Source organism: Corvus moneduloides, chromosome 2, assembly GCF_009650955.1.
Source record: "Corvus moneduloides isolate bCorMon1 chromosome 2, bCorMon1.pri, whole genome shotgun sequence".
NCBI classification, from domain to species: Eukaryota; Metazoa; Chordata; class Aves; order Passeriformes; family Corvidae; genus Corvus; species Corvus moneduloides.
The window spans coordinates 17040500-17184678 of NC_045477.1; the positions used below are offsets into that span (position 1 = coordinate 17040500).

General features: G+C 41.9%; 2 protein-coding genes and 1 long non-coding RNA gene across 3 annotated transcripts; 2 read left to right on the top strand and 1 right to left on the bottom strand.

The window, feature by feature from the left end:
- Positions 1-33661: 33661 nt before the first annotated feature.
- THAP12 (THAP domain containing 12) lies at positions 33662-54834 on the bottom strand. The gene is given in 6 exon segments (XM_032097817.1): positions 33662-36528; positions 36787-36823; positions 37763-37870; positions 39369-39489; positions 54414-54469; positions 54472-54834. Coding segments are annotated over 6 exon segments (2571 nt in total). The 5' UTR covers positions 54775-54834; the 3' UTR covers positions 33662-34582.
- On the top strand, positions 54142-62394 carry LOC116438827. The gene is made up of 4 exons (XR_004237936.1): positions 54142-54247; positions 55557-58685; positions 59397-59534; positions 61688-62394. It is a non-coding gene; the product is annotated as an uncharacterized LOC116438827 (long non-coding RNA).
- Positions 62395-64927: 2533 nt separating this feature from the next.
- Positions 64928-110555, top strand: EMSY (EMSY transcriptional repressor, BRCA2 interacting). Its single transcript, XM_032097830.1, is given in 21 exon segments — positions 64928-65056; positions 66087-66195; positions 69624-69723; positions 70366-70440; positions 72668-72843; positions 74079-74231; positions 80237-80496; positions 84947-85214; positions 87224-87496; positions 89608-89757; positions 91506-91679; positions 93914-94050; positions 95533-95706; positions 96602-96800; positions 98086-98250; positions 98511-98666; positions 101471-101622; positions 103047-103395; positions 103398-103641; positions 104447-104930; positions 106523-110555. Coding segments are annotated over 20 exon segments (3954 nt in total). The 5' UTR covers positions 64928-65056; positions 66087-66125; the 3' UTR covers positions 106718-110555.
- Positions 110556-144179: the final 33624 nt, after the last annotated feature.

Consider the following 144179-nt stretch of genomic DNA (forward strand, 5'->3'; position numbering starts at 1 on the left):
AAAATTATTAAGGCAGTGATAGGCGGAAAAGATTCTACTACTGGAATAAGTAGTAAAGTAGGTATGTTTATTCCAGCGCTGGGACACATGGGGGATAGTTCCTCCAAAGTCATGCATGCGGATGGCTGCATTCAGCGTGGTATTTATCGGGTTACAAGTTCCATATTCATTGAGTTTCCCAATACGCCTATACATATTCATTGCCTAGCCCCGCCTCACCTCGTATTACAATGAGCCCAAAAGTCATTTACATCCGCGTTGCGCTTGTGCAGTGTTGTCTGGTGGTCGTGGGCAGGGGTCTCCGAGATGAAGTAAGAGTCCTCCTCACATGAAGTAAAGAGTCTTCCTGATTATGAGCTTTTCACCTTGCTTCCCTGCGCATGCTCTTTATGTCCCTGGCCCAAGTCCAAACTTCAAGGCTGGTTTAAGTTAGTTTTAGGTTCGAGAACAGGATCTTTGGTCGAGATTCCTTCTCTTTATCAATAGTCTTATATCTTCTCATCCTGCTTTGGTAGGCACAATAAGTGTTGAGCAAGCTGTATGCATTGCTTTTAACAAACAGCTTCTTAGCAAATCATTTAACCTCTGCTCCCTCTCCTCCCCCTGATTCAGCAGAAACTAGTTTTCTGAGGGAGACAGAAGAAGGAGCTCATTTAGGGCTCACAAGAGGTTTCCAATAAGGATGGAGAAGGGTTGAGGGCACAGATATGGTAATGTGATATCCTCATGGCTTGCTGAGCATGTCCCAGCAAATGGTGGCTCATACAGTTTCACTTCTGGAATTCTTCTGGCACAGCCTGGCTAGATCTCATCTCCTACTCTAAAGGATGTCCAAATTCAACTGCAGTAGATAAGAGTGCACAGAGGCTGTGCACAATCAATCCGATGTAGTTCATGGACGGTGAAAAGCAGAACTCAAGTATTTGTGCAGACTAAGTTCAGCTCTTCAGGCCCTCACTTCCTGGCCCAGTGGTAACACAGCCTGTAAATTGCTCCTTGCATAGTTTTCATTTTTAAGTTCTGCTTTAAAACAGAAAACCTACATCTGGTGGAAGAATAAGCCAAGTATAACAATGGTTCATGGGGTGTGGTGGTAAAGCATCAAAATGTCTCACTGTGGATGAGGAACCTAATGTAGGAGTCTTCCTCTAGATTCAGGACACTGACCACCTGCAACAGCTTCCTCTATCACAGGTCACCGACAGATGGGTCATGGGATGCCCAGATCAGTATTAGTGCCTTTTGCTCAGGGCCCAGCTCTGGCTTCCAGCATCTGACCCCATCTACAGCCCAGCCCTGTGGGAATATAGCAGCTAATGCCAAAGAGACTGTTCCCAGGAGCTTCTGCATCACAGTCACCAGCAGAAAGCGAGCTGACACCTCAAACAGAAAACAATTAGTCAGAAAGAGAAATCAGTTCAAATAGGCCTGGGGAAGTAGACTGCGAAAATAAAGCATGTCCTTCACTTAATGCAGTGGTGTTATTTCCTTGGTTTGGGAGGGTTTTTGCAGCACTGGAGGGGAGCAAAAAAGGTTGCCAACCTGACAAATGCATGTGTTGTGATTCTTGGGGTGTCCTCTGCAGGGCCAGGAGGTGGATTCAATGATCCTCGTGGGCTCCTTCCAACTGAGGATAGTCTATGATATGATCTCTATCTTCCCAAGTATTCTGTAGAGTGAGCAACATACCTTTGCATGGGCAAAGAAAACAAGGATCTATCCAGCATTTTTTGACAGCCTAATGTTACTGTCTCACTGGATACACCAGAGACGTGTCATTGTGCTGTCCTGCAGATCCTTTTTTTTCATCCTTTTCCACTTTCTGTTTGTGGGTCTGCTAAGAAGAGATTGCCACACATCTCTCTGACTTCAAGCATGGGAGATCCAAAATGAAGAGAAAATTGGATTTTATGGGACTTTGGCGAAAAAACTCTTCCAAGTGCTATGGCACTGATCTGTGTGAAGTGTGTAAAACAGCGCTAACAAGGAGAGGAAGAGGGTTTAACCTTTATTACAGAATCCATAAATCACCATCCAGAGGGTCAAAACTGAGTAGCAATTCTATGACTATAAAAGCCACACACTATGCTAGACTGAGAAAACAGCAACATTGGAAATAGTAGATTTTCAGTGGCTTTGTAAAGGCATTAAAGTGTCCACAAAGCGTCTTTGGCAACTTTAGTGAGCTTTCTTTCACCCCTCAGGAAATGAAAGGGGCAGATTTTTCCCATTGTGTCCCCCCATTCCTGCCAGCTCAGAGGAAGGCAGAGGCTTCTGCCTAGCTCCTCCTCATGAAGTAAAACTGAGAGTCCATGAGGACAGCATTTGGTCCCATCTTGCACGTGTCCAGGCCACCATTATCAGTGCAAATCAATTTCTCTCCTGATCTCTTAGTCACAGAGCCACACTATCATCTTGGGCATCCCTAGCTCTGCTACATTTAACGTTCATAATTTGATGCCGTCAGTTGAAGTCCCCATAAAGAGTCTGACAACTTCAATGGAGGCTTTTAGCAAGGGATGACATGGTTCATACTGCAATTCTAGTTTGTTGCTTGGAACTTGTTAGAAAACACCAGATCAGCCTGTCCTGCAGCAGCAGTAGAGGGATCTGGCAGTTGCCCAGGTTTGGTTTTCCAAGTATGGTTTTGCTAGTGATAGATGAGAGGGGAGGCAAGACGAGGTGAGGCAAGGAACATTTCAGGAACAGTTTGACTGGATGACAAGAAGGACTTCGTGAACCCTCCGAGGCTTGTGAGGACAGTGCTGGAGGGGAAAAGGAAAGGAAGGAAGGACTGCCAGTGAGACAGGGAAGGCTAACAGGTATAAAAACCTACAGCATCCCACACTGGGGCACAGGTCTGCTTTCATGGTTTTCTCTGTCTATGGCAGGCCACTCCCCTCCTCTCCTTTAGTTGATTGGTGCTATACTTTATTAGGGCTGTTCCCTGAGATGTGGATTAGGTAATACAATGGTTTATAAACCTTTCACTTCTGAGTCACTGCATGGAGATCACAAAAGACACAATGGCCTTCAGCTATTTTTAGATGTATGTGCTGTAGAAACAGTCAAACTGGGTAAAAAAGAAGCAGACAGTGCTACTGGAACACAAAAGTATTTAACCATTTATGATTTATGCCAAAATATAATGGCGTAAACTGGGACCATCCCATTTTAAGCCGCTGCATTTAGCAAGCCAGTTCCTTGACAGCAGATGACATCAAACCATGGCTCTCTCCCATGCAAGCTGTTTCGTCAGCCTGCCCACTGCAACACCAAAGGTTATCTCTGTTTCAAGCTCTGGCATGAACATTGTGTCAACCACCAGCTCCAACCCAGCTCATGCTCATGTACTTCCAGCAAGACATGCTGGCACTTTACCACATATTTCATAGTATGTTTTTATTAGTCCAGGATGTGCATACATTCTGGTTTGGTTTTTTTAAACTGCATGTTGTGCATGGTTTTGGACCTGAAAGGGAAGGATTTCTTAGCTTTACAGGTTTGGATTTCATCCTCTCGTTTTAGGGTTGTATCTCTTAATAAAAACAAAATCCCGGAGTCCAATCTGTCAAATTAAAGCAAAGATTTACCAAAGGAAAATATGCTTACAAAGTAAATATAAATTAATTTAATTGGCTCCTATTATCACTTCTATTGGAGCCTGCAAGTATAATCTGGTGGTGAAGTAATTAATTGGGTGTGAAGTAGCTACTGTGCCAAAACTTACTTGCAGGGAGCGAAACTCCCAGACTTTTTGGCCTGTTACCTGCAGCATCTTGGCTTTGTTATTTTGTAGAGGGGAATTAATCTTGTGCCAAGCTCTGCAATCAAATGCTCAGATATATACCTCCTTTTGCGTTTTCATGATGGGGTGATTACAACTACATGCATTTTCCCACCTGGGTCAGGTCAAGATTGCTTTTGGAAGGGAAGTCAGCAGATAGGTTTAGCACTGCTGGGATTGCAGGCACTTATTTTTGTGGTTTTCTCTGCCTTAATATTGTCTTGGCTTTATTTGCTCTGGTTTTTTCCCCCTCCGTGCTCTGGCTATGTAATAAAGGAACTTTGTCTGGTTGTTTGTGGAGGGGATGGGGAGCAGTGGTGGGTGGAGGATGCAGTGTTGGTACAGCTCTCAGCAGCAGCAGCATTGAGAGAGCCACCACTCATGCTCTTTCATTTCATTTTGCCAGAACAGTCACTTACGCAAGCTGGGAAATAGCTCAGGCAGCCCATCTGGATTGAAATAACCCAGGCTCAACTACTGCAGAGATTTTGAAATCCTGACGTCCTGAGAGGATGCTCAGCTGCTGCAACTGAAGCAAACAGATGATGTTTCTTCCCACCTCTTCACTTTTGGCTTACTGGGTGTTTCTTCCCAAGCATCTCTCCAGCCTCCCATGGCACTTTCCAGCTACTGTCATCTGCCACCTAGGGCAAGTTGCTCCTTCCTTGATGGCAGCGTCCATAAGTGCAACTGGGCACCACTCTCCCATTTGTCACTTCATCTTGCAGCATCTCTAAACAAGAGGAGTCCCATTATATTCACAAGCCGAATTCTTCCCTGGACTGGATAAAGATGGAGCTGAGCTTGGGAATTCACCCCACACTTAAATATTTGCTTTTTCTCCACTGTGTCTATCTCAAGAAAGCAGGTGTGAGGCTGGAATGGTTCTTGGCAAGAAGTGCTACATGGCCATCATAGGGGTCAGGCTGTACTTAAGGTGATTTTAGCTTGGAGCTAAAATCAGCTCCAAGCGCATCTTCTGCCCTCTCCCCTGCATCTTGTGCTTACAGAGTGTCATGAGCAGCTTGTGGCCCTGTGGCTTTTGGGGACTGCTTCAAGACACACAAGAAAAATTTAGAGCAACAATACAACAACAAAAATACAAGGACTTTGGGGTGATCGCTGCCCACCCAAATTCCTGATCAAGATTAGAAAGAGACTTTGACAGGGACAAGCCTTTACATGCCAGGACACCAGCTCTGTTTCCTGGAGTCTGCAGTAAAATCAGCCAAGACAAAAGAAGTGCTGCTATTACTAGAGCTAACAAAAATGCAAATTTAAAAAAAAGGGGCTTTCTGAGCAAGAGCCCAACCTTAGCAGGAACAGCCTGATCACTGTTTTCCAATCTTTTTCCTCAAGGGAAAGCAGAGACTGACCTTTATCTTGTATAAAGTACCATCAGTGTTCTGGTTCTCATTAAAGATTTAATTTGTTTAAAATTGTTAAGGTTTTGGGTTGTGAAACTTATTTCTTTCCACCTCTTCTTTTCTCTCTCTATAAATATTTATGTGCATATTTAACCAAAAACTTATTCTTAAATCGGTATTTCAGCAAGAGCCAGCATCTTCTGTATGAGTCTGCAGGTTTTTTTCTCAATTCCCAGCCCTGCCAAGGCCTCTTCTGTGCATCCTTGAGACCCTCCACAATTTTCTTGTACCTACAGATTTGGGTGATGCAATCTCACATCACTGGTGGGACAGAGAATTAAAGTAATTATTGTTCACAAGCCACAATAATTCTCCTGAATGCTCAGAACCAAGGCAGGCCCGTGGGATCACAGAATCACGGATCATAGAATAAGCTGAGTTGGAAGGGAGCAAACAAGGACCATCAAGTCCAACTCCCAGCCCTGTATAGCACCATCCCAAAGAGTCACACCATGTACCCGAGAGCATTGTCCAAATGCAAATCCATGATCACAGGGCCCTGTCATATTTTACAGAAAAAGTCCCAAGTCACACAGGAGTCAGCAGGAACCAAGCTTACTCAGGATGATGTAGATGCACCCCAGTGCAAAGGCACCCCAGATACATGGGTCTGGTCCCCATCCAAACAGCCCAGACTTTACAGACTGATGGTGGGTATTTTCCAAGGGCAGAACCTCCCTCCAAACCTCTGATGGACAACAAAGGAGAAAACCACACAGACAGTTCCAGGTAGCCTCACCATGAACTGCTGAGGCTAGGAATGATTGCAACTCATGGGCCAGCCCAAGCTGGAGAACCTCATAAATCATGTGGAAGTACAGAGTTATGATTTTCCTCAGACAAACACCACTAATTGCAGTCTGCTCTGATTGCTGGTGGGAGGCCATGCAACTTGCTGGCAAGCCTGGGAGGGGAGGTCCTGGATGGGGTGATGCAGTTTTTGGGGAGGGCAGATGGACTAACATGCCCTGAGGTGCAGGGCTGGAGCACAGCTCAGATGAACATCATTCCCTGCCAGTGCTGTCCCAGAGTAAGCAACCTCAGCATGCAAAGCTTTAGCCCTGAAAATTGTCTGAATGTGCCCAGTTTTACTCCTGTGGAGGCCAGCACTTCTGAGCAAACCAAAAAGCAGCTTAAACTGGAAGGAAAGGCAGGGTGTGAGACCAGCATCAATGGGAGCTCTGTCTGCAAAGAATGATTACTTGGTGGTGCAAATGCTCCAGGGCTGGGTCTGTGCAGTAAAGCAATCCTTGTGATCACTCCATGCCTGAGCTTAGTGACTCAGAGTAAAAATAATTAAATATGTTAATAATTATCAGGTCCCCCTTTGATTAAAACAAATAAAGCTTGTGATGTGTAAGCAAGGAGGAATGTGTAGGTTTGCAGGGCTCATCTCACAACCAGGAGCTGATAGCAAAAGCAGACATGGTGCCTGGGTCAGGCATCAGGGATGCTGGGGGCAGGTTGAGTGCACCCCAGACAGAGGTGTCAAGGGTGGTCAGGTCCCTGCTGTAGCAGTTGCCCCCATCCTTGATCCCAACGCACTTTCCCAAGGCCAGAGATGAAATGGGGGACTGGAGGCATCATATCTCCATATCTCAGCCTCCCCAAGTGGGAGACCTGCTAGGGTTTGGGTAACTGGTCCTGGAACCAGCATCACATGAATTGCTGAGGAAGGTGGGAAGTAATTTTGGAAGGTGAAGAAAATGTTAAATACAATTAACTGCACCTTGAAGCATGTTCTTTCAGGAGCTCTGGGCACCTGGTGAGTGGACGAAGGCACCTCTGAAGGGAGATTCAGATCTCACACAGATTTAGTTGGACTTCTGCGGTGCCCAGAGGAATGCTAGATTCATGGCTTAGGTGGTGGCTTCAGTGCAATACTTGTCAAGTGAAGCATTGTCATGAAAGGACTTTTGTGGTCTAACCCTTGCCAAAAAGCTGGTGCTGCTTGAGATGAGATATGGTGACCACTGTACTGAGCTTGGAAGGCCACTGCAAAGCACTTCAGCAGAGATGGACATTCCCAGAAAAGTGGCCCCTCTGGGCCTTGCTCTACATGGGGCATGTGGAGCCAAAGGCAGCATCTGCACCCACTGGCTGTTACGGACAGCAGTGGTCTGTGTCATATTCTGGAGATCTGCACTTTTGGCCAAGAGAGGAGCTCCTCTCCTGTGCTGGAATGTGACCAGAACAGGCAGGCCATACAGCAGAGTCTAGAGGTGCCTTTTAGTGGCTGTTTTGATCGCTCAAGTGTACAGGCGATAAGAATCAGTGCCCAACAGTGCTGGAAGGGCATTTATAGACAAAGCAAAACATGCCTGTGAAGCAGGAGGGTGAGTTAAAATCATATCACGCCTGAGATCTGTGATGCTCTAGGGAAGGAATACCATAACTTCCTGGCAGAGCATGTTTCCGTCATGGTGCTTGCGTGGCACCACACAGCACCTGTGCATGTAAAACTGCACAGTGGCCATGCTGACTGCCAGGAGCAGGAGAGGATCCATCTGCCTCAGCTTCACCACAGCAAGGCAAACTCTAGGCTGAGTGAAGTTGCAGCCATTGCATGAGCAAATATGGCTTCCTAGGGTGGAAATGCTCTTGTATCCCAAATGCTTGTATCCCAAATCATTTTTAATCACAGGATGGAGCTCATGTGGAACACAGGATTCAAGTTGTCCTCTCCGCATGTGCAGTGTCCCAGTTCATGAGCAGATGCAGATTTTTCACTGGAATGCACCCCCTCTGGGGCAATCTGTGAGAACACAGCAAAGCATTCCAATCACTGGGAAGAGGAAGCAAGAAAAAAAACAGCTCCATTTCAAACCAAGGGGGAACCTGAGGGTATTCAATGCATTCCCCTTCCCTGGAAATCAGCTAGGGCCCTGGACCTACCACACCTTCGCAAGCCCAGAAGGAACCCAAAGACAGAGAGCAAAGAACACTACTCACAAACAGGAGACAGCTCTCCAACCTTTTCTTCCCACTAGTGGAGATGAGGCATGCAGAGGGAGGGTAGCCACCACCACCATCTGCCACGTGGTCTGTGTCTGTTAGTTTGCATCCTGCTGCCTCACTAATAAAACAAGTGATGTAGTGCTTTCCAGGGGAGAAACATAAAACACATTTGAAGGTAGTTTATTTTATTTTAGGTTCTATTTAAGAAAAAGAGAGGAAAGAGATCTCTGCAAGTGGTGCAGTTGCTGACATGAGCACAACATGCTTGATTGTGCTTTCTTCGTCCACAGTACCTCACTGACCCCCTTGAAGGCAAAACATAAGAGGGGTTAGGTGATGCAGCTAAACCATGTATAAAGCAGCAGCTCCTTAACATGTGGTTGTAGTTACACAGCTGGGGAGTGGGCACATATTTTGGGAAGATACCTAGCCAGTGTGTAGCCAGCTGTGATCTGACATCCAGGGTAACTGCGCCACCTCATGGTTCCCAAAGTCGGAGTCCAGAGGTGAGAGTTCATAGTGTGACTCATGTATTTACTGTAGTGAAATCACCTCCTTTAGTAAGGCCAGGTGAGGATTTGCTCCATGGCTTACTGCATTACTTTGACAACACTCCAAATAATCTCCAAAGGAACTATTACTCTTCTAAAACAAACTAAGAGCTGGAGATGACCTTGGGCACCGTTCTCTCCTGCCTGTTTTGGGACTGTTCCTTAGAGCACACACATCCAGTTCCTGTGGCTCCTGCTGCCTCCCAGCAGTTGTGAGCTCGCAGCCCAGCAGATCCCATCCTGGAGAAGGGCTGTCCCAAATTATCAGGTTCTGTTTCCTGTTGGGGAAGATGAAACAGGAAAGCCTCATAAATATGATTGCCTCACAAAAGATTTTGGGAATATGAAAACTATAAGCGACATCGAAATGAAAGCCACCTTTGAATTACCAAATCTTAGTTACTGAACAACTGGAAAACAATGGTATGGCCGACTGAAGGTAATCCCCTCTTGATTGAACAATACCCTCTGCTTGCAGGCAGGTCCAAGGGTCAGAGCAGACCCTACTAGCTCAGCAGAAGGGGTCCAAAGAGTAGTTTTTAGAAGTTAAGATGTAACACTCTATGGTAATATAAGAACTCTTATAGGCTGTATGTAAATGCTATAGGATTTGTATCTTGTATTAGATTGGTTAGTGACAATTAGAATATTCAGTACAGAAGATGATTTATTGTATTGTAACCAAGACTTCACCATTCCACTCTTACACACTCTTACTACTTCTTTTTCACTCTCATTCCTCTCGCTCTCTCTCTCTCGTTACTTACCCGCTTACTCTCTTGCTCTCTTGGGCCTGCTCAGAGCTGCCAGCTGCAGCTCTGAGCAGTGCCCCTATACCTACGCCCTTTGCAATAAACCGCATGTTCCAAGATCTGACTTCAGAGATCTCCCAACCGTCCGTCACCGTCTCCGACCGTCTACGCCCAGTCCAGACTGAACCCCAAAGCACCTACAGTTTCCTTTTCCTTTTATCCACTTGAAATAATCTCTCTGGTTTGGTACCCCAGGCAGCCCTTCTTTTAGCCTTCTATTCTCACCCTTCACACTTGAAGCTGATTGTTAGCTGTGTATCTTACAAGCTGTCAGTTGGACATTCATGCCTGGAATTTCCCAGTTTTTCCTCTGTAAGTGATGTGGTGGGAGTAGTTTTCACCTACTTAAGTCCAGCACAAGGTAGTCACCTAGTGGTCTCCCACAGTAAAAGGGAGAGAAGGGTATCACCAGGGTTAAGCAAATCCACCCCAAGCCAGCTACCCAACAAAGTCCTGTGACCCTCTTCTGGGAATGCCTCACTTGTTCCTCCTGCTGTCTCCTCCTTAACCATGTTCAGCCATGCAGATTGCATTTCCATGGATGACTTCCCTTTGCCTCAGTTATCCAGCACCAGCCCTTGTCTGCAGTGAGATAACAATAATGATCACTGTTAATTTATGACAATGTCATGCACACTGTGTGTCTGCATATCACTGACCCTTGGCATGGGTAGTTCTTAGCATCATAAAACACATCTATAATGCAAGCAGATGGAAATCTGATGTATCCTAAATCTAAATGCAGCAACTCTTTTTCAAATTTCCCCTCCCTGTCCTCAACTCCAGTATTTGTTTATAAAGAAGGCTTTGGGAGAAGATGCAATTTGCAGCAATGGGCTCAGAGCCATTTTGATTATTGTTCTGCCTCATCTTCCTTATTCCCTTTGCCTGTTATAGAATCACAGAATCCCAGAATTGTTTGGTTTGGAAGGAACCTTAAAAGCTCATCCAGTTCCACCCCCTGCTATGGGCAGGGACACCTTCCACTAGACCAGGTTGTTACAAGCCACATCCAGCCTGGCCTTGAACACTTCCAGGGAAATGGCAGCCACAGCCTCTCTAGGAAACCTGTGCCTCACCACCCTCGCAGCAAGGAATTTCTTCCCAATATCCCACCTAACCCTGCCTCTGGCAGTGGGAAGCCATTCCCCCTTGCCCTGTCCCTCCAGGCCCTTGTCCAAAGTCCCTCTCCAGCTCTCCTGGAGCCCCTTTAGGCACTGACAGGGGCTCTAAGGTCTGCCTGGAGCTTTCCCTTCTCCAGGCTGAACACCCCCAGCTCTCCCAGCCTGCCTCCAGAGCAGAGGGGCTCCAGTTCTCAGAGCATCTTCATGGTCTCCTCTGGATTTGCTCTTGCAGCTCCCCATCTGTCTGATGTCGGGGTCCTTTCTTTTTTCTCCTGGTACGTACCTGGCTTCAACAAGCACTGCTGTTCAGGGGGAGCTGAATGCTGGACTCTGATGCCATGTTAGAGCTAGCTGGGGGTCACAGCTGCTCTTAGAGAAACAAAATTCAGCTTTGGGAAAGACATTTTACCCACTTCATTTGGAAATGCTGTCCCAGGAATCACCAGGTAAGTTCTTTATATCACGTCAATTTATCAAAAGATTGGGTTACTTGCAGTTTGGAAATCTCATCTCTGCTTTGACCCAAATACAATACAGAAAATGTGAACGGAACACTTACAAAGCATAAATGTAGCTGTCTGTCTGTACAAACTCTTCACAAGGCAAAGGAGGAACTGGTTGGCAAAACAACAGAAATACCACCAAAGGAACCTATTTCAGGATATTTGAGAAGCCATTTGTAAACTTTACTCAAAATCTTTTCTGCATCTTTGCCTTCACCATCCACCATGGATACAATCTCCCACTTTGAATTCAGTGGTTCCTACTGGAATGAAGAACTAGGGACAGTTGTAAAGCAGAGAGAAGTGACTGATTGGTCACCTGCTGCCAAACTCCTTGACTTCATGCTTTGAGCAAAGTCATGAGATGCAAGGTGTCCTTGGAAATCTGGGAGCATCAGCCCCAAGTAAAAGTGATCCAATAAATACTGTTCTGCTTTTTCTTCACTCTTCCCCTGCCAGTTTTAGGATTAAGTTCCTAAATACACTTAATATGCACAAAGTGAGAGAACTGAAAAAAACGCATAAAAACTGTGACCTCTGCAGCTCATCTTATCAGAACATCTTCTAAGGCAGGCATTTAAGCATCACAGTTGTCCAGCAAAAATGGGCATTGCCAAGGTCTGTCCCCTCACCTGATGGCCAGATGAGATGCAAGGTTCTATACCTTTATCATTAGTCTCTTTTTCTTCACAGAACAGGTTGGTCACATCCATTCTCATCACCAGGAAGGCTGTTTGGCCTGTGCAACTACAGGACTGTTTGGGACTGTCCAAAACTGTTCCAGGGGCCTTGCATAAAGTTTAACTGTACAGCCAGCTGCAACCTGCACTGGTTATTAGTATGGATGTAGTCAGGGAGTTTTATTTACTTGAAAGAGCAATGGTGCCACAGCCTCATCAGTGAACGCTAGTCCAATCTTACCACAGGAGTGAGGGTCAAGGGGTCAGACTGAGCTCAAGATGTTGCCTAGAAGCAAAGAGAGGCAAAGAGTGAAATGAAAACCTAATTGGTTATATTATTTATGAGGAGGAGAAGGAAGATATTAAAAAAGAAAAAACACCTCAGTCCCATATCTTCTTCCCTTTACATTGTGCTTATGGCCTTCTCTGTCAGTAAACCAAGCATTCAAACATCCTGCACAATGCCTATCAGCATCTGTCTGGAATAAGAATGAGCTGACAGGGACTAGAAAAAGTGTGTCACATCCCCATTTGAGTTCCAGCTCTTTGCTCTAATTTAATGAAGCAATGAGCCAATTTGGTGTCTTCATGCCTGTGGCTGTAACATCCTGTCTCAATCTATGATCAAAGGAGTCCAGGCACCACAGGTTTTGGAGCATGTTGTAAGAACCACTAAATGAAAGTCAATGAGCTAGATGACGAATTAGATCAAACTAGGTAATTAAGCTAGACTCAACCAGACTTCAAATAAAGGAAAAATCCCCATGTAACTCCTCTTAAGTGCTAAGGGCATTATCAGTTCTCTGGGAAAAAGCTCAGATAAAGCCATTTAATTCTGTGGATAAAATCAGAGGTTTAAGGGCAGGGTTTTTTTATGGTGTTTGACTGTTTGATGCCTGGAAATGTCTCAATGCTGGAGCACGACTTGCACATAAAACCTTACTAGTTTTCTTCCTTGGTGTGCCATAGGAGCTCCTGCAGTGCAGTGTCATCTCTGTCCCCCAGGACTTGTCAAGCATTTAAATGTCACAAGCTCTTTGGGTCACTATTGCTATTCTCTACTTTAAGATGGTGAAACTGAGGAGTGGAGATGTTCAGTGCATTACCTTACCCACAGAGTGGGAAAGTATTCCTTTGCAATTCAGAACAGTACTCAGTCCTATGCCAAGTTTTGCTTCTGACCTGAATCACAATAAAGAAAGTGAAGAGAATAAATGTGGAAAGCAGAAAAGGGATTTGCACTCAAATACACATCAGTTTTAGGCACAGGTTTTCCCTTAGTGGGAGCAGGTAAAGAGAGGAGACACCCACACATCCTCCCATTCTCAGGTCTGTTATTTGAGATGCCATATCAGCCTTGGGGATCAGCCCAAGCTCTTGATCCCACCTTCTTGTCTGGCAGCTACTGGTATTACCCTCAGCTGAGTGTGCTGTCATGTTTGTTCAGAAAATATGTTGATCATTTTTGTCAGTCCTAGAATTTATATCATATAGTTGTTTGTCAAAGCCCCACCTATCCTGTACAGCGCTTCCTTTCTGATAATTGCTACTGAGATATGGAGCTAAATAATGGAAAGGGGAGAAAACTCTAATTCTTACCATTATCTTGAGAGAAGCCTGTTAAAACATGAACTCTTGATATTTTCTTCCAAGCTCCTCCCCTGCAGTAGGTTTCTGAGCATCCCTGGAATTTCCTTGCATTTGGACAGTGTCCTGAACTGTTGTGGGAAACAGTGAGATTGGGATGGTGCCATTTGGTGTTGAAAGATTCTCAGTTTTGTCAAGAATTAATGGAAACACAGAGTGGTGAGCTGCTCTTAGTCTACAGCACTTGTGCATATGAAATACAAGGAGAACAAACCCCCTGGAAAGGAGCAAAGAGACCACCAGGGAGATGGGATGTGGAAGAGAATCAAAATGTCAAAGTAGAAAACAACTGCTCTGAAATAGGACCAGTGACGGATGACAGCAAGACTCTTATTCCCAATGTGACACTTGAAAAAAGGATGCAAATGAGAAAGTTCTCAATGACTCCTTGTGTTAAGAAGTATCATTAATCAAAAACAATCCCCTAGGAATTAAAGTTACAAGCAGGTTTTGTCACAGCTTGATTTCCACCTTGGTCTCTGCTGTTCACCAGGGAAAGCAGCTCATCCTGTACTCTGTGAGGTCAGCAGGACATCTAGTGGCAGAATAGCATTGAAATACACAGGGGAATATACTGGACTGAAGCTTTGCTTCATTCTTTGGACAGCTCGATTATCACCTTCTTTCTACCACACATAAAAAGGACTGGTTGGGAGCTCAACGTTATATTTTTAACTGACCTGTTGAAAAATATATATTGAAATTATGCTATCCTGTATCTTCCAAACTCCAGCTTTATGGAGGTAAAACACCACTATAACTACTGTGCTTCCTGCCTGTCCTCAGCCTCCCAAGACGCTGTTCACCCTGTCTCCTTCTTTTTGAGGAGTTGGACATATCACGATTGTGTCTGGTTCTGCTTATGTTTTTTGCCCATGTGCAAAGGGTTCTATATGTGATTGCTGCTGGGCTGATTGATGTGATCCTGTTATACAGCTCATAAGAATTTTTTTCCCATCTGTTCTTTCCAAATATATTTAAGAGATTTTTGTATTTTGGCTTTGATGGCAATGGATTTTTTTTAAAGACTCACATTACCTATTATGTTGAACATCTTTGTGCAGCTGTTCCATTTAGTCCAAGTTTGTTCTTCACTGGACACAAACCCATCACTATTCAGCTTTGGCAGCTGCTTAAAAAACAAAACAAAACAAAACAAAACAAAACAAAACAAAACCCCAACCTTCGCAATGGCAAAATTAAATTTCTTAGTGGAGCAAGAAATACTGCTATTTTACCTGAGGTGAATCATAGAATCATAGAAAGGTTTGGAAGGGACCTTAAAGATCATCTGTTCTACCCTCCAACCTTTCACTAGACCAGGTTGCTCCAAGCCCTGTCCATCCTGGCCAGGCACACTTCCAGGGATGAGGCAGCCACAGCTTCTCTGGGCAGCCTGTGCCAGGGCCTTAACACCCTCACAGCCAAGAATTTCTTCCTAATCTCAATCTACTCTCCTTCAGTTTAAAGTTATTCCCTCTTGTCCTATCCAGTTTGTAATCTGGTTTACTTTAGTTAAAATCTGTAGTCCTTACTCTACAGTCACAGACAATGGTAAATCCATAATGGTTGATCCATTGAATACTGCACATTAAAGATGAAAGATGTGAACACTGTCTAGGACTAGGTAGTCTAAGTCTAGGTAGGAATTCTCACTTTTATAATGACTTTGCAGGGTTCATGTACATCTCACAAAAGACCTTTGGCCAATAATGGGTGATTGTTGCTGCAATAGCAGGACAGTTGCTCAAGCAAGAGAGGGCTGTGGCCCAAATTTTAATGGGTATTTAGCAGTGTTCAGTACTGCAATGCCTAAAGTAAGCAATCAAGAGCTAAAGTAAGTGGCATAGCACCCACTTAGCAAATCTCTACTCATCACCTGATCTGTGATGTCCATGGTTCTACCCCGACTCATTTGCAACATTAACTATTTTAGCTTACTGAAAGCCCATAAACTGCAGGCTCAGTTTGGAAAATTAAGCTTTGAAGTCAATTAGGCATTGAAAAGTGAAACACTGAAACATGTAGTCACCTGCTGGTTGGGCTAAAGAGACAGCTAGGGATCTTTAAAACATTTGGAGCCAGATATTTGATGTGATTCCATGTCAGCTATGAAACATTAAAAAGGTTAGAGGAATCAATAGAAAAAAATGGAAATATGAGGGGGTTTTTTAAATTACCCTTTCAACTTTGGTAGTGACTTTTTGGTAGTGATTTTTTTTTTGGTCATGTTTTTTGGGGGAGTAATTTTAAGTTGCAAAGAGAAACACCACTTTTACCAGTAGTGTCCACATCAAATTCGTTAAGCAAACCAATGAAGACTGCTTGTAAATTGTCTGCAACCTTTCAGCTGTGCACATAGATGTTCTGCTGAATACCTTAGTCCTCTCACTATCATTCCTCCTCCTCTCCTTTTGACTTGTCACATCCAGTAGAGAAAGTCTCCTCCACCTCCAACCACAACTGCAGACAAGGAGACACAGAAAGTCTGACAAACACTGGCTGCGCTAGCAAAAGAGAACTACCTCTCACAGGGAAAAGGGGGTATCACCCAGAAGAATCTGGGGAGGATATTCACCTTGGAAGAGGCTGCTGTTGTCCCCTGTCCTGATCTCCTGTGCAACACAGACTACAAGATCCCTGCAGAGAGCAGCAAACAACACCCACTCTCCCTGGGCTTGCACCTAGAGGCAGGACACTGCTGAAAAGAGCTATGGCCACCCTCCCTCCACTAATGCCTCTGCACCCAGCTTGAGCACCATGCTACAGAAAAATATCTAATTTAACTCTGAAGCCTTCAGGTGATAAAGAATCCATCCTACTTTCTAATGACCTGCTCTAGTGCTAATTACTCACCCTGTTGACAACAACCTTCTTCCATCCTGAACATTCCTGCCTTTCCTGTTAAATCCTTGTCTCCAAGATTGTTAACTCCTACAGACTGAAATGTTATCATTTATGGCTTAAACATTTTTATGAAGGACTTTTGCCTATTATAGAAAAACTGTATAACAAAAGCTGCATGGAGGACTACCACATCCTGAGTGGGCCTCCTGACTGAGGCCCTGGACTGCAAGTTGACGGTGATAAAATAAAATTACTCAGGTCTGGGCTGGGGGAGAAGAATACATTCACAGGAGGATCAAGCCTAGCACTTTGGGGTGGAGAGCACAGCCCCAGGCTTATCTGCTGCCAGGCTCACACAGATCCCTACACCAAAGCAGGGAGGAGGAGAGGTTTTGGGGGCATGGTGAAAAAAGCCGCTGGTCCGAGGCAGTGAACACCCATCCTCTGCTGAGGCAGTGAATACCCATCCTCTGCTGCACAGACCAGCTCAGCTGTGGGGGTCCCCACTCTGGGAAGGCTGCATCTACAGGGCAGCAGATGGGGTGTCATGGCCCACTGAAGCCCCATCCCCTCCAAAGGGGTCACCAAACCCTGCACCAGAGCACTGTGCATAATGCAAAATAGAGCAACAGATCCAGACTCTTGCAAGGGACAATGTCAAACCTAGCCCCCTCAGGAGAGGCACCTGGGCGTTCTCACCTGCCCAAACATATATTAATCCTTTGGATTCTATACTCTTCAGCGCGAGGGACCCTCACCACCAAGAAGACCAGATGGAGGGCAGCGACAATGCTGGCAATTATACAAAGTTTAAAATTTTTTACGTAACTTTAGTCAGTTTTATTCCCCTTTGCCCTGGGGGAAGGGAATTGAAGTTTCTTTTCAGGGCATTGTTCCACCAGGTGAAGTCTGATGAACTTAACATCTCAACAGACTGGGAGTAGCACAGAAGATACACAAAAGATAACGACCATCAATGACCATTAACGACCATCAACTCCAAACATCACCCCTGGCATGGTTGGAGACACCTGGTCTGAGAAAAGAGAGAGCACCAAGAATGAGAACCTAATTAGCATCGGAGGTGAAGAAATCCGTATCCAACAGGAAACCAAATACTAAGAACTGTGCAACTTGGGACAAATGAACATTGAACCAATGAATTTCTATGGATTTTGACTGTGTAAAATACGTGAGAAATCTAGTAAAATCCATATGTGATGGAACAATTTTCTCTGCACACCCAGGCTATGTGTGGATGAAATGGTTTCTGTTGCACATCCTGGCCAGAACAAGATCCTGGCCAGAATAAAGTAAGGCTTTTATTCTCTAACACTAAAAATGTTGTTGGAGAGTTTTTTGGTTTTCCTGTGGTTTCGGTGACAACGAGACATCATTGGGACCTTCGGAAGGGTGATTTGTTTCTACCTAATCCCTGTCACTCTCCCTGTCCCTCACCCACCCACCTTTCTTTCTTTCTTTCTTTCTCTTTCTCTTTCTTTCTTTCTCTTTGCCTCTTTTACTATTAAATAAAATACATCAAATTTTTTTGCATCAACATTTAACCTCATTTGGTTTTAATCAAGTTTTGGAGTATATTTTGAACCTTTCTGGGTTTGATCTGTTTTATTTGCAGGCTTAGTTTTTTTGCTCTTCTGTGTTTAGACCAGTTCGTAACACCTTCTCTGTCAGCAGGCAGTAACATGAGGGCAACCAGCGTCTGCAGCTCAGAAGCATGTTCATATTAGTGGCTACATCTCTTGTAGTAAATATTTTGGGTCCTGCTTTGTTTCAACACCCTTCAAGCAAAAGATCGGCTGTATAAGGATAAAAACATTATCCAAAGCTGTAATCAGTAATAATAGTCTTAAGGGACACTATAAATCCCTATGGCTTAATGTGTGGCTGAACTTCAAACTACTATGGAGAAGGAAGAGGCCAGGACAAAGCTTGTGCTTCAGGCATCTCACCTTGTAATACATCCTAAAGACATGTTTGTGGTTTTCTCTGTGGTGTTGAGTCTGATCAGTGTCTGTAGAAAGATACTGAGCTGCAGTTCTAGTGAGAAGGACAATTTTAGTGATACTGCAAACCAAAGAGACCCATCATTTCCCAGAGGAAAAAAAAAACAATGGAGGAATTGTCCAGCATGTCTTCTGTTTCGGGAATGGGGATGACTCAAAATAAGTAACTATTTAGCTCACAAAACTGGAAGGATTTCTTTCTCTATACTATTTTTCCAATGTAGGAACCAGTGAATGTGGATTGTCACTTGATACTTCATTTCAGTGCAAACCTGAAGAGTTCAAATCCTCAACAAATTGAGCTCTAAGTACTTCCTCTGGACACACTTGGCTGCTGTTCCCAGAAACCTCTTCCTTCTCTTCTCTCATTGTTATTGAACTTGATTTCACAGTGTCAGCCCATGAGATGAAGTAAAACGTGTGGCCAGAGACCAGAAGACTCTTAGGTTTTACAAGGCTCCTTGGCATCAATTCCAGCTCCCAAGTTATTGCTTTTCACTCTTTCAGTAATACGAAAAGTCAGTCCAAAAAGGCCAAGGGAGAGTCAAGACAACCTCTGAACTTTCAAAAACAGGCCATTTGTCTAAGTATTTAGAAATGAGCACTGAAGCAGACAGTCACTTACTGAGAACAGGTAACCAAGAATTTTATTTCATGGAATCATGGCACCATAGAAGAGTTTTGGTTGGAAGGGATCTTAAAGTTCATCTTGTTCTACCCCCTGCCATGGGCAGGGACACCTTCCACTAGACCAGCTTGCTCCAAACTCCATCCAACCTAACCTTGAACACTTCCAGGGATGGGGCAGCCGCAGCTTCTCGGGGAAACCTGTGCCAGGGCCTCAGCACCCTCCCAGCCAAGAATTTCTTCCCAATCTCTAATTTAAATCTACCCTCCTTCAATTTAAAGCCATTCCCTCTCATCCTATCACTGCACACCCTTCTCACAAGTCCCTCTCTAGGCTTCTTGTATTCCAGTAAAACCAATTATTACAATCTTTGAATCCCTTTGATAGTCTTTCAGTGCCACCATTTCCCAGAATAGCTGAAGTACTCAGAAATCGGAAATTATATGAAAGAAGACATTTTAATGGCACCTGATTTTAAAGGCACTGTCCATAAACACACAGGTAGGGGCAGGAGGCTGCAAATTAACCAGCTGAAACCTGAGACATCCATCACCAGCCTCATTATAAAATCTGGATACATTTGCCAGTTACAGATGCTCTCCCTTCTGGTTTTCCTTGCACATCCCTACTTGTTCTGAATATGTTCAGATTAACACAAAGAAGGTGGCTGTTACTTAAATGCAGGTGGCTCTCTGCAGACAACTCCATAGGGCCAGCTGAAGGCTGCCAAGCAGCAATTTAGCATTGTCTCTGTTTTCACAGAAGGACCTAAGTGGCTTGGAAAGCATAGAAGAAGGAAATGTTTTCTCCATGACATACTATGGGCTGCGTACCATCAGCATCCTTCCTCAGCAGCTGCACTTGATAAATGTCATCAGCAGCCTGGGAGTCCTTTTGGGCTTCCACTGTCAAGAATGACTCTAAAGCAATCATGCAGGGACAAAACCCGTGCTCCAGAATTGCACTGGTCACACTACAATGAGTCCTTACGCGACTGGGCTGCAAGACTGAATTCTTCAGAATAAATTCAATTTCAGCTGCTTATTGGGCGTCTTGGTTTGAAAGACAGGTGTCTGCCAAGGAAGGCAGAAGCCTCTCTTGGAATGGCAGATGCAACCCCCCTTCCCTCCGAGTTATTATAATTCTGAAATCAAGGGGGCTTTTAGGCATAGATGTGGGAAATAGGAATAACAGTTCTTTACTATTATAGATATAACCAGTCAAACAAACAACAATAACTATGGCAGTAACAGCAAACAATCACAAACCCAGTCCCAGCCTTCTCGGCTGTCAGGCCCTTTCCCCTCGGGTGCAGTTCCGCTCGCAGCCGGCAGGGGCGCTGGCGGCTCCCGGTGAGCAGGGCAGGTGCGATGGTTCCCCCGCGGCTGCAGGGGGCGCTCCGGAGCGAGCTCGGGGAGCACGCGGCACCGGTGGCCTGGGGTCCCGGGAGGGATGGGACAAAGGCTTCACAAACCCCTGGGCAGCCGATCCCGGTGTCCGGCTGGACCCTCGGGAACAGCAGGCTGGAAACGGCAGGCTGGCAGACGCAATGTATCCAAAGGGGGTACCCCCCGGAGGTCTGGGCAGGCAGGGCGAGCACGGCTACGACGTAGCGAAGGCTCAAAGCAGCGGCGGGGCAGGGCGGCCACGGCCCAGCTCCCAGCGGGGCAGGGAAGGCGGGCTTGGGATCCCGGTGTTTTCTCCAGCAGAAAGAAAAGCAGCCGTAGGAAAAACAGCTTTCTCTCTGGACGCAGAGACCAAACTGTCCCACACCCAGGTGAAACAAAAGAGTAGCCAGGCGTACCCCACCCCCAGTGGGTAGCTCTTTGTTTTCTTAAGTACCCAGCGATCTGTCGTCTTAGTAACAGTATGGGGAAAATTCCTTTAACAGAAAAAAACCCTAGAACTCCAAAAAAACCCCTAACATTGGGAATCAGCAAATTTAGTGATCTAGTCTTTAGTAAACTATCCAGTCCTAGCATATGTACTTGTGTTGGTTTTTCACGGCCTGGTTTTTGGTTGTGGGGGGCCACAGAGGTGGCCTCTGTGAGAAGCTGCTGGAAGCTTCCACCATGTCCAGCAGAGCTAATCCCTGATGGCTCTGAAGATGGACATGCCACTGGCCAAGGCTGGGCCAATTAGAGATGGTGGTAACCCCTCTGTGATAACACACTTAAGAAGAAAATCAAAACAAAGTTCACACAGTTTTTTCTAGCCAGAGAAGAGGAGGAGGTGAGGACATGTGGGGGAAACAACATGGCAGACACCAAGGTCAGTGGAGAAGGAGGGGCAGGAGGTGCTCCAGGCGCCAGAGCCGAGATTCCTCTGCAGGCCGTGGTAATGACCATGGTGAAGCAGCTGTGCCCCTGCAGCCCATGGGGATCCACGGGGGATGCAGAGATCTACCCACAGCCCGTGGGGGAGGTGCCCGTGCCGGAGCGGGTGGATGCCTGGAGGAGGCTGTGATCCAGTGGAACACCCCCTGGAGAGAGGGGGCCCCTGCTTCCAGGCTGGAGCAGCCTGTCCGTGGAGGACTGCACCCCGTGGAAAGAGAGCCACAGCGCAGCAGTTTTGGGAGGGCTGTGTGCCCGTGGGAGGGACTCACGCTGCAGCAGGTGCGGTGTGGCTGCTGCTCATGAGAGTGGCCCACGCCGGGGAAGTTCATGGAGAACAGTCTCCTCTGGGAGGGACCCCACGGCCTCACACGGGAAGACTCCTCTCCCGGAGCAGCGGAAGGAAATCTCGGTGATGAACTGACCAAGCCCCCATGTCCTGTCTCCCTGTGCTGTCGCTGGGAAGGAGGGAAGGGCTGGGGGAAAAAGGTGTTTTAAGGGCTTATTTTACTTCTCATTATCCTCCTCTGAGTCTGTTAGTAATAAATTCACTTTGCAACTTCAAGTGGAGCCCATTTTGCCCAGTCCTTATCTCAACTCATTAGCCCTTTGTTAATTTTTTTTCTCTCCTCAGCCCAGCTGTGGCAGGGGAGGGTGAGCAAGCAACTCTCGTGGGTGCCTGGTGTTGGGCAAGTGTCAAATTTAAAACCTAAAATAATCCTCATTTACCTGACTTTTCAGTAGGAAAAAAAAGTAAATTAATTACACTGCTTGTCTGCTAGAATATACTAAATTTCCAGACAGAAATGGTGCATGCTCTTACATATACTGTTCTTCAACTTGATATTTTTAGCCCAGTTTCTAAAAGGAAAACAATTTTTTAAACCTTGTAAACGTCTTGGGCTATTTGCGTGATCTTACCAAGCTTCCACTAGAATCTTTGAACCAACTGGCCAATTTCATACAAATATGGGGAAGGAAGATGGGTCCTGCAGAGCCACAAGAGACAAACTCTTGAAGTTCACCTTGCTAGAGCACACAGCTGGATGTGAGCTTACCCTTTATCAGACAGAGAAACAACACGGGTGAGGTCCCCTTGGAAACACAAGTGAAGATGAAATGAAGCTTCTTTGGCTCTGCTAATCCCAAACCAATTTAATTCTTCTGTCACACCAGCAGTCCCCACCTCCATTCCCATTTCCTACCCCAATCCTGTGTGATCACAAAGACAGATTGGCACTTTGCAAAAAAACTAAGAGAATCACTAGTAATTTTTCATCCATAATGGGATATGGGCGCAGTTTATTCCTAAAAGTAAGAGTAAATAAACTCAGGAAAGAGCTAGAGATGTCAAACACAGATCTGGTTGCTCCAAGCCCTGTCCAACCTGCGCTTGAACACATCCAGGGATGGCACAGCCACAGCTTCTCTGGGAAACCTTTGCCAGGGCCTCAGCACCCTCACAGCAAGGAATTTCTTCCCAATATCCCACCTAACCCTGCCCTCTGTCAATGGGAAGCCATTCCCTCTTGTCCTGTCCCTCCAGACCCTTGTCCAAAGTCCCTCTCCAGCTCTCTTGGAGCTCCTTTAGGCACTGACAGGGGGTCTAAGGTCTCCCTGGAGCCTTCTCTTCTCCAGGCTGAGCATCCTCAGCTCTCCCAGCCTCTCTCCAGAGCAGAGGGGTTCCAGCCCTCAGAGCATCTCTGTGGCCTCTTCTGGATTTGCTCCAGCAGTTCCATGTCCTTCTGATGTTGGGCCCCAGAGTTGGAGGCAGCACTGCAGGTGGGGTGTCACCAGAACAGAACAGAGGGGCAGAACCCCTTCCCTGACCTTCCTGCCCACGCTGTGGGATCAGCCCAGGACACAGCTGGCTTTCTGGGCTGCCAGCACACATGGCCAGGTCAGGTCAAGCTTGGAAGCGGGATCAATACACACTCCTGCAGATGAGGAGAGGGCTCCAGGATTCTTGGTTGGCTAGGGACACTGTTGGACTCACTTTGTTCTTTATGCAAAACACCATGAAGCTATTAATCATAGATATTTATATGATCCCCATTTCTGGAATATTTTCTACTCAGTTGATTTATTTGTTTTCATAAAATCTCTGTGATATAAGGCCCAGTTATCAAATATCTGAAGGAATTACGACCTCCATGTGACCTGGTCACATGAAAAATTTGCAGTGAAACAGGACACTCTGTCAAGGTCTCCCAAACCCCTGCCTAGTGCAGTAAAACAATGTCTCTAGTCCAGTATACTTACAGATCTGACATGATGAGAGACAGCAGAAACAAGACAAATAATACTTAAAGAGAAGGGTAACGGGTGAGTTAGTTTGGGGTAAATGAATGTTCAGTTCATAAAAACTAAGAAGACAGCCCCTCCTAACATGAATATCAATTTGGATTCATGCTTTGTCAGCAGTGGACAAGGAAGGATCACTGGCAGAGGAAGAATCTGAGAAATTCATTCCATGTGGCTTTGGTTATTTAAGCAACTTCTTCTCCCTGACAGCACTGTCTCCTCTCGCAGTGACAGCAGTGTTTGAATGGTTCCACTTCACATCTTCCTCTTCACACCAATACACCTAAGATGATTCCTCTGCAGAAAAGAAGGTGGGAACAGGTTGGTGACAGGAGTGTGAGTGTAAGGAAGGTGCATAGGTGAGTAACATCCATTCAAATTATTAAATATCCAAAGCTGACTCAGAAACCTAACTTCCATGTTAATCTAATTACAAAAAAAAAAAAAAAAATTAATCTCTTTAGCTTCAGCAAATCAGTATTTCCTGAAGTATTGTGATACCTCAGCTGGGCTAACCAGAGCTCCACTAGGATTTTCATTTACAGACAATTTAGTAATATCATATTACATGTAAGAGTTGTGCTAGATCAGATAAAAATGTGTCTTGCATTCCTTGCTTGTCACAGAGCTGCTGCACAGTAGATGTTTGAATGTGCTAAAGACAAAGAGCTATGAGTATGCAGCTTTGGAATTTTTTTAGGGGTATTTGGATATATCATTGACTTCACTACTTCTCCTGGGCTGAGAAAAAATTTGGAAAGAGAACTATAAAATAGTTGGTATTTTTTATTCAACAATAATCCTGAATAATAAAAAAATATAAATTTTTAGAACAGAAAGCCACAGTCTGTTGTGGGAAAAAATATACATTTTTAACCCTCTCAGCATTAAATTGAAGACAGATTAAGACAAAGTTTTGTGGTTACATATCATCAAACTAAAATATTTCATCTTAAAAACAGAGTTCCATTCTACCTGAATGAACCATTCAGGAAAACAATGCAATTCACACATAATTTTCCCAATTTAGAGAAAATTTCAGCTGAGAAACTTGGATTAATGCTGTCTATATGTCTGTACCACTACCACCCTGATTCAACTCACTTTCACAATAAAGACAAATTAGATCTTTCTTTTGTTTTGTTTGGCTTTTTGAACTTACTACATTGCTCATCTGATTTAGAGTGAAGGCAGAGTGGAGCAGTGAGTAAATCTTTTGTTTAGGGCTGGGGTTCTTTGCTTACTTTTAGATAAGTAACAAGTGTTACAGCAGCAGGGTGAGGGGGAAAACATTTTTGGTATGTGAACAACTTGCGATTACTTTCCCATGGCAAATTAAAATGTGTGTTTCATTACAGAGCAGTCACCTTAGACCTGACATTCCTACATTTCCTTCCTGTATTAAAAAAATTGCTAAGAACAAAAACCCCTATCTAGGAAAAATATGGCAGTGACAATTTCTCACTCAGTATGCAAAGTGGGCAAATAAACTTTGGTTTCCACACAGGTGATATTTGAGGTAAATGCAAAATGATTTTGTATGTGCAAAATTCCTGGAGTTATTGAGATAGGTGTGTGTGCTTCAGAACAGACTTCCCATATGCTGCAATTAAATCTTCAAAAGTTGTTCTGGAAAGTTATACCGCACTTGGAGCAGGTTTGCTCTGGAGAGAGGCTGGGAGAGCTGGGGCTGCTCAGCCTGGAGAAGAGAAGGCTCCAGGCAGACCTTAGAGCCCCTGCTAGGGCCTAAAGGGGCTCCAAGAGACCTAGAGAGGGACCTTGGACAAGGGCCTGGAGGGACAGGACAAGAGGGAATGGCTTCCCACTGACAGAGGGCAGGGTTAGATGGAATACTGGGAAGAAATTCCTTGCTGCAAGGGTGGAGAGGCCCTGGCACAGGTTTCCCAGAGAAGCTGTGGCTGTCCCATCCTTGGAAATGTTTAAGACCAGGTTGGAGGTGGCTTGGAGCAACCTGGTCTAGTGGAAGGTGTCCCTCCATGGCAGGGGGTGGAAGAGGATTATCTTTACGGTCCCTTCCAAGCCAAACCAGTCCGGGATTCAATGACTCAACTGCAGGTTCCTGTTTTCCAGTCTCCTTGCACCATGGGCAGAGCACAGGGTGAAGTGCCTACAAAGACCAGAGACCTGTATGACACCAAAGCAGGCTATACTCAGCAAGGCCATTCATGCAGATTAGGGAGTGGCACATAATGATACAAATCAACATTTTAAAAGCTGAGAACCAGAGCAGAGAGGATAAGGAGACACACCAGTGTAAAGCCTAGAACATTTTTTCATCAGTTTGAGATGTATAAGGTCACCTTTTCCCCAAAGCATAGTTCCCTGCACAGGCAAGGTTGCAGGAGGAAAGCACAAATCTTTCCTTAATATTTGAAGAACATTGGTATTTTAAGAAAAGTGAAGAGGAACTTTCCGCTTATCTACATTTGAGTTCCATAAAAGCATCATTTTAGGATGAGAGGGAAAACAGAATGCTAGGTGAGAAAACTTATGGGTTTGTTTATTTAAACAGTAAACCTAACCCAACACATTTTGCAAATATATCCTGGTCACAATAGAAAAAAGTCTTGTAAAGATTAGAAGCAATGACTGATCAATACATGCCCTGGGGTGACTGTATGATACTGTATTCCCCATCGTTTGCCCTATGCCAGACATGAATCCTGTGCCTTCCTGTGTCTTTAAGCTGTTTCTCACGAGAGGACAGAGAGAAGCCAGGCAAATTCTTCAGAGCGTTTTTGTGTTGAAGGACACATACACTCCCCTGCGTTCCGGTTGCTATGGAGCCAAGGAAAGCACCTTTCTGCTTTTTCCCAGCTCTCCGCTCTCTGCAGCAGGGAAGAGAGTGGCATTCTCTTGCTTTTTTGCTAGCTTCTTGTTCGTTAGCTAAAGCACAGAGTTTCCTGGGACTTTGGCTTCTTCTCTTCTGGACTGTTCAGCAACACCAGAACATCAATGGGAGGCCTTACACCCCGGCCACGCTGAACCCCAGCTCCAGAGAGAGAGAGAGACAGACCTATAGAACTTTGAAAATCTTCCCAGGTCTTCTCCCCAGTGAGAGGTTTTAACATTATTCTTTTTTCGTGCCTGCATGCACTTTGCTTGTTAAATAAATAGGTTTTTTTCACTTTCCTCCAAGGAATTTCTTTCTGAACCTGGTGAGGGAGGGGTAGCTGAAACCTGCCTTTTATCAGAGGATGTATCTTCCAATTTGTTTCAAACCAAGACAACACGAAAACTGAAATTGAGAAGAGAAGGTTACTTTGTAGACAAACGAAATGGAGGACTGTTGGCCTGAATTTGGGAAAGGGAAATGAAAAGGCGTAAAATAGGAAAAAATAACAGCACATGTACTATTTAATAGCAGAAACATGGTATAGTCTAATTTTTCTAATCTCCAATGCACCGTTAAAATGAGTGGATATATCAAAAAGGCAAATTTTGAAATTGTTTAGAAAAATTTAAAATTCAAAGTATTTACAGAAAGCCACCTGGGGAATGAAATGAGATACCAAGGTAGCTAAACAAGGACAGCCCCAGTGCTCTATTCAGAGAAAATGGAGATTTTCAAAATGTGTGCTTTTTCCTGCCTTTGACTATGCATGCCCAGATTGACATCACTTTCAAGTTCCTTTCCACAGAGATGGGTAGTGCTAAACAATTTCTAAAACTCACAGCCTTTTAATACACCTCCAGACAGAAAATGTAAAACACAGGCAGCTAAGAACACTGACCTTCAAAACACATGATCTTAGAAGGCAGAAAGTTGGGCACAAAACTATGGGCCAGGCAGGCACAGAAAAATAGCACCTAGACCTGGAAAAAGACCTGTCCTCCTTGTAGCTCTTTGCGTATCAGTCAGTTCTGGAAGAAAAGAAGATGGGTGAGACTTGAAGGACCACACCAGAAAGGTGTTCAGGAGCTTATGCTTATGCATAACTTGGAGAAGCAAATAGGAGAGAAAATGGCTCTGTCTGCATTTTCAGCACTTTTTTTCCTTCAAGTTTCCCAGGAGGAATGTTGCACTCTCAGAGGGGAAGCTGCATCCAGGTTCTAGCTGTATTGTCCTGCCTGAAGGGTGCAAAGAATCAGGATTAGACTTGTGAATCTGCTCCATTATCCCTGTTGCTAGAGTAAGAATGTGAAACAGTCTGGAAAATACAGGAACACCTGATGTTAAATTATATGTATCACAAGTACTTTCAAACCCAGCTTTTACAATCACACAGAAGGGTGCCTTTATCTATGCCAAAACCCACACCAAAGCCACAGGTTTCTCAATAAACACATCTTTTGCAACAATGAAATACTTGTGGGATTAAGGTTTGTAAGAGCAGCTAAAGGAAGACAACTCTTCTCACCTGGCAAGCTTTCTGCCATCTCTGCAGCTCCTGCCTTATGCATGACACTGGTTTGGACACTGTAGTTTTGTACTATGAACTTGCAATGTCTCAAAGGTAATGCTCAATTGCACACTTCCACCTAATCTTTCCAGAGTGAAGTAGAAACTATCTAATACTTAGCACGTGTTTAGGCTCAGGTCTTTTGCTAATTAAACGGTTGTGTGCTTGGACATTAGGGTACAGGGTTTCAGGAGGAGCTGTGGGGACAAAGTCTTCCAGGAATAAGCTGTGTGCCCTTCACTCTGGGCATGTTTCTTCTTAAAGCATTGCTCAGCAATGTTGACATCCACAAGACAAAGAAGTGACTTCATTTGGCTTTGTATATTTTATATATATACATACACACAAAAAAAAAATTAACCAAAAGATGACTTACAAGTGCTTATTCACTGGGCAGAGTGAGTTCTCCAGGGTATAAAGACTTCTATCAGTGTGGTTCCTGGCATACATAGCTTTCCATTACTTTTTTTATTAAAAAGGGAATTAAACCCATATTTTTCTCATTTGACTTCGTACATTCATGATGTCCAAACAACGCCAACAATGATATCATCTGTCTCTTTCCTCCAGGGAGGAATTCAGGCCAAACCGTGATACTCCTGCTTATTCCTAGAGTAGACTCACACCAAAGCAAAGCCAGCAAGCCTCACTCCCTGGTGGGGAAATGCATGTCATAGCATAGTCCGCTTCCTACTGTACCTCCTACAAATCCCGCCCTCTTCTTAAGAGCTGTTCAACACTATAAATTAAGAGTTAAGGCTTGAATCCTGTTAAGCTTGATCTCTGCAGGCAGATACCCAAGGCTGTTCTTTGGCAGGATTGTGCTCACCAGTAAGGATGTGCCCATATAGATCCTACTTCTCCCTGAATACTCTTTCCAGGATATGTACAACATGTAGCATAACTGTGCTGCTGTCTTTGAAATGGCCTCTGACCTAATAAACCAGATGATTTGCCTTTAACTTTTTAAGTACCCCAGCTCAGGAAGGAGGTCAAGTGTGCCTTTAACTAGCTGCCTGTGTGATGGTGGATCTGCTGGGATGGGCACAGGTCCAAACTCTCCAGCACCATCAGCCTCCTTGCAGCCCCCTCTCCTCCATGCTTTGTGTGAGATTTCCCTTCAGTCAGCAGCACAAAGCCCTCTGGCCCAAGCCTGCTCAGCCTGACACCACTGCAGGTGGAGATGGAGAAGACCAGGACTCCATTTGGGCTTAGTTCTGATGTAGAATTCACAACAGCTTCCAGCATCACACTACCAATGAAATGGTGCCCTTGACCTCTCTCACATATCTCCCCATCTCTCTCCCACTTCCCTAATGACTCAAACCCATTTCAGTAGTTCCCAAGTATCTTTCCTTCACCAAGACAGCAAGCGCTTACTGTACAGAAATGTCTGTGTACACCAGGAGCTTCCAGGAAATGCTTCACTAGGAAACAGCTATGAAGACTGAAGCACTGCTCTGGGGGGTAAGACAGAACAAAAAAACCCAAGGTCCTGATAAGTTCTGCCCCTCAATCTCTGCGTCGTGGTGACAATAGATGCTGAAGACTCTTGGCTGCCAGAATCTACTTGCTAAGAAATCACCCTGAGGTTCAGGGGCTGTGCAAACAGTATTCTCTTGGTGATCTCCTAGAGGTTCTTCCAGGAGCAAGGAAAGACACTCCTTTGCCCAGATCCTCAGACATTTACTAGCTGAAGAGGTGACAGAAGCTGAATTTTCACTTTAACAGTGGCGTGTGTGGTCCCAGCTCCAACTGTAGACTGCCACAGATGATGAGAGACTCAGCAGTACCCTCAGTGCAAGATGCCATGAGACACCTGAAACTATTGGCAAGTGTGCTGAGCTGCCTCCAGCATTGGCTTTCACAGGGATCTCAATTTTTAAATTTAAATCAGTGTTTTGCAGTACCTTTCAATAAAGGTGAAGCTGCCACAGGCCCCTCTCTTGGGTGCTGCAAGGGAAGCCTGGGCCCCAGCTGGGACTCCATGTGCCAGTAGCAAGAAGGCACCCGTGTAGGCGCCTGTATAAAATAACTATTTTTGAAAAACATCTCTTTATTATAGTGTTGCTCTTTGGAGCCTGTGGCCATGAGGAAGGTCTGTAGATTGCTTGGGTGGCCTTGGGGGACGGTAGCAGCCATCATCTATTCTGCACCCCAAGTTCTACAACTAGAAAACAAATTTATCCCTAGAGTATTTATGCCAGCTAACATGCATGGGGGGCATTGGAAACCTTATGCAACACAAGAGTATCCTTTACTCTAAGATCACATGAGCAGTCACATGGCCAGTTTACTCACTGATATATTTAACTTTGGGACACTACAAAACAGAGGAACAGGGGATTGCAGGGACATCTGCTCTGTCACTGCTGCTTCTCAATCTCCCTGAACAAACTGCACTAGTACCCTCATTGCCTGCAAGGACACTTCCAGGGGTAACTCTTGCCAGCTAAAACAGAAGACCCACAGGCACAGTTTTAAGAAAAAAGCAAGCTTGCTGCAGGAAAATAAATTATTAGAAACAGTGCACAATATGGCAATAACAAAACGAACAGTTACTGTGTTATAGAACATGCACATTAAATTCTGTTTGATTAACAGAGTTATTTTTCAAAGTAAAGAAAACTTACAAAGAACATGAACATCTTTTGAAACTGCTGTAGATATGTTTAAAACTTCCAACTTAATTTTTTTTGCTGATGTCTCACTAATTACATTTAGGCAAAATGCTGGGGAGATTCCTATTCCTTGTTGGAACTGTTTTCCTTAAGGAAACTAGGGATCATTACAGGTCTGGAAATGACTGAATGTTACGCTTCTTTGGGATAACACCTATTTTTATTCTAGGTTATTGGCTGTTTCTTGAAACAGATAAATAAAGAGATTTATTTTCCTCTGGTTAAGAGTAACTGGGATGTTTCTGGCCACTCTGAGATTTGCACTGTTGCACAAAAAGCGAGTGTGGAAGACAGAATAGCTGCACCTAGAATCCTTAAGTGGTTCTGCTCCTCCACTTCTTTACAGCACAACCTTGGCACCCAAGCAAGTGGATACAGGATTTCTGAAGACAGTGACAGAAATAACACTACAGGAGACAAAATGATACATGCTTGACAGAGGCCAGTATCAATAGTGGTTTCTAGTAGGAATTCTGTGCATGGGAAAAGGAATTAGATTTTGTGTATTAAAACAAGCATTGCTTTCGCAGAGCATGATAGCCTGAGCAGTTATGGAAATGCACTTTTACTAAAATTATATCTGAGCAGCAACACTTACATTAATTTTACCAGACCAATTCCTTCATTACATAGAATGTGCCAAAATGCCAGATCAAACCAAGGTAAATACCTCACATACACCTTGGAAATACACACTGCCCTGAAATTGACAGAATATTTTAAAACTGTAATTCCCTGTCTCCAGAATCTGTTCAACAACACAGAATCAAAGTTTATCTTCAGTGATTGTTTCATTTGCAGACACATTTGTATCAGTCTCAGACCTGCTCTAGCAAAATTGTATGACTGCATTACACTTCAGTTGCATTCTTTCTGTGCACCCCTAGAAATCAGATGGGAAACACTATAGTTTCAGTAAATGGTTTTCTTCCACAGAAATCTCTCCTGTTAAAGGGGCACCTATCATTGCAGCCTGCTATGCCTTTGCTCCTCCACATCAGAAACCAGTCAGAATCCCGGAATGATTTGTGTTGGAAGGGACCTTACAGACCATCTCATTCCACCCCCTGCCATGGGCAGGGACACCTTCCACTAGATCAGCTTGCTCCAAGCCATGTCCAACCTGGCCTTGAACACTTCCAGGGATGGGGCAGCCACAGCTTCTCTGGGCAGACTGTGTCAGCGTTTTACCACACACAGAGACAAGAATTTTCCCCAACATCTAATCTTAACCTCCCTTCTTTTAGTTTTCAGCATTCTACCAAATCATCAATATTCAGACTAATTCTTACAGGTGACACACTGATGTGTCAAAAAATCAAGGGATTCCTTACCAGAAGGACAAATCAAATTGTAATAAATCAGGAGGTCCTGATTTATCACAGACAAGCTAAATATCTCTATGAAAGGCAGTGCAATACCAAAAGATTGAGCCAGCTTATTAGCAACACTTATCACAAGCATGTGTCTCAGCTGAGCTCCAGTAGACACTTAGTAACTTAAGGACAGTTTTACTGCACTTCCCTCCTTCAATTTGTCTCAGCACATTGGTTGGAAAGGCCTCATTTACAGAGTCAGAAAGCAGTCTTCGGCTCTTTTGGCCAATTCTATGGCACCGGATATCAATTTTCCTTCTCTGATTGCACTTGTAAGCCTGGGTCATCCAACCTGACTTTAGTGACACAGGGCTCATAATCTCTGAGGTCGTGACCACCACGTTGCTGTGTTTAACAGGGGAACTCACAGAACTCCAAGATGGGAAAGATTTTTAAATTTATTTTATTAAAATTGTAATTGAGATCATCTTTTAAAAGAGCCAATTTTCCATATGACTTCTAATTTTAAAATGTCTTTTTTTTATAGCATTAACCAAGATTTGGGAGCTATTTTCATATATTCAGAGGAACAGAGAAAGCTATTAGCTAAAACACTTTTTACTATTGAGACAACTGCAATAACATGAAAGCATGTCAGAAAGCATATACAAATCCTAGTGGAAAGAAAAGATAATACTTAGAAAAGGTGGAGTTTTTTCCAAATTTGACCTTATTGTTTTGACTATGTTAGAGCACTAAGAACTCATAGTCTTTAGAATCATTCAATTTGCTGTTGCTGGGGGCCTTTCTCACTGCAACTGCAAAGTACATAAAAGTACTGTAATTTCCCACCCACCCCCAACATAAGAAGGACATGAAGTTATTAATGGGACTGAAGCACTTCCCCTATGGAGACAGGATGAGAAAGTTGTGGCCTGGAGAAGATTGTGTGGAGATGTTGCAGGGCCTTCCAGCATCTGAAGGCGCTATAGGAAAGCTGGAGAGGGGCTCTGCATCTGGAACTGTAGTAACAGGACAAGGGAGAATGGCTTTTAGCTAAAAGAGGAGAAATTTACATTAGATACACAGAGGAAAACCTTGGCTGTGAGGGTGGTGAGGCCCTGGCACAGGATGCCCAGAGCTGTGGCTGCCCCACCCCTGGAAGTGATCGACGTCAGGTTGGACGGGGCTTGGAGCAAGCTGGTCTAGTGGAAGGTGTCCCTGCCCATGGCAGGGGGTGGAACCGGATGAGCTTTAAGGTCCCTTCCAAAACAAACCATTCGATTTTTGATGTTTGATTCGATAAATAAGTCATAAAACTGTCATGCATCAGGATAGCTGCAAAACTTTACTTTTGAACCATTTCAAATTTGATCTCTTTCTCCCTGATTGACAGAATTTCCATCAGTAAAAGCACTATAGTTAGTGCTATCTCAAAATACTTTAAAAAACCTTGTAGAACATGCAGATCAGCAGTACTATCACACAGCTTCCTCTGTCTTCAGACAATGCTGCTCAATAGAATTGCAAAACAATGGAGAAAAAATTGCTAAAATAAAAGGCACCTTTACAGAACACGTTCCCAGAGGCACAGGTTTACTAAGAAATCCAATACTACGTAAAAAGCAATTCACATTTTATTTTAAATTTCAATAAACTGTACAAAAATGTTTCATTCTCACCAAAAATAACAGCAATATTTTCAATCTTACTCCTAGACAAACAACACACTCTTATTTTAATCTTTCCAGAGTGAGTTTACAAATAAACATACTATAAGATGCATGGGTTTGCGTCAGAGTCGGGGCAAACAGATTTAAATGTTTGTGAAATAAATTTTAAGTTTTTTGTGTCTTTTAGGAATTTAAATACTCCTGCCATGCCTGTTAAGCCTAAAGAAAAAAAGTTTTGTGTCTGACACAAAGGAATGTAAACAGTCATCAAGAGATTAAAGAGGTTGAGGTTGACTCTTCCAACAAAACCATAAACGTACCCCTATATCACTGACATTCACTTTACACCGAGACCTGTCCACAGCATGGGGATCATGCAATAGCTGAATCCACTCTCCAAAATGCCACTTAAATATACATCAAGGACTTTCTTAAACGTTTGGGGTTTTTTTAAAAATCCTAAGTAACAGAACTGAAATAGATTATACTCTTTTTAATATTTTGAGTTTCTTTCTTATCCTAATTCATCAGTGAATATGTAACAGCCCCATCAGATCTACAATCATAATGTACTTTTTCCACAATGCAATAGAGTAAACGAGCACCTAGTTAAGCCAATCAGATGTAGAAAGCACCTCTGCCAAGAGCACGGGCTTGTGTCAGCCTTGATTTTGTTTGCCAAACACATTTAGTATGGACTTACAACACATAATTTAGGTCATTGACCACAGCTTGTTCAGTCCAAGGCCTAAAATGGAAACACAATTGCAGTGATTTTTTAAGATTTCAACATTTTTTTTTCCCCAGCTTTGAAACTTAATTAAGAACAAGCTGTTTCAATAGATCAATTAGAGCTTAAAAATTTAGGCATCATCTGTTACTTCAGAATTGTTTGAAGGAATACAGTCTTGAAATTCCACTTTATCCGGGTAGAGTTTAATGTAAGTGTCCACCATCAAATCTAAGTCATGTTTTATGTCAAAGTTTATGTTCAGCAAAGCAAGGTTGCTTGACCTTTGCTCTGTCAAGGTGTTTTTCAGGTATGCCTTTAAGCGCTTTCGCCCTATTCCGTATTTTTCATTCTCCACCTTCATCACTGGAAGTAAGCACAAGACTTTAAGCAATGCATAAACATTAGGGAAAAACTTTATGTCGGGCAAGTGAAGTGCTTCATAAATAGTAGCTGGAAGTTCAATATCTTTTCCTCTGTGCTTCCACTTGATTCTCCAACAGTGAAGCTCAGCAGAAAGTGTGTCTGGATTGGGCAAGTCATTTTTGAACATGTCAGCATGATGCTCCTCAGACGTATTGAATTTGAGCTGTCCCATGACTGAGGGCACTAACGACAAACATTTAAGAGCTTTTAAATGTTGTTCTGAGAAAATATCTTTTAATTCTTGAATAATATGCTCTACTGTCGGGACACTTAGGATTTCTTTGTAATAATTTTCTGATGTCGTATCAGGGTCGAAGTTCCCCTGTTGTGCCCTGCGAAATTTTCCTGGGAGTTTAATTTGTACATCCAGTTTTGTAGCCAAATTTGTTGCTTCCTCAAACCAAAATTCATGGTAAACTTCAATATTCTCCATCACTTCATTCAGAGAGTGCAATACTGCTGTTAAACTGCCAGCTGCAAAGAACACATCTGATGTTTGTCCCTGGAGATTTTTTCCAAATGCTCTTGTAAAAGACAGAACATTTTTCATAATTACAATAGTGACAATGAAATCAAAATCTGTTAATGCACTTGAAAGTACAAATGCTCGACCGACAATGAAGTTGTTCCACCTGACAGACAAGTCACTGCTCACAGTATCCAAGCACAGTACCAATGCTTGCAGGAGGTCCACTAAAACCTCAAAAGTATCATGCCTGCCTGTCCACTGAGAACGGCAGATCTTCTTCAACTCATTACCCTTCTCCTCATTGTCCTGAAAAAGAACAGAAATTGTGTTGTCCAGTTCTACTAGTAATTGTGGAGACTGACTAAAAAGACAGCAAACTTCTTCAATTGTTCCTAATGCAATGGAAACACCAACAACAGGAACAGATTTTGCCAGCCAAACATTTAAGGCACATGAGGAACACAGTGTATACACAGCTTGTGGATACTTTTCCAAGAGTCTTGTAGCCACAACTTTCATTTTAGAAGCAAACCCACTGGAGACGATGTAGGCTTGACCCCGACAGTACTCCATGTTTAGACCCCACTTTTCAGTAATAGTCGCATGGAACTTAACAGCTAAAATTTCAGGATCAGCCTCATATGGTAAAAACCCAATGAATTCTTCTCTTAGATTGTGAGAATCATCAACGAACCTGACCAACACTGGCAAATGTTCCTCTCCTGCTATGTCTACTACTTCATCGGTAACAATAGAAAAGAAGTGTGAGTCTCTTACTTCCCTCAGTGTCTCCTCTCTAACACAGTTTTCACAGATCTCAAGCATTTGTTTCTGCTGACTTTTTGAACAGTACTCAAGGTTGACTGCAGTCATCTCAAATCGTTTCCTCAGAACTTCATCACCACTGTTTATTCTATATTCCAGTAGAGCCTGAAAGTTATCGGAAGTAAAAATACCTTCTGGAAGTTCATCAACATTATGGCCATCCAATGGAATATTTTGTTTACCCATTAGGATCAAAATTTCAAATAATGATTTAAGGTAATCTTTGTTTTCTCTTTCTTCCAGTGTTAAGGGGACAGCTTTTTCCTCTTGTTCTTCCCCTCCTTCCTCCGAGACAGTACTTTGCTCATTGTTTTCATTTGATTCTTGAGTTGCCTGTTTTCCTTCAAAAGCTTCATCAACTACAAAATGAGAAATACTGTGTCAAAAATAAAACATAACATTTACTTACTCATTATCTTTAAGTTACCAGAGTCCAGAGGATAATGTTTCCAGTTTAAAAGTGAATGAGTATTTTGGAAAAAATTTAGACTGGCTGGCTGAATCAAGAAGGAACTCAGTTATCCTCCTGATATATATAAACTAATAGTTATAAGTCCTTCATTACTTTGTCAGCCTTAGCAAATAAAGTTATTATCTCAATTATTTTGACCACTTACTCTTTTGCTGCTTCAATGTTCTTATTTCATCTTCACTCTTAAAAAAACAAACAAAAATAACTTATATTGATGACAATGTCTAACACGTGACCTTAAAATATTAACACATCAAGATCAGATACGAATACTGTAGATAAGACCAGTTAACATTTGCCAAAAAGTGCTAGAAACTCCAAGACCAGGAAGTTTCTTGAGGTAGTTTATTGCTGCCATGACATGTATCTACTAACTACATGAGAACAGTTGTATTAGGAGGTTCTTCAATATGTATAATTATTAGTAAATAGACTCTACTGCAATTTGATAATGTCCTGTCAGTAGATAGAACTATCTTTAACTCCATTTTCAGTCAACAGATGCAACCAAACTCACAAAGTAGTACTTAGAAATTGTCTGCAATTTTTCAAGCATAAACAGAGATTATGAGTGGAATTCCTCCTAGTTGTCGGTATACTTATAACCACAGGGACACTTTCTCCCTAAATGACACACAAGACACAATCCCACAAAAAAATTTCTCAATCTTGGTTTTATCCATGGATCATCTTTTCAGAACAATAAGCTAAAACAAGCATGTCTGAATTGATTCAGATTTCAGAAGTTAAATGTGTGAACCAAAGATCACAATCAATATGCAGCAAGAATTTTGGAGTATCATGCATCAGTTGTGTTCAGTTGGCACTGAAGTAACAAGAAAAAGAAAACTATACATTTGATTTGGATGAAAGAATCAGCTCTAGATCAACATATTTAATTTTCCAGATTATTTCTTAACAACTTCCTTAGTAGATAAAATTTTTGTCATGCATTTAACTTATAATCAACAAAAAGAGATACATGAATAGGCAGCCTAGAAAATACAAACACTCAAGCGCTAAATATTATTATTTGATATTTTTGTGTAAAAGTTTCACATTAACTTACTTGCCTTTTTTTCTTTTAATAATAAACCAATAATTTTACATTAAAAATTTACCAGCTCTTTTATCCTTTTCCTATGTCTGCTGTGGGGATTGTTCAGGTGACTTGTAAGATCAAATATAGTTGGCACAGCATTATCCCGTAACACAGTTCTGTATGGGCTCTGTAAGAAGACAGACATCTAGATTAGGGAATTCTTTGAGAAATTTCAGACACTGTGCCTTTTTTTTTCTCTCCTTCTTTTCTCCTTTATTTTATTATTCTAAAGTACTTTGACTTTCTGATGTTACCAAAGAGCAAGCTAAGCAACTCACATTTCAGGGATATCAAGAGAACACTGAAAGTGAGAAGTAGACAGATACTACAGAAAACTCCAACCCGAACTGCAAATGCTTTTTTTCCTCCCCATTATCTTCATATCAAAGACCCTGGATGCAATAATTTTAATTTACTGCAATATTATGGTTTTTTAAAAATAAACATTCTGGATAAAAAGACATTTATGCATCAGGAAGGAAACATTTTGTTACTATTGTGTTTTGGGTTTTATCACTTATTTCACAATTCCAGAAACATTTAATTGTGAAAACGTTCAATTGCTTCTTTTTGTAGAACTACGAAGTCCACAAAACACACTGTGAAAGATCATATGGAAGGAAAATTTATCTATGAATAAACAAAAAGAAGAAAAGACTTCTAGATGATCATACAAATGCTTCCAGTTAAAAAAAATACTTCAAGTAGAATTTTGTAATTTGGATATACTGTAAACCTTTGTTATAAATACTGGCTAATTTCCATTAAGCACAAAATTGTAACTGACGTCATCTGTCATTAGACTGAACAACATTTCAAACAAACCAAGTTTCATAGAGCTTCTTTCAGAGTCATAATTACTTCAAATTTTCATTTGTTTCTGGGATGCTGGCTAATTAGAGACCCCATCACATGTAATACCACCAGGACTCCAGAGTTTGACCTGCATATTTTAATTATCCTTCAAAACTAAAAGACTGGTTTTGCCTATGTACCAGAGTGAAATTCAGCCTAGAAATTAAAATTTGATACAAAGTCCCAAGTCTACCCTTTCCTACTGTTATGCAAGCTGTTAAAATCATACTATCTTGTTGACAAAGAGAATTGAAAGCTATTATTTCATTAACAAAAACAGTGCTTTGATTTTAGCCAGAAAAAACGTAACAGGAAATTAAAGCTTGACAGATGTAAAGAGTATTTAAATCTTGTGGCCAGAGCAGAGTGTAATTTAACCAAATCACACCATGTACACACTTCAGTAACAGGACATTAATAAGTTTAAATAATTAGAGATATGCAAACTTACATCAAATAAACTTACATAATATTGTAACCTCTAGTGAAACAAAACAAGCATGAGGAAAGCACTGCAGTGAGGGCCAGTGTTCAACAAACACCTTAAACCAGCAGGGGCACTGCTTTTTCTCTCGCCTCCAACTGTTCATTTTCATTTTCAATGTCTGTGAGCCTGTGTGGAGCCCCAGACAATGACAGTGACCCCAATTAAGACTAAGAGATTAATTTTCCAGTTACCCAGGAGCTCAAAGATTAAAAGGCAGCATTCTGGTGAAAAATGTCAGTCCCATTTTGCAAGATGCAGCAAACAAATGCTTGTTTTTACTTACACTTCTGCATATCATAGAAGTCTCAAAATGTTTAGCACACAATCTGTAATGCTTGTTGAGTTGATCTGGAGTTTTATCTTCTAAATCTGCCCTTCGACAGTTCTCTACCCATCTTTGACATCTGCATGTAAGGAGAAGAATTAGATAATCTTAGGATAAAACAAACTCCCTTAAAATTTCAAACCATACTCAAAATTGGAGCAGAAGTGAGCCCAGACCTTGATGCAAGGCTTAGGAAAGTTCTTTACAACTTCCTTTTGAACACCCCATCGAATCTTTGTAAAAACTACTTTTTCTGCTTTTGCTCACCACTCAACATCACCCCAGCAAATTCAGGAATCCTTTCCCTTACTTTATGTATTCTTGCCTTTGTCACAGACACACACAGAGCAGACTGTAGCACAGTTGCTTGTGGTGATGCGATACCTTTATTGTATTTTTATATAAGTTTTCTGTACCCCAATGGTTCATCCCTACCTTCCCCACTCCTACTCCCAGCTGGTTTGCCCCAGACCCAAGCCGCTCCCCCGGTGCTCCCTACATGGTTGTTCTCCTCCCCTTGTTCTAGCTCTTTCCCTATCAATCACCCAAACCCCTCCTGTTGTTCCCGAAGGTCCAGTGTCCATCATCTGAAACCTCCCAGTTTACCCTTATATGGTCCTTGTCAATCCCCCGAGACCCTACCCCTCTAGATACCTCCCCCTTTGGAAATCCCCTAAACCTCGATGTCCCATTGGGGCATGTGATCCCTTTCCCTCCTCCCCTTGAGGCTATTGGCCCAAGGAAATGTCTATCCTCGTCCATAGCCCTCCCTTAGAGATTTCTATTGGTCCCCTGTTAAGCCATCCCCATTGTAACACCTCCCTTTATAAGAGGTTCCCTGGAGCTGTTTGAGGCTTGTCCCCTGTGAGTTTCATCCAATAAACTTGGATTATCCCGTGTGGCAAGCCTCCTTGCTACTTTTTATCCTCTCCCTCATCCGGACTGCTGACTGTTACTGTGCCTGGAGCTTCAGCTCCCCTGGGCAGAGCTGAGCCCCTGAGGAGCAGTTTTAAAGCCAAGAGCCTCCAGCTGCTCCCCACTCCTGTCGCATACTGCAGGAGCTAGCCTGCGCAGTGGTCGGTGGCGGTCATTGCGACAGTTGCTCATGAAACCTACTTAATTCTAAAGAATTTGCTCTTAAAAAGAAAAAAAAAACAAAGAGATGTCCTTGTAGTCTAAAGTCATAAAGTTTTCAAAGCAGTTTTCAAGATAGTTGTCTTCTCCACCTCCTTTGAAAATACAGTATTCTTCTTATTTATTGTGGTCACTGGGGAGTTGAGAGTAGATTTATGAAAGTGAAATAACAACAATAGAAAAACAACCATTCTACAGACAGTGCTTCCATGCCTGAAGAAAGTTCTCCTTAGATACATATTTTTACAACGTATTTACTTCTGCTTTGGATTAGTTCTCCAAGGTATAACACAAAGATAAAGAAATATTTCCCTTACTAATAGGACTCCATTTAGGTATGCAAGAGACTCTTTCCTCTGGTGAGTAAACCACTTGCAGTAATTGATGTAAATGCAGAAGTCAGCTTAGACTTCTGCTAATGGGGTATATGCCATCCCTCTCTGAGCAATAAGGTTACTTGTTCTGTTGCTAGAAGTTAGGAGAAAGCAATTTTACTATTATTTTTGACTGCAAACATGAAATTATTGTTTATAGCAGTAAGGAGGGAGAAAAACAACTAGAGGTTACTCAACAATAAAGGAACAAAGGCTGTCTTGTCAGATGTTTTGGTGGGCAGCCCAAATGAGTAAATCACAGGTCCGAGTGGATTCACTTCTACTTCAGCTCAGTAAAGGGCAACTGTCCAGATGAAAGAGTAGAATCTTAGATTCTGATCTCTGCTGGCTGAACCATTTGTTAATCTCAATTTTTTGCTCATGCAAAATATCAAAATAACAGTGGCGGCAAATGCCGTAAGTCAGGAATCATTTCTAATATTGCTCTTGGAGATCCATACAGAGTATCCTTAGTAACAACTTAAAATAAGGAAAGAAAAAAAATGTTTTAAAAAATCAGGGGTTTTGGCACAACAGATCTTGCATGCTTGTCTGAGCAGTGCAATCACCCCAAAAAGAGAGCAGGGGAGCTTTTTTCACTTAAACAAATTATATAAACACTCTTTTTAAGTGGGAGACTGGCATGTAAATTGTATTGACCCTGGCTCTCAGACTTTCTCAGTGGCTGTCGACTACTGAACAACTCATTAAATGTGATCACAAAGGCTGATCAGCCTCCTCAATAGTTAGTGGGGAGGGTTTCAGTCCAAAGAAAGAGCCTAACCCCTGGTGTTACCTGCTTCTCTCAGTGATTCAGAGAAGCTGACAAACACTGACAAAGAGCAAAGCCAGAGCTCCTTACATTACATTAACTCCTCTGAATCATCTCCTGGCAACCATAGGGGGACAAATTGGTGGCAGCAATGGTGCATTTAGAACTGGCACACAGCTGTCAAGGACAGACAAATATCAGCCTGAATTCCTTGTCCTCCAATGTTGATGCCAACCAGAGAAGCTAAGTAGGTACCAGTAATAGTCAAGGATCAGATCAGTGAGTGACAGCAAAAGATACCACCAGCTCTTCAGAGGGGGCTTACTCAAAAATGAGTCTCACACTGATTTCCTTAACCACCCAATATTCCTTTCCCTTATCAAGTTCTTTGACAGTTGCACAAAAACTGGCTGTGGCTGCTTGCTGCCTTTTGTGCTGAAGTAAACATCGCTGACTGTGATGCCGAATTATTTTTGCCATTTTTATCTATTCTCTGCATTCTTTACATATATATTTGTAGCTTTGTAGCCTATTGTTATATCTGTGGCTAGTTTTCCCAGTATTTTCCCTACCTTTTCCCTAGGCAGAAAACCAAAACACATTCCAAGGCCCCCTATCCTATCTTGCTTCTTTCTGGGAACCAAGGCTGAAAAACAGCTCTTCGAGACACATTTTCATAAACAATGTTTAGTTCCCATCTAAGGGGGAGGGCAGGATTCAGAGAGGGTTGAACCAGGGGAAATAGCATCACCTCTTATGTATCTTGATGCCCGAAAGATAGGCTGGAAATAAATCCCCATAGACTGATGTCTATAGAGCAGGTATTTGTTTATTGCAGCGCAGGTGGTGAGGGGGGATTTTTCCTCCTAACTCACCTGCCTTCATCAAGTGCTGTGGTATATTTATACAGTAAATTTTATTTAGTGTTGCTATGTCATTACAGCATCATCACATACATGCCGGAACTAATTTACATAGCATGATCTCATGGTTATTAGCTAATTCTTTGCACTGTGCATACACTTCCCCAGTTCGGGGGTCTGCGGGGGTCTTTGATGAAGGCTTCTAGAGTCTTCTTCACACTTGAACTTTTCAACTTTGTCTTTGGGGCATGCGCAGTTGCGATGCTCTTCAGTCCATCTGGGCTTAACCGGCCTAAATTCTTTGTTTTGTGGCTAATTGGCTTTGGCTTGCCAATTTCTCATTAGTACTACACTTATCTATCTCTAAAACTATACACCTGGTAAGTTTTTGTTTGTTTGTTTCTTTCTTTCTTTCTCTTTTTCTCTTTTTCTCTTTTTCTCTATTCTGCACATAAGCAACTAGTTAACTATATACTAGCCATTACATTGTATAAAAAGTTATTCATATTAGATTATATGGGTATCAAAAGTTATGATTCAGGTTATATAAGCATCAGGTTATAGGTATAGAAGCTATGATTCAGGCTACATAAGTAAAAGCTGTGATTCAGGCTATATAACTACAGAAGGCTATACTTCAGCTTATATTCTTATATTGATATTCTTCAGGTTATATTGATAAAAAGTCATGATTCGGGTTATATTGATATTAAGGTTACATAGATATCTTATAACCCAAGCTTTATAAGCACTTTGTTACTTTGACCTAAGTTCTATAGACTTCAATCTAATTGGTGATTTTTGTCAATTATGCTAATTTGCCAAACTTTTAAAACTGTATTCACCCAATGGGAAGTGGGCATTTTGTGGACATTTTTCCCTATCTGCCCCTAGAGACCTCCAATGCAGACCAGCCATTGTGTTACCTCCTATACTAATATTATCTCAGGGGTGTGTTGTTTTATTTCTAGGTTCATTAAGGCATCACCTGAGCACATGATCCAAAAGCCCTTGGTGTACTGAGCCCCAGTTTGAGGATCTTAACCACACAATCCTAGTGTGGTTTGGGTTGGAAAGGACCTTACAGCCCATCCAGCCCCTGCCATGGGCAGGGACACCTTCCACTAGACCCGGTTGCTCCAAGCCCCGTCCAGCCTGGCCTTGGACACTTCCAGGGATGGGGCAGCCACAACTTTCCTGGGCAACCTGTGCCAGGGCCTCTCCACCCTCACAGCCCTCACTTCCCAATACCTAATCTAAATTTCTCCTCTTTCATATCATGGATCAGACATGGGCACCAAACTTCTCAACCCACTGGAGCAGCAGATCAGCAACCAGAGTTCTCAAAATTTAGGAAGCTCTACTGGCAAAGGCTGAAATGTTGACATTCTCTCAAGTAGCTACAGGACTAAAAGGAAGTGGCAGGTTATATGACTGAACTCAAACCTGCAAACTCCACTGGAGTCTGAATTCAGCCCTTCAGTCTCACTGTGAGTTTGGTTCCAAATAGAACACTCTCTGAGGAATGGAATAACAAAGCAAAAGGAAGTCAGACCCCTGAGATCACCTGCTATAGCTCTGCATGGTATTATCCAAGCAGCAACTAGAAAGATCTTAGAATAAAATTATGTATTAACTTTTCTCAAATCTTTCAGTATTCAACTAATGCATATATGTATTGTTACACAAGTTCTTCAGCTGCAATACATTTGGCACAAATAAAAAGCCATCTCAATGCAATATATTACACCACTGCTGTTGAGGAATACACCTAATGCAAGTAGCTTCAGTGTTTTCAGGCTGTGAATTGGCACTGACCTTGTGCCTAACAAAGTCCAAGAAGTCCTGTGGCACTGGCTGGCTGGGGGTGGCTGGTCCTGCCTTGGGTCACCACAACCTCACACAGAGGTACAGGCTTAGGGCAGAGTGGCTGGAAAGCTACCTGGTAGAAAGGCCCTGGGGGTGCTAGTCAACAGTGGTTGAACACTGGCGTGCCCAGGTGGTCAAAAAGGCCGAGGACACCTGGCCTGTACACGCAGTGGTGTTGCCACGGGCCCAGGGCAGTGAATGTCCCTCTGTGCTGGGCACTGGTGAGGCACCTTGTTGGGGTTTTAGGAGCTCTCCTGGTTTTTTTGGTTGGTTTTTTTTTTCTGTTAAAGGAATCCCCCCCCCCCCCCCCACATGTTGCTAGGGGAACAAATGGCTGGGTGCTTAAGAAAAACAAAAGACGTGGCTGCTTTTTTTGTTTCAGCTGGGTGTGTGGGCAGTTAGGTCTCCGGCTTTCGGACAGAGAGGAGTCTGCTTTCTTCGGCTGCTTTTCCTTGTGCTGGAAAGCACCGGGATCCCAAAGCCGCCCTCCCTGCCCCGCTCGGAGCGGGGCCATGGCCGCCCTGCCCCGCCGTGGCTTCGAGCCTTCGCTACGTTGTAGCCGTGCTCAACCTGCCTGCCCAGACTTCCGGGGGGTTCCCCATTTGGATACATCGCGTCTGCCACCCGGGATTTGTGCTCGGCCCTGCCATTCGAGCCTGCCGTTTCCAGCCTGCTGTTCCCGAGGGTCCAGCCGGACACCGGGATCAGCTGCCCAGGGCTTTGTGAAGCTTCTTTGTCCCATCCCTCCCGGGACCCCAGGCCACCGGTGCCGCGTGCTCCTCGAGCTCGCTCCGGAGCGCCCCCTGCAGCCGCGGGGGAACCATCGCACCTGCCCTGCTCACCGGGAGCCGCCAGCGCCCCTGCCGGCTGCGAGCGGAACTGCACCCGAGGGGAAAGGGCCTGACAGCCGAGAAGGCTGGGACTGGGTTTGTGATTGCTGTTACTGCCATAGTTATTGTTGTTTGTTTGACTGGTTATACACATATAGATATATAATAGTAAAGAACTGTTATTCCTATTTCCCACATCTTTGCCTAAAAGCCCCCTTGATTTCAAAATTATAGTAACTCGGAGGGAAGGGAGGTTGCATCTGCCATTCCAAGAGAGGCTTCTGCCTTCCTTAGCAGACACCTGTCTTTCAAACCAAGACACACCTCCAGTCCTGGGGTCAGTTTTGGGCTCCTTGCAACCTCAGTGTAGATGCTGGAGTGTGTATAGAGAAGGGAAAGGAGTTGGGGAAGGGTCTGGAGCACCAGAAGCAGCTGAGGGACCTGCAGGGGCTCAGCCTGGCGAAAAGCAGGCTCAGGGGGAACCTTTTTGTTCTCCACAACTCCCTGACAGGAGGGTGCAGCCAGGTGAGGGTCAGGCTTTGCTCCCAGAGAACAAGGAAGGGACAGGGCAAGAGGAAACAGCCTCAAGTTGTACCAGAGGAGGTTTAGGTCGGCTAAATTTCCTCACTGAAAGGTAGTTAGGTACTGGAACAGGCTTCCCAAAGAAGTAGTGGAATCACCATACCTGGTAGTCCTCAAAAGGACTACCACTACTACCACTACTGTGGCACTTGAGGACAGCGTTGAGTGGTGAACATGGTGGTGCTGGCTTAATAGTAGGACTTGATGATCTTGGAGGGCTTTTCTAACCTTAAGTCTCTGTGACTTTATTTTGTGAATACTGGGGTAACTTAAAGGCTTAGCTAAACCTGGTTCAGAGAGCAAGACTGATAGCAAGGTTGTTCATATTTAAAAAATCCCCAAAACCCGAAGTGCAGCAACCCAAACTCTTACAGTAATGATTCATGCCACTACATGCACATCATAGACAGCATTTTAACATATGGTGATTCTTTCAAGATATTTTAACCTAAGAGTTCATTTACTATCTTTTTTGTGGGGTTGTAAAAGTATTTTCTTCGTTTGAAAGTAAATAGGCAATTGGTTCACAGACAAAACATTTCTGGAGAGCACAGAAAACACCAGCTGAAGTAATTGTTCACTCTGGTGTGCTGCTATTAGGTGCACATGGATTCCCTTCAAAAAACTTGCTTGTGAGAAATGCTCGTCTTCAAAATGTGTGCTATTTGTGTCCTTTTTTACGGAAAAGTTATCCTTTTTGTGAATTCAGATTTGGTTGTAGCTATTTGGATGGATTGTCAGGGTGTCAGTTTGAAGTACCATGCCAAGAACCGGTTCTCCAGCAGCAGTTCTCCAGCACGTTTTGTACAAATGTGAGATTTTCTGTAGACTAGTACTTGCTTATAATGGTGGTAATTTTGTGTATGGTTTTAAAGCATATTTATTAATGCATATTTTAGACATATACATTTATATAGGTAAGAGGATTTTTACATAGGTAAGAGGTAAATTACTTTCTCTAGAATAAAGAGAACAGTTGTTGTCTCAAGAATATTTGGTGTTATCCATAAATGGCAAGCATCGCCTGTGTGACCCAGGTTAGCAGCACAGTCACAGCAGCAGGAAATCTTTTTACTTTTCAAAACAATGTTATTTATATTAACTTGGAGGACACAGTTTCATTTTCATCCAGGACAAAGATATGCAAAGGGTCCTGTCTGAGCAGGGAACTGGTGTTTTGTTGCCTAAGACTTTATATTGCCTCTTCAGCAAAAAGAAAAGGAAAAAACTTCCGTTAATTAAAAAAAAAAAAAAAAAGTAGATATAAGAAAATGCTTTAAAGTTCTGTTGCGGTCTTCAGGAGGTAGACAGTTAGGTCTATTAAACATGCAGAGAATTTTGACACCTACTACAATGCAATAAGGTATAAAACTACCATGTGAATTTATACTTGTACAATATGTAGATGATTTGTTACTTGCCAGCAAGGCATATGAAGATCGAAAGATACTATTTGTCTATGCACTGCTTTAGCAGGAAAAGGCCACTATGCATCTCTGTAAGCTTCAGCCGTGTTGTCAGGAAGTAAAACATTTAGGATTTATATTAACAAAAGGACAAAGATTAGGAGACCCAGAAAAAGTCCAGGATATGGTAACCAGGCTGTGGTTACTCAACCAGTAACAAAAAAAGAACAGTTGTGAGGATTTCTTAGAGGTAGAAAGATATGGCAGACTCTGGATATACCGGGGTAAAGCAGCTCAGTAAATCATTGGCAGAGAGTACTGCTAAGGAAACTTCCCTGTCAGACCACCCAGGAGCCACTCCGGCTATCACTCGCACCACCTGAGCTGGGACCAAGGCCCCTTGGCAGCTCCATGCTCCACACTCCCATAGTCAGACTGAGTTTCCTCAGCAGCTTGACCCTAGGTTTCCCATAGCACAGTTTCAGTTATATCAATCCTTAAAATAATTTCATCACAGTGCAGTAAAATGGCAGCTCAAGATGGTGCCTCCGAGAAGGGACCCCAAACAAGTCTAAGTCCTCTTGCCAGTCTAAGTGTGGGAAAGTTTGGGTCTCGTCAACTCCTGCAGTGTCTCAGAGCATCCATTTGCTTGGCTGTGCCACAGGTCCCTGTGCCGTTTTGTTGGGCAAAGGGTCGGCAGTTGCCTCATGCCTCCAGAGCTCCATCTGCAGCTGGCACTGCAGCTGCCTCTGAGCTGCCAGCAGTGAATGGATTCCTTAACACTACCAAGACAGAGGATGTGGAGCCTGTGCAGTGGGGTCCAGAAACAGAAAAAGCTTTCCAAGCTATTAAAAGGAGTTTTAGCTTTGCTCTGGCATTGGGATTGCCAGATTACTCCAAGGCCTTTTGAACTATTTTTGCATGAGAAGACAGGCTTATGGAGCTTGTGAAGTCCTTACTCAAAACCTATATCCACATCGCTGCCCTGAGTCATTACTCAACTCAACTGGATGCTGTAGCAGCAGGGAATAATTCCTATGTCAAAAGCAATAGCAGCAACAGCAATTACCATGAAAAGGAGCAGACTTAGGTCTGAGTCACCCAACAACTATGTGTACATTAAGTGGACATGATTCTTAAACATGCTTCACAAGCATCATCCCCACAGAGAGCATATAGTTGTGAATAAATTATTTTAAATATACATATTATTTTGAGATTTTTTTTTTAATCCAGCAACTTTATTTCCTGTTCCCTTCAATAGTGAGCTGCATCATGATGTGCTCAGGTAGTGTTTCACTCCAGCCACCTACAGGGAGATACGCATGATCAATCTCTAGAGAACTTGGATCTAATCCCATTCTCCAATGGATCTTCATACATGAACGGAAAATGACACACAGCCTACATAGGGATGAAAAACTTTGAGGCACCTGAAGCAGAACCTTTACAACCCTTCGTGAATGCCCAAGGAGCTGAATTGACCTGCGTTAGGAAGAGCAGCCTGGTGGGGATGTAATTAATGAGTGACTATACTAATTCTAAATATGCTTTTGAAGAGTGTCATACAATCTCTGTGCTATGGAAAGAACCAGAGTTCTTTACCTTGGCAGAAAAGAATGTATCTAATGGAACTGAAATACAAGTGGTGCTGGAAGCTAGCAAGCTTACAAGAGAAATTGCTCTAGTACACTGTCCAGCTCATACCAAAGGCTCCTGTGAAACAAAGAAATAATAAAACTGCTCAAACTTGTAGTCAGGTAGATTTAAAATGGCCTGGAGTTTAGGAGTAGTACTATGGGATAGCAAGATATTGGACATAACTCTCACCAACCTCTAGAGTGGTCATCAACAGGAATAGTATTTGGGCAGAAAATTATACCTCAGACCAGCCTCTTAGAAAATAAATGGTTGGAGACCACTTCACACAAAGTAATAAATGATAAATAAAATAAAATACAGCTACATGACATACAACCTAGAGAGGAAGGATTAATTAAGGTATTTTCAGGAAAATCCAAATTGGAACTTAAATAGGAGGGACCATACACTGTCATATACTCTTTGCTGTTAAGTTTTAGGTAAGGAAACTGGATACACCATTCTCACATCAAACAAGTAGTGGATGGTCAACCAGTTGATTGTGATTTTATATTGGTAATCATTTAAGTATTTGTTCACAGGAATCTATAATGTTGTACTCTACCCTGGTAATCCTGTTAGCTTTGTTATACTTGTTACTTTGAATAATGCTGTACATAAAGGCAGCAGTTACAGAATGGGTGCACAGACATATATGCCCAGGGATTATATAAAAGCCCAGGGATTTCTTGGTTCAGGGTCAATCCCCAGAAGCATCAGTTCAAGCTGTTATTATGTTATGATTAAAGTGCTGAAAGGAATCAGACATCTGACACTCTGCTACAAAAAACCCAAGCTTGAGGCTGAAAGGAAAACTTGTCTGCCACCATGACTGTAGGCATGTCCAAGGAGTCAAACAGCACTCTTTGCTTCACTGGAGCCACCTGCCCTGGAGAGGCTTCGTTCACAAAAATTTGACTCCCACAGTGGCTCCTGAATGATCAGGCAGGAAAGTTTCCTTAATACCACTTAGGCATTGCTCATTAGCTTTTTAAGAAGGTTTCTTCAGTCACAAACTTTACATTTTCAGAGATCAGCTGGCATCTCATGGAAGTTGAAATGGCATTTTACGGAGGTGCAGCCATTGCCTCAGTACTGGTCAACTGCAATAGAACATGCTCTTTGCTTAAGAAGTATTTTGTTCTAAACTCTCATATCTCAACTGTAACTCAAGCCACCATGATGAACAGAGCCACAATCACAGATGAAAGTTAAGCAAACATCTTACTGTGGGGATCACTGCCTAGACTGCATAACACTATAAAATACACAACCTTATGGAGGTAACAGAGGCTACTTATACTAGTTTGATTTGAAAAGACAACATCCCACCCATTAAATGCTGGTGGTTCCTTTCCAAAGGCTGATCTCTGAACCCTTTATCGTCTCAAGCAGCCACAATGAAAGAAGGTAGTCTTAACAGGTTAGCTCTCACTAACTTCCTAATACCTGAAAGATCAGACTTGGAGTGTCTAACTGGAACTGCTTAGCACTGAACTGGGAAAACACTAAAGGCAATTACCCAGCTATTATGGAAACATTGAAAACAGTAAGGTAATAGAAACAATTTACCTGGGACTATCCATTTGCCATCAAAGATTTTTTAAAATTAAAATTTATTTTAAGATGTATTCTAACAACTTTACTTTCAACTTTCCCACCATAAGCTGCCAAGTGCAAATAACATTTTGGCACAAAGTACTTTGCTCACCATCCCAGTCTGACCTATAAAAGTGAGAGCAAGCAGTACAAGGAACACATTGTCATTTCCATCTGCAGAGTGCTGTACATCAACCCACAGAATAAACCAACACCTTCAAGTCTGTAAAACCAAAAGGATGCATGGATTTATCAGTTTCTAAATGCTGTGGGTAAAATAGAATATATTATCAACTTTGGAGAGAAAGTCGTAAGATATTAAGGGGGGGAACCTCTAGAGAACTTAGAACATTATCTTTGTCACTGACTGTTTTTAAGAGCACAAAGATGCTCACAGTTTCTCCTTCCTTTGGACAGAGGATTCTGCTGCTCTACTACGCTCTTTTGAGACCCCATCTGAAATACTGTGTACAGTATGCCCCAATATAAAGAAAGACATGGAAATGTTGGACCAAGTTCAGAGGAGACCACAAAGTTGGTAAGATGTAGGAACCCAGAGTGCCGAGAATATTTCTCTGCCAGTTTTTAAGGGTTCTTACCCCCCTGAACAACACTGTTTTAACCTCCAACCTTGGGAAAAATTACCAACAATCAGACAAGAACTAGAAAATACGGTGGTGTGACTTAGGTGATAGACTACTTGTTGGGGAAGATGAAACAGGAAAGCCTTATAAATATGATTGCCTGACAAAAGATTTTGGGAATATGAAAACTACAGGCGACATCGAAATGAAAGCCACTTTTGAATTACCAAATCTTAGTTACTGAACAACTGGAAAACAATGGTATGGCCGACTGAAGGTAATCCCCTCTTGATTGAACAATACCCTCTGCTTGCAGGCAGGTCCAAGGGTCAGAGCAGACCCTACTAGCTCAGCAGAAGGGGTCCAAAGAGTAGTTTTTAGAAGTTAAGATGTAACACTCTATGGTAATATAAGAACTCTTATAGGCTGTATGTAAATGCTATAGGATTTGTATCTTGTATTAGATTGGTTAGTGACAATTAGAATATTCAGTACAGAAGATGATTTATTGTATTGTAACCAGGACTTCATCACTTCTTTTTCACTCTCATTCCTCTCGCTCTCTCTCTCTCTTTACTTACCCGCTTACTCTCTTGCTCTCCTGGGCCTGCTCCGAGCTGAGTCTGGCAGCTCTAAGCAGTGCCCCTGTACCCACGCCCTTTGCAATAAACCGCATGTTCCAAGATCTGACTTCAGAGATCTCCATCCGTCCCGACCGTCCGACCCACCCCAAGCTCCCGCAACTACTGTGTAAGACTGTCACAGGGTGAAAAATTTAGAGGTTTTGGGCTTCTCTTTGTAGTAAATAGGTAAGAGTAAAAAATATCAAAATGGAGAATTGTTGTTGTTCTCTAAACCTTCTTTTTCTTCTTCTACTACTCCATGTTTTGCAGTAAAAGTAGTTTGGAGTGATTGGATAGAGAACTCCGCAGTTCCTGCCCGTGTTACTGAATAATTGGTAGGAAAGTGAAATAATATACGTTTTTAGTAACTATTGGTTAAATTATCTTTAAAAGGCCATGTAAATCTTCATAATTAGACTTCTCTCCTGCTTTCTGTGCTCTATGCTGTACCTGGGTCACGCTAGTGGCTCTGTTCCTCTGATAAGACTTAATAAACAACTATGCGGCAACACTGAAACTCCAGGAAAAGTCTTGGTTTATCTTTGAAACGCCTTGCAAGGACTTTTAGAAAATTCTCTCCCATCAGGAGGGATTTGATTTATGGCACGGTTCAGTGTCAGTAAGAGGACTGGAGCACCTCCCTATGGAGACAGGACAAGAAAGTTGTGGCTGTTCAGCCTGGAGAAGAGAAGGTTGTGTAGAGACCTCACAGCAACTTCAAGTGTCTGAAGGAGCCTTACAGGGAAGTCAGAGAGAGACTCTGCATCAGGAACTGTAGTGACAGGACAAGGGGGAATGGCTTCAGACTGTAAGAGAGGAAATTTAGGTTAGATATATGGAGGAAATATTTTACAATGAGGGTTTGGAGGCCCTGGCACAGGTTGCCCAGAGAAGATGAAGCTGCCCCATTCGTGGACATGTTCCAAGGCCAGGCTGGATGGGGCTGGGAGCAAGGCGGTCTAATGGAAGGTGTACCTGCCTGTGGCTTGGAACGAGATGAGCTTTAAGGTTCCTTCCAACCTAAACCATCCTAGAGTTTATAAAATACGGTTTCAAAAAAGTAAATCTTTAATATGTAATCATTTAATTGCACACATTTAACTATATCTCCGCACTGCTACCATGGAAAACACTCATTCAAAATGTCTTTCCATAGAAAAATTATAAACTCTAGAGGCTATTTTCTTCATACAATAAACTGTCACCTATTAACCAATTCTGCACAGCTTGATGTGACTCACATTTTACAGCATGGACCTCTTTACAAATTGAGACTGAAGCTGAGACAGCACCGAATTTCTTCAATTCCACACAAACAGCAGACATTCCTTTGTGTGAGTTCCTGAGGGTCTCACAGGACAGAAGGTAGAAAGAGACAACAGCAGGAGCAAATCATACAAATGAAAGAATAGGTACCCAACCACTTTGATTTCAGTTCTTATTAAAAGAAAAAGCATATGGAATATGGATTGTACTACAATACCTTGCATGTACTAGGCATCACGAAGAGGTCTGGATAGCCAAGTTTTATGGCAAAGCATTGCATTCATCCAAGAGAACTTCGTAACATATCTGAAATCACAGCTTTAGAGAGCAGCTACTACCTATAGAAGTTTTTCGTATCTTCACTTGAAATCGCTTGGAGGGTCTATTTCCTTAGAAAATACTGCATATGCATAATTCCCATGGGGTTTTGATTTTTCCAAAGATCAGGCCAAGCAGCTTCAAGGAAGGAAGCAAACAAATATCATGTATAAATCATAAAAAAATTCAGCCTTAACTACCTACTCTTAGAAGAGAGATAACTGATATTGCTCTATGCCTATGCACCTTTCAAAATTGTGGGCATCATGTTAAATCAAGTGATTTTAAGAGTGTTATCTCGATTTAAGGGTGACCTTTTACATGGGAGTTTCTGTGTCTAAGTACATGATTTATTTTTCACTGTCTCTCACTCACATACTTTTTGCTCTACCAGTACACCAGCCCCACTTTCCACCCATTTCACCCCTTTCTCCCATCACTTCTGCTATTGCTCATGATGCTTTGCCACCATCCCAGCAATCCTCTGACAGCTCCTGTGTCGCATTTGCCACGCACACACCTCATCGTCCAGCACCACATCGCCTAATACAGAGCAGGACTGATAGACCTTCACTGCTTGAGCCAGTGCAGAACCTGCGCGGGCTCCCCACAGTGTAGAGCTCCCCCACCTCAGCCCATGGCTCCGGCACCCTCCAGCTGCCCCACAACCTCTCACAGACATACATCCCATCTGCACCGCCTCACACACAACTACCACCCCACCCTGCCCACAGCCAGGCAGCCCCTAGTCCCCTCTCGGCCAGGCACCCCCTCCCCGCCACGTCCCGAAGCGACACCGCTCCCATCCCACCACTCCCCCGAGGGGCGGCAAGCCGCAGCCGCGGCCGTCCCGGCGCAGGCGCAGCCGCCCGCCCGCCACAGCCCGGAGGGTCCCGCGGCCCCGCCCCGCCGGCGCCACAGCGAGCGCGGCCTCCGCAGGCACCACCGGAGCTCCGAGCGCCCGCCGGCCCTGCGGGTAAGAAGGCGCGGAGAGAGAGGTGCGGGGGAAGTAGAGCGAGTAGGAGGGAGGGAGCCGCCTCCCCGGCGTGGTGTCTCAGGCAGGCAGCGCTGTGGGCCAGCGGGGCCTGAGGGGGAGAGCCGGGCGCTCCTCCCCCAGCCTGTGCCTCCCGAGGTGGTCTCACCTGGCCGGGTCCCGGGGAAAGCGGAAGAAGGCCAGGTCGGACTGGGTTGCTCTTGCGGGTTGCAGTTGGGCGCCGCGCAGAAGTTCGGCATGGTTCCCCCGGCCGGCCCTTTAAATCCGCGGGCCGGCGGGAGGGAGGGGGAGGGGGAGGGGGGGGAGGAGGGTGCGTTGTGTGGGGTGGAGGAGAAGGAGGAGGAGGCGGCGGCGGCGGCGGTGGTGGTGGCGGCGGCCGGAGGGGAGGGAGGGCGAGAAGCGGCTCCACAGTGCTGTGAGCGGCCGGGAGGATTCAGCGCCGCGCTCCGCCGGGCCGGGGCCGCCTCCTTCCCACACTGCACCGCGCGCGCCCGCCGCGGGCACGGCATGTCCCTGCGCGTGCGCGCGGGGAGCGGACAAGACGGGGGAGCGCATGCGCGGGGGAGCGGGATGTGTTTGTGTGCTGCTGTGTGTGTTACACGGCGTGTGGTCATTACACCGTGCCTGTGTTACCCCGGGTGTGTCTCTGTGTTACGCCGTGTGTTTGTTACGGCATGTGCATTTGCGCGCGTTGCGCCGTACATGTGATGCCGTGTGCTCGTGTGTGACGCCATACGTGTGTTACACCGTGGCCACTCCAAAACACAGTGTAGGAGGGAGATCATAACATTTTTTTGACGTCATAACAGACAAGCACTTTTTTAACCTCCGCAGCTCTTTCTTCTCCGCTCCAACTTATTCATGTCAGTCCGGTCTTCCTGCTCTCTCCTGCCACATTATCCCTTTTTTTTCATTCATGTATTTGGAGCCCTACGTAATTTTCTCATCTAACCTCCAGTTTCCAACCACAGTACCTCCAGTTCCCCCATAAACTCCACGACTGGTTTCCCTCTCTTTGCTTACAGCTTCTAGTCACCACCCACAGGTCTCCAGCCGGCCAGCCTCATTGTTACAGTTCTGATCATTTGTGGCTAAGTTTCCCTTAGTTTCCTCCGTGAGGAGACTCTCAGAGGGGTGGGTGAGTGGAGCAGGGCGGGGCTGGCATCCTTCTGCTGGGGCTGCTCCCCATCTGTACATGTGCTACGCTGTGTCTGCTTTAAAACCAGGCGTAGGGTGGACATCAAGGCCATAACATTGTTCTCTTGTCTTATTTTCTTTTGTTTGGCTCTAGGAGGATGTCATTACTCTGCAGCCTGATGGATAATCACACACAGAATCACGAATCAGTTAGGTTGGAAAAGACCTCTGCGATCATCGAGTCCAGCCTATCACCGTTCATAACCTTGTCAAGTAGACCAGAGCACATCCAGGCTTTCCTTAAACATCCCCAGGAACAGTGACTCTACCACCTGCCTGGGCAAGCCTTTCCAATATCTAATCACCCTTTCTGTGAAAAAAATTCCTCCTGATGTCTAACCTCAACCTTCCCTGGCACAGCTTAAGACCATGTCTTCTCATCCTGTCGCTGGTTTTCCTGGCAGAAGAGGCCAATCCCCACCTGGCTAAAACCTCCTTTCAGGTAGTTGAAGAGATAATGGTAAAAGCCACAAGCTTTTAAGTAATGGAATAATTAGATAGAGGTTGTACCTGGTCTGAAGTCATTATTAGGTAAAAATAAAAAAAAGCTTAGAAAAAAACCAGTATACAGAAAACTGGATGGTAGGAAGTAGGTAAGGGCTCCCTCACCAAATATTTCCTGTTTAAAAGTAGGCAGAGCTGCTGTGAAATTATAAATGCTGGTGGCAAGTGATGATTATTTTAGGCGTAATACTGCTGTAGTTTTAAGAATTCAGCTGTGATACATCCTTTACATATCTTCACATAAACGTCCTCCTGTCCTGGAGATGTGTTGGGCTTTAGGAAGGATAATCCGAAGACACAAAACAGTCAAAAGTGTGTTTTCAAAAGAGTGCATAAAGGAAAAATAACAAAAAAACCCCTACTCATTTGATTCCTTCTGAGCTTCAAATATTTTAAGCTTTCTTTGTTTAATATGAGCAGGATTAAAGCTGTCTTTTACATGAGGAAGTCTTGTCATCAAGTGCTCTTGACCAATTATAATAACATCAGTTTATTTGGTGTTAATCGTTTTCCTGAATTCTAACTTAGATATGCAGCTGAAGTAGTTTTGAGTAATCATTTAAGCTAATGCTCAAGATCACTGTGGCTGCACCCACTGGTTTGACTTTACTGGGCAGTCACAAGCATTCATGGACAGTGAACTGTTTAAATTAGTTGATCAGATAAGTAATCTTTTTAAAAATAAGCTAATTTAGGTTAGATTTAGTCCAGGTAGCTGCCGTCTGATCTGCGGTGCAGGTTGCATAAATGTTCATGCTGATACAAGGGAACACAAAAAAGAGAGCAGGATCATTTTCAATTGTAGTAATAGTATAGGAGCACGGTTGCATAATGTTAGAGTGAATTCTAAAACATTTAAAATCTATTTCAGTAGGAAAAAATTACTTCTCACATAACTAATAAGAAAATGGTATCTTCTGCCCAATATTGAAAGACCTTTTCTCCTCCCAATTGCTTCACCAAACAAAAGTACTTGCATTCTAAACTCCTTTTTGGGGCTCTGAGCAAGCCAGACCAGAATGTTATCATGGCAGTATTAAAATGAAATTAGCCATTGCACATATTTCTGAGCTGCCACTTCTGACCAAAGTCTCAGTTGATATTGATTGTGTCATTTGAAGCACTATACAAGTATGTTATGGCTGTTACCTTCCAGATGTGTGTATATTTGCATAGGAGCCTTTCCTAATGAAATGAAGGCAAGGCTTTGTTTATAAAGTGGTCTTACTGAGGTCTGCTGGCTGGTGATTTTTTATATGAAGACTAATTCTTAAGTGCTTTCTATGTAATGGGAAGAAAATGGACTCAATAGTTTCTCAAAACCCAGTAGTAATACTAGAAGCACTTTTTTAAAAATTAGTTTACATTACTACTTAGTTGGAAATTTCAAAAATTATTTTCTCTGTAGAGTGCAGAAATCCCTGAAACCATTTTTCCTGCACAGTAGCCTCTGAAGTGTACATATATAATTTGTATGCTGGTGATTTTGTGTTTTAAACAATCTCTTGATTATTTAAGTCCTATTCACAGTATGTTTCCAAGTATGTCTATTGAACATTGAACAGGGATTATATACTGTATTAGTGTTGAACATATAATCTGTATTCTGATAAATTATTCTTAAAGGAATTTGTGTGTTTCACGTGTATTTTTTTTTTTAGTCGCTTTTTTTCTTTGTTGTGTCTTCAGAGGTTAGCTGTGTCTTAAATACAGGATTTTCTTTCACATAATAGTGGGTATAAAATAACCTTTTCTGTGTGCTTCTGGAAATGGACTGTATGTCTCTTTCCCAAAGGTGAAAGTTGGTATGCCTTAATTTTCTGAGAGTACTGTTGAAGTGTGATGGTCTACTCCTGCAGGTTTCCTGCCTATTGAAAAATTTATTTGCAAGAGAATATTTTAAAGTCTGAAATGCTTCCATGATTCTTTTTACTACTACATTTCTCTTGCAAGCCTTACAGCCCTGTTGTTGGAATAACCTGAGTGTAAGACCTAAGTGGGCATCAGGCTAATCCCACAGAGCTAGTTTTGTAGATTTGTATCCAGAAGTATCTATTCACAGGTAACTGTAATAAATACTGTCCAGCATTTACCTGCTGTTCTGGAGAACTGGGAGCAAAAGTGGAGAGCTAACCAAGTCTTGCATACAGTGTGTGTCAGACCTCTGGGGACAGGTGAATGCAGGCTGAGTAAGCAATACTAGTGGCCAAAACACAACCCCCACCTAAGTTACAGTAATGCAGCATCCCAGCTCCTCCCTTGAGGTTAGCTTTTTGCAAATAAAAATTAACAATGTCTGTGATGATATTAAAAGGTTATCAGACCCAATTCCCATTGCATTTTCCCTGTTTCACTGGGATCTTTTTTCTTTTCATGGTTCTGATTCAAAGAATGTTGATTTTCATAGGTGTTCTATCAGATATTCTTTATGAGGAAACCCAGAGGGCCATTGTCTTTGCAGCACTGGACTTTGATGTGAGGATCTGCCCAAAAACCATGGTTTTGTGCACAGGTTGTCTGTATTCTTATCTGCTCTACTTCTTACTCTTTTTACTCAGCTGTGTATTCTGGGCTACAGCTACTTCCCTGCTGCAGAGGGAAGCAGCCATCTGAATTCCAAGCAGCTGCACTTAGTTCAGGCTTCCAGCTGAGCTGCTGCAGTTTCTGAAGCTCCAGCCAGCCCAAGATCACAGCCTCCCCACTCCGTGCTGTGCTGCAGGTACGAAATTACGCCACCATGAAGGAGTCAGGAGTGAGTGTCTGAGTCATCTCTTTTCCCTATTTGCTTGCCCCAGCTCAGAGTTGTCTTTATTTGTCTGCACAAGCCTTGCTAATCCCCAGTGTTAACATCAACCTCTTAAAACACGTGAACTTTCGCCCAAAGTTTTAACTGAAAATTGCAGTGACACTAATGCTAGTTTCTGGTTTGCAAATGCAGCACCAGCTTGCATTTCTTTTCCATTGCTGTTGTCACCCTACAACAATACTGTAAGTTTAAACTTCCATTTGCAAGGTGTTCCAGGATTGATATAATTTCTAATTCTTACATTAGGATTATACTAATCTTTAATATTTCACTTCCTTCCTCAGGCATCTTATAGCATACCCAGCCTTGTAAAAATAGTAAGTCAAAATCAGGAGCAATTAATTTGTTGGTGAGTTGATTTGAACTTTTAAAGCAAGAGAGACAGTCTGTTGATTGGTTAAAGTGCAACTTGAAAGAGAAATGCAAGCTTCCCTAAAGTACAATGCACAATTGGGTCCCAGTGTGACTTAATTCTGCTAATTGGCGACCTGGGATTATGTTCTATTGAATGGCAGAAACTTGTTAGAGATTACCCAGCATTTGTATAACACATTATATGGCCATAGATAAGGACTCAAGTGGCTCAGTGGAGCAATAACTTCAATACTTCGCCTTATTCCTTAGCTTCCATAATCTGAGAAGTGGCTTCCCTATTCTGAGAAGTGGCTTTGCTTTCTTCCCAGCACGTTTATATGTTCTTTGCCAATACAGCAAGCCACAAAGAGGATGGAGATTTGCATCCTACCTCCAAGATTGCAGAAAGTACCAGCTTTTAATTCCTTCTTTGCTATGCCACAGAATGACACAAGTGATTTTTTTTCATTATCTGAGGTTAATAGTCAGGGTTTTGCCTCAAGTGTAGCAAAGTGTTTAAATAGATGCTCATCTCGATACACAGTGGCATTCTGATGAATTTTTAATGCTTGCTGAATTTAGATACTTTCAGCTCAGAAGCTGTTAGGATTTGTAAAACAAAAGCATTTGTTGAATAGAATATGTATACTTACAATGGGGGAGGGGGGAAATAGCTATTGACTGGCAACACAAGCTATCTTTAGCTGAAAGTAATTGAAATATCCTTTGTGAATTTAAACTACAAATAGTCCTAGGTGACAATCTGTCTGACAAGGCTGTGTATAAAAGCTTCTCTGCAAGCTGCAGCACCTAGGACGTTTGTTGAGGCTCTGCTTTTCTCTTAGCCAGGAGGAAAAATGTGATGGGAAAGTGCTTGAGGAGGAAGAGAGTTTTAGTAGTGGTCTGAGGGCAGAAGAATGACATTAAAATAGAGATGCTTATGTCAGGAAAATGTATTGAGTCACTGAATAACCTATTAGGAGAAGGGGAAACTCCATTGGAAACAAAAAAAAGGCCAAGAAATAATTAACTTCTGTTAAAATCTAAGATATTTCTCTCTTAGGCAGACATGGAAGATACTTTAAACTATCCTTAAATTCCCTAAAATTTGAAATTATCTACCGTGTTGCATTCCTCTTAGTATCAAAGCACAGTGGATTCTTACTTCTTCTCCATTTCTGGCCAGACTGAAACAAATACATTTTTTTTCCCTGATTTCCAATTATACTTTTAAAATTACCAGCATAGTCTCTTGGAAGCTGGAAATTCACCATTTACCTCATAGAAGCAGCAGCTGCAGTAGCTGTGCCTGGTTCCCATATAGTACCAAGCTGAAGCACCTCTCTTTTACTCATGAAAGGCTGTTCTGAAGAAAAAGGATCATTGCAGAACCTGTATCAATCAGGGTCTAGCGATGTGAGGGGAGATGCAGTTAATAACCCATCAAGAACTACAGCGAGGCTGCTCCATTCATTTCCTATGAGCTCCCAAAGAGCTGAGAAGCACAGCTTTGTCCTGGTTACTCAGGCTGCATACAAATCACTGCCCTGGGAAAATCACAGCTCTTCCTCGGGCCATCAGAAAATGTGGTTAATTAGACCACTGTGTGTTATTGATGAGATTCATATTACTTAAGCCAATAGGGTATATGAAGTTGTTGGGTTGTAGAGAACATAACAGAAAGTAGTAGCGATTGATGGTCATTTATTTCCCTTTCTGGAAGGAGAAACAGATTTTGTTTAAATGCATATAATTGAGCAAATTCTGAAAAAGACTACTCAGCAGTATGCTTTTAGAAAATTAATCATGGAATCCCAGGGTGGTTTTGGTTGGAAGGGGCCTAAAAGATCGTCTGGTTCCAGGCCCCTGCCATAGGCAGGGACACCTTCCACTAGACCAGCTTGCTCCAAGCCCCATCCAACCTGGCCTTGAACACTTCCAGCCATGGGGCAGCCACAGCTTCTCTGGGCAGCCTCTGCCAGGGCCTCACCACCCTACAAATAATGCCTAGCTTTTATGTATCATTGTCTGTTGTTAGTTTGTAAAATGTATTATAAAAGTGGGAAATGAAGGCACAAGAGAGGTCCCAACAACTTGCACAGTGTTGCTCATCAGGTCACCACCAGATTTGATCATTTGAGTTCTTAGCTCCCCTTGACCGACAAAACAAATTAATTTCACTTGTGGGTTTTTTACACTGTTGAGCTTTGCTTCCTTAGGAAAGATGATGAAATGCTGCTGTCAATGAGTTTGCCTTTTGTTTTACTTTATGGACACTCAGAAAGTGCTCTAATTTTGGGCCTCCTTAAATGATGACTCAGAGAGAGAGGATGTAGGTAATGAGAACTGAGAAAATTATTAGTATCTCTGAGGCACCTAAGGCTACAAAAAATGCTGGCATTTTCACACTGCATTTTCTTACTTTACCTACAGTGACTTCATTCATTTTATATGAGTTTAGTGAGAGAATGTGAGACATTTAGCTATGTTTCTGTATTAATGAAGTATGTATTGAGTAAGCCTAATTGTCTTTTTTTTCTTCTGATTTTTTTCGTCTATAGCTGGAACACTTGATATTTTGGTCTTCAGGCAGAAAAAAATGCTGTCAAGTCTCAGTCTCCTGGATTAGGCTAGGAGATCTGAGCCAGCTGTGTGTAGTCATTCTGAATCCAGATAACCCTTCGTCAGGTTTACAGAAAGACCTGTGCTGTTCTTGGACTGGTTAAGAGAGCAGTGTAGTGATTTTTATTTGATGTGGGATTTGACTCAAGAAGACCCTCCTGACCAGACCCTGCTGGGCTTGGGGGTAATTCTCGTGCATCTGCTAGGACAACCTTGGTTATTGATCGAAGCTGATCAACTGCTGCAAGGCTCTGGCCTTTTTATGCTTTTCAGGACTCATTATTTATGTGCTTTGAGCATTTTTTTACTTTGTCCATACTATCCCAGCCCTCCTGTTTTTCTGGGTAATGGAGAATTGATTGTAGGCTAGTCTGAAGTAAATGGTAACATCATGGCTTTGACTACAAGGAAAATTTGGCTTTTGGACTTTCTGAACCGCTCATACATCTCCAAGTCTGGGTCTTCATCCTTAATAAAAATAAATATTCTTGGAAATCATCTTAGGACATCTGAAGAAATGCAGCAATCACAGCTTCAGACACTTCATACATACATAACTGACTCATTTTTTACATCACTTTTCTGTTCTGTGTGCCAAAGGAAATGAAGCAAATACGATTTTCTTGAATACATGCATATGAACATATGAGTGTCAGTGTATGTCTGTCCACCTTACCCACAGTAACTTTTGATTCTGTTGGCTACTTTCATCTGTGCTGGAAAAAAAATTAGAGAGCTAAAAATAAATATGAAATAGATCTAATTACGTTTAATGAATTTAGCTACTAAGCAGGTCTGAAAAAAGTATTTCTGCTCTCTCTGAGCTGCATCGTCAGCACTGATTTCACTCAGAACAGAGCACTTTCATAAACACACAAACTCAAACATAACATGCAGCTAAAATCCAGATCTTAGTTAGATACGTTTTCTTTTAAGAGGCTGGTTTTGTAGTTTCTGCTCATGGAATAATTTATTCTACAAATACAGGGGCTGGCTGTTAAACATCTTGGGTGCAATAAAACTGATACTCTGTTACAACTGATGAATAAACCTCTAAAAGGTTATATTGTGTTAAGTGGCAAGGCTGTCCTTGCCTGTTCCTATTGACCAGAGTAGTTTGACTAAAGGACACATTTTGAGCTACCTGGTCTAGGGGAATGTGTTACTGTCCATGGTAGGGGTTTGGAACTGGATGAGCTTTAAGGTCCTTTCCAGCCCAAACCAGTCTGGGATTCTGTGATTTTTGGAATTTGTGATTTCCTTTCCAGTGGAGTCTCTAACCTGGCAAGGAAAACTTCAACTTCTGGCGCAAACCTGCATCTTCCCATTTGTGCACATCTTAGGACATTATTAGGCAATAGTATGCAAAGATGATGCTACTTGCCTTCAGCCTATTCTTGTTTAGGAAGGCATTAAAAGGAGAAAAAAAAAATTCTAGCTGTCTTGTGCTGCTCAGCATAGTTGTTTTTAAGTACTTGACATTTATACCGCTGTGAAGAATAATAGGAAACTGCAAGTGAGAAAAAATTCATCTGTGATCACAGGGAAGAAACATTTCTATCTATAAGGAGGTGGAAAAAACAGCCCTTGCGGATCTGCTGGAAATAGGTGTTGCGATTCAGTGCACACCATCCATCCTCCTCGGGAAAGGTCCAGCTGTTTCTGGCATTCTGAAAGCAAACTGTAGCACACGATTTTCTGGGAGAGGGCAGAACGAGGAGGAGCCCTTCGTTACTCTTCATGAAACTGCCTGGCCCCAGGCGCCCGTGTCCAGAATGCATCCAAGACGGGAAGCATGCTAAACAAGTGCTGCAGCAAAAATGGAGCCCTGTGAGATAGAGAGCCGGGAGCAAGCCTCATCCCGAAGGGGTTTGGGTGTGATTTTCCAGCAATTTCCTTGCAGATAGTTTTATGCATTGGATTCTTTTATACTTTCTTGCTGCAACATGCAGCCGCAACTGGATGCATTGCTTTTCAGCTGCACCCCAGAGACATTTTATCTTCTATTTCTAATTTGATCTGAGGACTTTCAAACAGATAACATTTACTGCTTTTCATGGAAATCTTCAGGAAAACAAGATATAATCACTATAATATTCAAAACGGCAGCCAGGCCCGGGACTCTTAACACTGGCACTCACGGTGTTGGTGTCAGGAAAATTAATTCACAAACACCAGAGGTTTATGTCCAAAAAGGAGACAGAGAAGTCCTGTTACTTAGTTCGAATAAAGGGAGGGGCCATGGGGCATTCCCCTGGGGTCTCTTAAATTGTTAGAGGACACAGCCGCCTTTCTATCCTAATTTCCCGGCCGCATTTCCCTCTCTCTTTCCCCACTGGCTGAGATACTTGAGAGGTACAGACTTCCCGAATCGCTTAATACAAACCCCCTTTCTAATGTGTACCCCTCCCCGCCCCCAATACTTTTCTTTGTGTCTGTTCTTTTTCTCTAAATCCAGGGATTAGCACTATGTTGAGTGAGTAACAGTCTGTGTCAATTTAGTGGAATTCCTGTGGAAATTCTGGTTCCTCCCACTGCTTCTTTCACCTCTCGGTATCCGGCTTTATCTACCAGCAGGCCCATAGTTTGTTTGTAAAGACACCTCTTTCTTATTCCTTTCAATGAGATGCAGGTGGTTGCTGTACTCGGGGAGCAGAGACACCCCGGAGCAGCTACGAGGGGGCTGTAGGTGCAGAATTTATTTAGGGAACCCTTATTGTTCCCTACACGCGGTTCGCTACAGCCCCGCGTGCCACCGGCGTCCGTTTTAAGTTAGAAAGGTGCAAACGGCCAAATGGCGTCGGGGTGATGTTCTCTCCTGCCAGATTTCGTTCCAGGAGCGGTGGCCAGCTGTTAATTCCTAGAGTTCGGGGGTACGCGACTGCGTTCGAACCGCACAGCGCGCCCCAGCCCGGGCAGAGAACGCGCACCGTGTTTTGTCCCCTCCGCCTACCCGTACCCGCCCGCCGAGCCATGGCGGGACGGTGAGCGCCACTTCCCACGCGTCGAGAAACACGGAGAGAACTATCACTCCCAGCATGCTCCGTGTCGTCGCGCATACGCAGTGCTCACTCGAGCGCCATCTTGGCACCCGCTTCTTCCATCTCCTCATGCTCGAGCGGCGGCAGACACTACAATTCCTAGCGTGCCTCGCGGCGCCCGCGCATGCGTAGCGCGCTCACCCGCCATCTTGGCCCGAGTAAACGCCGTCGCCGCCGCCACTAAACAAACCCGAGCGTGGCACCAGTCAACGGGGGGGGTGGTGCGGCCGCTGTGGAGCCTTCGATGTGCTGGGCACGGTCGGGCAGGTGGGTCCCGCTCCTCGCCCTACCCGCGGCGGTCCGCCTCGGGGAGAGGGGCAGCTCCGCTTCCCCGGACGGTGGGCACCCGCCGCCCCCTCATGGCCCAGGGCAGAGCCCTGGCCCCCGCCCGCCGCCGCTGCCGCTCCGCCCGATGCGAGAAAGCAGCGTCAGCCGCGGCCCGCTCCCTCCCTCCCTGTCTTTCCCCGATCCCGGCGTGGACTCAGCGCCGCTGGCTCTGGCCGGTCCCCTGCGCCCAGGGCCGGGGAAGGGCGGACGGGGAGTGCCCGGGTGGCGGCTGCTTTCGGGCGTCCTTGTAGGAGACCCCCCCACCCCCCCCCCCCCCCTCCAGCCCCCCGCTGGGAGCTGCGACGGCGCCAGGGCTTTTGTTCCCGGTGCCCACCCTCCCCACCCCCCCGTCGTGCCGGTCCCTGCCCGGCCCAAACCCCGCTTGCCCAGCTCCCCGCCGGCTGCTCTTTTTCCTTTATTATCCTCGTCTCATCGGGGAGATGCGCCCTCTCTCCCCGCCATCCCCGGAATCTCGCTGCGTTGGGATCCGGCAGGGAGGTGTTCCCGTGTTTGGCTTATTTTTTGCGGGGAGGGGGCTGGTGTTGGTACGTGGAGAGCAAATTTTCACACAGGATGTTTTTTGCCATCCTGTCATATAATGTAGGCTGGAGCAAAATACATTCCCCGGGGGAAAGGGGGAGCGTGCGGTTCACTGGAAGAGTTCTTTTAATAGGTACTCTGTGCTTAAAGAGAGGGAGGAGACTTGAACATTAATTCGGGGAGCGTTTCAGCGTTAGAAAAAATGCTTGAGAAAGAGATAGGAAACTCCGCAAACAGGCTTGGGCGATGCATTTGAGCGAGAGAGTATAGGAAGTCCATGCCCTTGTGAAACTGCCGAATTCCTTCATGCCACTACAAAGGATGGGAGCGAATGTGTCGGTGGAGTTGTGAGCAGGCTGAGAGGAGTTTACATTAATCGGCTTGGGAAATCAGTAAATCGTGGGCTTGAGCGTTTATATTTCTTTTCCAGCGAGGCTGAGCTCTGTGGGAGCACAGACACAAGGGAAGGATGCCTGTGGTGTGGCCAACTCTTCTGGACCTCAGTAGGGATGAGTGCAAGAGGATCCTTCGCAAACTGGGTACAGTAAGATACAGTTTGTGGGTCTGTATTTTGCCCTTTTAAGATTTGCCTTCATGCTGCTTACATTAAATATTTTAATAGGTCTACAGGCAGCTTGCAAGTGATTTCCTGCATTTTCCATGTGTCATTGGTTTGACAGCCCTGGCTTAAAATTGTGTTTGGCAGACACTCTCAGCCCTAGCAAAACAAGTAGAGAAGAATTGGTTTAGTTTGGTTGAATCTCTCTTGGATGTCCTAGCTGCAATGCTGCAGGGCTGGTTTTTTTTTTTTGTCACTATTAACATGCAACAGGATTTTCTGTGAAAGGAGAGCCTTTGGGGTTGCTTTTTGTTTTGTTGTGTTTCTTGGTTGGGTTTTTTCCTCAATTCTGTATTAGAAACCTTTTTGTACCTCAAAAAAATATAGAGGAATCCTGGTTTAACTGGCACTGTAGGGCTGAATTCAAGTATTAAAGTTACTATTGTGAAGACATAAAACAGGATTTAAAAAGATGTTGTTTGTGATTTGTAGTTACGCAGGTTGTCAGGGAAGTGGGAAAACAATGCCCTTGCTCAGCTGCCATAAGTACAGGAGCCTTTTTAATTGTTTCAAATGTAGCTCAGTATTTGAGGCCTCTGCTCAAGAGATAGACACTGGGAGATATTTTTGTGCTCTGTCCTTGTAGATCTAAGTGTATGAGGAGAGATGCTTCTGTGTTTTGGAAAGTAGTAAAAGCATTTGCTCTTTCCTCACACATCTGTTTTTGGCTACTGCAGGAGAGAGAATCCTTTGTTAGATCTTTGATCTGATCCGACATAGTTGGTTTTGAGTTCTTAGGGCTGAATTTATGTAATTAAGGGTTTGGGGTTTTGCCAGTTAAATGATGCATAATACTAGAAGGGAAAAAAAAAAAGCCTTAGATTTTTCAGACTTTCTTCTTAAGACCATAATCTAGGAGATGATGTCCGGAAGAAAGTTGAGGCTCCCTCTAACTTCCCGTGACTGTCAAGTGACAGCTTTTCTTGTTCTCATTTTGCTTGAATGCTAAGAGACAGTGTGCTGTATTTCTTAATTGTGCCAAAGTTCTCATACATTGTGAAGCCATTGACTTTATTTTTTGAGAGTTGAGAATTTATCTTCCCTCCCTTTGCCCTTTTTCTTTCATTTCTTGGGAATATGGGATTTGCGTTCTGTTGAAACAGTGATGCAGATGTTGCATGCGACATTGCAACAAGCTGTGCTATCTGTTAAGGTGACAGCCCTAAGTCTTAAGCAAGGCTCAAGAAGTACAAAAACTAGGAGACAGTGCAGAATACCAAAAGCTTTTGACCAGATCTGTGCTACTAAATTTCATTTATGTAGCTGTGCTGGCTGGAAGCATGGAAAAAAACTTGCAGCCGAGCTGACTGTGGTGTGCTGGCAGAACCTTGCTGGTGCAGCTGAGCCAAACAGAACTGCAGCTACACCTCCTTCAATGACATAACCTAGGCTGACAGGAAGGAAAAAAAAAAAAATCATTTTTGTTTTGCTGGCATGAGCTGTCCCCACAAGGGGGCCCTGCCAGCAGGGTAAGGCTGAGGCAGTGCCTCCCTGAGCGGAGAGGAGGCACACCACAGGACTGGGGAGTGAAGGAGCACAGGCAGTGGAGGCAATAGCTGTATGACACTCACATCCAGCAATAGCCATTTGCTTTAGAGGGTCCTGCTTTTCCAGCTCACAGCCCAACATCTCATTTGGCTGATGGTACAGCAGTAGTGGGAATACTCCGTAAGGAGTGAAGCAGGGATGTAGGTGAGGCTGAAATGCATCTCGAGGTATGCAGGACCTGGTGCTGATCGTGGTTTATTACTGAATGAGGTGATGATTGTAGCACCTAACACTAGCAATAATGATATTTACTTCCCAAACCCATTTTAGGTATTTCATGTGTTTTGCGTTGGAAAGAGCACACCACTAATGATCGCTGCACAGACACAAGGGTGAGGAAGTTACAGCTGATCTGTAATCCTTACTAGCTTCCAAAAGACCAGAATGTGCATTTTTAAAGCTCTGGTGTAGAGGATCTTTATTTACCATGCAGAAGGAAAAAAAGTTTGCCCTTGATAAGTAATTATATGGTTGCATCTGAGAATTACTTTTAAGTTGTTAACAGAGGCAAATAATTAGTATCGTAAATATTGTAACATGGTTGTCTAAATAAATGCTGATATTAGTAATAACCATTGCATTAATTAGTGAATGTTTTATAACTGAAGCTGAAAATGCTTCTGTAGGTCACTCAGCATCCCTGTGCAGGCTGCATAGTTAACCAAAATGACTCTGCTTTTTGTTTTGTCTGCTTAATCGGGACAGGAGAGCAGGATTTCTTTTTAGCACAATTCCTTGATTTCATTTCTAAATTAGCTCTTTGGAATCCTAAACTGAAAGCTTTTCAGAATAGTGCCAGTCTTTTCTTTTGCGGCAAACTTCAGTAATGTTAGGCTTTGGCCTGCACCTTTTATTCTTGGTCTTGGTTAACTGGGATCTGTTGTGGGGTTGTTTGGGTTGGCAGCTGAAATAGGGGTGTCAAATGAAAGGCACCTATGTAAGGATCAAACAAATTTGTGTTTCTGGTTTCCCTAAACCATGTGAAGCTGACAATAGCAAGTCATTCTTTGGCAAATTAGCAGGCTCCATTATTTGCATTAGGTATGTCTTCAACCTGTTTAGTAGGACAAAATTCAAAAGTATTAGTAGCCTTTTATGGTTCCATTTTTTAAAACACTGATGGCATGACATCACAGTCACTTGGAATTTGACATTTCTGGTAAACCAGAGTTGCATTTTTGTGAGTTAGTCTTTGTGATGGCTCTATGTTTAAGAATAGCTGGATTGTTTCTTTTGTGTTGGGCAGGTTTAATTCTGTGTTTCATTTCTTTCAGATTCAAGCAGTTGTACCGTATCAAGTAAATAGGCATAAAAGATTATGATGATCATATTTAACAAACTAGAGCTGATGCTCTCCATGCTAATTAAGGAAAGGCATTACAAAAAACCCAGTTGTTCTAATGATGGTTTATTTCTTTTCCAAGCTAAGCTTTTCTATAGAACTCTTAATTATGTTATGTGTTAAGAGAATTCTGAACTACTCTCCAAACAGTTTCTTCAAGCTTTTAGCCTGAACTGTCAGGTCAGAGAGAGCTTGACACATTCATTTGGGTTTATAAACTAGATAATCCTCTCTGATGAGACAATTGTTTCATAGAAATGGTTTATGCTGCAAAGTAATTGGCTGGGAGAGTTCTAAATCATCAATCTCTTTCAGAAAAGCACTAAATAATTGAAAGACATGTTCCTCTTTAAGATTTTGAAAATTTACAGAATACTATCAGTAATGTGGAAAACATGGGTTTTTTTCCCCTTTGCTGTGAGCATTAAATAGAAATATTATTTGCTCTAATTCTTCAGAACTGGAGGCCTATGCAGGTGTCATCAGTGCCTTGCGTGCACAGGGAGACCTTACGAAAGAGAAGAAAGATCTTCTTGGAGAACTCTCTAAAGTGCTTAGGTAACCCTGATCTTTTTAGACTAAGACCTGTCCTGTTTTCTTTTATGGTTTTGCATGCTTTTTCTTTCACCGGAATCGCAGTGTAAGTCTGAATTTGGAGCAGTAATTCTCCATGTTTCAGAGGTTTCATTCTTGTTCTGCTTAGAGTTTTTAATAAGAAAAACAAGCATGCTTCTGTGGTAGAAGTTTTACTGGTTTGTTGGGGCTTTATGGGATACTGAGTGTTAGAAGGATTACAGCCAGGTCATGCATGTACACTGGCTTGTGGTTTTGTCAAGGTAGAAGTTCAAGGTCTTTAAGCCCAAGGTACCTGAAGAAAGAATGCTGCATGTCCTGTGTGAATTTTTGTGCCATATCCTTTAAATGTATTGCTCTCATTAGGAGGTTGGATTCTAGCTGTTTTTCAAGGGCACCCTATGAGCAGTAATGTTCTTTTCATTCTTGAGTAATATTTTTGAGCAATAATACAATTGATTCTCTGTCACTGTGATAGCAGGAGTTAAGTGACAATCTCTTAAATGTGAAGTCCTGTTCCCTCTCTTCTCTTAGATTATTCATAAGTTTAATTTTAGCTGGAATTTTTAGATGAATGTTCATGTCTTCCTCTGATTAAAATATATTGCTTTATTGTTTTTTTAATAGTATTTCAACAGAGCGACATCGTGCTGAAGTTCGGAGAGCAGTAAATGATGAACGACTAACAACAATTGCACACAAGTAAGTTCCAGGTCATTTTGTCCATGATTTCCAAAAGTGCCCTTTGGGAAATCCATTATGCCTTAACTGAATGTTAGAATTTTGAAGATTGATGGTGGTTTAAAGAACCAGTAGTTATAACACTGTATGGATGAAGGAATTGCTGTATCAGATCTACAGGGATGTAGAAACAGTTATGTAGTACATTTTGGATCCAAGGCCATCCTGTTCACTGTGCAAGTACAATGTAAGAAGCAGTTTTTTAGCATGGAGACCTTTCTGTAAGATAGACCAGAAGAAACAGAGAATGAGAAAATAGAGAAGCTGCTAAGTAGGATGAACATGTTTGCTTTTTTTTTTTGCTTGTTTTGCTTTTAGTTTTATTTTAATCAGTTTGGAAAGGCTGTATTAAGTGGAAAGAGGAAACTACATAGGAAAGACAAAGAGAGGGCAAGAGGTGGCAGATTAGTGGAAAACATGTATCAGCACAGAAAGGAAAAAATGGTCAGAGTAGAAGAAGCTGCAGCAAGCTGATGACATCAGTGTCCACCACTCTGCGATGCAGCTGCTGTGCTGGCATTAGCTGGGGTGGTTCCTCCTTGCATTTGCTTTCACAAGCACTACATGATTTTGAGAGGTGGAGGAGCAATAGATCAAGTGGTTATGTATCTTTCATGATTACTTAATAGTCTTACTATTAAGGACTGTCTTTAAACAGAGCTGCATTGTAAATGTTTGTATTTTTTTCTTTTTCTGTGTTGCAACTGTTGATTTTTTTTAAGTTTGACTGTTGTAGCTTAGGTGTTCTGAGGAGGGAAAAAAGGAAATTATACGAATAGCAGGACAGTTGGAGTTAGCAATTGTTTGATACAAAACTAGTCAAAATCAGCATACTGGTTTAGTGCTGTAGAGGGACATTTAAGTTTTAATGTTCGATTTTAAAGATTTAGAAGTATGCTGTTCACCAAACAAAACCCACCAACTTCTTACCCCCCTTTAAAGAAATGAGAGGGAGGATAACGAAAAGCATTTAGTTGTCATATCAGGATTCTTTTCCTGAATCAAGTTTTCCTTTTAAGTAGTACTTCTGGTCTTAGCATTTTGCAGAACACGAATAGTTTGTTCTGAGGCATTGCACTTCAATGAAATACTATAATCCAGACAAGGTGCAATTTTGAAGTGCTGCTTTTCTTTATTTCTTTTCTTTGTTTTCCTGTGGTGATTCCTTTTTAGTGATGGTTGGTAATATAGTATTTCACTTACATAATTCTCTTAAGTCATTAGTAAAGCCTACTTTGCTAGCCTTTGTGCCCTTTATTTTTTGTTTTTTAAAATGTATTTTTACCTCAGCTTATATAGCTCTCTTTATACACTATGCATATGTATGAGGAATGCTGAAGCATTTCAAGATTTATCAACAGAGCAGATACTCTGCATTTTACAAACTACTTTGTAGTAGCTCTTGCTGCAACTTGCTTGAAATATTTCATGTGAGAAGTTACTTTTTTAGAATATATTAATACATTAAATGGATTGATTTGCTTAAGAACATTACAGCATTGAAAAATAATTTGCCATTTTGGTTTTGTTGATTTGATAAATGACTCACGTAAAACAGTCAAAAATACTTCCCCATCTAGATAAGAACAGTGTTTTTATGAAACATTCTAGTGTGGATGTAAGTACTATTAAGAGCTAATTAGAGCTTTCTGTTTAGGAAGATGCTCAGGGTGTATTTAAATAATTTCATGTTCTGTGACCTTGTTTGGGAATACTTAAATAAACATCAGAAATGCTTCTGTTCAGGTGAAACAAAATTTGCCTTAGAAGCTAAGAGTTTTTCCCTGTAACATAATCCATTTCAATAGTCTTTTATGAAATCTATTTGGTTTATTGGCATTTTCATATTACAGAAGTAGAGAGTTGGTATACCATCTCTGCCTGAATAGTAGCTTACCTAATGTGGGGTGTTTGAGTATGGTATTCACGCGCCTCTGGCCCTTGAACAGCTCTGTAAAACAGAACAACGAAAGAAGAATCAACTCTTTAATTTAAAATGGGAGGTTTTCTATATCAGGTGACAAAAATGCAAGGGCTTTCATGAAATGAAGGAAGTTGTGTATTAGTGCTCTAGTGTGTCTTAAACTGCCTTTTAGACTTCCACTATGGGAAAAAAAACTTATTTGAGTAAGATACTGAATATTTGGAAACTTGTCAAAATACTTACAGAATGTGCATTTCTCTTTAGTATGTCTGGACCAAACAGCTCTTCCGAGTGGTCCATAGAAGGCCGTCGACTGGTGCCACTGATGCCACGACTTGTTCCACAAACAGCTTTTACTGTTACTGCGAATGCTGTTGCCAATGCAGCCGTTCAGCACAATGCATCTCTTCCAATTCCTGCAGAAACTGGGAACAAAGAAGGTGAGAGAAGGATGGGATTCTGCTGCAATCTATGGGAATGTAAAAACAATGTCACAGTGGAAATTGGTGTTTTAGATTTAAAGTGTTAAATATAAAAGACATTTTTTAGAGGCCAGGTTGGATGGGGTTTGGAGCAACCTGGTCTAGTGGAAGATGTCCCTGCTGATGGCAGGGGGCTGGAACTGGGTGAGCTTTAAAGTTCCTTCCAACCCAAACCATTCTATGAACCTATGAAAAAAAATCCAAATCTTTCTTACAAACCTTATTCACAGAAATATAAAACACCCCTTATTTTAAAGAACCCTTTGTGGTATCTGCAGCATTAATCTGACTGCTTTGTGTTATTGACACTCTAGCAACTGAAATATAAAAACAATCCAGTTTGTCAGGAAATGACATTCGCTGACTAATTTATTCAGCTCTGTAAACTTTAAAAACTTGGACTAATGGCTTAAGATTTTGTAAAGTTCTGTAAGTGATGAAAGATGTTTCAGAATGTTTTATTTTAAGAATGCAAGTAGGTTTTGGTGAAAGTCAAGAAAATACTGCTTTGGGTTTTTTCCTTCCGATTAAATGTACTATGTAACAAGTAAAAAGGTTGCTTTCTGCTTCCCCTGTGCTTTTTAAATAATGGTAGTACACATTCCAACTAGCTTGGCTGAGCAGGCTTGGATTAGGCTTCATACAAGTGGAGCATGTGTAACACTGCTTGAAAAAAGCTGTTTTATCCTGGTTTTGTGATAAATACTGTATCATTGTGCTGTTACTTAAAAGCAATAGTTTAAAAAAGCAGTTTAAAAAAGCTGATTAGCACAATCAGTTCTTCACTACTGGTTTTTTCAACTGGTGTACTGTTGAGTAGAGGCAATAGCACTTTTCTGTCAGTTCCTAGTCATTTACAGAAAAGCAAAAAGATTGATGTATTGAATTAATGCTAAAATTTAAAATAACAAATTATAAAGTAAAACAAAGATCAGTACAAAAAGAAATCTCACATTGGCAGTAGAGATTTTTGGGGATGGGAGGTTAGATTTCTGTGTTGTCTTTGAAGACCATTAATTCCGTGGCCATGCTTAGCTCAAATTGGGGAGTATTCCACAGTAACAGGATTGCAGAGGCAAATACACAGATAATGACCCAATAAGCCTTTGGCTTCCATTTCATTTGAAAAATAGTGATAGAATAATGGGATTCTACACTTCAGTTATATGGAAGGTGTCTTTTCTCCTCTTCAGTGGTGGTTTGCTATTCCTACACAAGTACCACTTCAACCCCAACATCCACCCCTGTTCCAAGTGGCAGTGTAGCAACAGTGAAGTCCCCCAGACCTGCCAGTCCAGCCTCCAATGTAGTCGTCTTGCCAAGTGGAAGTACTGTTTACGTCAAAAGTAAGTGATACTAGCAACTGATTAACAAAAGGGAAAGAAAGGGACAGTGTGGCTGAAGCATAAGACTGAATTAAACACTCCAACCTTGGACAAGTCATTTAAGGCCTTTGTGCCTTCGTTTAGTCTAGAGAATGAATTTATTGCTTCCCTTTTTCGAGAAATAGTGTTCAGGATAAATCCACTCACTGCAAAATGCTGTAAGGAGCAGTAAAGCTGCAAGGACAGCAAGTGAAAAATATTTTGAAAATTAAATATAGACATTTCTGTATATCAGTGAATTTCTGATCCATCTTGTTGAGAACTAATGCACAGTAGTCACTTACTTGAGTTAGAAAAGGTTCCTCTTTTCCACTTTCACAGTTGATGTGGAATTTTTTTTTTTTTTTTTTTTTTTTTTTTTCTTTTGAATGCAGTTTGGCAAGGGTTTGTGCTTACATACTGTGTCTGGTAATATTGTGATTTACCTGGAAGTCAGTCTTGGTGAGGCTTGTGTTTCTCAGCAGCTGCGAAAACTTCATATGAATTCCTATCAGATACCCATCTTCACATATTTAAATCTGAAAATTCAGGGCATAGAATCTAGAAACAGTCTTTTTTCTTGAGAGTGTGTATGTGTCCCTATCTTTGTTTGGCTAATAAGTCAGCTAGTTCTGAAAGTGGATTATGTTCTCATATATATGCCCTTGTCATGGGTAGTTTTATTTTCCTGTTAAAATGTTTCCTTCCGTTCTTACTTGATTCTATCAAAATAACAAAGATTAATAGTGAAGTAGATAAATGCTTACTCTGTATACCTTTAATATTTTAAAATCTATTTTAGTCTTTATGGTATAGGTATACATCTGTATAAGCTTCTAGGTAGTCAGAAATGCCACATAGTACATAAATATAATGTTAATTGCAAACAACCATCATTAATGGCTCTGTCAACCCATTAAACCCATTACATTGAGGTTTTTCATTTTTTCTGATCTATGCACTAATCACTTGGCTTTAGTTTCAAGATTCAGGGGGAAATGTTCTTAACATCTTAAAATTTTATTGTAAACTTTAGTGAATTATTACATGGTAATGAGTATCAATGAGTCTAGACACATGATACAGGGATGATCATTTTATTGTCTGTCCCTAAATTTAATTTTTTTCCCTACTTCGTGTGCTTTGTTTTGTTGTTATTGTTTTGTTTTTTTTTTAAAGAAATTATGTGTCTTTCAGAGTATGTTACATCAGTCACATTAATTTTAACAAACCTGCTTGGGAGCAAATTCAGGAGATCTGAGTTAGAGTCAGGACTTTGCCACTGGTCTGTGGTGTAACCTCTTCCAAGTCACAGTCTGATTGAGTCATTAACCTTTCTATGACTCTTGCTTCCTTACTTATCAAGTGTGAGTTTCAGTCAAGCTGTATTACCTTTTAACTAAATGTCTGTGGAAAACTGTACAGCAATTGCTGTATTAGCAATTGCTAATATGAAATGGTAGGAATAACATTCTTGCAAAACCCCAGCAGTGAAAACAGGAGGTGAAATGAGCTGTAACATAAAATAATAACATAAAATAATGCTCTACTAGTTTAATGTTACTTTCTTATGTCTTGATTGATTGGTTGATGGGGGTTTTTTGTGCATGAGGGGCCACAAAGTTTCCTCTATTTCTTGGTGCCTCACCAAAATAACAACTGTGTCCTAACATCCTAGCTACATGTAGATTTTGGATTTAAATGGGTTCTGAGATTTTTAAATTCCTGCACATGTTCAATATGATTAGTGCACTCACAGTAACACTTAAAGCCTGTCCATAATAAATCTTAAGTTATGTAGTCAAACCTCTGCTTTATAGAGGGACATCACCTTTATAGAGGCTTATTCAGGACCATAAAGTAAATTATTGATTAGAGATTTGAAATTTAGTCTTGTAGATCCACACTTCACTTGTCCTGCTACAGGCAACTAAAGCTACATTTTTTAAGTTTGCTTCTCTTCCCTAGTTCAGTTTCCTGTCTCTGTGGATAGAACTGTTAGCCTTTGGAAGCATACCTGCAAATGAGCTGCTACTTCTGCTGAGGGAGGATACCATTTTTCAGAAATTGCCTATTGTGGTGCTGGGCAGTTTCTTGTCCATATTAGTTCTTGAATCTTCACTTTTTGAATGCCAGAATATTTAGTAATTTTAATTAGAGATTGGCCATAATTAGATCTTGGCCCTAATTAGAGACTGACTACGAACGAAGTTTGCCTTGATTACCAGCAAGACTGCTTTTTGATGTGATGGTGTTCTTTGTAAGTCCCAGGCACATGGAAGAAGATTTTCAATCATCTTCTCCATAGGCAGGATTGTATCTCTTCAGCTTCTCTCTGATTGTTTTTCTTTTTAAATGGTTTGACACAGGTTGGCATGGTAAGCATAAATAATAGGATTGCAGATTTGTCAATGTTGGTAGAGACTTTAGAGGTCATCTAGGTTCAACCATCAATCCAGCACCAACGTAATTGCCCCTGAACTACCTCCCCAAATGTCTCATTCAGATACCTCTTGAACACTTCCAGACTTACTCCAATGCCTGACTACTCTTCCAGCGAAATTTTTTTCTAATACTGAATCTGGACCTCCCCTGGCACAATTTGAGGCTATTTCCTCTTGTCCTGTCACTTGTTACCTGGGAACAAAGCCCAACCCCCACTTGGTTACGCCCTCCTGTCAGTGAGTTGTTGAGATCAAGAATGTCCCCCTATAACCTCCTTTTCTCCAGTCTGAGCCGCCCCAGTTCCCTCAGCTGCTCCTGGCACTCCAGACCCTTCCCCAACTCTGTTCCCTTCTCTGGATGCACTCCAGCACCTCAATCTCTCTCTTGTCATGAGGTGCCCAAAAGTGACTCCAGGACTGGAGGTACTTCACCAGTGCCCAGCACAGGGAATGGTCACTGCTCCTGGTCCTGCTGCCACACCAGTGATGGTACAGGCCGGGTGCCACTGTCCTTGCCCAGCTGGGCACACCCTGGCTCATATTCAGCTGGCTATTGACATCATCCCTCAAGTGCCTTCCTTCTGGGCAGCCCTTAAGCCCCTCTGCCCCCAGCCTGTAGCTCTGTGTGGGTCGTTGTGACCCCAAGGGCAGACCTGGCACTTGGCTGTTGGGGGTCCCTCCCCCTGCCCATGGAGCCCTGGGAGAGGGGCCCTGGCGGGGAGACACGGGGTTTCCCTGCCCCTGGTCAGCTTCAATTTAGAAGACTAAAATGGTGGGACGTCCAATACAAAGGAAAGATTTCACTCTGTTTTAAGGAAAACATTTCGAGTAGACCTAAGACAATATTTGTCTTTTTTCGTGTTTTGCAAGGTGCCAGCAATCTGCTCTTAGAGAGTTGTAGAGAGCAATAAAGTCCCCCTCAGCCTCCTGTTCTCCAGGCTGCATAAAAAGGCACATCTGATTCTGTCTTCAGCTGCTTCAGTGGTGGGTTTCCAAAATTTCCAGGAAGTTTTGAGCCTTTTTTATTCTGTCAATATCACATCCTGCTAGTATATTTTGCAGTGTTGATTTTCATAACTCCAGTTTTGCAGTGTTGGTCTTTAATACTGGTAACCATAGTGAGGCATAGGGGCTGCCTGCCTGATTGCTCAGTGAGCAGGATACCTCTGCTGTTTACTACAACAAAACAAAAAAGTTGAAGTGGAACCTTGCAGCCGTCACCCCACGTGATTTCATTGAACAATCCTAAGGAAGGTGCCTCTCCCTAAAGACAAGTTGCTTTTGATCCAGAAGCATGCACAAACCTTCATCGCCCTTTGTGCCACAGATTTTAACTTTGCCATGTACCCACCATCAGTGATAGCAACTGGAAGTGTTGGGAGCAGCCATCTGTGGCCTTCAGGTTGATGATGGGGACAGCCTCACAGACCTCCTGGCCAAGATCACAAACACAGATGTGGACTGCCTTAAAGCTTGTCAGGAACAGATCGAGGCAGTGCTTGTGAACAGCCTGCAGCAAGTCCAGCAGCAGCAGAGCAACCCCTCAAAGACAGTGAATGAAGCTGACCAGCAGCCATGACGAACACGCAGGCATGTGATAGGAGAAGTTGTAGCCACGAAAGTCACAGGAACTGTGGAATGGTACAATGTAAAAAACAACTATGGATTTATAACACGAGATGATACAGGGGAAGATCTATTCATCCATAGAACTGCCATTAAAAGGAATAACCCTAAAAATTACCTGCAAAGCGTAGGAGATGGAGAAGTTGTACAGTTTTGATATAGTGCAAGGAAAGAAGGGTTTACAAGCAGCAAATGTTACTGGGCCTGGGGTATTCCAGTCAAAGGCAGCCATTACGCACAAAATTATAAACAATATCCATCCCTGCAATTTCCCTATCCACAGCCTACTTCCCTGTTTTACCCTATACCCAATATGAACCCCTTCCTAAGTTTACCCTATCCCCAGTTTATTCCTAATCCGTTTTTCACCCCATGGCTTCCCTATACAATTCCATTTCCCTACAATTCCTCTCCGATGCCGAGGGGGGGATGAAAAGGGGGAGGGAAGAAATTAAACCCTCTCCTGCCTCAGTTTCCCCACAAAGCATGCCCAGAGAGTTCTGTCTCCCTTCTGTCAGCCCTAAGATGTTCCACAGAATCTGTTTGGACATTTAAAGACTCAGGAGGGTGGCTTGGTTTGTCTTGAAACTGTTCTTGTTATGTTTATCCAGTCGTTTTCATTCTCCTTTTATTAAAATAAAACGGGTGAGATGTTGGGGTCCCTCCCCCTGCCATGGATCCCTGGGAGATGGGCCCTGGGGGGGAGACACGGGGTTTCCCTGCCCCCGGTCAGCTTCATTTCCCATTGGTTGGTTTGTGTTCCCTGGTGTGGCCAAGGACCCTCGGGTCCCGTGACTGCGGAGTTCCTGAGCTGAGCCCCGGCCATGCGGCTGGAGAAATAAACATCTCTGAAACATCTACCACGAATCTGTCCATATATACTTCGCTTTCCACGAGACTCCTGGTTTGATATATGTGTGTTACAGTAATCCCCACTGTAGCACTTGGCCTTGTTTAACCTCAGCCCACTGATCCATCTTGTCCAGATCCTTCTGTAGAGCCTTCCTGCCTTCAGTGCTACCCAGGAGCTGTAAGAGGTTTGCAAGGTCATTAAACTGTGTCTGTCTGTAATCTAGACCAATTTATGAACCTGTTGCCTACTTTGGCAAGTTTCATTTGGATTTAAGATCCATTAATCATCCTGTTATCCTTTGCTGAACTGAATATTGCAGCAGATTCTTTATGTGTGCAGTATATGATTGTGAGGAAGAAAGAACTCTTTTGAGCCAGGACTTCTTATGTTTTTCATGATTGTGTGTTAGGTGCCATTTTATATCTGTTGCACAAAATACACCAAAGAAGGCAAAAGCTGATAAAGTGAGGATTGACCTTTACAGTTAAACTATATAATAAAAAAAAAAAATTATATCCCAAGATGTTGTATTGAGGTGAAAGGCAGAAGGGTACTGTAAGGATAAACATGACGTGAAAGTAGGTGCAAAGGCTGAAGTCTGAGAAAACTATAGGGGGTTAAACTTTGATAGTCCAGTTGCTGTGAACAAAACCACCACCAAAAAAACCCAAAGTAGTGTAAAGTTTTAAACTGTGTGTGGCATTATCCCAATCCCTTTGTGTGTGTAGTCTCACTAGTCAAACTTCTGGAGACAGAATGAAAATCCTGAACTGGCTCTTACGTTAATCTCTCAAACAGAATGAAGTAACCCAGTAACTGAATAGCTAGGGGGTTTGGGTGATTTGTCTCTGATTCATGGCACTGTGAGTGTGGCCCGTATCAAGGACTAAGATCATCTGAGGTGTGATGCAGGTTGGTTGTGACCGTAAGATGTAATTTATCCTTTATTTCTTTTTATCTTACTTGAAAGAGGGTGCAAGACTCAAAAAGGGTGTAGTGTTTCAGAAAGCGCTGAGATCTGCAGACAGGGGAAACATAGTTTAGAGAAAGTGTTTCTTTTCCAGGTGTCAGCTGCTCAGATGATGATGAAAAACCCCGCAAAAGACGGCGAACGAATTCTTCTAGTTCTTCCCCTGTTCTTCTGAAAGAAGTCCCGAAGGCAGTGACTCCTGTCACTAAAACTATCACAGTGCCTGTAAGTGGCAGCCCCAAAATGAGTAATATAATGCAGAGCATTGCCAACTCCTTACCACCACACATGTCGCCTGTGAAAATAACCTTCACTAAGCCCTCAACACAGACAACAAACACCACAACACAGAAGGTATGTGGGGGAAGCTGCCAAATGTTACTTTATTCTGGTTTTATCAATGAATAAGATGTGATGTTTGACTCTTCCTTTCTATGGTCTCACTAGCTGTTTTTTAAGGATTGATCTTGGGATAAGGTAATCCCTCTTTAAAACGAAGAAAGGGAAGACCAAACTCTTGTATGAATTTAGTTCACCTGTGTGTGAAAGGACCTGGATTGACAGCCGTGGAGACTGAAGCCCTCTTTTTATCCACAGAACAGGTACAGCACAGGCAGCGGGAGTGCAAGCTTCCCCCAGACTGCCCCACCAATGTGCCTCAACCCTGACCTGAAGGGACCACTTCTAGGGATGAGAGGGGATTCAGTCTCCATGCTCATTCAATTCTTGGCCTGTCTGGTGAGACTGCCAACAAGGTTACCAGTTAGTACCATTTGTGGTGTTGGGTTTTGTGATATGGACACTAGTCCACTGAGAACTGGATCACATAGGCCACTGAACAGTCTTCAGATGGTAACAACTATTGGTCAAAGGTAATCTTTCTTATTTCTATTTTCCTTATTTATAATTATTCTTTGCAGTAGTAGAATTCCAGGAGAGATGGCATGGGCTTTCCCTTGCCAAGCCTTTTATCTAGAGACTAGTTTTTTGGGGTCTATAACGTGTATTCTTGGAGCTGGTCAAAGTCCGGGGGGCTTTATTTTCTTTTCAGTACTAGTGTGCCATTTCTCATTCTACATTAACAGTGTTACAGTGGTCAAAATCAGTCATTATTTCAGCTGATTGTGCCTAGCTTTCACCACAATGCAGTGTGCAGAAAAGGCTTTCCTTGTTTAAATTTTGGATTGGATTTAGATTTTTAAGTGCCTAATCTATGGCATGACTATATTCCCATTCATTAGGAGGCAATTCAGTTGTGTCTATTTTTCTGTTCTTAAGATGTAAAAACAAAGATGAATGGTTCAGACCAAGTTCATTCTTGGTACAGTTATTAGTTACAGCAGACTTCAGGGAGAGTTAGTGTCTCTGTGGAATTAATTTCGCCTCGATACCAACAGACTTACAGTAGGCTGGCCACTAACAAGCATTTTTTTCCAACTGTGAGAGTTTGACCATTGAGCTCAAACCTTTGCATGGTATTTTTTCTACTAGTCTTCTTAATTGCTTTATGCCTCTTTTTGGATTAGCAGAGTTCCTCTGTCCTGATTTTTGGAAACTTTAAAACCGAGTAAGATTAACTGAAGTAATGTGCAATAAAGATCTTGCTTTCTGACCTCTTCCCACTCCAGGGAAGATGCTTTCATTTGATTCACTGTTCTTTAACAGTGTCCTTAATCAAATTTCATCTCTGAATACATGAGTGGATAAGAGAAATCCATGAGTGAGCATAAACCATCAAATTAAATGTTCTGCATTCAGTGCAGCAAATCCACAGCTACTACAGGGCTTAACCTATCCATCTTATTGCACATTAGGGTTCTAATTTGTGCAGGAAGAAATTTTTGCTTCAAACGTGTAGGGTTGTATTAAGTATGGTGTTATATATCATGGAAATTAAAGACAGTGTACTAAGTCTCCAAAAGAGTGGACTGTTGATAGGACCTTTCCTGCAGTTGTGCCTCTGCATTTGTTCTGACATCGAAATTTTAGGGTTTACTTTGCATTCTATTATTTGTCTTACTAATCTGCAGTGACAGGAAAATCAGTGCTTGTTTTGTTAGGCAGCCAGAGTAGCATTTGTATCTGAACTTGTCACACTGCCCTCTTTTGTTGGATTTAGATATGCCAAAATATATAACTGGATGATTTTGGTGGGAGAAATCCCCTTTAGTAGTTTTAATTTAAATGTCAGTCTTGTTCATTCATATCCAACAGCACATTTCTGATTTGAGTGTAAGTTGTTATATGTGAATGAAATTCTGTGTTTCTGCATGCCAGCTCTTTGAATCGTTTTGACATTTCAGTGGGTTGGAGGAAGATGTGTTGTAACAACTAATAATGTCACAGCTCCAGTTTCTGGATTCTCTTGTAATAAAGTCACTTGTCTAGGACACAGAAGGAATCTAGCTAGTGAAGTTTCCGGCAGTTACAATACCTTTATTTTTTCAGGGACTAAATTTGGCATCTCTCAAAATAGAGCTGGCAGGACTAATTTCAGTACATGTTGGGAATTAGATTTTACTGTAACAAAAGCTACAACAACAAAATTACCACCTTGATTTGTGTGTGTGTGTATGTTTAAAGTTAGGCAGTTTCTCTGCTGTAGAACATGAGATGCAGTTTTGGTACCCAAGATGAAATTATTTGGATCATTTCAACGTACATGAGAAAACAGTACTTCAGAAATAAAGTGGTTGTGATTTGAACTTTAATTTTTAAATTTTTACCTGAATTTTATGTTTTCTGGATATACTTCATACATGAAGATTACTGAACTTTGCTCTGCTCTTTTAATTTTGAAAGATGAGATAGAATAGATAGACCCAAACCTGCTTAGTCACAGTATAGCAGTCACTGTTGAACTGTAATGCTTTACAGGCTTTATTCCTTCCTTAATTAAATAAAGTGTTTTTAAGTGATAATCTTGGACTTAAGGAAATGCAGTGGTCTGCAGGATTTGCAGTTATGTTCAAATTCATTCTACGTATCTGTACTTAGTTGTGATGCTGAACTTGCCCTGTTGTAGTAGGGTTTATATTCACACTAACCTGTAATATGCCTATTTTAACTGCAAGTTGTCCTTTGACTGTATTCCTAAATTAGTTACCCTGGGTGGAATGGAGCTGACCCTAACTTCAGACAGTTGGGAAGTATTCCAAGTGTTAGCTGACAGTTTAAGAAACAAAATAAAACTCCAGGGGCGTATCATAGAATCTTTTCACTTCCAATTCTCACACTAGAACAAGCTGTGTCATGTTCAGCTCATCTGCGTGTTTGTAGCCTAAGAGCAATTTGAGAAAGGTGTTTTGATTAAATCAAGGTTAGGCAGAATGCAGAAATAAGACTGATGCAGAGAAAATGTTCTCACTGGAGAATGCAATCAAAAAAGCAGCAGAATGTGGAAACCTTGTCCTTCAGACACTGATTAGTTGTGGTCAACCTGCTACAGCTTGTGGGGGTAGTAAAGTTTTGATTTTCCTCAGATCAAGGTATTAAAGGTTTATCTAAGCAGTAGACCATCAAACTAAGAACTGAGGCAAAAGGAGAAGCAGAACCAGCCATGGTGGTGAAATTTGCTTTTTTAATAATGCTTTTATTCCATCCATGTGGCTGTTTCCCTTTTTTTTTTTTTTTTTTCATTTTTCTTTAAGCAAATTGTAAACTCGTAATCTCTTGCTGCTTGATCTGTCGCTTAAGTCTATTTCTGGTGCCATTACCATATTACTTCTTTATCAGGCAAGGTTTCAGTAGTGCTTGGCTAGCTGTGTAAGACTTTGTGTGTGAGCTGACACAGGTTTCCTTTGCCCATTTTGTACCTTACTTTTCTATCAGCTTTTGTTACATTGAATCATTAATAAGCTTAAATTTTCAAGGTTTTAATAAACAAAATTTTTGTTGGGACAATAGCATTATTAAAATAATTTCTCAATATTCTTGCTTGATAAACTGAAAATGTTGTACTTTTGTGCTTCTTTTTCTATTTTAACTGTGTAAGTACAAGAAGCGACATAGAAGTTGAATAAAAGGAATTTCTTTATGTAAACAGTCCCCATTTTTGCTACTCAATAAGTGCTTAGTTTTCTAGGTCAGTTGCATAACGACAGACTTCTTCCAATGCTGTCATGAATTCTGTGTTTTTCTATGTCAGATCAGATTCATGGAGTTGTAATTGTAACTCGCACAGGGGTGATGTTTATTCTCTTCAGAGAAAGCATTTTCAGACAAATCAGAAAGAATTTCTTGTTATTAAGAGCACTAAATAAAGCAGAAATTGCTTCAAACCTAAACCATTTTTCTCTCACTGATGAAATATTGCATACAACCTGGTAGATCATTTCCCATTACTGACTCAGCAAGTGCTTGTTAATTGTTGAAAAAAAATCATCTATTTTCTCTCATTGCTGTTTCTTGATACTTTCGTGGGGTCTGGGAGAGTGGCACTTAAAACTTGCTGGAAATCCATTCAGTTTCTCTTAAAATAGGTTTCAAGCTTCCTGGCCCAGTTTAATGAAGTCAAGTTCATTCCTGTCTGTTTGCCTTCAAACATGAGATAAAATTCTACTTTAATTGGATAGTAATTGTTTTCCTTAAAAAATCTGCCCAATTTTAAGGAAACATTAATCACCACTTCCTCAAAATAATTGAAATTTTTTCTTGCAAGCAAATGTGATTGACAGTCTTACAAGCTCTTAATAAACATGTATCCCTAAACCTAAATACACAAACAGACATGTTACTGAAATTCTATGCTTCTAAATAGATGCAAAGAACAAATGAATTTCTTCTTGTTTTTTTCTTTTTTCAGGTCATAATAGTAACCACCTCTCCAAGCTCAACTTTTGTACCCAACATCCTTTCCAAGTCCCACAACTACGCAGCAGTTACAAAACTTGTTCCAACATCAGTCATTGCCTCAACTACTCAAAAGCAGCCCGTGGTTATCACTGCTTCCCAGTCCTCTGTGGGCAGCAGCAGCAGCAGCTGCTCCACTCCTTCCTGCACTGCAAATACTATTGCTGTGACTGCTGTAGTGTCATCTACACCATCAGTGGTTATGTCAACAGTAGCACAAGGTATGGCAATTCTCTTATAAAGGCTCTTTCACTGAGGAATTGGACTTTGCATTGAGAATAGCATTGGGGAGATGCACTTTTTGTTTACATATGATGAGTAAAGCACAGGACATGTGAAAGAAATGTGCTTATGAAACTAATCCAAGAGTCTCCACGAAAGTTCTTGTTGAACTCTCTTCCTCTTTACTTCAACAGTTAATGTGCAGATCCTCTTTTTTTAAGAGGAGGTGAGGTGAGGTGGCGTGACTTAGCTCTAAAGCAATATAACCTCAAAATGATTGGCTTTAAGACCTTCTCCTGTTGCATAGAAAAATGTATATTTCCAATATTTGAAGGTTATTGCATCTCTAAAAGCCTGATTTACAAAGACATGCAAAGTTAACATCAAATAAGTACAACTTATTAACATGCCCAGATGACAATTCTGAAAGGTAGAGAAGTGTTTACAACTTTTTATCAGTGTATTTTATCAGCATGTCAGTTTTAAAGTCCTTTATAATTAAGACCTGAGTGGGCCTGATTAAAATTCCTAGGTTTCTGATTTCAAATTCCAGCTGTGTATGCTAGCTTGACTGTTTCAGCTTCACAGCCACCAGCTAGCGTTTGAAAGGGAAGCTGTGAATGAATGAATGAATGAATGAATGAACTTTAGTGAGCAGCACTTGAAAGAAAAACTGCCTGACAGTGACAAGTGTCACAATTTTTCCTGGTCTGTATTTTCCATTCTTGTTCCATTCCACAAAATATTGGGTAGGTGTATCAAGGCTGAGGAGGCATTTTCCTTCCCTATTGCTTGTATTAATATGATCAGATATTAATCTATGGAGAAGAAGGGCTCACAGCAGGCTTTAATATTTTTTGAACCGTTGATTTTTAGTTGGGTTTGATCATGGAAGAGACTTTAATTCTAAAGTACATAGGTGGAGTATCTCTCTAAAAGGTTTTTTTTCCAAGGCTGTCAGTGTCATTGCAGAAGATGCTGGTGAAAAGTTTTGTGACGTGAACTGATAATCTCTTCAAATGTAGAGTTGAACTCATGAATGAAAGGAGCTGCCCAAGGAAATGGTGTAACCATCTTAAATGATGCAGTGAGGTTGCTTATTTAGATTGCCAGGATTGTACCTTTACTGTAATTTCTGTCATTATCACTGCCATCTGTTTCTGGTTTTCACTACAACTGGGATTTAGTTAAAAATTGCCTTCATAAGATACGGACTTTGTCTGTCTTGGTGCTTACAGATGTGTAGTTTAGAATTATATACAAAGCCAAATTTGCTGTAAATATTTTGACAGCTATGTAGGGGAATGACAGAAATAAATAATAATATTTATTTGGGAACTTTGTATTTCCATCTTACTGTAAACTTCTTTTAATCACTTTTACTTTTAAGACCACCTAACCCAACAGCACAAAACAGGTGTCACACAGTTTTATAATTTACATAACATTACTTGATTTTTTTTTAATGCCAACCAACTCTTTTACTAACAGCTACTCCCTTCCAGTGTTGATGGGTTTGATATTTGACATCCTCCTATTGCCAACTTTTCGTCATTGTGATTTTAGAATCATTGAATCACAGAATGGTTTGAGTTGGAAGGGACCTTTAAGATCTAGTTCCTGCCCCCCTGCCAGGGGCAGGAACACCTTCCACTAAACCATGTTGTTATAAATACATATTTAAAATATTTTCACTATAGGTATTTTGCTGTCTTGAAGCTTAAAGACAAGACTTTGAAAATATTATTGAATTATTTGTATTACAAAAGGTGGGGAAGTAGACTGGGTTTGTGGTCTTTCCATTAGCTGCTGTTCTGCTGCCACATTGAAATTCTGTATAAGGCTCCATTGCTTCCTATGCACTTCTGCTACATGGGAACTTTATTTCCTCACATCTGTCAATGCATTTTTCAGTAGTAAAGATGGTTGAAATGCAAAATTATTTTAGAAATTATAGTATTTTTCTCTCATTGCACTGTTCAGTCTTAAACGATTTACTCTTTCACAGGTGTGTCTACATCAGCAATTAAAGTTGCCTCTACCAGACTACCTTCCCCAAAAGGTTTGGTTGGGAATCCAACTCAGATCTTAGCACAGTTTCCCAAACAGCATCAGCAGTCTCCCAAACAGCAGCTGCACCAAGTCCAACAGGCCCAACAGCAGCAGCAGCAGCAACCACAGCAGCAGCAGCTGGTGCCATGTTCTGTAGCCCAGCAGCAGCCACAGCAGTCTCAGCTGCCAGCTGGCATCAAGCCCACCATTCAGATCAAACAGGAATCAGGTAGTTGGAGTTTTTCTTGGGTCACATTGGTGAGGTCTGACTGTAACTCAGGAAAGTAGGGCAGAATTCTGTCCCAAAATGTGCATGGGGGAGTGGTCATGAAGGCATGATTTCTTGAGTGCAGGATTTGGCTTTAAACATGAATGTAAGTAGATAGTGAAGGATGTTTTAATGTTTTCAAGTAACAGTAATTAAAGAATTTGGTTGTTTCACTTTTCTTGTTTTGTTCTGGTATTACAGACCTTGCTCTAGGTATATATGTTTTATCTTAGAGGTTGAGAGGTATGTAAATAACTGCAAAAGTAATGTGATTGGCAACCTGAAACACACCGGTTTTCTGAAGATCCCAGAATTGTTCAACTGTATCATCTGGAAAAAGAAGTTACTCCATGTTTTAATTATTTTCTTTGGTCCAGAAATCAAAACATACTTTTGAGGTACATGTCAAAACAAATACAGTTAGATCTGGAAGTTGGACTGGATTCTTTTTGTAACATTGATTAATTCAGCTGACTTTGGGCAAGTCATGTAATTGTTCTTTCTTGGCTTTTCTCTGCTGTAGCACACAGTTCTTATCTCAGCAAGAAGTAGTAAGAAATAAAGCTTGCAAAGTTATCCAGTTCTCAAAGACGTGCTATAAAAGTGCAAAGTATAATAGTACTTTTATGTATATTAATATAAAATTAGTATTTTAATCCTGTCAGTAAAATTATTATTTTATATCGTACTATTTAGATCAAGGAATTAAAGTAGACCATGGAATGAAAAAATAAACAGCCCTACTCCTGTCCTTTGATAAAACTACCTTTTGGATTATAGGATCACTGCTTAAGAAAAGTAATAGCTACTAATTAAGATGTAAAAAAGGCTTCCAGCCACTGAACAGTATCAATATGAGCTTCATTTCATTGTCTTCTACAATGGATTTAGGCTCAATGTGCTTTTTAGTTAAAAGTTTCTTTGGAAATACCATCTGATACCAATTCTTTCTGGAAGATGTGAATCAGTTTTCATGGTGACTTTTCATCCAGTGTCTGGATGATGCAGAGACTTCAATTTCTCTTTCAGTTTGGACCTTACTTGCTCGGTACTGCTTTTATATTCAGTGTAGAGAGAAGAAAACTTCTCTGGAGGATGTTCCACATCTCAAGTGGACAAAATTTTTCACCTAGAAATACTTGTGTACAAATTAGGTGCTTCACTTAGATGGGATTCATCCAGGCTGTGTGTTCCATGGCATTTGGCCACCACAGTGCAGTGCATTTACCTCATGGAACAGATAATATCTGTTGCGTATCTCCTGGATGCACATCTCCTGGATCTCCTTTTGAACAGATGTTGGGAATCTGCTGGTTTGCAACTGAGAAGTGAATCTCACAGAGGTCCCATTCCCCAAAACAAAATGGAGAGAGAGGGAGCAGAATCCTGGCAGTACTAAGGTGCCCTCATCCTTCATTCTTGCTGATTCTTTTGATAGCTTAAGCCAAATTTCTTTGTGGCTTTAAGATAACCAGTAAATCAAGGGGAAAGAGAGCAGTTTACTTAAAGTAACCTTCCCTAGCCAGTGTCACAGTTGCTTCCTTACAGTCACTAATACTCCTTGTGCAGGAATGTTTTAAATTTATTCAGGGTGATGAAATTTGTCTAGGCTAATTAAGACACATTAGGATTTACAGACTGAATTGATGAAGAATTACTTTGCTTCTAGATGGTTCATGGTGTATGAACCAATTCAGTCTTGATTGTAACCTGTTGCCTCCTGGGAAACATTATGGTTTCTTGTATCATGGACCAGGAAAAGTTAAAAATGACATCAACAAATCAGTGATGGAATGGACAGTGGAAATAGCTAGGAATTTAAACAGGCACATGAAAGGCAAAGATGATGACTTTCTTGGTATTTGCAAAACAAACAAAAAACCCAACCAAAACTAAGAGAAAAAAAAAAAACGAAGTCAAAAATTAAATAATTTTTTTCATGATCAAGAATACATGGGCTCAGAATTGAAGCCTTGTGGAGCTACTTGCCCACTAGGCCTTGGTCTGAGAAAGCATTTCAGAAGGTAACTTATCGTGCCTGTATTTTAACAGTGACCTTTCTCCTTTCCTAGGTGTTAAAATAATCACTCAACAGGTGCAGCCCAGTAAAATCCTTCCCAAACCAGTTACAGCGACCTTGCCCAGCAGTAGCAATTCACCCATTATGGTGGTTAGCAGTAATGGGACTATCATGACAACTAAACTGGTCACTACTCCCACTGGTAAGTTACGCCTCTGAGAAGGGAAGGGAGGGTAAACCCAGACATACAGGTGATCAAACATGGTTTCTTAGGGTTAATAAAAAAGCACTTATCTCTTTCGAACAGTGGGCACAATGGCACATTCACAATCCTGTTACTTATTATAGATCAGGATTTTTGCACTGCGTGCTCTTCTGTTCCTCTGTTTGAATTGTTTCACAAAAATATCATTGTTCTTTCCCCATTGGGTTTATTTAAAGGAAGTTTGCTTGCAACCTATACAGATACTTTGCACTTCTGTAGCACCTTATATTACATGACTTTTACTGATTTAACTCAAGCAGACAGGTCAGCACCATTCCTATTTTGCATAGATGGACTTCAGAAGACATGTGACTTGCTCATAGTCCTGCAGTGAATTTATAAAAAGACCAGTAAATTGAAATTTAAGCTCCCAGTGTTTTTCTGGGCATCTAATTGTATTTGTGTTTGTAATAGATAATAATGCAGACTGTTCAGATTATAAACTTGGATGAGGAAAACTTAAAAGGTAGCTTTATCATGGTTTTCAGAAAACTCTTTATTTCCTGATTTTTTTTTTTTTAGGATGGGCTGGGAATATTAGAACCATAAAATTGTTACTGTTGGAAAAGCCTTTGTGAGATCATCAAGTCTGACTGTTAACCCAGCACCACCATGTTCACCACTAAAAACCTTGTCCAAGTGCCACATCCATACAGCTTTTGAATGCTTCCAGGGATGGTGATTCCACCACTTTCCCGGGCAGCTTGTTTCAATGCCTGACCACCTTTCCCATGAGCAATTTTTTCATAATATCCTACCTGAACCTCCCCTGGCACAATTTGAGGCCATCTCCTCTTGTCCTTAGCATACACTAATGGTAAAATGGTAAATATTCTGTTTATAACTTTTAAAGTACTCCACAGATAAATTCTTGAGTACATGAAAAAAACCCAGAAGTTTTGCAGTTCATTTAGTTGGTAAAATCTGTATTTTGTTCTCTTGGATGTGAACGCACCTTTCTGGACAAAACAAGCTGCTTTGCTCTGTGATCTTTAGCAATTAAGGGCACTAGCGGCAGCAGTACAAGCAGAATGGAATTCCAGTGTTTGTGTAGCTGTTACTATTTTTGAGCAATTTTCTTTTGTGGACTCAGTTCTCTTTCCATCCAGAAAAGGACTACTTCTGAAAAAACAGCATTTATACTATGTTTAGAGGTTTCTTTTGTGCCACTGTATGCTAAGTCCATAAAATTGCATCATCATTGTAAATTATATTTTTCTCTAAGGGTGTTATTTAGACCAGTCATTAGTGATTCTCTTTATAAACAATCGGTCATATAGGAGAAGTGTCATTTATGAGAGGAAGGGATGAGTTCTGGTTGTGTCATCAGATGGCTGACTCTGGGGCATCTAAGGGAGCAAGAGGCAAACCTACAGGCAGAATCTGCACATCTATTGAAAATTACGATCTTATGCACAAGGACATTAATTAAAATAAGGCAGTCATGGAACATTTGTTAAAATACTCAGAAGACTGTTATATTAATTTAAATTTTGTATATACTTGAATATTGCTCTGTGGATTTAGAAATTACTAGAAAAATTGTAAAGGGTGGTAATAGATTGCAGTGTGGGATATCTTTGAATAAATCTGTCACTTTATTCCTAAACTAACATATTTTCTCACAAATATTAGTAGAGGATTGTGTTGTAACAGTGAACTTTTTTTTTCTCTCTTTAAAACAGGAACTCAAGCAACATATACACGGCCAACAGTGAGTCCTTCTCTGGGGGCTCGGATGGCTGGAACTCCAGGGGCTGCTACTTACGTGAAAACTACAAGTGGTAGCATCATTACCGTAGTACCAAAATCACTGGCTACTCTAGGAGGGAAGATCATCAGCAGTAATATTGTTTCTGGTAGGCATATGAGTACTTTGATGTTAAGACTTCTATTTTAAAAGTAACTTTGGGCTTTCTTTAATTGTTCAGGGCTTTTCTGTGTGTTACATGCTCAAATAGTTATTAGGACCTTTATTGGAAAATTCAGAAGAAAAATAGCTGAGCATGAAGAAGAGGATAATAGAAGTTTGAAGGTGAAGTGTTCTTAAGGATTGTGGTAGTTCTTGTGTTTAAGAAGGAAACAGCAAATGTGAAGGAAAACTGCGAGGAAGGAGAAATGTGAGGTGGGGAACTAGTACATTGTATGGAGGGCAGAAAGATTAGAAAACACTATTGGCCCCTGTTTTAAAGCATTTTATAATCCCAATGCTGCCCTTCTCTGTTCCACTGCATGTCCAAAGAACCAGAATAAAAATGGCCTGTATATGTTAGATTCAGCTATGCAGTCTCCACCTTACTTTGATATTTTATCATTGGCAGCCTGTCTTTCCTTTAGCCCGTGTTCTGCCTTAAGCTTTCCCTCCCAGCTTTATGCAGACCTTGCTTCTTATCTTTGTTAGTCTGCTGACCAGCCCTCATTCTCCCTGCTGGTTTTGTACTGGTACAGGTTGCCCAGGGCAGCTGTGGCTGCCCCACCCCCAGAGGTGTTCAAGGCCAGGTTGGATGGTGCTTGGAGCAACCAGATCTAGTGGAAGGTGTCCCAGCCCTTGACAGGGAGTGGAACTGGCTGAGCTTCAAGGTCCCTTCCAACCCAAAATATTCAGTGGTTCTATCATCTCTAAAGATAGAGTCTCTTTAGGACCGGGACCAAGCACACTTACCACTAACAATTTCTTAGTATATGTTTGGGACTTAGACTTTGTTTAGCAAAGACCTGATGTGGCACCAGCCAGCTCCAGTCACCTGAAGGTGCTGCACAAGCTATCAAGTAAATGTACTCTTGGGCTGTAATCTAGTAGAGCAGTTTTTGATTTCTACAAAATTATATTTAGTGATGATACAGCATCTTCTTTGGCAATAAGTAACTTTTTTTAGCCTGTTGTGGGTATGATGAATTGTTAAGACAATTTTTAGGTCTTCTAATGAATTATACACAGGTGGAAGTATTCTTCTGAGCAGCAGCTAATGTGGAGAAACCTGTGGGTGATCCTGACGAGGATAATAATGATTGTCCTGAAAGAACACAAGTTTGGAAAGCATGCCTGCTTTTTTCTTTTTGTTTGCTTAATTGTTTTTGCTAAGGGAGCAGTCTTTAGATGCCTCTGAAGTCAGTAGGATTAAATAAATCATAATCCTGTCTCAGCATGTCTTCCCTTTCCTAGAATTAGTAGAAATTTTAATCTGAAATACTTTGCGAAGTATCTACAGGTATGACTGATGGGTAGAAAGTAGTAAAGGAAATCTTTGGGTTTGCAGCTCTGTTGTGACTGAATGGTGCTTTCCTCTGGAGAAAGGAGAAATTGTTGATAAAAAGCTGTCTGAGTAGCTACTGCAGTGGCAGTCTGATAGCATTGATGACTGATTCCAGTGTATGTAACTTCTGTATACTGTGGAAGGCTGACCAGAATTAACTGTCACTGCAGGTAATTAAAAACCTGATACAGGGAATGGAACTAATTAAACACCAACACAGGAACAGAAATAGCCAAGACAGCTCTTCAAAAACAAAAAAAGCACCCCACACTTCTAAACTTAACTTTTGTGGACTGGTTGTGAAACAATAGCATGTTTTTCTTTTTTCCTTCTTTAAATCCACTACTCATCACTTACATTAGAACAGAAAGAGCTGGTGTTTCTCTTGACTGGAGATACATCCTTGGTATGTAGATTCTTCTACAGAGGTCATCCGTAGAAGAGATTGTCTGTGCAAATCGGATCTTGAGTTTAGTATTAGTTATGTGCTTACCCCAGCCTAACTCCAGCCTTTGAAAAGTTCTACATGTTTGCCTGAGAAAGCTGTGTTAGTCTGCTTTGTAACTTGTGAGAAGGGGTTGCCTGTCCTAATACAGAATATATTATGTTCCCCTAGGCACACCTGTTTTTACTGTAGGTGAAAGATTTGTCGAGTTGGCATCTAGTCATTCCATGTTGATTTAGGTGACATAAATTCCGATTCCAGATGCTGCTGGTTTCTTGATGTGCTGTCAGATTTAAATACAATGATTCCTCTATAGCTCACCAACTTCTATGGTGAAAGGAAATACATAAAATGTGATAAACTGCACATTATTTCTTTTCCAACAAAAATTTAGGAACTACAACCAAAATCACTACAATTCCAATGACATCGAAACCCAATGTGATTGTTGTGCAAAAAACTACTGGAAAAGGAACTACAATTCAAGGGCTTCCAGGCAAAAATGTTGTCACAACACTGTTGAATGCTGGGGTAAGTAATCATTTCAAGTCTCAAATGAAGAGCCAAGTGGCAAGCATTCATTCTGCTAAAGGCTTGATTAGAAGCAAACTGTGCATGAGCTCCTTAACAGATCCAGCATGCCTTAATGTCAGGGATGTTTGAAAAGTGACTGTGGTTTGCAGAATATAATTCCATGCTTAAAGCAAACTGGGGATGTTTTTTCAAAGTTAAAGGAAAATAGAAACTTTTGAATGTGCTTTTTTCCCATGGATAATGATTTTGTATTCCTGAAGCAATTAAGGAGATGAAAATAACTAGAATCTTAACCTGTTTGCTCCAGTGAGAACCAGGGTCCTGTGTCAATAACTTGCGTCTCCAACCATTTGTCTTTTGGGTATAAAGGGCAGAAATAAACTCTGTCTTCACAGCAGGGGAACCACTTTAAATTTATGTGGTGTGTAACATTGTGACATCCTGTGCCCTGACTATTGTATAGTGGTGAATTTTTTTTTTTTTTATAACCTGAGGTATACCTAAGAATAAAATCAAGTTTCCAGCATCAGCTGAGCTTACCTGTAAGTACTAGTAAATAAACAATGATGTTCCTAGGTAAAACTGTGAGATTTAATGTCACACTCCTGTAAAATTTAAAAGGCTGCTTGAGTAGCAGAACCACTGAGGGGGTTTTTAAAATCTTTTATGATTTTTGTTTTAGGTCTTGAACTTTCCTAGTTTTAGAATTAAAGGTGTATTTGCAGACAAGTGGAAATCTTATGATGTTACACAATAGTAGCTACCAGAATGGGATGGTATTTTTGAAACAAGTGTGCTTTGGGGGCTTTCCAGCTATTTCATGGATATTGGTAGGAACTGGCTACTAATGTTGTTACTCACTTGGTTTGTTACTGTGCAGAGCTTAAAAAAACATGCTCAATGCCTTTGCTCTTCTTAAGCTATCAGGAGTCTAGTCATCTGTAAACACTATTCCACAGTCAAATGATTCCTGTGAAACAGCTGTGAATCTGCATTTTTTGTTGAAGTGAACTTTTAGTTTAAAAGAAGTCCATACATAATTAATGTATTGGTCCTGAAGACAATATGAAAATCTATATTTAAATAATTTCTTTTTAGAATCTCAGTTCAAGTTTTGTAGATGTCTTGCCAAAGTTAGTGTTAATAGAAATTGGTGGTCTTAAAAAACATTTGTGAAGGATTTGCACAAAGTTCCAGTTTGAAAAACTTCATGTCTTTTAGTTTCTTCTTTTTATTCACCCCTTCAGACCTGCTCAAAAGGTAAGGTAATGGAAAGTGGATTTTGGTAGCTTTTTTCATTCACAACCATAGGTTCTTTTGTTCTTGGTCTTCTAATGTATTTTGTATCCAATAAACGTAGTTGTAGCGGGAGATTTATTTCATGGTACACACACTCACATATAACTGTATTTTTTTAGAGAATTGGGTCTCACTGAACAATTTCATTAAGTTAACCTGTAAACTTTGACTTCTCTACAGGGGGAGAAAACTATTCAGGCAGTGCCAGCAGGAGCAAAACCTGCTATCATCACTGCCACAAGACCCATCACAAAAATGATTGTTACACAGCCAAAAGGAATAGGGTCCACGGTCCAGCCAGCCACCAAAATCATCCCAACTAAAATTGTGTATGGTCAGCAAGGGAAAACACAGGTACAGTGAGGACCCCTTTCTGTCTTGGAATGTACCCCTAAATTTTAATGGGAAGTAAATAATTTTTCAATGTATTTCCTCATTTGTTCCAGGTTTAGTATATATCTGTGGGGAATGAGACTTAGTATAATGAGGTGGCCTCAATTCTGATTTCTCAAGCACAGTATTTGCACTTGTTAGCTTTTTCTGGAGGCCTAGAGCAAGCCAAAAGGATTTATTAAGCCTTTTCTGTAGCTGAAACTGTCTGGCCATGGCTCCAGATACTTGTTTACATCTTACAGCTAATGGTTAGACCATGAGAAATAAAGATGCAGAGTCTGGACATAGGTCATCCATCACATCTGAGGTTTTACTGAAGTTTATTTTCTGCTTAATACCTGTTCAGGCTGTCCCTGCAACCTTGTGTAGTTGGTGGGGCTGGGTACAGAGAACCTGGCTTATTTCTGGATGCTTTCAGTTTCAGCTTTTTCTCTGGCTGCACTTACTATTTTAAAGAACTTTTATCACATGTAACATTTTGTGTGTTTTGATTGTTCAAGACTGTATTTATTGTGGACGTGCTTGTCCTTATCAGTGCAGTACATGTTCCAGCTCACTTGCATAGCTTTGTCTTATCACACTAGTTTTATCTAGTCCTGAAAAATCACTGTTTAGTGGTTTGTTGTGTTAAGTACTTCAAATAACTGAGTGAGAAGTACATTATTGTGCATTGCCACTTACTTGGGCTTTGTGGTTTAATAATCAAAGTTGCTGAATTTAGAGGTAGACTTTTAAAGTAAAATATTAATATGTTATAGGTGGTGTAAATAGATCTGAGTGGCACCCTGTACTCTGATTGCTCAGATGTGTTTTCTTGAGTGCTTTTACTTTAAACAAAATTTACCTTTCTAATTAGGTCCTCATAAAACCAAAGCCAGTGACATTTCAAGCAACAGTTGTGAGTGAACAAACCAGACAGCTGGTGACTGAAACGTTACAGCAGGCATCAAGGGTAGCAGAGACAGGAAACTCTTCTCTCCCAGAAGTGAAAGAAGAACCACAAACCTACACTGACAGTAGCTCTTCTTCTACAGAGTCTTCCCAGAGCTCTCAAGGTCTGTCTTGGTGTCACATAATGTATGAGTAGACTGTCTTCCAAGAATGCCAGCTGGCTCCAGAGAGCTCTGTGTGTCTCCTTTTAGCACAGGTTTCACCCCATCTGTTTGCAGTGAAGTGCCATTGTTCCCTTACTTTTGTATTTTTCTTTCTTTTGAGCTACTTACTATATGCTTTCATTTCTCCTGAAAAGTGATGATAAAGATGTCTTGCTGGGCTCCAACTTGCTGTTAAAATGCAACCTGTTCCCTCTTCCTGGAGAGTCTGCCAGAGGTAGGCAGGGTAGCAAGTTTTGGAGGTTATTTTGGCAGTCCATGCTCTGCCACTGTCTTTACAGAGTGTATTGAAGCATCTCTCTGCTGCATGGCTGAAAGCTGTCAACACAAATCTTGGTCCTTTTGTAGACATGTGTATGTGCATCAGGACATATGTCAGACATGCAGTCCTGATGGGAATTCTGCCCTGGCTTCAAGCCAAAGCAGCTCTTTGTGTCTAGGAGGAGCATAAATAGTAGGGCATAAACAACATCCAACCTGTGTTTGGGAGTGATCATGATATGTATCACTACAGCAAATAAAAGCAAATGTCTCAGTGAAACCTTTGTACCTTTTCTGTATAATTTTGTAACTGTTGATCTATATGGCCATTTAAGTTTTAAAAAAGTTCTGAAGATTCAACCAACTTACCAAAATTTATGTGCTGTTAGTTCAGAATGCTGAACACATGCTGATCACCCAAACTGCTGAAACCTGGGGAAAAAAAGTTCAATCCAAGGCAAATTCAACATACAAAGAAACCTGCTGAACTTTGATTTTTCAAACAAAATCTTTTACAAAAAAAATAAGATACAGAACTTTTCGGTTTTTTGCTGGAAACTGTTCATAACATCAACAGCCTTTTACTTCAAGAATCAATTGAGATAGAAACTAAAGTGTTGCTGAATGAGAGTATGCATCCTTGGCAATGTTCAAAACTAGTAAGTAATGCGTAATTTGGTATAATTTTGAACTATCACCCTGCTTTAAAGCAAGAAGTTGGACAAGAGCCCTCCAACCCAAAATGGTTCTATGATGACTTGAACTGGCACTGGTTGCCCAGAGAAGCTGTGGCTGCCCCATCCCTGAAAGTGTCCCAGGCCAGGTCAGACAGGGCTTGGAACAATCTGGGCTAGTGGAAGGTGTCCTTGCCTGTGGCAGGGGGGTGGAACGAGATGAGCTTTAAGGTTTCTTCCAACCCAGACCATTCTGTGATTCTATGATGTGCCTTTTTTTTTTCTGCAAACAGATTCTCAGCCTGTAGTCCATGTGATTGCTTCAAGAAGTCAAGATTGGTCAGAACATGAAATTGCTGTGGACACAAGCCCTACAATAATTTACCAGGATGTATCCAATGAATCTCAGTCAGCTACTTCCACGATAAAAGCTTTGCTGGAACTTCAGCAGACAACAGGTCTGAAAACCCATGAGATTGTTTAGGATAACTCTAGAGGTTACTTTTTGCTTAAAAAGCCTGTTGTAGTTAAGTTTTGCAATTGAAAAGCACCTATCTTGAATCAACTTGATTCCTTCCTTTTTATCCTGTATGCTTGTTTGCATCTATTCTATAGTGTTAACTATATTTATTTAAGCTGGTGCATTTATATTGTAGGTTTATTTTATTATGAAGGTTTATGTATTAGAGGTTGATTTTATGCTTTTCTTCTAAAGCAGTCAAGGAAAAGTTGGAATCAAAGCCAAGGCAGCCTACCATTGACTTGAGCCAAATGGCTGTCCCAATCCAGATGACTCAAGAAAAGAGGCATTCTCCAGAAAGTCCTTCAATCGCTGTTGTAGAGTCAGAACTAGTGGCTGAATATATCACAACTGGTAAGTGGCTAAGGTAGTGTGAGGGTGGCTTTGCAGTTGAAGTCTGAGGACTTAATTTTGGAGTTTTCTTACAATAGGTTTCACTTTTATGTTTTTGCTGAAATTTTCTTTAGAGGAAATTAGTCTTGTCTTCCACTCCTGAGACCCTGTGCAAGGGACAGAGATTGCATCTGTTTTGCTGGGGCCTAGGGGAAAATGTTTCTAACTGAAACAAAGGGTGGTTGCTTCAGGATATCCCACTTGAGCAGATTTTCCTTTCCCTGGATGTAGAAGACAGACTGTCCCACTACCCTTGAAGGAAAATGTCCAGTAAAGAAAAAGTAGAAAATGAAGCTACAGGAACTGTAGCCTAGTTTTTGTACATACTGAAAGGAATCAGACATTGAATTTGTTAAAATCCATTTAGTCCTGAGTTAAAGCCAGGTATGCATTTAGCATGCTAATGTAGCCCCAGTTTCTTAATTTGCTAGAAAGCTTTGAACTAATACATTTGCACTTTTAAAATAAATAGGTTACTCAAATTAATCTCTTTAAATTCTTGACTCCTCCTATTTGGACATGCATTTTGTGTAAGTCCTTTCTCTTGTCTCTCCAATGTTCCCTACTATCTCAGAACACTTGATGTGAGCCACTTCCCATACATACATGAAAAGATCAGATTACCTGTTTTCTATTTTAATTTCTTAAAGCCACATTATTAGTCTCTATATTATTTGGAAAATGAAGGAGTGTTGAAAGTCTACATTGGAAAAGAGAAATAAAACTAACTGTATTAAACTGTATTAGTACATATCTGTAGCTCCAGTGGTTTTAGTGCTAAATGTCTGATCTGGTATTTTCATTTTGTTCTATACCTCCTCCCTTTGCTCCCATCCCTTAAATGGCCTAAGTTGTGTGAAATTGGAGCTGGGGGGATGTTACTATTACTCCTTTAAATAGCACTTACTGTATCTAGCTTCAATTTTGAATGTTTGCTCCCTTGGATCTCTTTTAAAACAAACTCCAAAGTATAATAAATGGTGTTAAACTGCTTTCCAATTAGCAGTCCAGTTATCTTCACTGACACAGATACCGTGCATTGACCTTCTCTCCAAGGTTCCAGTTTTTGATGGGTCTTGCTGAGAAGTTGATGTACAACAGGGCCTTTTGCAGGGAGGATGGAAAATTAGTCAGTGTCTTTGTAGACTTCAGTACTTTTCTGCAGCTTAGAAGCCATACAAAGTACAAAGGCTAAAAATTTCCTGGCAATATGGAGATACTATTTTAAATATTAGGATTCCTGTAAACATTGATTTGAAATGTGGGAATCTACCAGAGAAGTGCAGGCTCCTGTGTGTTGGCAGCAGCAGATTCTGCTACAGCATTAAAGTGGTTATTTTGCACTTAGATTTTTGTCCCTTCCCCCAGTTTCTCTGAACATTGCCAGGTAATGCAAGTAATTGAGTTTCTTTTTGGTTTAATTTGTTCTCCTCTGAATTTATCAGTAGCCCACATAGCTATATTTTCTGCTAAAAATTCAGTCGTAAGATCGTAAAGAATCTATAGTCTGTTGTGAAATGTCCTGCATGGGCCTAGACCAGAGGATTAGGTATTTGGGAACTGGGATTCAGCGTGTGCTTCCTCATGAGATGAAGGGAGCAATTCACACATCTTAGTGTCACCATTTTTTATCTGTCTGCAGACTCCGGAAGACAACACTGTATTGGTTCACATTCGGAAGAATATCTACACAACCATATAGGTTAGAAACTTTATTTTTAAATTACGTTTTCAATTGTGTAGGAGTTGTTGGGAGATAGCCAGGATAAATCTGGCACAGCATGCAGGCCAGTATTGAAATAAACCAACTTTCTTGGAGTGAGAAAGTAAAATTACCATATTAATTCAAAATTTGACTTTTCTTTAAACATTCAGGAAGGTCACTAGAAAATTCTTAATTTTAAGTTATGTTACAACTGAGATTAAACTTTGCTGGTTCTCCTTCAAGAAGATGCAAGTGATTAAATATTTTGTAACTAAGAAATTAGGTTACACAAATATTTGCATATTATTATGGATAGGTATAAAGTAATTTGGATTCATATCTTATCAGTGACTGCAATATAGAATGGTTTTGTGGGGTTTTTTTCTCAGCAGCGCATGACTTTTCTGTCGGTTCATTGTTTAATTACAGGTCTCTCACTATAGCTCTGTAACTCAAGCTAGATCTGTTCTCAGAAGTGACAAAGACCCATGACAAGGTCTCCATTTTTTAATCTATAATTTCTGATCAGCTTCACTTGATTTAATAGTACCCAAACATTTTTTTTGTGCTAATCTTTCAAATTTAGCCTATGCTCTGGGGAGTATTGTGTGCCGTTTATCAGTGGTAGAAATCTGGTGAGCAAGGCTTGCTGTTCTTAACTGCAGTCAATTGCGGAGGTGGTTTTAACAGTGTAAAAACCACAGAATAACTTGTGTTCTACAGCAATATTCTGGTGCTATATAAAGAACCCAGCTGAACATCAAGTATAAACTCTGCTTGCAGAGTTGGTGTATTGGGAAAGGGTGGCCAGAGGAGGTTTGGACCAAATGTGGTTACTTAGGAAACAGACAAAAGCAAAACCCCTGAGTTGCTACTTTTAAGAGGTTTCTCAGAATAGATCTACTCATTAAGGTTAATGCTAGTGCACAGTGAAAGACATTTTTCATACTGAGATCTTTTTCACTCATGTATGCTTTCAGTTGAAGCTTAACTGCAAAGCAAACAGGTGAAGTTCCTGCAGTTAGTTCTGGAGAAGTGCCACTGACCTCTTTACTTTCAGTCAGTCATCGGTCCCAGCCCCACCAGTCATCTCAGCCCCAGAGGACTCTGCTGCAGCACGTGGCTCAGTCGCAGACAGCAACGCAGACTTCTGTTGTGGTGAAATCTATTCCTGCATCCTCCACCGGTGCCATTACCCATATCATGCAGCAGGTTGGATCCTTTCTTTGCCCAGCAGTCTATAAACAGCAGTAGGTCTTATAAATTACATAGGACCGGGGCTTGTTCTGAATGTATGTATCATGGTGCTGCCACCAAAAATGTTCAGTGTTCAGGCAAATTAATGATTTTAATATCGCTTCAATAGCCATAAGCCAAAGGAGAGGAGGTTTAGATTAAATATTAGAAATAAATTCTTTACTGGAGGGGTAGTGAGGCACTGGCGTGGGTTGCCTAGGGAAGTTGTGGATGCTGCAACCCTGGAAGTGTTCAGGGCCAGGTTGGATGGGACTTGGAGCAACCTGGTCTAGTGGAAGGTGTCCCTGCCCATGACAGGGGTGTTGGACTAGATATTCCTTTAGATCTTATCCAACCCAAACCATTCTATGATTGTGTTTTGATGGAGAGGGTGGTTGTAGTACTGCAGCAGCCTGAGCCCTTTAGGTTATGTTGGTAGTGTAGGGGGAAGAGGGCTGAAATGGAATCTGGTCAGTACACAGAGCACACAGTGTCTTTTCCATTTGAGGGCTTTAGTTTGTGAATAGGAAAACTTCTCTGAATCAAAAACTCAGATCACATTTAGATCAGTACTGTGGGGATCCCAAACACTTCAAACAAACAGTGCAGCTTCTGGTCAAATCTTGCTGAAGCCACTTGAATGACTTTGATCAGGACGTGCTCAATTCTGCAGTGCTTCAACTTGAGGAGCTTCAGCTGCAGTCCAGAACAGCACTGTGTTAGAGTTATAAACGCACATCAGGCAGTATATTTTCACAGGTGTGGGACTAGGCTGCTTCATCTTGCTAACACTGTCACTACATTTATACATTTTGGTTTACAAAGCATAGATTGCTTGTTCCCTCAAAAAGTCAAATGTTTGTGTAATGCCCAAGAAAAATTGCAATACTATTTTTAGAAAGGAAGGAAAAGAGAGGATCTCTGCTGAAATAGGACAGCCTGTAGTTATGTGGGCCCCTGCAGAAGAAACCATAGAGAAGATGACTAGGCTTTCAAGAGGCAGAATAGAAATTCATTGTGCAGAGAGACTCTGGCTTTAATGAGGAGCTACTGGCTGAACCACCTGCTACTTCCTGCGTCTTCATATCCAACTGCCAGGCAACCTTAGGAAGCTTTGAGCCTCAGTCTGACACAAGCAAGATCTACATAATCCCACGGAGGGTTAGTTGTGGAGTTCATGTTCTCACATAGAGATGTACCACAGTTTAACATGATACTAATAGCTCTTAATTGCATATATATTGTGAAATATCCATGTAAGAGTATCTTTTTATACGTGAATTGGGAGTCTGTAATGTAAAAAAAGTTAAAGTAGTCCATTTGAAACACGAAAAATTATTTCTAGATTGTGTATTCTTATATTTCTCTTTACTAACTTGCTCTAAATTCTTCTTCTTAAGGCCTTAAGCAGTCATACTGCATTTACCAAACACAGTGAACAACTTGGAACTGAGGAAGGAGAAGTGGAAGAGATGGACACCTTAGATCCTCAGACTGGCCTGTTCTACAGATCTGCCCTGACACAATCGCAGGCACAAAAACAGCAAAAACTGAGTCAGCCGCAGCTGGAACAGACTCAACTGCAAGTGAAAACTCTGCAGTGTTTCCAGACTAAGCAGAAGCAGACAATCCACCTACAGGCTGATCAAATCCAGCACAAACTCCCACAAATGCCCCAGCTTTCCATAAGGCATCAAAAGCTAACCCCCCTGCAGCAAGAGCAAGCACAGACCAAACCAGATGCACAGCACCCCCACACCATATGATGGCCAAAGAAAGGCAACTCCCTACCTTAGTGGCACAGCCACAGCAAACTGTAGTACAGGTGCTTGCAGTAAAAACCACGCAGCAGCTGCCCAAACTGCAACAGGCACCAACGGCACAAAAAATCTACGTGCAACCCCAGCCCCCCCAGAGTCAAATGCAGCTACCTGCCTCTTCAGAGAAACAGCCAGCAAGCCAGGTAACGGAATATTGATAGCATGCAAAATACACGTCGCTGTTCAAGGAAAAAAATTAAACACTGACCCTGTCACTGTAGCAGTGTTTTGTCCTGGCAAGAGAGAATCCCTCATTCCGCTGGTAGTGATTACCCCATCAGAAGGTTGACACTAGGAGAGAGAAGCACATGTTATAGGGGAAAAATCCATAGAGCTCACAAACTTGTTTTGTTGGACAGTTTTTATTAATTTCAGCCACTACTGGTGCATGGAATTTGTCCCTAGTTATTTTCTTTTAATTTTTAGATATAACACATTGTTAATTTCCATTCCCATAGCACTTTTTATTTCTGTAGAAAAAAACATGAATACACTGCAGTCTCCTAAGGCTCTCCATTGTTCCTCTTCCTTTGTAGTTCATATCTTCCTGAAGTTATATGGCTTTCATGTACAGGAGTAATTTGATTTTTCTTGGGAGGGAAAAAGGTAGAGACTGAGGAACATGGAAAAAAAAATGTATTTTAAGTAACTCCAGAAAAGTAAAATTTTTTTGGCCCTTGTAGGAATAGATGTGAAAACCAGCAAACACCCCATGGGGCTGTAAATCCCAAAGGAAAATTAGGCTGCTGTGGTATTATACTGCTACAATCCTTATATAGCAGCCTAAAAAGCTGCTTTTCCCCAGGCTTCAATTAACTGTTGCCCTATCATTGCTAATTCCTTTGTTAAAACACTGAGTTTCAATTGTCTTCCTAATAGCAAGTATGTTGTTTGTGCCATTCTGTCCTTGGAAATATTGATTAGGATTTCAATTTAAAAAATATTAACTGTAATATGCACAACAAAAATTTGATTTTCAGGTGCAACACAGAGATAACTTTTGAGGGGCATGAGGCTCCTTCTGTTTCAAAGGCAGCAGGTGGCAGTTCTGTGCCCAAACTGGCATTGCTGGTTACCAGCCTATTTCCCATGCAGGCATCCACGGAGACAGCAGTAGCAGATATATTGAGAGTGTCTATGGTGGAAGCTCAGATTGATGCAAACATAGAACATACGATAGTGGATCCCCCAAACAAGGCCACGTCCACTAGTAAACCTGCTAGTGAAGCAGAGTCGTCACCTTGTACCCAGGGCCCGAGGGTGGCTGCAGTAGGGATGACGGCACCTTCCATCCCCCAGCAACAGACACATGCAGAATCCAGCTCAAGTCCTCCTGCTGTTGGTCCTACTTTAACAGAGAGGAAACTCGATGCACAAGGAATACCTGCAACAAACCAGTTTATACACATTCAGAATATATCACAAAAGAAAGCTGAAGAAAGCTCATCAGAAATTGTTGTCCAGGTAAGAGAAGACAGAGCAAATAAGGCAAAGATTGAGCAGAGCAAACACATCTGATGTGATGATAGTCACTGATGTTCGAGTACTTGTAGGTTTATTCCCCAGGTTTTGGTTCTGTTTCTGCTCTAATCTTGCAATTGATTGCTTCCTTGAAGTGTAATTCTTCTTAATTGGGCTCAGGTTTCTCTAGTACTGTATCATTCACTCTGCCCTCAGTGTCTTCCTTCTTCTGTTGAGAAAACAACCAGGCTCATCTCATTTTACAAAGTTATTTTCATTTGAAATGCTTAAAACTGCTTCAACACTTAGTATGGAATTATGTTCTAGAATCTTTTATATACTCTATTAAAGTTGCTTCTAAGTGTAAAATTAATGACATATTAGGGTTGTGCTTTCTGGAAAAGTTCAGCAAATAAGGTCTGAAATCAGAAAAAAAGCTTTTTAACTTCACATAGGATCAGACTTACCACTTCTGAGATAAAATTACTATTGATCTTTAGCCTAAATGCTTTGAATCATTGCCTAACTGCTATGCTTGATATTTTCATTGATTCTGCTGCCTTAAATATGAGGGTGTATGTTGTAATAAATTGTCAGAATGTCAATTGAGGAGATAGTTAAGTCTTCCAAGTGGTATTATGTGAGTCTTTGTATGACTTTATGTGAGTTGGCATGGCATATGTTCACACAAATGGTAGTGTGGATTGAAATTGTTTTAATATGTATCATACTTGTGTTACAGTGAAAATGCTTCTGATGCAGGAAACAATTTGTGTACAGAGGTTTCAAATTTTCGTGCTACTTTGTGAAGTCTTTACTGGGGCTATCTTTTCTTTTGGAGAAATTACCAGTTTTGTATTCATATTTAGTCCTCCTTAAATAGACAAAGGTAGATTTCTGTTTTGCTTCAAACTTGTATATTTTGAGAATTTGTAATATTTATCATTGTGGCATGCTATGAGTTGTTTCAAAAGTCAAATACTGCCCAGAATTTCAGTTGTATAGTCACAGATTTAGCTTCTAATCTATGAAAGTACAAGCAAAAATCCACAATAACAATAATCATCATCATCATCATCTTAGAAATAAATAGCTATTGTGTTTCCTCAGCCTCTGAGTTGCAGCTCTGAGCAGGGCCAGGCCTTGTACTCTGTTGTATACAAAAAACATAGTCCTTCCGGAGTGCTTGGACAATGCCCTCAGACACCTGGTGGGATTCTTGGGGTTGTCCTGTGCAGGGCCAGGAGTTGGACTTGATGGTCCTTGTGAGTCATTCTAGCTCGGGTTATTCTTTTATCGGCATGTCTTGTCTGAAAAAGATAAGGCTGAAGAAAATATTATCTCTGCTTTGGGTTTGCAGAATGGTGGATGGGCATCTGTTATGCTGTCACAGACCTTTAGGGAAGATCAAAAGCCAACATCACTGCCTGGAGAGCAAGATTATTCAAATTTTACCTTTCACAACCCAATCCAGTGAAAGGGTGCTTTGAAGCTTTAGTTAGGGAAAATAATCCCTTTTCCATTAATGCCTGTGCTTGCACAGATGCCTTTACCTTCAAAATTGTTCATTAAACTTAATATTTTCTTTCTTTCAGACTATCCCTCACTATTCCATCCCTTGTCACTCCAGCTCCAATGTGGTGGTGGAACCCAGTGGGCTCCTGGAGCTCAACAACTTCACCAGTCAGCGCCTCGATGATGAGGAGACGGCAATGGAGCAAGATGTGGACAGTAGCACTGAGGACGGCACTGAGCCCAGCCCCTCTCAAAGTTCTGCTGAGCAATCTTAAGGATTAGGGACACTGGAGTGCACTTTAAAGTATCTTGGGATTTTGAGTATCCAAGATGCCCTTCTGTTGTGATGTCTTAGAGCACTTTGCCTATTAGAATTGTTCATTGGACTCTTGAAGCATCAGTGTGTTTTAACAAGACAGTATTGCAAAAGCTGCATCTTAAAAATTGTTTTGGGGAAAAAAAAGAAGATGTAGTTACCGAGATTGAGTAAACCTGTGAGAGTGGAATGTACTCCTGTTCAAAAAACGAATCTGCAATGAATTCTACAGCTTGTGCTATTGAAGCCCATGCCCAGATACTGAAACAGCTTTCCCTGAAAAGAGATCATTATTTTGTTGTGTCTTTTTAGCTGTTGAGCGAAACACCATTTAAAAAAAAAAATAGAAAACATTTAATAACTATTTTTATTTTCAAATAGCATGTGAGAGAAAAAATGTCTCTGACAGTGCTGGAAAAGCCCCAGGAATTTTGGAATTGGTTAGCTTTCTTGCACTCATGCTCACTTAAAAATTTTTTTCAGAAGCCTAAAAATATATATTTTTAAAATTCTTTCAAGTTGGTGAATGGTTGGAAATAAGCAAAATAAATCACTAACTCATAGCAAAGTAGATTTGCTAGTGGAGTTTTGTTTTCATGCTTTACAAGAAGTCAGGTAATGGTAGATGAGGCATTTCTTTGTGCCATAAGCACACAAAATGCTCACCTACTCTAGTTAACCTTTGTTTAATTATTTAAATATAAAATTTCAAGTGAGACAAGTTGTTGGAAAAGCTCCTGTGAAACAGGCAGTTTTAGTAATTCTAGTACAAACCAGGAAGAAGGAGGTGTCTTTTGCTATTAATGAGTTTTTCAAAATTGGGGATAAATAGTTCAACATCTTTCCAAGTTGAACTTGAGAATTTACAAGTGAGCTAAGACTTTTAAAGATCTCTATTTTACTCTTACATGCTGTTTTTAAAGTTGACCATTTGGGGAGTTTAAAAGCTTAAATGGATATACAGTGGTAGGTTTCCAAAATTAGCCTTATGCCTTGGCTTGTTGAAGCAATACATTGGGGTTTTGTGATAGTTAAAAGTCACAGAGAGCGGTTTGGGTTCAGATGGGACAAGAGAACCAGTTTTAATGCATTCTGGTGATCAAGACAATACTTTTTTTTCCAAAATGTATATAAAACCATGTTTTTAACTGTTTTGTATAGATTTCATTATAAATAACTAAGCATTTTATGACTTTGACATATCATTTATTGTATATACATGTATAAGCTTAACTGCCCACGTTTTGGTGCTGAAGTACTACTCTAAGTAATTTCATCATCCAAAGTCTAATACAGCTTTTTGCATCAGTCTTTTTTTTTAAGCTGTCATTTTACTGTTGATATTGTAGTTAAGGTTAAAATCCAGTTGGAGTAACTCAAGCTAAAAAATACAAGCCCTAAAAACCATTTATAATACCTGTCCCGAGTATCCACCTATGTTAGAACTTGCAGTAACCCCTAGAGGGGGCTCTTGGTTTTCTCTAACCTCAATTACCTTATAAAAGTCACTAGGACCTTCATATACTTCTCTTTTCCTTCTGTTTTCTTTTCCATCAGCATTAATTCCAAAATAATGTAGTTTATAATTGTGGAGAAGTGTTCTGATAAATTTGACATGCAAATACTGGAATACTGGGTTATGAAACAAATTATTTTTGTTACCTTTATATTGAAATAAGTATTGGTTTGGGTTCTGCTGTCCATAGTGCTCGGGATTGAAGAGAATAATGTTATAAATGAAACATTTCACATTTCTTTCTTTAGTTAAATTATAACCCTGCCAGTATGTCATTGTAGGTAGTTCAGGTTTTGATAACTGTTCAGGAGTTTTTACTCTTATTTTAATGAAATCACAGGCATCAACAAAAGCGAACAAGTTATTGCCTAAGTTGTGAAAGTTCCACATTACTACAAAATGACAAAAGTGACTTAATACTGATGTTATTGGCAGTGAACAGTCTGTTGTGCTTTGCATAAGTCAGCATAAGGAATGGTCTGCATTTTCATACCCAGCTGTGAAAGGCCCAAAGCAGGTGACACACACAGTTCTTCTGGCTTGTATCAAATTTTCATTGTCACCTGGGCTCTTGCAGTGCTTTGAGTGTCCCTGGCATGTCTAGGATGGGAAGGCCAAGAGAATATAAGAGAGAGCAAGATTTTTCTTAAGCAGTTATGACCAAGAACATTGCCCTAAGTTACAGTTTTAGGTGAAGGTATATGCTTTCCCCAGCCAAAAACAGATACCAGGAAATGGCCTAAGGTGAATTCAACACCTGATGCATTTACTGTATTGAGTTCTGGTCCAATTTATTCTGTTTTATGTAAGACTTGTTTGCCTCTCTAGTGATGACTGGAGCAAAGGTATGGACAACTACAGTGGACTATTTGACAGTTCTTTGAAGACAGCAAATTGTTAAACACCTGAAAGTTTTACATGTTTCTTAGAGAAGTGATTGATTTCAGGTTGGCAAGTTGAAGCACATGGTGGGGATGTCTAGGGGTGATGTAAGAAACTTAGAAGAAGGAACTTTGGTAATTAATGTGTTAATTCTTGACACTCTTCTCTTGCTGCTTTCCCAAATTTCAACTTGTTTTTCTTCAGATTCTTCTGTTGAATTTGTCTGTTTCAGCACTTCACCATATGAATACCTTTATGTGTATATTCTAAATAAGAAATAGACAAGATGACCTAAAATGTAGGGCAGATATGTTAATTTTTTTTTTTTACATCATTTTTGATAATGATAGTAAGACGAGGTGCTTGGAGCATTTGGCCTTCTCTCCTTTGCATGAACTCCAGGCATCTTTTGTCCTGCCTGGCAGATGTGCAGCTTTTCCTACGTGCCCTTGAGATACTTCATCCATCTGCAGCCATGTATCCACTTCTCACAGCCCCATAAATATCAGCAAACTGCTAAAAATAAAACATCCGTATGTAAGATAATATTTGCATATCCTATCTCCCTCATAAGCTGCATTTTCATTCCTGAAATTAATTTGATGTCCCTCCTTGGAATAGAAGAAAGCGTAGGTATGGTGGTGTTAATTTTTGGTACAGGGAATTAGCAGGCACTAGGCTTGTATCTTATCAGGAGGCTGTGGATAAATTGTAGAGCAAGTGAAATGGCATTAATGAGTCACTTTGAATTCAGCAGTTTAATGAACGTGCTCTGGCACTGCAGTAACACATGAATTTTCAAAAAAGGATGCTAAGAAAGTGAACTGAAGTTAGAGGAATTACTGAATCTAGGGGGAATTTATGTGTGTTTTAAAGATACAGAGAATCACAGAGGACTGCATGTTGTCTGGAAAGGTTAAACCATTGGGGTGAAAGTATTTTCAGTCTCAGTCCTTCTCCCACTGACAAAGCAAGCTTTTGAAATTTCAGGGCAAAATATAAAAAGGGCCCTTAGGGCCCTTTGAACAGAACACATGACTAAATCAATGGGATTTAAAAAACCCAACAACAAAAAAAACCTACCTGAAGCCTTTTAAAAAATCAAAAATCTTGAATTAAGACTAAATGCTTTTGTTTCTAAAGTAAAAATAGTTCCCGAAGTCTAAGGATTTCACAGGTGAAGGTGGTTGTGCATCTCCACAGGGGCACACAAAGGCAGATGGTTTCAGCTTGGTAACATTCAATCCAGAGAGGACTGATCATAATTTAGGATAATGAACTAGAAAAATACTGCTTTGGGGTTTGCCTGTGTTGGGAAAAAAGTATGTTTAGCACTTGTGTGTCTATGCTGGACTCCTTTCCCTAAGTTTTGAAGTAAACCATGAAGAATGTTTGCTAACAGCCTGTGCACGGTTTTCTTCCACACTGTGGGACTGAGTTTTTCCCCTACTCAAAGTCTGTCCTGAGAATCTTTGAATCTGTTTTCTTCCAGTAGAAAAGAAACACCTTATGATAAATTTAGAGCTTAACATAGCTTATCAAAGAGAAGGTTAGGGAAGAAGTACTTTTAGTACTTTTAGTGTTTGTGGGTTCCTTTGCAAGAAGAAATTGTCATTGGGGCATTTCAGTCTGGTATAGAGGCAGAGTATCATCATCAAATGATTTGGGTTGGAACGAACCTTAAAACTCATCCAGTTCAACCCTCCAGCCATGGGCAGGGACACCTTCCACTAGACCAGGTTACTCCAAGCCCCATCCAGCCTGGCCTTGAACACTTCCAGGGATGGGACAGCCACAGCTTCTCTGAGCAACCTGTGCCAGTGCCTCAACACTCTGAAGGTAAAAAAAAAAAGAAAAGTAAACTTTAAAAAATCAATAGTAAGATGGAGGATAATTAACTGGGATTGACAATGGTATAGTCTTTTCTGTCATACGCAGTCTTTCTCTCTAACCAGCACAGATGCTGCAGGTTGAAATCTAGTGGCCTCGTATGTCTGATACTGGCAATGAATTGAGAGTTGCATTGGTATGCTAAGGATTTAAACTGTGAAAATAAAAAGAGAATTTTGTGGTACCTTGAGGCATATAGAGCTATGACTGGCATGTGGGGATGCTTGGTCATCTTGGATGGGTTGGGAGAGTATTTTCAGTGTGCTTTGGTGAAAAGTTGCGGAAGTGTTAAAATAGGAAAATCCGTACCTGGGAACTTGCTCATTAATTCTAGAGAAAAGAGTCTTTGAATTATTTGGTGCAGAAATGGTATTAAGTTTTTAAGCACTGTGTACTGAAGAGTAACCAAATGGTCTTGAATCATTTTTGAAGCCCAGGACTGCCCACAGGAGAGGGTTGAAACAGGATGATTTATAAGGTCCTTTCCATCTCAAACCATTCTACGATTCTCTGATGACTGTTAGAAATGTCCAACAAATACTCCAGATCTGGTCCTACTCAAAACTTCCTATGATTTTAGTTTTGCTCAATCCTTGGCCTCTTTTGAAAGCTAAATTTTTTTTAGTGGTTTTTTTTGTATGTTTTTTTTTTGGGGGGGGGGGGGTTAAGGATTTTTGGTGTTTTCATCAGCTTTCCAGCTCCTAAGTTTTTTAGCAGTTTTGAAATTTTCTGTGATCCTGGTTTCTGTAACAGCCTTTATTAAATGGATTTAGAAAAGCTACTCTCATCACCCAACTGTGAGTGGATGATTAGGACCATGGGCTTTTTGGGCTATCATTGAACCCTTCAGAGAGTGGTAGGCACAATAGCCAGTCTCTCATGGACTACCTATGGGATTTAGACTCCATAGAATGGTTTGGCTTGGAAGAAAGGGACCAAGATAATCTAATTCTGTCACTTGAATGCCCAAACTACCTAGCATGAATCCTTTTCGATGGCACTTCTACTAAAACTTTGATAATCCTTACTTGTAAGAGCCTAATTTATTACTTATTAGAGCAAACACTGTTCAGAAATTGTCTTATGTGGTAAAAAAAAACAGCTTGTCACAGCTCATAGTCAGAACTGTCCCAGAGGCTCATAGATCTCCAGTACTTCAGGACTTCCTTCATGTCAGGCTCTACTGATACCTTTTCCTGGTCTTAAAATCAAGAGTCAAACACTCTTAGAAGGGAAAAAGGGATTTTATCTTGGTATTTATTTTAAGGATCCTTAGGTGCACCACGTCCAGGTCGAATGCACTGAAATGCACACCTCGATGCACACCCCCAAAAGATCAGGTATAACATTATAGGTCTTACTAATTAGCAGATCTATCAATTCTCCAATGAGAGGCTTGAATGAGCCCCATACCCCAAGGAACCTTCCCCTGGATGGTTCTATCTTAGTTTACAGAATGTGTTCTGCAGAGGACCTTGGTGTCTGGGGCACCAACCCCTGGACACTAACCCCTACCTATGAAGCTTCTAAAATGTTTAGTCTCCTAGCTGAACATACAAGTCCAAGAATGTAGACAAAAAGCACTAAGAATACAGAAGCTGTAAAAAGGTACAACGGGTATAAAAGAAAAGGCAAAAAAATCTTCATGGCATCACTACCAGAGGCCAACTAATGGCTCTGGAAGTCTCTTTGCACAGGCTTTTTTTGCTTTTAAGGATGCTGCCCAAGACCTGCATACGGCAAGGAGCTGGGAATAGTTCTTTGTGCCCACACATCACTGAGGTTGGCAGGAGCCTCTGGAGATTATCTGGTCCAACCCTCTTGCTCAAAGCAGGGTCAGACTGCTCAGGACCATGTCCTGCTGGGTTTTTGGAAACCTACCATAATGGAAACTCAACAACTTTTTCCAGTGGCCACCCACGCATTCTTTTTTCTTCTTTCCTAGTATGTGCTGTGTTTTCTGGTTTTTCTCTTGGTTTGTTTTGGATGTGAAATAGAAATACTATATTGGTCTGAGAAGAGGCTAACAACAGCATGAGAACAAACCACAAGGAAGAAGCACAAATTTAGCATGAACAAAATGTTGTAGCTGCAGTGTTCCCAGAAATAGAGATACTTGTTTTCCTCTCCAGACTTCAACTTGTTCAATTCTCCCTGCCACTTCTGGACTGCAGAGACACAGGATACTAACAAAACACTGTAATCAGATGTCACTTTCTAGTATTTCTTAATATTAAAAAGGTGTCCAGAGAAGGATTTGAATGCTTGGAAGTGTTTTTTCCAACTGCATCAGTCTACAGTTGGATGTAATAGCTGTTACTGAGCATTGTGCAGCCTTCTTTTTTTGCATGAAAATATATAATATAGATCCACAGGTGACCACGGCCAGTTTCAGCTCTTGATTTACAGCTTTTGTTCAAATCTACCATGTAAATGTGACACTTGCAAGCCCAGAATGACTGAGAACCGGAGGGTTGTCTTCCCTGTGAAGTAGGGATTTTGGTCAGGGCAGAGCCTTGCTATAGCCATTCCTTGAGAAAGCACAAGCTCATTTGGTGGAGACTGTGCTCGCCTCTGAGTTTGTCCTGAGGGATGCATGAGTTCTCCTGCAATAAATAGAAATGAGACCAAACTAATAATAAAAATCTGCCAAAGCATCTTAAGACAACCCAGGAACATGCTGCAAAGCAGAGCTTGCTAAATACAGAGAACACAGGATAAGGCTTTACTACAAATAATTCTTACTAAAGGGCGGCATTACAAATAATTGCTATGAAATTCAACTGATAGTAGGGCACGGACTCAGTGAGCAGTTGCCTCATCTGATCAGCCACTGTGAAAGTACCACAGGGCTTGGGGTTAGTTTTGGTTAGGGTTAGGACAGGTGCTTTATGGAAAGTTATTGTTTGGAAATAAAATAGGAACTTCAAGATGAAATAAACTGGGATTGAGGAACAGGGGTTGCAAACTTTAAACTTGAGGGTAAATGTAACCTGGATCCTTTAAATTCTTTCAGTCAAGGTGCAGATGGCACAAGCACAACTCTGGCCCCAGAGCTATTTAGTCCCATGGCAAAAGTTGGGTAGAAGAACTGATCTGGGGAATTGCTTGATTTGGATGTATGTGGTATGTACAGATGAAATGTGGAAAACGATGGTGTACAGATGCCAGCAGGACAACTGGAGGAGAGCTACCAAAATCACCTACAGAGAGCTGCAGCTCCTGTTATGGTGAGACACAACCATGGTTTGCACCTAGATGGTTGACTTGGTACTGGTACCATTGTTTGCAAAACTTAAAAGAACTCAAAAAGTTACCAAGTTACTGACTGAGGTGGACTATGGCCCCCCCCCCCCAAACCTCTTTTCTCCTTACCTTCCACTCCTAGAAAATAAAGCTTAAATTATCCAACTTCATTCTTAAAGCTACTGGAAATCACTTTTCCTGTTCAACAACTTTTTTATGAGAGTGAGGTTTGTTTTCATTACAAATCACATTCTTGATCTTGGTTCAGGCAGAAAGGGTGTCCTTTGTGTGATTTCCAAAGGACTTCATGATTTCCCTTTCCCTTCTTCTCTGTCCTTTTCATCCCTGACTTTGTGGTCATATTGCAGCAACCTACAGCCTAGAGATTAGCAGGACAGCAGTAATGTACGGAATGGAGGTTTTTAGGTCTAATCTAAATGAAGTTCCCCTTGGAAATTGCCAAGAAATTCCTTAGTTGGTTAGGGTGACTGTAGAAAAAAGCATGAGACAGCTTCCTCACCACAGGCCTAGAAGATGTGGATTTCCATGCCTTGGAGACTGCCTCACAGAACTGACATTTGCTGTGGGATGGGACACTGGAACAGGCTGCCCAAGGAAGTGGTGGAATCACCATCCCTGAAAGTGTCCGAAAGCTGTGAACGTGGCTTGGTGGTGAATACGGGTGAATGGGGTAACAGTGGGACTCAATCTTTTCCAACCTAAACAATTGGGTCGTTTATGATTTGGAGGAGGGTGTGTGGCGCTCTGACTGCATGGCACAGACCAAGGTGTTGATGTGTTACACATGCATGTTCTCTTTGGAGAGACATATACTGCACAGGTCAGTGGAGCTCATGGGACCATTGAGAAGCAGGAAGGAAGAGAATGCCTTCTGCAGCCTGGTGAGCTTAGCAGGTGAAGTGACACATCAGCTTGCAAATTTCAGGTTGTCAATCACACCACTGAGATATGTGGTGACATCGACCACACAATTATTACGACTCTCCTGTGGGATGTGTAAAGAGTCCTGGATGTGATGAAATTAAGCAGTACAAAAGCAAAGACAGACATTATAATGACCCCCAAGGACCTGTGGAGTCTCCTGTGAGGAAGCTAGCGTGTCTTCATCCTTCACCTTGTTTTTTGGCAGGGTGCTATGCAGTCCTCCACAAATAAATGAGTCCACACTGCAAAAACATTTCCCATTGCTGGCCATCCCATTTGCTGCCGCATCCTGTGACAATGTCCCTTAACGCAATGACAGCTTCTGCATTATTTTTTGAGCCTGGAATTTAACAGGCAATGGAAACACTAGGATGCACTTGGACAGACTGGATTATATTCCTATGGAAAATGGTGATTGTTTCTCTTACAGACTTAAGAATCTGTTTCTAACTAATGTTTTAACTTTCTGGTTTGATGTTTTATGAAAATTCAAAGTCTTGTGATTTGAGCCCTCTTTTTGTTATATTCCACTCATCCTGCTGATCATAATATTTCTCATAGAGTCCCAAGTCTCCACCAAACCAGTACAAGAAGCCCAATGAAACAGAATAGTCTCACTCCTGAAATTCTGGTATGTGTCTTTCTGGTATGAATTGTCCATCAGACTTGTCTTCTGCTTCCCTGGCCAGATGTGTATTGTAATAGCAACTTAAAATAACTAACACTTGCTATTGCTGCTGTTGGAGTATCACCAAAATGTTGTTTGGCATTTAATTTCTGCATTTAATTTCTCAATACCAAAACAAATTTTCCTACTTGGGAGAGCTTAGTGTAGATACCTTCTGGTTGGCTTGGCAGGGACCCAGCCTACAGAGGTCCACAACATGTTCCATGCTGTGCACGGTGTCCTGGCTACAGTCTTGTTTGTCTTAGTTTGTGGCTGCAATGTCCCCACTTTGCTATTGTGGGGTGTTCATATTTTTCCTGTTCTTTCACAAACATTTGAAAAATTTCTTCTTAATGTTACTGCCTTGTGCTGGTCCATCTTCTCCTCACCAGAGAGGAGTTAGCAGGGGAACTGCTTGTGAAAGAAATTCTCAGCCTTGCTCCTGCTGCTTCCTTTTCCTTACAGTCTTATATTAGCACACAGATTTAGTTTTCCGTTACTATTAATTACTATTTTATTACTGTTCAGGTAACACCAATCCCTTCTGAACTATGTAGGATAGTGCTTGCTTGTGTAATAAAAGCAAGAAGTCTCTGCAATTTCTAATACACTAAGGACAAAGAGTAGCTCAGGGCCGTGAGTAGTGTGGATGGGTTAAACCACAAAACTAAAGGCCAATTATACTTCGGATTTCATAGAACCATAGAAAGGCTTGGGTTGGAAGGGACCTTTGAAATAATCTCATTCCAATCCCCCTGCCATGAGAAGGAACACATTCCACTACATCACGTTGCTCCAAGCCCCGACCAGCCCGGCCTTGAACATTTCCAGGGATGGGACAGCCACAGCTCTCTGGAAGAGTGCCGTTGTCCTCCCCCACTCTCTGGGAAATGAGTTTCTAATCTAAAATCCTCCTCTTTAGTTTAAAACCATTGTACCTGATCCCCCCTGGATTTCCATGGGTTTCTCTGCCACAGCTTCAACTTCTGTTTGCTTTCAGGTACAGCTACTCAGAATTAATTGTTTCATATGAAAAAAGTAAATAGTTTTGCCAAAATAATAGGACTTGATTATTATGGAAGTGCAAAAAGAATGCTGTTTGGGAAAGAATGACTCGTTTAATTGGATGCTTCATTTTTGAAACATGAGCCCATGATGTTGTATGTACCTGGTTTTCTTTTATGAATGCTGAAGGACTTTGCTGGCAGAATATGTATGTGAGTTCTGAATTCAACATATGATTTCACTCTGTCCCCCTCAAAAACATATAATTATTGATGTAAAAGACAAAGCAAAGGGTCAAGTGTCTTTTTTGGATGCCACCTGCATGAAGCTCTCTAGGAATGTAGCCAGGCTTCTCCAGCCATGCTGCAAGCTGTCTCTTGATTTCCAGGAGTGTAAACAATCCCATTCATGTGTGTCACAGCAAACCTAAGCCAGAACAGCCCAAACTGCATCATGCTGTAAATGGTTTCCTGTGAAAAACAATACCTAATCAGTTTTTATGTTGCAGTTTGAGTGTGGTGGCAGGCTGGTCTTCTTCATGATCTCATGACAAAAGAAGTATCTCCAAAAAATCAAGTTAATACCAGAAAATCCCCAAATTATTTAATCTGGCCGTGCCATGTACCATGACATTATAAATATGCATGTTTCACTATGAAAATGAATTCTTCACTATCGGGTTAGAACTAGATGATCTTTAAGGTCCCTTCCAAACCAAATCATTCTGTGATTCTATGTGTCAACTGGAATAGAAAAATTATGCTTTTTGCCAATCTGCATTTAATTTTTTATTCTGCTGTTCACACATCTCCCATACTCTGCTTTTACAGGTGAACATTTGTAATAGAACTTCTAAGCACAAAAGGCTTGTGCTGAAGCAAGGAAGACTGTGCTGGATCTGAGTGGCAGGAACATCACCTAGCAATGATCGGTTTTGTATCAGTACTGAACTGCCAGGCTAAAAGCCACAAGGGAGTGTTGTTGTTTTGGGGAAAATGTGTTAAGCTCGCCAAACTGTTCAGATGCTGGGAAATACAGCTGGACCAGCTGTGGCTTCCAAGTCAAGAAGTATGCAGGAGTCCTTTTCATGTAGCCTGTGGAAAAAAACCCACATGAATGGCTGTAGTGGACCAATATCTTGCCTCTCATCAGGACCTATCTCACTACTGTCTCTCATGCACTGACCCAGTAGTATGATGCAGTGTGAGCTCTGCCTCAGCTTGGCACATTTATAATAATGTGTTTCTTTTTCCAGTGGAAAACTGTTATAATAACAAGGTGGTTGTGATTTTGTGTGTGTGTGACACTTCTCTATGATATGGCAGTCGGGAACATGGTTTAGTGGTGAGCACAGTGGTGCTGGTTTAAGGAGTACTCAATGATCTTAGAGGACTTTTTCCAACCTTAATGACTCTATGATTAGTGTTTTCCTTATCCTCAGGCCCTTCTTCAAATAAGCACCAGTAGGTTGCTGATCAGTTCCCTCCTTTGGGGAAAGCATGCTTTTGTGGTGAAGAGGCTTAACAAGGGCCCACATCACCAGAATCTCTGTGACCCCAGGCTAATAAATCACTTGCTCTGCTCTTCGCCTTGGCTCCCAAAGCCTTTGGCCATCTACCTTCTCCACAGGGTAGTGTAAAGATAAAATCCATTTGTGATTCTGAGTTGCCTGGATACTGTTGGCACTTATGGCAAAATTAGAAGTACATAAATAGAAAAATGCATCTTCTAGAGTCTTTTGTCTCCAACCCTCCTCATGTAATTAACCAACTGCTGTGTCTTTCCTTGGGCCAGTTTGACATCCCAAGCTGCTGCTCATCTGGTGTCCTCACTCAGCAGCTCTCCACAGGGCTCTGTAACTTCTCTCCCTAATTAGCGGCTTTTAATTGGCAAATCATCACTCTCTTCCAGCACAATTCCTCCCTTCCCTGATGTTCCTGGTGATGTCTGAAGAATAAGACCCAACTGACATCCTCTTCCAGGGCTTTCCCGACACTATTTGCTCCTCAGAGGAAGTTGTGCTCAATTTTAGCCTTATTTTGCTATTAGATTATACATTATTTATATAGAGATTCGCTGTCTATAACCCTTATTACTTAATTCAAGTCCAAGTTTATGAGTTAGACAAAAAAATTCTTAGAAGTCATAGCTATGACTGTACGAATGCAACCATGCAGTGATGTCCAAGGCGTTAGTAGTTCTGATATGAGATAAAGTGTTTTACAGGGTTAGGTTAAGATGATTTAGCTGGGTTCAAAGGGAGTGTACATCAACCAGTCCATGCTAATGGTAGTAGAGCTACTAACTGGTTGAAACCTGCTTATGAACTTCAATTCCATTAATTTTTTAATATTTTAAACTGCCTTTCGCTCTATTCCCAAATGATCTTCCCACTACATAGAAGGTCAGGAGGTACCACTTTGGTGACTATAAAAGAACTGGAGGTCATCCTGGTTTCTTCTGAATTTTGAAAAGCCACTTTTATATTTTGTTATTCCCTTTCTCCTGGCTTACGGCAATACACATGGTCCCAGTAGCCTAGCTTCATGGGCTACAACTCTCCCAGTAAGCCAGACAAGGTCAGAACATGGCAATGTAGTTGTTAAGACCTTAACTGTTAACACAACAACTGCTATTCATGCAAAGCAACCTGGAATGGTTATTCACAGATCTCGGCACATGGCCCAGAGCAAATTCCTCCTGAGTGGAAGCCCTGAAGCAAAACGCAGAATTTTGCTCAAATGCAAAAAATAATCTCTTTACACAGCAAAGTGAAATCTCACTCGAAAATTATAGAATCACAGAATGGTTTGGGTTTGAAGTGACTGTAGAGCTCATCTGGGTTTGAAGTGACCTTAGAGCTCATCCAATTCCACCCCCTATCTTCCAGTATATCAGGTTGTTCCAAGCCCTGTCCAACCCAGCCTTGGACACATCCAGGGATGGGGCAGCCACAGCTTCTCTGGACAACCTGTGCCAGGGCCTCACCACCCTCACAGGGAAGAATTTCTTCCTAATATCCAATCTAAATCTACCTGTCTTCATCTTAAAGCCTAATCCATGTTTTCATGTCACTGGGTTCTTTGTTTTAGGTTTTAAATGGTTAACTTCACATCTTAGCTGGTCTTCCTCATCCTTTTGTAGCTGATCATAAGTGCAGTGCAATGAATTCCATTTATTAGATAACATTTGTAGGGTACTTTCGATGTGAACAGTATTTTATAGATTACAGGTAAGACATACTCCCTGTCTAGGACACTTTGAAATCTAAAGTCAAGTTAAACACATGGCAGATCATGAGAAAATATTTCATCACAAGGATTATGTGAGATTGCCAGGGATTAGAAAAGAGGAGTGCTGCTTGGAGAGCTGAATTTTAAGCAGTGCTTTGAAGAAAAGAGGGTGTTTGACAGATAAATGCAGAGAAACAGCAAAGGCACAAGGCAAAGAATGTGAAGAGATAAAAAAGAAATTAGATGAGAAGATAGAGATAAGCCAGTGCACTGTGAAATAACAGTCTGGATCTTGGTCCTGGGTGGAAGAATTCCTGTTATGAAGGCTGGGGAGTAGTGCAGGTAGAAAAGGAGAGGTCTTAGGACAGCTCTGTTTATAACTTCAACTGTATGATTAAATACCGTGTGATTTGTTGGTCTCCAAGAGGGAACTGCGGACTTGGGAATGAAAGAAAAGCATGAGTGATGTGCTGCACCAAGGACAGAAAAGGAGGAAAAAGAGTCAAGAGGTCTGTGAGTCAACCCAAGCTGGAAAGGTGGGATCTGGAAGGAAAGTGTGTTCACTTCTGGGAACAAGAAGTGTGTTTGAAATGCAGGTCTTGGTAGTGAGAGGTCCCTGTGTTGAGACAGAGGGGGAAGAGAGTCAAAACCCAATGCCAAGGTCCATCATGGTTGGATGGCAAGAGAAGCATGGATGAAATACTTCAGGAGAGAAGGTGGATAGAAGTAAACATGGAGGATCAAAATAATGATCCAGCCCAACACCAATACACAGAATAAGATTAGAGGAGCCTTGCAGAAAGGTCTGTGGGAAAATGTTTAGGGACACCTTCTTCAACTTTGTTCTGTCAAAGACATTGTTCCTTCTGTCTTCTCCAATGTAGAGAGGACAGCTGCTTCTGCCTGGATGTGGTCATTGTTGCTTACCATAGAATCATGGAATGGGTTGGATTGGAAAGGGCATTAAAGATCATCTAGTGCAATTCCCTGCCATGGACAGGGACACCTTCCACTAGATCAGGTGGACTTCCAAAACCACAAGTCTGTGCTTTTCCATTCTGTGCCATATCCTTGATAAAATTCCCCGTCAGCTAAACCTACACCTTGCAGAAACCTTGATGGCCTTTGCTGAGCATGACTGTTGCTTCCCTGTCTGTGTTCACATGTCTGCCCCTTGCTTTATTCTTTGACTGTGAGTCAAGCAGACCCTCCAGCTGACCTTCAGGGTGCTGCAGTGATGCAGGAAAGCCGTGTCGTGGTCTAGGTTTTCCGCCCTGGTAGCTGACGCAGAATGGGTTATCACCCTTCTCTTGGCAGGACTGGTGGAGCTCTCTCCCTTGGGTGTAGTAATATGTATCAAAAAGAACACTCCACCTTTATGTTGCTCTAATTTGTACAAGAACCTGAGTTAAAAATTATTATCATGATGTGGATTCAGGAACTGGTTTGGGGCTCCTAGCTGGACACAGGATCTGAGAAATCTCCTGGTTTAACAACATAAATGCAGAATGAGCAGCACCAATGTAACAGAAGAGAGCTACCAGCAACTGATGAGTGGGGAGGTGGGTGGATTACAGAGAAAAATAAAGAAACCCATTAAAAAAATTCAGGAAGACAGCTTTTTTTTTTTTCTCCTTTGTTTTTTTTATGTCTGTGCTTGGTATAACACTTCCCGGGAAAAAATTGAAGATAGAAAATTAACAGCCTTTTACAAGCCAAAATTTGATTATGCGTAGAAAAACAAACTCCTCTAACAGCAGCTGCTGTTTTATATGTTGGCCTTAAAGCACTTAGTATTATGAAACTTGGAATAATATTTAGCAACTGCAGTAATCCAGTTAATTTTTTTAATAGACGTTCACTTACATCCTGTTTATAAGTTGTCCCTGAGCATCTGCAATATTACAAAGATGTATTGTCATGACAAGGTGATTAGAGGAGATTGTTTGCTTGGGGTGGTGGTGACTAATTACAGTTTAATTTACAGTCTAGAAAGTAAGTGAAGCATGTTAACACTTTGGTTGATAGATCTTCAGCTAGTTCAAGCTGACCTGGGCCATTTGAAGACCAAACTCTGGACTGCCTTTTTATTCTTGGTTTTACTCAAAATCAAGTCATTTTACAAGACCTTGTAATTTGTTTACATATCTGCACTATGGTGTTTGGCATTATTTATACTTTGTTTTGTTTGATGATATTACCCAAACCATGTAAATTGTCTGGAATTGAACTTGAGTGTTTATAAAAAATCTGGTATTCACCTTCAGAGCTTTTAACCCAGGAAGTCAGAACGAAATAGGGAATCAGGAGAGGGCTGTGTAAAGATTCCAAGTTCAATGAAAATTTACCAGGTTATAAAGTTTTCTTCAGCAAATGCTCCCATGCAAAGATGTCCTAGAAGATATCTGTGCATGACTGAGGAATCTTATGCTGCTCGTGGGACTTGGAACTGGGGCCAAGTGCTTGCATAACTACTTGAGTGGCTACAGACTTACAACATAGCCAGTAGGTGAAAAACTCTGTTTCTTACTAACCTGAGCCCTGAGTGTCTTCACTGACATGCTGGAGGCAGCGAGATGTAAGTCATCACGTAGTTTAGCAAGGTGGGCAAAGCTCTCAGCCAGTTTCCGTGCTGGTAGAGCTGATTTCATCACTTCTTGCAGCAAAAGAAGCAAAAGCAGAGCAACAGAAGAGCCTGTGTCTCATTTGACCATCTTGATGGCTGCCTTTTGCCAGTGTAGTGTAGGAACAACCTGCACGGCCATAGTTTCTTCTCCACTCATCCTGCAGACAAACAAGAGGATTATCTCCGAAGCCCTATTTGGCAGCTGAAAACCTCCACCCTGAGCAGTTTGTACAGTAGTAGCAGGGAGTGTTTGTGATAGCAGCCAAACAACCTATGCTCCTGCAGTGCAGGAGTGTGCAGGAGCATGTCCAAGATCAGTAATACCCAGAAACATAACAACAATTAGCACACATACACAATTAAACCTCCCTGCCTAAAATATCAGCTCAGAGCATGTATTTACCTATTTATACTTCCTACTAAAAATAAACAGATTAAAGTCACAAACCTACTGTGTGAGTAGGTAGAGGGAAAAACATTACATGTGAAGTATAGCATGTGATATAAATTCCTCTGATGCAACATGTTTAGGCTCCCTTCCCATCTCACCCTCCTTGCAGCAGTTTGGATCGAGTTGCTGGACAATTCTTTCCAACAAATACCAGGACAGTGTGTCTGCTTTGTGTCTATGTTGTTATCAATTATCCACAGATACTGCAGCCACATTTCTAGGCAAAAGTTACCAGAAATTCTTACCTTATTTGGGGGTTTTTTTGCTTATTTGGTTTTCTAGTGTTTGTTTGCTGGAGACACCAGGTTAGGACTTGGATCCTAAGTTTGTTTTCTGGCTTTGCCACTGATTCACTGGCTTGTGGGAAGCAGGTTGCACTCATGGCACGTGTTGGAGATTAGGATTGCTCCTTTTGTTTTCTTTCAGGGACTTTTCTCCCATTTATTGCTAAGAGACAATAACGACTGGTACCTAAGAGAGACAAAAGAAGTGGCCACGGAGAAGGGGCAGGAGTGCAGCTGGTGCATTCTCTTAGGAAGGGCAAAGATACCTCGAGATTTTGGCTGGGTCATGAGGGGTTGGGCTTGGGTCCTCTCTCGCTCTCACAGCATCGAAGGAGGATCATCGAGCTGTTGCTTAATGGGGAAAGAATTCGCTGCCGCTGCCTAAGCCCAGCCCTGTACTGCTTCTCCTGCTGTGGGTGAGCCTTTGCTCGTGAGAGCAGCCATTGAACTGACCTTATTGGCACCCTGCCTCACTGAAAAAGAACCCTTGCCATCTGTTTGGGTGCCTCAGAGGAAAAGACCAGGACCTCGACCCCCGAACCCCCTCCTGGAGGGCGCATCTCCCCGGCTGCGTGGGGCAGCTGCTGCAGAGGAGCCCAGCTGCCGCTGCCCAGCCCCGCTGCTTTCTGCCGCTGCCTCGGGCTGTTTTTCGCTACACCCCACACTCTCTGCTCTGCTGGGACACGCAGCGACCCCTGCTACAGCTGTGGAGTTTCTGATACATTTTGTTTATTACTCAGGGATTTTGCGGGCCTCTGCTGTTCCAGCTTGCTGCTTCCGAGGTTCCTGCTACAGCTCATTTGGCTATCCAGAGGGGCACCAGGACTGGCCGCCCCCCACGGGTTTGTAAAGGCAGCCCCTTTTCCATCCCTTCCGCCGGCTGTGCCGCCATTACCCCAGTGCAGAGAAACGGCCGAGCTCGCGCCACAGCGCCCCCTGCAGGCGCGGGGAACCATCGCACCTGCCCTGCCCGGCCGGGAGCCACCAGCGCCCCCTGCCGGCTGTGAGCGGAACTGCACCGAGGGGAAAGGGCCTGACAGCCGAGAGAGGCTGGCACTGGGTTCCTGGTTCTGTTTGTGGTTGCTGCCGGTGGTGCTGTTTGTTTGCCTTGTTATACATATATTCTAGTAAAGAACTGTTATTCCTTTTCCCATATCTTTGCCTGAAAGCCCCTTAATTTCATGGTTATAGTAATTTGGAAGGAAGTGGATTATATTCTCCATTCCGAGGGAGATTCCTGCCTTCCTTGGCAGACACCAAGGTAGTATGTGAAGCAATATCAATCTGCGCTCATGTAAGCTGCTCCTTCAGCTTTGTCGCTGTTGGCTTTGTGCAGCTGGGTCAGATTTCTGAAGTGGCAAAAAAGAGTGTTTGCATGGCACAAGCAAAGAGTTAGGATGCTGATAGGCCTTGTCGTGTGCACTGTGTTTGATCTAAGATGCAACAAGGAAAAACTATTATGACATCCATATTCCTCCCAGCTAGTAAAGCATGTTGGAATTTCTGTGACCCCTTTCCCCAAAGGCACAAGTATTGTTCCTGTTAGGCTCAGGAAACTAATTTTGAGCCTCCCTTTCTTTTGGGTTGTAGTTGTACGTGAGCTGTCCCATCAAAGACCCCTAGTTATTTCTGTTGCCTGAGTGTGTCTGGAGTAATTAATTCTCTCTAAGATTCTGTCTACATCAGCAAATTGGACTTGCCCATGGCTGCTTTTCAGCACTGAGACCAACTGGCACGATACCCCTTTTCCACACTACTGAAGTCTATTTGTGACCAAAACATGGTGTCTGAGCACCTTCTGCTATTTCCCAGGCTGTGCTTAGTGGCACTTGAGGAAGGAGTTGGTTCATCCAGGACAGAGGCATCCCCGGGGGGGGAGCTTAGCAACACTGACACTGAGACAGCGTGAGTCCTCATCATGTTTAGTTTAGTGGAGTAGATGATGCTCAAAAGACTATACTGGATATTAATTTTCACAAGGTATTTGCTTATCGTCTAGGGTTTTTTGATACTCTATAATTTCTTCAGAAATTGGACAGTCCTTGCCTATTTCCGATTGTCTAGAAAAAAAGGCTCCATATTAGTTTGGACCACAAACCTTCAAAATCCTTGAAACCTCATTAAGACCAAGCTGCATCTTTCCATCTTACTTTAAACCGAACATTTTATGAAGGATCTATCATTCTTAATCTTTTATGCGTCAGCACATGTGGCTTTGATCTTTTATGCCTCAGTAGATGTGGTTTTGCTCACTATATCTTGAGAAACTATGATACAGGGCACATTCTCATGCAGGAGCATAAGAATATGCTTTCCACCTTTGATTTTTCCTAATAGATCCTATTTTTGCTAAGGATAAGGTAAAAAAATGTGTCTATCGTTGCTTTTCTTGTGCAGGTATCTGTACAAAACCCACAACAGCAATAAAAGGCTGACAAGCAAACTTGTGTGGTGCTCCACAAGCTGCCAGCTTTCACTGGTAGCATCTTTACTGAGAGAAATTAGACCCATAATTAGTTATTTCTTAGGCTCCCAGCCTCTTTTGCAAGAAAGGGTCTTTTTTGTCTCTCATCTGAGGACTAGTGAAACATTTTTGGTGGAAAAGATCTTTATCTTCATCATGAGAAATGCTGGTGTGGAAAGCATTTAAATTTCCTCATCCTATCAGGAGAAGCATAAGTAAACCAGGTTGGATGGGGCTTTAAACAACCTCGTGTTGTGCTCCAGACCCTTCCCTAGCTCTGTTGCCATTCTCTGGACAAGCTCTGGCACCTCAATGTCATTCATGCATGTGCCACATAGTGTTCTGCATTGGCCCAATCACAGGGAATGAAGAGACCTTACTGCCTCTTTCTTCTCTCAGAGAATCCAAGTCAGAGACTCAGCTCTGTGCTTCTTGCAAAAAAAGTGTGTGAAAACAACTTTGTAAGCATAATCTGGAGCATTCACCTGTTATCCTGAGTCACTGTTGTCCTTTCTTTGAGGCATTTCTTCCACCAACAACCAAATTTCCAGCAGCAGCTTTGTAGATTGCTTGCCTACCATAATGATGCCAAAATGATTTTTGCTTTTATATATTCTTTGTATATATTCATAGCTCTGTAGGCTATTATTGTACATTTATATAGTTTCCTAACTCCAATACTTTTCCTATTAGATGAACAAATTCCTGAAGGCCTGTTCTAAATCTTCTTCTTCTGGAATCAAGACAAGACCACCTTCCAAGACACTTGCCCACGTATTAGATAATAACAGCTAGCAAGGAGGGGGGCTTCAGAAGGGGTTGAACCAAGAGGGGGAATTATTTCATTACCTGTGTTTCTAATTGGGGATTCTTGCCAATTATGCTAATTTGCTAAACTTATAAAACTGTACTTGCCCTGTATCCATGTGCATTTTTGACACATTTTCGGCATGTATGTCAGCATGTTGTGCACCTGGAGGTACCCTTCATTAAATGGTAACTGCATTGTTTATCACCTTAACCTTGTTTGGCTCTTGATTTTAGGGGCTAAGGCAACAATTGCAGAATGGCCAAACCCCCTTGACTTGTAAAAGTCTCAGTAATGCACCATTCCTTCTGTGAATACCCACATATTTCCAAAGTGTTTTTTTCTTTTGGGAGAGCAGTTTTGCCTCATTTAGCTGACAGTCAATTCCAGTGATTTTTTCTGCAAGCTCCCAGAATCCTGTGAGACAGACAAAAAATTGGTTTTACAGTTTTGCAATGTGAGAATTATTGTTCAAAATAATAGAAAAGAAAATAAAGCAAAAAATTACAATGAGATACAGTGAGACCAACAGTAATTCGGTTGAAGAGATTCACATCTCAAAATTTGTTATTTTTTTCCTATGTAGACAACATAAATCCACATATATTAATTTCAAACATATTTTTATGAGTAAATAGTACAAGATTATATTTGAGATACTTAAATTCATAAAATCATAGTATGGTTTGTGTTGGAAAAGGCTTTAAAGACCATCCAGTTCCAAACTCCCTGCCATGGGCAGGACATCTTCCACTAAACCGGGTTGCTCCAAGCCCCATCCAACCTGGCCGTGAACACTTCCAGAAATGGGGCAGCCACAGCTTCTCTGGGCAGCCTGTGCCAGGTCCTCACCACCGTCATCCAGCCTAAGTGCTGAAGACATCATATGACGCCTAAAGGTCTTTGCTATGACAGTCATATAAGGAGGTTGAGGAATGGGAATGTCTATGTTGTGTAGTGGACAGCTGAAGGGAATCCAGAGGAAACACCATTTCAGTGAGAAAATAGCAGAACCTATGTGAAGAGACCAGAAAGCTGGAAATCTTCCCTTCCTCCCAACTGAATCTTCTACCCCAGAACTGGAGTCAGACTCTTCCTCAGCTCTCCTTTTTGACCTTGTTAATTCTAGGATGTGTAAATGTTCTCTGCTGGGTCTGGCTAGTGTGAGAGGTTGGGAGAGGAGTATGTGCTACTGTGCTTGGGCAAACAGGCAGGCTATGGTCAGGAAGCCCTGAGACCTACCTTGTCAGCACTGTAAGCACACCCATCTCTTGGGAAGCTCCTGCTTCTGCCTCGTGTGTCATGGCATGTATGGGAGCAGTGTGTGCCCTCTCAGACACTGCTGGTTCAATGCATGGATAGCTTGAGCACTCACCTGGGTATTCCAAGATCCTCCCAGACTGTCCTCCCAAGGACCAGCTAATACCAACATCTTTTGTATCACCCAAGCAACCTTCTGGTAGAACAGTGGTCATTGGTCTTAGTAGAAATGGGACGCAAAACCTGGGTAAGACACAGGTGTGTTTGGTACATGCCAGTTGGAAGATGGGTACCCAAGTTCAAGAGAGAAACCAAAAACCTCTTGCAAATTCATCTGATGTGCTTAAAAAACTGAGGACATACATTTATTTCAGAAACTTAATAGAAACTAAAGCTACATTAAATGCAGAGGATCCCTTACTTCATCTGAATTGATTGTGTACTGAAGTATCTTAACTTGGGGCCAACTACCTCAACCAGAGCCCTTGCTGGAAGGTGCTTTAGCTCCTTCCTCACACATGCCTGCAGGTTTTCTTGCTGGGGAAACCAGCACAGGAAGAGTAGAGGAAAGGGTGCAGCTGGGTCTCCTTCCTACATAGAGTTAGGAGTGAGAAATGCTTCTTGTTCCTACTGTTCTGCTGTTCCCTGATGCCCATCTCACACTCCAGCTGTTTCAGGATACACATAATAAGTGACCTTCTGCCAAAAATCCCTTTTCCTTTCACCCTCTTTTACAAGTATGGATTTGGGGAGCAAGCCTGGGCATCCAGGTAATCTTCAGGCATCAGTGTAATCTTCTGTTGGATCCCTGCTTCATTCAGGATGTAAATTTTTCTGCTCTTTGTCCCCAAGGAGATTATTAGAAATACTACCTTGGTGCACACATACAACCTGCACAGAGCAGCATCTGGGTGAAAGGCCAAGTTGTGTAGCACAAATTGTTAGCCAGTGTCTCCTGGATGAAGGTTATGGTGCTTTTCACTTGCTTTGAATACTTTGAATATTATGTGATTGTTACATGCTCTTTTCTTAAAAGTCCCATACAGGACCACTGTTTATATATATATATATATATATATATATATATATATATATATATATATATGGGTTTTTTGGTTTTTGATTTGTTTTTTTGTGTGCGTGTGTGAGGAGAAAAATTATTTGTGGTTTCTTTCACTAGCAGCAAGAAAACATGTAACAGATCTTTTGATTAAAAACTAAAATGAAAAATCCATCATGCAGCAAAAAGAGCTTTGAATAATATCTTTCAGACTAACTCAAAGAAAGGCAAACAGGTCCCCTATTTTTTAAGTGATCCACAGCCCTGAATATCTGTCCCAAAATATTCAGGCTCCAGGCTGCCAGCAGAAGAAGGACTGGAGGTTAAGGGCTTGACCTTCCTGAAGAAACTGTACTTGGCCAAAAAAGACTTTGGCTCAAAGGCTCACTGGGGGATGGATAAAGTTTCAGCCTAGAGCAGAAACTGCTGCCAGTAGTTTGCTCAGATGCAACATTTTAGCTGGAGATTTATTGAGGGGTTTTTGTTTGTTTTGTTTTTCTATTGCTTCTCTTTTCAAAGTTGAAACTTGTTCAGTAACACTCTCTCAGTCTTTTATATGGATTATCAGACACTTAAGAAAATCAAACAAACAAGCAAACAACCTAAGTTCATAGTCAGCAAGTTTGTAATGAAAGGTGGACTGGTGACCTCTTGACAAACCTTCAGCTGAGATTTTGGCAGAAGTAAAAGTAGAAAGCTGTTTCCCTTATTTGCTGCCAGCATTTTTATGTTTCCACTGGCTTCACTGGGCACCAAATGGACACTAAATGTGGACAGTATAATTTCCAGCACAATGCATATGTATGACTCTCCTCACAAGGCTGTGTTTGTGGAAAGTATTGTACCTCGTGGTCTTTAACGAAACACAGGTGAAGCTGAGTTTATTCGTAAAGTCTGGGATTACTTTGGCTGTCACCATGAAACAGAAAGATAAACAGAACTAATAAAGTAATGAACCTTAAAAAATACTCTCGAGACTTCAGCTCATCTATAATTTGCACAGTGATTTTACAGAAACTGCATGTGTAGGAGACAAGGAAATGGGGCTCTGAAGCCAGTTATTCGGCTTTGTAACAGGGTAGGCAGAGGTCTTTCCACGTGTCTAAGTTAATGTCTATCTAAAGGCACCTCTAAGTCTCTCTGATAGCAAAAGAGGGTGTCATTGAGTTCAGGATCAGGACCTCAGAGCTCCAGTGTCTGACTCTCTCCATAGTTTTAAATTGTTTATTTAAACGCAAACTTTGTTTCCTGGTGCAGCCCAGATGTAACCAAGTGCAACCCACCCCTCTGACCTTGAGAAATTTCCATTATTTATATATTATAGGATTAACTTCAATATAGGACACAAAACTAGGCTAAATCTTATGAACTCCATACTTTCATTTATGCCTTATCCACACCTATCTCTCACACCACCCTTGAATCCCACCCAAATGAAGGGAATGGGTTCTTTATCCAAAACCCATAAAGCCCCCAAGAGGACTCAATATCTGTGATAATATGTCTATGTGATTATACCAAGTTTATGCTCTTTCTGGTTTTACAGTAGTGGAGGGAATTTGCTCAGGGACTTCAGTCTACAAAACACCTCAGTTGGCACTTCTAGTCCACATTAACATTCAGAGTGAAGGCAAAGGTGCTAAGAATAATAGCAAGATGATTGTTCCCTTAGTATAATGCGTTTATCCTCTTAAAGCAATGCAGGGCAGGACAAAAGCTGCTTTGCCAGGGAACTTGCCGAGAGATTCACAGCTGGAGGGGACTGACACACAGATAGAAATTGAAGGGCTGAATAGAGTCTGAAACAAAATAACAATAAAAGTCATTGGCTTTTTTTAAGGGGGAAATTAATTTCTGCTCAGGCTGACTGGAATAAGTGGGTTGGAATAATCATAAGATATGTCTGTTGATTGTAATAGTCAGTGTATTGGGTCAGTTGGGAAATACCGGCTCTGCTGCAATGACATAAATGGGGAAAAAATTGCTTCAGGGTTCTTGTTAAGCAGCAGAGGGAGACAGTCAGTGATGTATCATACCTCTATCCCTGCACGCCAGCATAATTTGCTCAATGGGTAAGTAATCATGCAAAATAAGTCCAGAAGAGGCCACAGAGATGCTCCAGGGACTGGAGCCCCTCTGATCTGGAGACGGGCTGGGAGAGCTGGGGGTGTTCAGCCTGGGGGAGAGAAGGCTTTAGGAAGACCTCAGAGCCCCTTCCAGTGCCTGAAGGTGCTTCAAGAGAGCTGGAGAGGGACTCTGGATAAGGGCCTGGCGTGACAGGACAAGGGGAATGGCTTCCCACTGACAGAGGGTAGGGCTAGATGGGAAAATGGGCAGAAATTCTCTCTGTGAGGATGTTGAGGCCCTGGCACAGGTTGTTCAGAGAAGTTGTGCCTACCCCATCCCTGGAAGTGTTCAAGGACAGGCTGGACAGATCTTGCTTCCATTTTAGGAAATCTGGTCTAATGAAAGGTGTCCCTGCTCATGGCAGGAAGTTTAGAACCAGAGATCTTTTAGGTCCCTTCCAACCCAAACCACTGTTATTCTGTGATGAATATTTCTAATTCGTGTCCAGTCTCAGTGATTCAGGCTTTTGTTTCTATACTAGTGGTTGCTCTTTCCCTTTTTCCCCAGATTCACACCAGTACACTCCATGGGAATTAAAGTTTGTCCTGAAGTAAACATGGCAAAGCATCAAGGGCAGCTGGTGCACTTCTTAGTCCTCCTGACTCAGTCTGTAAGAAATGCAATCAATATGGCACCGTCCTGCACATTATCCAATGTGGATAGGTAGATAGAAATAACTACTAATGACTAAGCAGATTGATTGTTTTCCCTACTGTACCAGGAAACCGGCACAACACAAGGTTCATCGACACTTACTGAAATCTTGGTTATCCTGGAGTTTTCCTTCCCAGCATATCCAGGAACTGATCACAGCATTGTTGTGGGTATTAAAAGTTGGGCCTTGGGTACTAACTGAATTCCATGGCTAACTGCCTCCCACTCCACAATACAGACCAAAGCTGCAGATTGCCTCTGCATAAAAGAGTACTCTTGAACCTGTCTTTTCTCTTAGCACCATTTCATTCTCTTTCTGCCATATAAATGCTGCATGCATCTCACAGCAAATAATATAGATATCTGTGTGCCCAATTACATATGGGCACTGGCTTCTTCTCTCCAGCCCTTTAGTCCTATCTCACCATTGTAAAGTCTTATGAGTTTCTTTTTCTCCTTCTTGCAGCATTTGTTGTTGGCCTGGAATATCTGGGGAATTTCCACTTTAAAATTATTTATCAGGAAGCCTACATGGTGATTTGTAAATGTCAAAGTCTTTTAATCTGAAAGACAAATCTTATCTGGTGTGTGAGAATAATGTGTAGGGTTGCTAGTAAACACACTTTTCTTTGTCCTTTCTGAAAGTCGCTTCTGGCTCCAGGGCTTTATGTAAAATGTTGACTTTCATAGAATCATAGAATGGTTAGTGTTGGAAAAGACCTTAAAGACCATGTAGTGCAACACCCCTGCCATGGGCAGGGACACCTTCCACTCGACCAGGTTGCTCCAAACCCCATTCAGCCTGGCCTTGAACATTTCCAGGAAAGGGATGTCGCTGTTGTCCCCAGGGACGGTGAGAATCATGACATGGAATTCAAGCCCAGGATAAAATGGGATTATTTAATTAATTATCACCTCGTTTATATAACTTGGTTCGCAATAGAGAAATGGCATTATTGGCTGCTTGACCATACACCTCCCAGAGTGATTGGCTGAATGCTAACACGTCTATTTCAAAATATTTTCTTCAGTAAACCAAAACAAGACTGTGCAGGTGCAAGATAGAGAGTTAGTTTACAAAAACCTCTTTCACTGTTTCTCAGCTAAAGCATGAGAAAGGAAAACTTCACAAAATGCTTCAGCAGCTGGAAAATTCCTCTTCTCCTTCTTTTAGCACCCACAATGGGGCAGCCACAGCTTCTCTGAGCAACCTGTGCCACCACCCTCACAGGGAAGAATTTCATCATATAAGCTCCCCTTCAATGCCCTGTAAGAACAAGAAGGAGGATCAGTGGGGGCCCAGAGGGATTTGACTGCCTCAAAATGCATCAGAACAATATTTCTGGGGGGCAGGTGGGTGTCATAAATTTGTAGCTTTACCTACACAGCTGCTGGTGCCCTTGTGCTGTGCTGCAGCTGAGTGCCTTGGCTGGCTGCTGAGCTCCATGGTGGTAATGTTGCCAGAATTATTTTTGCTTTTATATATTCTCTATATTCTTTACATATATATTTGTAGCTCTGTAGTCTATTATTGTAATTGTAGCTAGTCCCAGTACTTTTCCCTGCCTTTTCCCTAGGCAGAAAGACAAAACACATTCCAGAGCTCCAAGCCCCGAGAGGTACAAGGTCCCTATCCTATCTTGGTTCTTCCTGGGAACCAAGGTTGAAACCAGCTCTTCAAGACACATTTTCATAAACAACGTTTAGTCCCATCTGAGGGGAAGGATTTAGAAAGGGGTTGAACCAGGGAGGAATTGCCTTACCACATGTGCTCCTAATTGGTAATTTTTGTCAATTATGCTAATTTGCTAAACTTATAAAATTGTATTCACTCCAGGTGGGGGTGGGCATTTCAGCACATAGGCATTTTCCATATCTGGCCCTTGGAGGCCTCCAGTAAAGACCAGCCTTTATATTACCTCCCAGACTAATATTCTCTCAGAAGTGTGTTTTTTCATTTCTAGGTTATTTAAGGCATCAGTATCACCTCTTGTGGTGGTTTCCAGGCTATTAATGAGCAGGCACCCAAAACCAGCCTCTAAGGCATGCCCTGGGGATGTCCCCACCTTGCACATGTTGAGATAATGAAGTGTCTGTCCAGAGGTTGTGGGGTCCACAATTGTCCTTGCAGCAACATCTGGAGTGCAATACCATTCCATCCTCTTCTTGTGCAGGTCAATGGAGCTGGACAGTGATGGAAGAGTGTGATCATAACTGAGCCAAGCAAGTGTCGCCAGGAAGTGTTGTTAGGTGTCACTTCACCCATGACGCTCATGACACCCATGGCACCACTCACTGCGCTGCACAGAGTGGACTATTTTGATATTGGGTGGTGTGTGAGCAATACTGCCCTGAAGTCTGGGAGGAGTGGCAGAGATGAAGTGGATGAAGTGGCAGAGCAAGGATTTGACAAAGACTGGGCTTGAAATGAGAAAAAGGGATCAATTCTGTGGATTTCTCTTTACTTGTAAAGCAATGAAATCCTAACCCAACTGATGTGATTTTCTAGTGGATTTTTTGGAGACAGCTGCTAAGCTCAATTTTGCATAACACTGGTAAAAAAGGTAGAGGTTCTTTGCTGCTCAAATTACCCCTGAACTCAGTTATCTGAGTCCAGTGTTTGACTAAATGATCTGAGGCAAAATCCACATGTATTGTGTGACAGATATGGGGTTTGGTAGCCCAGATGTTTTCAGAGGTGTCTCAGCTGTAATTAGCTATTGAGGACTTGTGGCCTAAGAAGGTTTAGAACTATTTCAAATTATCTTCCGCTAGTTTGTGATAGTAATTTCTGAGAAGGGCAAGACATACTTGAGAACCCACTTCTGCCTTTGTGCGTGGGTAGAGGTTTTTGTGATTCTAAGCTGGTCTCAGTCAGCACAATCCCCCTGCCAGCAGATCTGGAGGGTAAAAAGTCCCCCAAACCCACTCCTGCCACCACAAGTGACACCACTCAGAGATATGATGCCATGTTTCCTCCAACAGCAAGGTCTCCATTGCACAGACTGCTTCCATTTCTTCATTTCCTCTGCCCTAGCCTGATGCAGTCTCCTGCTCTCACTCCTACCTAGCGACCTTTGCATCCTCAAAACACTTTCGTTTTAATTACTTTTATTGTGCCTGCTTGCAAACCCATTGTGAGAAGATCTCATGCCCGTGTCTGGTGGAAACTGGGTCTTGTTCACAAAAAAGGGGTTAAAGAGTAATATTGCAGCATCACACAAACTGAACTGCTTATGAAGCTCACAGATTTACAGGTCTGAAGGCAACTTAACTTAACTTAAACTTTTCATTCCCAAAACCTGTAAGGGATTTTTGGAGCCTTGAGCATGGGATGGATTCACATAAAGCTTTGCAGAGAGGTTGGGTTTCTTAGGATGCTGTTCCAAGTTTGGCTGAAACTGAACATAAAGAAACACCATGTCTGTCTAGGAGTTGTCTGATAGTAATAAGCAGAACCTAACAGGAAGGAGCCTACAGAGTATTCAAAGGTTAAACAAAGGACACTGTGATGTCCTAAGCTGAATTCTTCTGCCTAGGAGAGGTCTACTGCTATTCAAACTCTGAGGGAACTGGCAATCTGGGATGTGTCTGCTGTGAGATGTGTCAGTGAGTGGTAGTTTCTTCCTAAGAAATTGTTGCTGCCAAGATAAATCATCTTGTGCATGTCTTTGGAATAATGAAAATAAAATTGTTCCTTCTTACCACATTTTCCCAGGGAGTGCTCCCACTACAAGGCCAGAAGGGAGCAAGTCACCTAAGAAAACCATTGACACTTTCACCTCAATTGGCAAGGATTGCTCAAAGCAAGGCCAGACATTTGTTGCAACAACTTGCCACAAGATTTTTGCCTGCTTTTTCTCTTTTAAGGAATTTTTTCATACTTCACATTCAGCCAGTTACATCTCACTTTGTTGCTTGCCGTTTTGATGCAACTATAATTCCTTGGGTGTACCTGTGATTTGTACGGCTGTTGGAGTAAAGACACTTTAATCTGCAGGGCTTGGTGCAATGCTTGGTTTGATCCCAACTCTGTTTTCTTACTGGAGCCACACCATATATTCTTATTTCATGGTGATGGATAAGGGATCTCAACAGTGTTTTGGGATAATACCTGGGTGCAGGTCATTCTAGAGGGAAAGGGATGGGAGGGAACCTCAGGACACATCATCTGACCAAATGATGTGTTCAAACATAGCAGATCATGCTGCACATGTCTGCAGTTGATACACAACTTCAGAGCTCTGTTTGGGTTTGCTCTGAGGAGCTGGGAGCTTCTGGACACCAGGAAAGAACATCATGCCTTGGAGATGATGACCAGCAATTTTGACTCAACTTGATGTGGGTGAGAAGAGCAGAGATGGGATCCCTGGGAGCTCTCTTCTGAAGCCCTTGTGAGTGATGATGTGCTCTGCCAAGTGCTGCGAGATGACTAGGAAGCAAGCACAGTCTTTCCATCACCACCAGCCCATTCTGGATCAGGCCCAGGATGCATCATCATGGCTGTGGTGTGTGGCGTGGTCCCACTGTATACATGACTCTGTTACCAAGTAAGGTTTCTTTTAAGGATGTAGCTGATCGTGCAGCAAGACTGTGGAAATACAGGGGGAGACAGTGTAAGCTGGTTAACTGCTTTAAACCACACATTCCTCCCCTCCCCTCTTTCTTTTGAGTTTAATTTTTAAAATGGTCTGTAGGTTTTTTTGCCAAATAGCAGTTCATCACTTTTTTTGGTGAAACTTTCACAGCTGGGGACTTTCCATGGTCATTTGGAAAAAGTGATGCAGATTGTAAATCATGTCTTAATTTGACTTAAAATATCTAAGCCTCAGACAAGATATCATCATACTGAAGATAATACACATGCTCAGAAACCCAGCAGGTATCCTTTGAAAACTCACACCAGCAATACAAGTCCCACTTATTTTTATAAAAAATAGTTAAATTCTATAGCTATATAATTCTATATAAAATGAGATAATTGCATTTATGCATCAGACATACCTTTTTTTTCCTTCCTGACTGATAGTGGGACCATACAAGAGAATAACTGGGGAGAAATAAGAGGCTATTTAAAATTTTTAATGGGATTTCAATAAGCAACTGGTAAGTTTGCTACGTTTCTTTTGATTTGTTGCTCCAATACAGAAAAAGCATGGCCTGGAGTTCAAAGCCTACATCTTCAGCTAAATATAAAATCATGGAGTCATAGAATGATTTGGGTTGCAAGAAACCTTAAAGATCATCCAGTTCCAATGCCCTGCCATGGGCAGGGACACCTTCCACTAGACCAGCTTGCTCCAAGCCCCAGCCAGCCTGCCCTTGAACACATCCAGGGATGGGGCAGTCACAGCTTCTCTGAGCAACCTGTGCCAGGGCCTAACCATCCTCACAGCCAAGAACTTCTGCCCAATATCCCATCTAACCCAGCCCTCTGGCACTGTGAAGCCATTCCCCCTTGTCCTGTCATTCCAGGCCGTGTCCAAAGTCCCTCTCCAGCTCTCTTGAAGCCCCTTTAGGCTCTGACAGGGGCTCTAACATCTCCCTGGAGCCTTCCCTTCTCCAGGCTGAACACCCCCAGTTCTCCCAGCTTGTCTCCAGAGCAGAGGGGCTCCAGCCCTCAAAGCATCTCTGTGGCCTCCTCTCTGCTGGAGCATTTGCCAGTGAAGACTAAGACAAAACATCATTTTGTATCTCAGCCTTCTCCACATCCTGGGTAACCATGTCTCCCATTGCCTTATGAAGAGGCATACATTTTTCCTAGTCTTCCTTTTATCACCAAATTACATTTAGAAGCTTTTCTTGTTGCCCTTGGCATCCCTGGCCAGATTTAATTCTACCAGGGCTTTAGCTTTCCTAACCTTATCCCTGGCTGCCCAGACCTCTTCTCTGCATTCCTCCAATGGTACCTCTCCTTGCTTCCATCCTCTGTAGGCTTTTTTTTTTTGTGTTTGTCCAGGTACTCCTTGTTCATCCATGTAGGCCTTCTGGTGTTTGTGTCTGAATACCTCTTTGCTGGGATGCAATGCTCCTGAGCTTGGAAGAGATCATCCTTGAATATTTAACAGCTTTCTTAAGACGCTCTTCCCTCTGGGGCTTTATCCCATGATACTCTTCCAAGCAGATCCCTGAAGACACCAAAGGCTGCTCTCCTGAAATCCAGGACAGTGAGTTTGCTGTGTGGCCTCCTCTCTGTAAGGATCTTGAGTTCCATCCAATACTTCATGGTCACTGCAGCCCAGGCTGCCCTTGAGCTTCCAATTCCCCACCAGCCTCTCCTTGTGGGTGAGAACCAGGTCCATCATAACACCTCTCATCTTTGGCGTCTCTATCACTTGGAGAAGGAAGTAATCATCAACATTTTCTAGGAACCTCCTGGCTTATGTCCTGCTGTGTTGTCCCTCCAACAGGTATTGGGGTGGTTGAAGTCCTCCATGGGGACCAGGGCTCAAATGTGAGGCTACTCCTACCTATAGATGATCTCATCCACTTGTTCCTTCTGGTACAGGTAGCCTGTAGCAGAGCCCCAATGCAATGTCACCTGTCCCTTTCTCTCCTTTGATCCTGACCCATGAGCTTATCCTCATCCATCCCCAGGCAGAGCTCCATGCACCCCAGCTGGTCATTGACAACACCCACTGCTGTCTGTCCTTCCTAAAGAGCCTGTATCCTACCATTCCAACACTCCAGGTGTAGCAGCCATCCCACCACATCTCCATGGTGCTGATAAGTTTGCAGTACTGCAGCTGTGGGCATGTCTCCTCTTGTATTCCCCATGCTGTGTGCATTTGCACAGAGGCATTTAAGCTGACTTAGTGGCTGGAGCAGCTTTGTACTGCTCCTCAGGTGCTCTTCTGCTGATCTGTGATCCCTCTCCAAGTTCTGGGCATCTGTTGCTAGCCTTGGCATCAAAGTGGTAGGAGTGGGATGGACTGAGGTTCTCTTTCCCTAGCAACTTTTAGTTTACAGCCCTCCTTTCCAGGCTGGCCAACTTATAACCAAAATTGCTTTTTCCCTTTTCTGACAGAAGGACCCCATCAGTCCCCATCAGAGCAGATTTCTCCAAGCAAGTCTTACAGTCTAAATATCTGAATCCCTGGCTGTGGCACTAGTCCTGTAAGGATTTATGGACTCCCCACATTCAACTGGACTGTTCAAACCCCTTCCCTTTGACCAAGAGCATCCAGGAAAAAACTATCTGCACTCCTGAGTCTCTTACCAGCACACACAGGGCTCTGCAATCCTTCTTGATCCTCCTCATACTTCTCCTGGCTCCATCCCTGCCACACACGCGAAATGATGGCCATGGATCACAGTCAGTGGGCTGTACAAGTGTCTAGGTGACATCCCTGGTACAACATTCTCCTGTCATACGCTGCTATTGAGGATAGGGGTAAAGTTTGAGAGATTCTTGTGGGTGTTTTTTCTAATTTCAGATCATTGCACTGCTCTTCTGAGTATTTCCCAACAAAAATACAGGACAGAATATTTGACTAAATTAAGAGTGCAAATGCATGTCATTCAGTGGAAGTTTATCAGATGTCTCAGTTAAATGACATCTTACCAAAACTATGTTCTCTACTTTTAAAACCTGATATAGGGCATGTGCATGCATTTGTACAACTTTTTTATTCTTGCTTTATTATACAAAAAAAAAAAGTATAGGTCCTCATGATGCCTTGAGAGGCCACCTAAAAACAGAGACTAGACAGGAGTAAGGGAATAAAGGTAGGTATTTATTTGAAAGACCTTCAAAGGTACCCCCTGGGGAGCCAGAGGCTACTGCCAAAAATGGACCCCAAGATGGACGACAGGTCATGAGTTCTTCACACTTTTATAGGTTTGGTTCATTCGCGTATCAGGGTTAATTCTCCAATTAAAGTTTCAGTTAATGATGCAGTTTCCCTAAGCTCGTCTCCCCCACCCCCCCCCCCCCAGAGGCTTTTGATCTATACTTTTTGGGCCTAGAACAGTCTGGGTGTCCTTGAAGAGCAGGCCCGGAGAGGCTTTGTTATGTCTACCTAGCACGAGAGAGCAGAAGTTAATAGGCTACAAGAAACTTCAAAGTTACACACTAAGCAGTACAGGATTTGAAAAATATAAAAGTTAAAACCTAAAGCATCACTCATACTTTCCATCTTGAAGGGATTCATAGGACTTTATTCATAAAAGATACTTAAAATAGTGATTTAAAAAATTTAAAATGAAATTTCCCCAAAATTCAATGGGACAACAGAGATATTACATCAAACTTATTTTGAACAAATATCTTAAGTCTACTGAAAAGCAGCTGCTTGGTAAGCAAAATAATCAAAATTACAAGTATTTGATAGTATGTTGCACTAGAACTTCTATATTTTGTAGATATTCAAGGAAAGAAAAACCACAGAATTTCATTATTTTTAGACCATGTTCTCAAATTAGACCTTAAAGCCTATATTTAGACACTTCAAGGCTGATAATATTTCAAAGGTGCTGAGCACCTCTGCTTTCCATTGACACAGAAAACTTCTTAACACTTCTCTGAATGAGATCACATTTCTCAGAAAGCCTAAACATGGTTGTAGGAACCCAGTTTTGACTCATACGCCTGCAAATTTCACTCAGTAGAACTGTGTCTCTAAACTAAAGACAAACTAAGCTGAAACTCTAGAGTTAAGCAAACCCCAAAGCTTCAGGGGCTTGTGAAAGATGTACATGGTAGCTGTGATCCTTTACAGGGAAATGTAGGTTTACCAAGGAATTTGATTGCAGAAGTTGCAGCAAAGGCACCTGCAGGAAAGGCACCAATAGTAACAAAGTTTATTAACTCTCTTGTGTGCCCAGAACCTAGAGGCTGGTACTGAGTCCCTAGAAATTGTATCACAAGGAAATAAGCAACACTTGAACATTGCTCCCCATCCTGCTCTGAATCCAGCCAGGGCCACCCCAGCAAAGAGCAGAGCTCATACCAGGATGAGGAAAAGTCTCCTTGTTGGGTCTTTTCTACCTTATTTCAGTTGAAGGCACCCTTCTGCCATTTCAAGGTTTCTGGTGGTTTCAATCTAGAGATATTGCAAAATTCCTCATCTCTTACAGCTCTCCATGCTGTGTCTGTTGGGACCATCCCCATGACAAGAAAAAACCACTGTCTGAGCTAAAGAAACCCGTACAGCTCCAAGCAGTCTTTTGCAGGTGCAAGGTGCCCTGGAGGAGTATCAACTGAGTCACGATTTTTCTTGTAGGCACCTGACCGTTGCTGAAATGCCATGAGACCACTGAATACATGCCAATGGACCATCTCCAGATGAAAATACTCTCTTCTTACCACTGACTTTCTACTAAAACTCACAGCTCATAGCAATAGTAGGGCTGGGTGGTGTTTGGGTTCCATCTCTGAAGCAGATTTCATTTGTGTCAAGTCTCAAATCCCTGGGGGAATTGTCAGATTCCTATTCCTCTTCCATGAGGAAGATGTAAGAGAAGTCCATCTTCTCCATTGCTCTTTTGAACTAAGAAGTGCAGCAGTAACTCAGGGAACAAAAAGTAGTACAAAACATACATTGCAGGATATTTGGGGTCAAGTTTTCCACTCATGGTGAATCAAGCTTTCACACTTTATGCTTTGTATGACATATTGTGGGATGTGAAGGCATTGCGTCATCTGCATGCATCATACACAAAGCATGAGCCTGATTCCCCACAGATCCTCCAGGGTCTTGAAAGTTGTTACATTTCCTGTAGTCCACAATGTGTTGGCCTCCTATTGCTACAGAGATGTAAATATGACAAATAGCAGGATCTGAGTCAGATAAAGTCATGGGACCTCAGACCAGATTACCAGTTATATTTTTCGAAAATTTAATTTTGATTTGTTTTATTTTATCTTGTTTTATTTTATTTTATTTTATTTTATTTTATTTTATTTTATTTTATTTTATTTTATCTTAAAGAAGATCTTCTGACTTTGCTGCAGTTGCTAAATGGCAGTCAGGTCCTGGGCAACCCATGAAAGATGTGACTCTAAGTCACACATGACTTTAGATATTTGTGTTGATGTCTATACCTGATTGAGTAATCCATGACTGCCCTTACAGTCAGTAGAGAGAAGGGGGCACTTTTAGGCTGTGTTTCACCTCATTTCTTTTAGGCACTGCCTTCCCAAGAAGGTGAATTGCACTCCGGGACCATCTTCCCTTGGGTTATAAGGAGAGCCCAGAGTGACTCAAACCCAAGGATGCTTTTGGTCAGACTGATCCCAACCCTGTTTATGTCTCTGTTTCCCCTTCTTTAAAATGGACCCACCTTCCCTCTGGGACAACATTGGTTGATGTCAGTGCTCTTTGAATGCAGGGAATAACTTACACTTTTCAACTGGTGGTTTCACTATCAAGGCCCTGGGGTGGTCAGATGTGGTATGGAATGTGTTAGACAAAGTTATTATAGTTAATTTGTGGTAGTGCTTCAGAAGCTAGAAGGGTGAAATATGATGCCGTAGAGTATTACATCTAAGTGGTTCCAGTGCTATTTGAACTCTGATTTCACAGAAGCATGTAATGGTTTGGGGTGGAAGGGACCTTAAAGCTCATCCATTTCCGACCCGCTGCCATGGGCAGGGACATCTACCACTAGACCAGGTTGCTCCAAGCCCCACCCATCCTTGAACACTTCCAGGGATGGGGCAGCCACAGCTTCTCTGGGCAACATTTGCCAGGGCCTCACCACCCTCACAGCCAAGAATGTCTTCCAAATATCCAATCTAATCCTTCTCTTTGTCAGTTTGAAGCTGTTTCCCCCTTAATAATTTCAAATGGAAATGGAGAGACATTTAACAAGCCACATTTTTCATGTTACCTTCTATTAACATGTTCTCAGGTTTCCCCAGATGACCTATACTGCTGTCCTTACATTTTTTGATCAACAGATGTAGAAATTATGACCAAAGGTCAGGCATTGGACTATCTGCAGTTCAGTATTGATAACTTGTTTCCTGTAGTGTTTCCCAGGACAATTTGCTGGCTTCTTTTTGAACCATTTAAAGCCTTTCTTCCGTGGAATAAGACATACCAAGGCTTGATAAAACTATTTATATTGGCCAAATTTCTCTGTCAAGCTGACAGATAAAAACATAGATTAACCATGGAAAAATCCTAAAGAGAGTCTACAAGAGAGGTGGAGAGGGACTTTTGAGATGGGCACGTACTGACAGGGCAAGGGGGAATGGCTTGAAACTGAAAGAGAGTACATTTAAATTGGAAGAAATTCTTGGCCATGAGGGTGCTGAGGTCCTGGCACAGGTTTCCCAGAGAAGCTGTGGCTGCCCCATCCCCGGAAGAGTTCAAGGCCAGGTTGGACAGATCTTTGGAGCAACCTGGTCTAGTGGGAGGTGTCCCTTCCCGTGGCAGGGGCTGGAACTGGGTGATCTCTAAGGTCCCTTCCAACCCAAACCATTCTATGATTATGAAATCAAACACACACTTGAGTCAGGAACCTGCCTGGCTGCAAGGTGATCACTCCATCATGAGTTTTGAACCACATCCTACCAGTACCCACCAGATAGGGAGCCTGGTGGTGGTGGTGAAAAATCTTGTCCTTTTTCCTCGTTCCCAGCAAAAAGTCACTTCATCATGATACCAGAAAGGTAAAATCAGCACAAGCTAAGGCCATGCAGAGGAGAATTGCTCCATGTGAAGTGCTGATCAGAATAAAATGATGACAAAATCATTAAAAAAGGTTTAGTTTGACGCTGACTTATAGAATGCTCATAAAGAAAAAAAAAAAAGGAAGAAAAAAATGCTGAGATACTTGCTAATTCACTCCCCAGGAATTTCCCTTCATGCAGCACCAGATTCATGAGTAAGACTTCTTTCCAACTTGTCTGTGCTGTACTGGGTAAATGAAAACAATCTTGACTATTAGGGCAATAATTGTTTGCAGCAGGGCTTTCTCGGGTTTTTTTTCCTGGAACATGAAGGTGATCAGATTATGAGTGGGAAAAAGATTATGTAAGTAAATAAATATAAATACACATACTTTCAAAATATCCCCAGGTTCAGAATTGCTAACTGTTCCTCTTGAAGAATTGGAGAGGGTATTAAAAGAACTCACATATCTGCAGTGTGTCCAGTCTGCTGTTGGCAATACCTCCTTCTGTTGCTCAGGGGATCTTGATTTCTTTTAGTGAACTTCATAACAAAGACCCTCAGGTGTCTGCTCCAGTCCCATATGACAGCAAGAATAGGCATCCAATATTTATTATAGTTTATCTACCCTAACCTACATACTTCTAGTATTTCTGAAGACATTTTCTGAACCCAAATAACT